This window comes from Gymnogyps californianus, chromosome Z, assembly GCF_018139145.2.
Source record: "Gymnogyps californianus isolate 813 chromosome Z, ASM1813914v2, whole genome shotgun sequence".
NCBI classification, from domain to species: domain Eukaryota; kingdom Metazoa; phylum Chordata; class Aves; order Accipitriformes; family Cathartidae; genus Gymnogyps; species Gymnogyps californianus.
This window is the reverse complement of record NC_059500.1, coordinates 29,734,057-29,877,630: the sequence shown is the minus strand read 5'-3', so window position 1 is coordinate 29,877,630 and position 143,574 is coordinate 29,734,057. Positions and strand designations below refer to the sequence as shown.

General features: G+C 45.4%; 1 protein-coding gene across 5 annotated transcripts; it reads left to right on the top strand.

Annotated features, from left to right (window-relative positions):
• The first annotated feature begins 47,577 nt into the window (after positions 1-47,577).
• TRABD2A (TraB domain containing 2A) lies at positions 47,578-125,782 on the top strand. 5 transcript variants are annotated; one of them, XM_050913164.1, is made up of 7 exons: positions 47,578-47,783; positions 55,676-56,236; positions 99,488-99,634; positions 101,818-101,992; positions 115,881-115,971; positions 121,179-121,439; positions 125,064-125,782. In XM_050913164.1, the coding sequence occupies exons 1-7, from the start codon at positions 47,679-47,681 to the stop codon at positions 125,242-125,244; spliced, it is 1,521 nt and encodes a 506-aa protein (XP_050769121.1). In that variant the 5' UTR covers positions 47,578-47,678; the 3' UTR covers positions 125,245-125,782. The 5 variants fall into 5 exon arrangements, with proteins under 5 accessions (XP_050769121.1, XP_050769122.1, XP_050769123.1 ...); XM_050913165.1 differs by lacking the exon at positions 47,578-47,783 and having other exon boundaries at positions 55,627-56,236; positions 121,182-121,439; XM_050913166.1 differs by lacking the exons at positions 47,578-47,783; positions 125,064-125,782 and adding an exon at positions 122,869-122,921 and having other exon boundaries at positions 55,627-56,236.
• Positions 125,783-143,574: the final 17,792 nt, after the last annotated feature.

Sequence of the window (143,574 nt, the reverse complement as noted above, 5' to 3'; positions counted from 1 at the left end):
TTCATTGCTAATCAAGAGAGACTTCTTATCCCTGGAGTTTGCAGTTTTTCCCTTGAGAGAGTATCAGCAAGTGGGATTTCAGAAGCACAGGCACTTTCTTTACCCTCCTGCCACTGAAATCACTGAGTGTTTTACCCTTGGGATCAGTAGGAGGAGAATTAGGCCCATACTGAGCTCTTTTGAAAGTCCCACTCTTTAATGAAGAGAAAAATGGGATGTTGATGACTGTGTTCTAAAAGCTCTTCAGAGAAGATGGAATTTAAAAAGCACAGAAGAGAACAAACAGAGTGCTGCAACTGCCTGTCTGACCTGCCATTTCATCCCCAGATGATAGTTTTTCCTCTGTGAATGATACTTTTAATTGCTTGTGAGATACTATGCCTCATCTAGTGAACATTAATGTGACAGAGCAGAGACTATAGAAAAGCTGGTAATCCGCAGTAACTGAATCTCACTGTTGTGAAATTGTCTTTGTGTTGTAGCATGATAACAGAAAAAAATAGGCCTATTTAGTGATTAACACAGAGACAGACTAATTGCCCTTTTTTTTTTCAGTGAAGACAGTGGTTAAGTGAGCAGTCATAGCTCACATAACAACAGAAAATAACTTTGAAAGAGCAGATGTTACCTCTTAAAATACACTCAAGTGAAGCACATGTTATATATTAATTGAGAGAACACCTGTCTAGGTGAAACTGTTCAGCTTGTTTTCTGCAGGAATATCATCTAAACCATCATACAAGTTGGAAAATGTAATGATACCCTATACCTCTGTTATGAAATGAAACAAAATGGATGGCATCCACCCTTTGAGAACCCAGTACTCAAGACAGTCAAGGATAATACAGACCCCGCCCCCTGAAGTTTTGCTGATAGTAGCTGCAGAAAGAGTCCAAGATACAAAGTCCCATGTTTACACTAGTTGGTTAATGTTTTGGGATCCTTCATGTTGAGTTGGGGTTTTGCTCTTTTTCCGCTGCCTGCATGGACTTTTGCTTAACAGTGCTGTCACTAAGTTTTGTTCAGACTGCTGTTCTCTTCTTTCCTCATCTTCCTTGTTCTCAGCTCTGCACACTGTCTTCTGATCCAAGAATCTGATTTTTGTAACACGACTCATGCAGTAAGACTGCCTCTGTCACATGTGCAACTGCTTCAGTGAATGTCACTGTGTTTCATTTCCAGCTAAAAAGCGAAGAGAAGAAGGAAGTTCCGTCTCAGTGGAGGAAGCCCAGACCTTCTTGATGTCTCTGCTACTTCATTTGCTCTCAGTGGATAGAGGAGAGTGTTAAGAAAATCTTGTGCCTGACTTCTGATTCTTTTTCAGACAGGTGAACAGCTGCTCTGGAGAAAGGTTCATTAATGCTGGCAATGTTGGAACAATACTCCAAGCTTTAAACACTCACCTCAGCCCATCTCTGGCTGATCCTGGACTCTAGTTCATGGAAGAAGGTGTGAATCATCTTTGCCTTCCAGCTGTGCTTTGAATGCTTCATGGGTCAAGTCTGGCTCATGACTTTTTAGATAGGCTTACAGTAAGTGTGAAAACACATGGTGCAGAGGCAACACTAATGCTTTTTAGCTGGTGGATCTCTCCAAAGAAAGTTTTATAGGAAATATGTGAAAGAAAGGGTGTATATGTGTGCGCACACATGCTTGTACACTACAACAAAGGTTTAAGAGAAAAAAAGTAAAAATCAAGAACAGCACAGGTTATTCATTATCACGATAAAACTCTCAAGGCAAAAATATTTAGCTGTCATATGCTGGAAGAAGAAAAAATGGCCATGAGCATGTATAAAAGACCTTGTAACTTTTTCCTACATGCTCCATCTCATTCTTAGGCTGAGCTGCCATATGCCTGTCTCTGTGAGCTTGGAGACAACCAAATAAATTCCCATTGCACAGATACACAATGCATGAGAGCTGTACAGTGTAGTTAAGATTTAGGTTTTTTTAAGAAAAGAGTATACAAAACCCTATATAATTTATAACAATTTCTTCCTTCTTGTAATTTGTTACTCACCTGGGATCTCCCAGTTTGTGCCCAAGCTCACTGGAACATGCAGATAGCAACTTGGGCTAAGTGTTAAAAGGGCATGGAAGACAAGGCTACACAGTCCTTTACAAGGGCTCCAATGGACCTTTTTCCCTGTTTTCCTGCATAAAAAAACTCTTTTTTTTTTGTCTTGGCAATATCATCTTGACAATGAATTTCCTATACTGTTCTTGGTTTGTACAATGCAGTTCTCTTTAGCTCTGTTGTGCCACACTGCCCCTGGGAGCCAACATTAAAACAAAGAAAGATTTTAACAATGTTTATAAAGGTCTGGTCAGGGTGGTCCCCGCTTGACCCCAAGGTGAGGGACAACCCACCTTGTGTGTAAGCTGTGATATACCAGCCACGGAGAAGCCCACAGGACATCTTCCTGGGCTAAGGAAGACAAACTTGGGTTTTGGTTCAAATACGGGCAGGAATTCAAGTCTGTGACCTTTTGTTTCTATGCACACACAGGGTCAAAAGAATATCGACCCCTGGGAAGGGGTCACAGTGGTACCAGGTTATGGCCAACACAAGATTAGCTTGCGAAGCTAGTGAGAGCTCAGTCTTCCCTTGGCCTTCATCTTTTCCTCCCCACTAGATCTTTTGCTCCCCCCCCCGCCCCTTTTTTTTGGCTTTCTGGTGCTGCGACGACCCAGCCGAAACCGGCATCTGGAGCAGGGAGCATGAAGAGGTGGAACATACTCAACTGAGATGTGATTTTTATTTTCAACACTCGAGGGCACTGTTGGTTTAGTTTTACAGCAGTCACAGTTTCTCCCCACCCCCACCCCCACCCCCACCCCCCAGCTGGCAAGCCCCCTCTCCGGAACCCACCGGCGAGAGCCTGGCCTCCCTTGGGACGTGCAGCTTTTGGCGCTTTTGGGGTCCAGCGCGGGCTCCCAGCCCTCAGCTGGTATGGGACCCTTCCCCGAGATCTGGTGTTCATGTCTGAGAGGGTAGAATAAGAGCTTGCCAAGTGCTGTTGCAAAATCGGGCCCATTGCAGTGCTTTCCAGCTGCTGTGGGCACTTCACATTGGATATCTAAACAGGAACTTCAGAGTAGAGCTTCAGGACTTTTGATTTTGATGCCTCAAGCTTTAATGAATCTTCAAGTGATGCCTTGTGGACTAGGAGAATCTTGCTTTTCTCAAAAGCTGAGTTTTGGCCTCTTCCAAGTAAGGATGTCCCATTGCTGTGCTACTTGAGTCTGCCATTTCAATCTTGCTTTTTGGCCCTTATGGAGGTAGATGTGGCAGTTCTTTGCATCAGGAGGAATGAAACCTTCTGTATGTGCAGTGGGATGTCTTTGAAGACTTTAAATGTTGGTGGGCTTGAAGCAGTTAGGTTTACAAATAACAAAGGCTTTATTATGGAGACCACCTGTGCAGGAGCAGTAGGAGATTTTTGAAAATGCTGAGTTTGTGTTGTCCCAGAATGAACACTTAGGGGCAATTACTGCATGCTTGGACAACTTAAACCAATCTAAACAGTCTTACCACATTTCCCTGGCTGCCATCTGATAAGGTAAACAATGTGTGTAAGAAAATGCCATACTGAAATCTTACACGCCCTTGAAAAGACACTCAGAGCCTACGGACAGCCTGAGCATCTTCAGGAGTACATTGTCTTTTGCCTTAAACATACCTCAGCACCTTAAAAGGTGTTAACTGCTGCAGGCTCCCAATACTAGGTAGGGCTTGCTCCCTGCCCGCATCTCTTCTGGACCGGCCACTCTGCAGTCCTTCAGTCTGGCACGAGATATAACATAGGTACAACTTGTCAGCTTTCTCCAATTAGTACAGCACCATTAGTGGGCTCGGCAGGCTCTGAAGAAAAGCTGTGATACCGAATCTGTTTTCAACTGTCAGAAGGCTAATGGAAATGCTGAATCACCCATTTTTTGCTGAAACATGAACTCCCTCCAGCCAGATGTGTGTAATCTGGCTTTCCCCTTACACCCATCCCCTAGTAATTTTCACTGTGCTTGGAATATGCTTCTATTCATCCACGAGTGCAGGTGGTGACCTTAGCACTAAGTGGCAAAAACCATTCCCTGGAACATGTTTACTGGGCATTGGGGACCACACAATTGTTTCTGCCTTTTTTACTTCTGGTGAGCCTTGGTTTGTGTTTGAAACCATCTGGCTGGCCTTATGCCAGCACATCATGTTACTGAGTTTTATTCTTGGAGATGTAACAAAATATTTCTAGCAGTCAAGGAGGCCAGCAACAGACAAGGTAACTGCTGCATTATCGATGGCTTACTAGCTTTGAGCATAGGAACCACAGGACAAGGCATATGCATTACATCTCTGCTATAGCTAAGCTAGTCTGAACAACATCTCATGTTGGGGTAACAGATGACAGATCAGCCAGACGTTAATATGAACAGCAACATGCCAACAAATTAGCGCTATTAACAGCACTTCACACTCCACTCCTTCCTGAAGCTATTTAAAAAAATAAATGAAGCTGATGATTGATAAATTTAAGGCAGAACTGGAGGTCAAACTAAAAATGATAAGGTCAAGTGGACCTGGTGTGCTTTAAACCTTGAAGGCTGAATTTCCAACCTTCCTAGTGGCTTGGGACTTTTCAACAGTGGGAAGACAGCTAGATACTACTTACCTTGAGTGCAAGTAGAAGCTCTGATACTTTTGCAGGCAAAGACTAAACTTAGTTCTTTGCAAAGAAATCAATTCCTCAGCCTTGGCCATTTCTAAAACCAGATATGGATAACACCAGCTAATAGCCATGAGGTTTAGGAGTGCATCACCTTTGTGGCACCAGTAAAACTGAACCATGAATCCAAAATCAAGTGGTTTTTTCACTGGTATGCAGGAGGAAACAAATGTATTTTGATCTTCAAAAGAAACCAGGGCTCTGCTGTTTTGAATTTCTCAGAAGATTTTGATTCAGACCTTGTGTGTAATACAGCCAACAGACTGACTCCTCATGACTCCAAAGGGCAGGGATGGGGGATCATTTTGATGTCCTACTTATCAAAGGTTCTTTGATTTCCCCTCCCTCCTCCTTTCTGTGATATTAAAGGAGACCTTGATGCTTCTATACTCCTGTTCTTGCAGGGAGGTGGGTCTCTGCTGTCACTTCCATTTTATGGATGGGAACTGAACACAGTTTGGACTTGTTGACACTTGAAGGAACAGGGAGCTGAAGCTGTCTTGCCTGGTGTCTGGCTCAATGAATGAGCCTTCCTCTGAAAGTTCATCACTTCACGCAGCCCACTCCGTGCAATGATATCATTCCTCCTGCTGAGCACAAAGACTTTTTACACAATTTCATCAGACTTTTTACTGATAGTATGATATTGCTTTTCAGACGTTGGAATCGATTTTTCCCAGCACTGAGCTACTCCATGGGCTGAGATGAACAGCATCTCCAGCCGTTCCTAGTCTCAGTGCACTCAGACTGCGTCCTCACTGAAACTCTTCCTTTTTTCCTCACCTTTGAGGACCCTTTGCATGGGCTCTCTATCTTCCAGGGACTTGGGGAGATGTGGCAGATTCAATCCCACTGGAGTTAGGTGCATATGTGTGGAAGGGGAGGGGAAAGGAGTAGCCTGAAGGGGCTTTATGGATCTGGCCATGCTGCAGCATAGAAAAACTTGCCAGTGTCAGCCCTGCTGATGTAAAATCTGGAGGTTAAAGCCTCCTGGGAGACATGACTGAGAAGACAATGCCATGGAGTCAGAAGAGCTTATCAACTCTCACACTTTTTATGTTGTGCATGTCACTTCCCTCAATATATTCTTCTGAGTGTATTGTCCACCAATGGAGTAATTTCCAGGCAACTTGGAGAAATACTTATGCTATTGTACATGGGACAGGTGAAGCACCCTCCAGAAAAGTATGCACAACTGCCAACGTTTGCGAAAGCTGACCCCTCCTGCATCAATTTTGGTGGAAGTATCAATCAAGGAGTGCTTGGCTTGCCTTACCCAGCAAAATGAAGTCTTGGAGGAAACATGTTTAGTAGTAAACTTGTTGAGAAATATGCAGAGGAGAAAGAGCTGTTCAAGCCAAAGGACAACATTACCACCAGTAAAAATTGTGTACACTGTCCTAGCATATATAAAAGGCAAGAGTGGAAAGGCTTCTGGTCTTGGATGAAAGGACATAGTGGCAGGAGGGAGGATAAGACGTTTCTGTATTGTTAAGATGGAACTTGATCCCTCACTGAGCAAGTATGCCATGTGTTAGCCTGCAAAACAAGATGCTGGACCTCTACCCTAGATGCCCTTCTAACCTCCATTCCTGTGTCGACCAAATGACTCAGCACAGGGAATGTCCCTGTTCTGCACGGGGACAGTGTCTGGAGCACTGGAAGCAATGAAAACCTGAGCCTTGGCCAGTATTAATAGCTTGAAGACACTGCTGCAATCCATAAAGTTGTGCATGTTTCCTGCTCCAAATCTTATTTGAGACCTCAGAAAAATATCAGGCAGTGCTCAAGGGGCTTAGCAGCACAATGTGAGATGTGATTTTTTTGTGGAAATTACTTCTTTACAATTAAAACCGGATGGTAGTCTCAGAGCAGTGATGAACTGTCAAAATTGTGGTGTCACTCAGCCTGACTAGTAGAGGCTGGTAAGGACCACAGAAACATACTGGGATGCTTAGCAGACTGCTACTCCAGCTGTGTCATGCATACACGCATACCACTTCTTTCCTCCACCTTTTCCCATGTGACTTAGCAGCAGCTGACTAGCTGAGTGGTAAGCCCATGAGCTAAGGCAGTGTATCAGATACGACACAAATTAGATCTTCACAAGTACACTTATACATCAGATACATCACAAGTATCAGATGCATCACAAGTCATATCTTCTAGGCCAAACACAATACATCAATTTCACATACAAGATTAAGGATGCACAACAGGCCAACACACAGTGATTTGAAGTCCTGTCCCGTGCAATTCTGGAGCTTCCACTCTGCCTGTGGATGTTTTGTCCATTTCTTCGTGCTTTATTAGGTATCATTGCATACAGAGGTGCAAGATATCTCTGAGAAAGGACTCTGGCCTGCTTCCATGGAAATGTCAACGTTCTTCATGTTAGTTGATGTGACTTCTTGTCTTTCCAAATGGTGATGGTTGTATGTCACACAGCCCGTAGTGACAAAACTCTGGAAATGAGAAAGACACCATTGGGGACAAACAAGAAGTCCAGAGCTATCTGGCTTTCTGCTTTTCCCCCAGTCTTGGCAGCAATTGCATTAGAAAACCACCTATAATACACCACAGGACAGTCAGTGGGATAAGCTCTTTCGGTAAGTCACCACAGCACTGCTGCCACGAGTTCATAAAAGTTTTCTTCTGAATATCCATTCTAAGCAATTTGTTCTGAGTTGAGCAGGACTGGCCTGTACTGTTCAACTCGTTCCTCTATAACTTCACAAAACTGTAGAGAGTTCTTGGGCTCCAGAACATCTCCTTGGACATCTGCTTCCACACACTCTGAATTCCTGCCAGTAATATTGACTGGGGTCAATATTACCTGCTTGCTCTTTCACCTTAGATTTCACCTTAGAGTATCTGTGAATGGTCTTGAACAGATCTGGCTGCTCTAGCTGAAAATGCCAGTTCATCAGAACTAAGCAATTCTAATGAAATTCATTGGGGGAGGCAGGGAAGGCATAAGAGATTTAAAAAAAAATTGAAAATTTGATCTGGTGGAATGTTTCAATGGGAAATCTAAATCCTGTAAAATGGCTTTTCATGTACCAAGACTCATTAGAGAGCTGTTCCAGAAACAGCAAATAAGGGATCTAATTTCCCAGAGTTTTACTGGTAAATATAACCATGATTATATTGTTACTTCCGTCCCGCAAGTAAATAAACAGTCTGAACCCAATTCAATATAAAATGGGGAAAACTTAAGCTTTAGTAGAACTCCAGTGTTATCAAGGAACACTTGAAGGGAAAAACTGTGGTCAGAATACCAGCTTTACACCTCAGACTTCAGGAAGAAAAAGAGCTGCAAATATATGTCTTCTGGCTTGAGTAGTCAAAAATGGTCACCTAATTTTATGTTTGGCATAGCAGGCCATAGTATTTACCTGTATTCACTCCTGCCTGAAGTTCGATACCTTTGCTTAAACAAGAGCACACTCTTTCCTGGACCATCCCAATGGTTGTGATATCTGCTCTTTATTGAAAAGCTTACACCACATTTCTGATTCAAATTTATCTCAATTCAGCTTCTAGACTCTGCCCAAGAGGCCTCTGTGCCTACGCCTTTGCCAGCTCAGAGAGCCTATGATCAAATTTCCCATGGATCCACTTTGAGGCTGTTGATCAATCTCTCCCTCCCTTTATGCCCCAGGAGTCTCTTATTTTAATGCTTCTTAACTTCTAATTGTTCTCAGAGTTCTTGCTAGAAGCCTTTGTAGCTGAATAGCATTCTTCTGGAAATGGTGTTCCCTGAATTTCTCCCCACTCTGTTCACTTGTTGTACCCTTTTGCACTTGTTAAGAGAGGTTACGGGTTCTTTTTTGCACAAGACTGGAAAAGCAATATGAATTTTATAATGATTTCACTGGGGCAGACTGCCTCTGGAAATCAAGATCACTTTTCTTCCTTTGGTATACTGTTTATACTATCTATTTATTTTTTTGTGACCTTTGGCAAATCTTATTTTATCTGTGCCTCTGCCAGATGGGAGATAATCTTCCCCTCACAGCAGAGATTATACGCCATGCTTTACAAGTACTTCTTTTGTACTTAAGCCCCGCTATAAATGAAGATAAAGGAATATTCCCTAAGTTGCAACTTCACTACAAATGCATCTGTTGCTGAGGACTGTGAAAACATCTGACTTGTAGTCACCTCCACTGAACAAAAGCCATGCCTGTAGCTGGAGCTTTAATGGCAGTGCTTTCTCTTGGGACAGAAGTTGGAATAAATTCCAGTACCCCACCCCTTCTGTTTGTAGAATAATATTAGCTGGGTCTACACAAAAGTGCCTTAAACTTTTAAGCACGTTACCCAGCTCTGAGCATGCTAAGTTTGTGTCTCTTACGCAGTTTTCTCATCCCGATCCTTTCCATGCAGCAGATAATTTTTCTAGAGCATCCATCAACTTTCAACCTTGTTGATGTGCCTGATGCTATACCGAGTGTGGTAAATTTGAGTCTCAGCAGCAGAAAGGTGGAGAGCTGCCCCAGCTTTTGAAGCCCTATTCTTTCCTGCCTCAAGGCTGTACGTCCATACCTGGTCCTTGTGACCAGTCTCCTTCATAGACAACCCTTGCTTCTGTCCCTAGTTTCATACATAAAATGGTTGTTTTCTTACCATGTACTTGCAGATGAATTCCTAACTTTAGAGTCATCACATATCCTCTCGTACTTCTCCTGTTTGTGCCAGGCCCTCTCAGTGCATGGTGATACTAACAGAAACATGGACACAGAAGTTGTATTGAGTCACTTCCCTGTACCAAATAAAAGTCTGCCATGTTCTTTCTTCCAGCTCTCCTTTTTGGACTCTTTCTCCTTGAAGAGGCCTCCATTTTCAAAGTGGTCACCTCACATTGTTAGGGACACCTTTGAATAGGAGGATGAAGGGAGACTGTGCCTATGTGCTGTGTTAGGAATGGCTGGCATGGAGTAACAGAGATCTGAAAACTTCAGGGAGTGAAGTGGGGAGTGTTGCTTGTCCAAGGACACAAGGGAGAGACACGCTGCATGCCAGGGGTAGAACATTTCTCTGGGCCTGACTTGTTCATCTTTGCATCAATACGTCATTTGTGGCCTTCCAGACACTACAGAAAGCTGGAGTTTCCATGATGAAGCCCAAAGTTTGTAGGAATATGATGGACACAGCGTGGGGCAGCAGCAGTCCCTTGGAAAGAGAAGGACCAGGGAGCCCATGTGACAGGTGAATCATCAGTAAGACCAAACATCTCTGACCTCTTCCTAGGACATGGTATTCCCTCTTCTACCATTTAGCCTCCACTCTGCCATGTGATATAAAACTAGCAGCTCAGGGTAGCAGTTAGTGGTCCGAGGTGCAGCACATTTGCAGTCTGCCAGGAAAGATTGTAGACCATGACAGCAGAGATGCTTGTAGGGGTGCTAGCTCTTGGGGATAAGGGAGATGAGGAGCAAATGGGCCTCTGAGGGGGGCTCCTGGAATAAAGTACACCTGGACAGGGGATGTGTACCCTTGCCCAAAGTTACTGTCCAGTTTCAGGATTCAAAGTTTCTTGTACAGATTCTGAAGCAATCCTGTCAAGCTCTGAGACGTGTTGCCCTTACATTACTGGAAGTATCTGCACAGAATAAGCAGCTCTGAGTCTTACAAGAACCATTGAAAAGCACAGTTTTCTGCATCTTCTCCCTAGAGATTGGACTCAGAGGTCTTCTGGACACCACCATGACAGCCAAACAATGTCAGGACCATAGTTTGGCCATGCAGGGGTCTGATAAGTTCACAGTGTTCTCTTATTTGAAGAGGCCTCAGGCAGGCAGGACAGTCAGCGGCAGTGTCTAGGTGTATGGTGCAGCTCAACACTGGATCCAAAAAACCCAGTCAAGATGCTAACAAACACCCAAGAGTGTGCTCCTCTGCAGAAAGTCTGTGAGTCTTCATTTGTGCATTGAGACATAGTGGTTTCCCCAGCCTGGTAGACTCAGAAGCTCTCCCCCACAGCCTGGCAGCTGCTCTTGGCTCTCCTAACACACACCTGCCAGGGAGCTGGGTCTGCAGTGTGCCTTAAAGGTAGATATTGCTATTGCAAGTGCCTGGTTTGCTTCACATGTATATAGTGAATAACCCTGTGCACCAGGACAGGCTAGGGGCCAACCACCTGGAAAGCAGATGTACGGAAAAAAGCCTGGGGGTCCTGATGGACACCAGGTTGAACATGAGCCATCAATGTGCCCTTGCCACAAGGAAGGCTAACGGTGTCCTGGGCTGCAATGGGAGGAGTGCTGCCAGCAGGTTGAGGGAGGGGATCCTTCCCCTCTCCTCAGCACTAGTGAAGCCACACCTCAAGTGCTGGGTCCAGTTCTGGGCTTCCCAGTACAAGGGAGATATGGGCAGACTGGAGAGAGTCCAGCAAAAGGCCACTAAGATGATTAAGGGACTGGGGCATTTCTCCTGTGAGAAGAGGCTGAGGGAGCTGGGACTGTTCAGCCTGGAGAAGAGAAGGCTCAGAGGGTATCATCTCATCAATGTATATAAAGACCTGAAGGGAGGCTGCAAAGATGACGGAGCCAGGCTCTTTTCAGTGGTGCCCAGTGACAGGACCAGATGCAGTGGGCACAAACTGAAACATGGGACGTTCCTCCTGAACATCAGGAAACCCTTTTTCACTGTGAAGATGACCTAGCACTGGCACAGGTTGCCCAGAGAGATGGTGGAGTCTCCCTCCTTGCAGATATTCAAAAGCCATCTGGACATGGCCCTGGGCAACCATCTTTTGGTGGCCCTGCTTGAGCCCCTGCTCAAGCATCCTGGAGGATGACCTCCAGAGGTCCCTTCCAACCTCAGCCAGACTGTGATTCTGCATGATTTAGTGTCACTGAAATCAGTGTTTGCCTTCTGGAAATATTTACTTTTTGATAACTGGTTTAATTATGTTATGGAAATGTTCTGCCTGAAAGGTTCTGGCTGCTGTAATATGAGCACATCACACCTGTAATGTGTATATATTGGTTTGAAGTACATGCTGAATGTCACACCAAGGAAAGGACAGCACAGAAAGCATTCTTGATATTTGATGCTGTAAATACATTAGTGAAGCAAAGCTACTGTCCTTAAAATAGACGGAAAAAAACCCCAGCCATTGCTAATGTCTCTCTAAAGATATCTTTAGCAAAAAGTTAACAATTTTCAAGCATTAAATATTTACAGGCATATGGGAAAACCAGTACTGCCCTTCATCAAGATGGCTTTGAAAGAAGTTATTTGAGATGGCAAATCTAAAAGCTGGGGTGTGTGATATGACAGGACTTAGGAAAATGAAATAACAGATGAGGCGAAGCACATGCAAAATTATTGAAAGGATTTAATGCGGCATGTAACGGAGCTGTCAGGTAGACTAGATCTCTCACTTGGTTGTTACTGTTGCCTCACTGCACTTTCATATGACAAGGCTCCGCTTTCTCTAAGGCGACTGACTGCTGTGTCCTGACTGCATTGGATTCTGTGACAAATATCCTTCCCCCAATGCAAGAAACAGCTGTCCAATGGCAGGGAAAGTCTGAGTCTCAGTTAACTTGAAAGACCTATCTAATGTGAATGTGACAGTTCAAATGATCCTGGCAACATAAGTAAATCTACAGCAACAAGATGATGGAGAAGACTCCTAGTACAAGTAGGAAGTCAGGCCCTTTCCAAAACAAGGTGTTTTGTGGTTTGATGAGGTGCTGATCTTGTTTAGCTGGCTAGGGCTGTAGGAAAAGCTCAGACCACGCTGCACAGAACATGAGCTCCCAGTCACCAAACACCATCCAAAACACCATGTCTCCTCGTAGCCATCTGTGACTAACCTACAAAGGCTCCAGGACCAGAGGGCATGGAAGAAACAGAGGCTCAGGCCAGACATCAGCTGTTGTAAATGTGATCAGTAGACTGCGGAGCCAATAACCAAAGGAAAGAGCTACATCAGGTAAGCCATTCACAGTGCACAGACTTTGCTGGTCCTGTAGGACCCAAGGACTGTGCTGCTATGCCTTCTGGAACTCCATCCATCAGAATTATTTAAGTACATGGAAGCAATGACTGCTCTTGTAACAATGCTGTTTTTCACTGGTGACAGATCTAGCCACAGAGTGGACTTTCTTGTACTGTAAAGCAGTTGGATACAATGGGGCTAAGCATAGTGTAAATGCCAAGACAGATTACAGCAAAACAGACAGTTTGGAAAGGGCTGGACCATGGCCAGGCAATGCATAGCTGTGCTGGGGAGCAGTGGGGCAAGACCCATAGCTCCTGACTCTTTCCACACCCGTCAGTGCCCCAGGGGTAGGGTGCAGCCAGCTGAGTGCATCCCTCTCCAGTGGAATTGATGTGCTTTGCCTTTGCAGTGGTCTTCCACACCAGTGGGCTGGCCGTGCTCCCCAGGGGCAGCGCTGCATGCAGCTCGGTTGAGCCTTTTCCCCACAAACCAGCACAGAGCCAAGCATTCAGCCTTGCCTCTGGAGAAACCGCCTGACAATCGATGCTGGGAGCCGGGCAGCAGCGGAATTGTTCGTTCCATTAAGTATTCACACTTTCTTCCCCTGTCTTGCTGTTGTTGTTTCTAAACATGACAGACAACAATTAGAAAACAGAAGCATTTACATTCTCTCCACTGGCAAAGTAGCACATTCACAACCAACATCAAAGGTGGGGTTTAGTGATCATTAGCGCAATACCGCACTTCCACATGATCAAAGCAATCAGTGCCGAGACACAATAAAGATGGAGCTCTGATTCAGCTCCTCCATAAAAGGCAACGATAAAGAGATCTGGGGAAAGGGTGAGATCACGGTAAGTATATGAGGGCATGCGGCTGAGATATCCTTTTACATCAAAACCAATTCTCATTTCATATCCAATTATACCTCTGAGCTGTCAAACGTGTTTGACAATCTGACCAACAGCACTGTCATCTCTGGCTTTCAATTGACATTGCGAATTGTGGAATAGAAAAAGATATAAAGCATGTCTCAGTTGAAATTCCTCCTGAAGTTTGTCACTGCAGATGGGTAACTCCTTGAGAGCTGGGATACTTGCTCTGGCCTTATTGATGCTGCCAGCCAGCTTCATTCACATTTGGGTGAAGGACTCTTCAGCTACTGTCTAATCAATGAAAATAGCCTTTTTGCTTACTGTCTGATACAGGGTAGAAAGCTCTGAGTGTAAGGACAATGGACTTTGTGCTGTTGGGTGTTCACAGCCAGGGAAACAAACACCATTGAAGGCAAGCGTAGAGATGTCATTCACCATGCTGCCATAAGGGACTGACCCTTTTGCCTCTTGGACTTGCGCAGCTCAGGCTATAAAAGCACACCTGGAAAATCCCATAGCAAGCCTTCACCTTCTGCCTGAGTGGGAGCATCTTTGAAACACCCAGCTTTGTCTTAAAATCCTCCAGACATACAGAATCTTCTATATGCCAGGGGCACCGTCCCAGTGACTAATTACAGCAGTTACATATTTGTGCCCTGTTCTCTGAATTCAGGTTCAAGCTTACTGATTTGCGGGGTGTGGGCGGAAGGCTGGGAGAGCTTGTGGTTTGGGGCTTGTGGGTGGGAGGGACTTTTTGGAGTGGGTTGGATTAACAAGACCTCAGATTCTGGAAGTCTCGTCCCAAAGTATGTAGCCCATGACTGCAACTGAGTCACTCTCTCTTCTCTTGTGTAACCTAAACTGCAAGAGCTTCTTAAGCCTTTCTCTGGAAGATGGATTTTCCACACTCCGAATGGCTTGTAAAGAAGATGTTCTAAAAAGTATCTCAGGGGGTAAATACAAACAAAAGATCAGACCCAGTAAAAAGAAAGACATTCAGTGATACTTAGCAGGGCAGGACACTTGTTTGGAAGCAGCAAAGCATCAAGAAATTTCGGCATGTTGTGTCGACAGCAAATTAAATATGGGTTTGTCAACTGCTAAGGGAGTAAGAAAAGGAAGAAACTGAGTCATGTGCATTGAAGAAAAGGAGCCATGGCAAGTCACAGAGGATACAGAACAGTTCAGTAACAGAACAGGGATGTTTTGCAGGGAGAGGAAAATATTTTGCTTAAAAGGATGAGATGGGTAATAAAGTTTGAGGCAGAGAAGTGCTCATCTGTGTGGCGGTAAGTGTAGAACTGATGTTGTTTCACTCACTCCCACAAAGCTTCATCAGTACACACAAGCGAGCAATGCAGCTCTTCGTTTGTATCATGAAATGGCTGGATAGCATTCCCACTTTGCTTTATAAATACCCAGTCTCTTCTAGGTAACAGCAGCATAAACTGTTCTAGCTACTGGAACCTCCTTAACTTCACCTACCTCCTATTTCAGAAGTAAAATGGGTTTTCTCTCCCAAAAGCTCCAAAGTCACACAATGAGGGAGTATAGTAGCCTGTGGCTTTTCAGCACTGAGCCAAACACCCATGTAATTCCTGGAGAGAGCAGGGTAAGCAGGTATGGGATCCTTGGGGGCTGGCATGCAGAGCAGAGAGTGCAAACCAGCAAGCAGAGAGTGCTGGGTAGAATTACAATCTGACCCGAAAGGTACCTGGGAACTTTTTGCTGCTCTGGTTTTCCACTGTGAGCCTGCTCCCCTCTGCCAATACTCTAGGTCCTTCCCTTTGGAAACAGAAAAGAGCAAACATACCTGTTTGTGATCTCCAGCCTGATGGGCAGAGCATCTTCCTGAGTGGCCCTGACTTGGACAGAGCAGGAGATGACCATGCTGAACAAGGTACTGCTGGGTCTTTTGACCTCATCTTCAAATAACATAGGTGACAAGTTTGAAAATTGCTCTCCATCCCACCCAGGGCTATTGGCATCTGTGCACACCAGTGCCTGGCCATACTGTGCAATGCTGAGCAACTTGGTTCTGCTTATGCCTATAGCCACTGCCGAGGCCAGTGGGACCTGCATCTGTGGACTCTGGCACCGAAAGCTGGAGGTGGGCACGCAGCTCCAGCATGTGTAGCTTTCTGGGGCCTCAGTTTCAAGGACTTGGGTGTCCTTGTCATCTTCAAACTGGGATTTTAGTTTTCCAAGTTGCTTGCAATTTCTGAAGAACGTAGCCCAGGCTCTCCACTGGAGCAGACTGACATGGCTCCTCTTGCCCAGTGGGAACCTGGCCGAGCACTGTCTTTCTCCATTATTCACTGCTCAGTCCCCTTCCTGCTCTGCCCATCACCAGCTCATCTATTCAGTGTGCACTTGGGGGAGGGAAGTGGAGGGTTCTGATTGATAAGTGTAAATTGAGGCACAGAAATGCAGTTTTAAGTTGTTCTAGCTCTGCATAAAAGACAGTGTCTCCTTCCCACACCTTCCTGTGGAAAAGTGCCTTTCCCTCAGGAATCCTGGCTGCCAGTGTTGGGGAACCGGGCTGCAGGTCAGGTGGTGTGGATCTCCAGAAAATTTTCTGATCACATTATTCACTGGCAATCATCTGCTCCACTCTGCTCTCCTCTGCAGGAAATATGCTGTCCTGGTTTTCGCTGGGATAGAGTTAATTTTCTTCTTAGTAGCTGGTACAGTGCTGTGTTTTGGATTTAGTGTGAGAATAATGTACATAACATGCTCATGTTTTAGTTGTTGCTAAGTAGCGCTTAAGTTAAGGATTTTTCAGTTTCCCATGCTCGGCCGGCAAGCAGGTGTGCAAGAAGCTGGGAGGGAGCATAGCCAGGACAGCCGACGTGAACTAGCCAAAAGGATATTCCATACCATAGAACGTCATGCTCAGTATATAAACTGGGGGGAGTTGGCCAGGAGGGGGGATCGCTGCTTGGGCATCGGTCAGCAGGTGGTGAGCAATTATGTTGTGCATCAGTTGTCTTTTCTTGGGTTTTATTTATCTTTTTTTTTTGTTATATTTCTTTTCATTACTATTATTATTATATTTTTACTATTATTAGTTAGTATTATATTTTATTTTACTTTAGTTATTATACTGTTCTTATCTCAACCCACAAGTTTTACCTTTTTTCCCCGATCCTCCTTCCCATCCCACTGGGAATGGGGAGGGGTGAGGGGCTGCGTGGTGCTTAGTTGCTGGCTGGGGTCAAACCACGACATATGCAGTTAATTTTTTTATATGATCACCTCAGACAGCCCTTCTGCATTTGCAGCATGGTGGGATTGTGCCTAGGACTTGATTTTTGTGCAAAACAGTAGTATGTCTCCACCTTATCAGCCCTGCTGCCTTTTCTGTTCAGATCCTGTGTCCAGGTGAGGGCTATTAAGGGAGGATTCCTGTCTCCTTGCTGCAAGCGGGGAGGAACAGGTGTGGCACTGGCACAGAAAGTGGCTCCTCTTTCTCTTCCTTCACAGCCAGGGTAGTGGAGCCCAAGTGCACTAGATTTTTGTTGGATAACAGTAGAGCAATACAACTGGTGAGAAAGGACCAGCAGTTACCCATTTTCCAGGAGGTGGCTGTTTACCTGCTGCTGTTTAGGACTATACCTAAAGCTACCTTCAAATTCAGACTTTCTGTGTAGTCTGATTTGTGCCCAGAGGAAATACAGAAGGGTTCCCTGTCTGCCGACCATTTTTGTGCATCTAACCACCATATGAGAAGAGATGCAGTAGCTATGGGACAGTTCATGCTTGCAAAGGATATATATACAGAAAAAACATTTGGTATGATCCTACAGATATAGTAAAGTGGCGTCTTCCTCAGGGCTCAGTTTGCAAATGACTCCACGTTCCTTGTGCCATAGTGGACACAAATTGGTCCTGCCACTCACCAGCAAGTGAATTTGAGTGGTGTAGGTAGTTTTATGCAGCAAGGGTGTGCAGAGCTTGACTCCAAGCTTAGGTACATGTAATACCTGAGGTAGAGTAAGTGCTGCTGGCAGTGCTGTGAGACAGCACGAAGCCTTGAGGGAACCCGTTCTAGCCTACACATCTCCCCAAGCAGATTTTCACGTACTCTGAGAGCCCCAGGTTATCTAAATATACTGTGGCTTATTACTGTAGCCAGAGATGTAATGCACCCTACACCATCCCACAGAGGCTGAATCCCTGTCCTAAGAGCACCCTCATGGGCAGAGCTGACACTGTGACTTGGCTCTAAGTGCAGGGCTACATACGCTGCAGGAAAAGGCAGGTCCCATGCCTCCTCCTGCTTTTCCATGTGCCTTTCTTTTCTCCAGCAGCTAGAGGGACTCCAGTGTCCAAGCACCAGACAAGGTGTTTGCCTGGAACAGTAGCATGTGCTGTTCAATGACCCTTTTTCCGTCTTCCCCGTGGAAAAGGCTTGCAGACCTGGGGAACAGAGACAACATGAGAGGAGCCACTGAGTGCAGTAGTAATGGAGGGTTTGCAGAATGACTTTGTAATTAGGGGCTTGGGAGGAAGGGACATGACTGGTCCCACCAGAGAGCTCAACTCTTCTCTCCCTAGAAGTGCCCCACAGGACCATGCCCTGGCTGCTTACAGTAAAGGTGACTGCACACAGGCTCACAGTTGCCACAGAAGTGATTTGTGCCCCATTGCACAGCACTCTTAGCCTGTCCTCTGGCCACCCTGGCTGCAGACTCATGCTTTGGCCCTGGCAGTATGACTGCTTCTCCTTTGGTGGAGAGCTGGAGGGACTTGCCTGGCCTTTGCACACAGAGTTGGGGTATGAGATGTGCTCATGTGTAATCTCCAGGTGGACGGTGGGGAGAAGGCCACAGGGAAGTGCATGTGGGTGGGATGTAAACTGCGCCCACGTGCCAAGCAGCCCCATTGCAAAGAGGAGATGCACACAAGCAGCAGTGGTCCTGCTGGAGAAGAATGCTTTCCCCATAGAAGAGGCAGGCACCAGCTGGGAATTCCTGGGAGGCAGATGCACTGCGATGGGAGGGTGACACCACCAGCCGCAATTGTGCATTATCTTTCAAAGCAGTGGTTTATTTGAAACCTGTTTCCAACTGACCTGACAAATTCATTTCCAAGGCAACAACAGATGGCAGCAGACAGATGGCTCAGTAGTTTCAAAGCCTCTCCAGAGAAAGGAAGTGTCACTATAAGCCTGCACTATCTTGACATTAGGAAAGAATGGGATCTTAACATCTGCATTAGCTGAAAACAGAGTCAGGAAGACATGTTGTAGGCTGGATTTTTGTAGTTATTCTCATGGTCTCCACTAGCATAGCTCCACGATTCTCAGACCTTCTCCTTATCTCAAAATGGTACTTTCAGCCAACATTTAAATGACTTATTTCATAACTGTAGGTGTTTTCTCTGCATCATCTTGGTCAAACCACACTGTTGGCTTGATGCTTCCATTTCTTGTCTGCAAAACATAGACAAAAATCCTCCACTGGTCCCGTGCTTTTAGATGGCAGACTCCTTGACAGAGAATTTTCCCATATTTTCCGTTTTTTTTTTTCTCTTTCATGGTGCTGGACTCTACTTTGGCTGGAACCTTACCCCACGCAAGAAACAATGGTTGGAGGGCTGGATTACTTTGCTACCAACTGATGAGTAAGGGGACCTCAACTTAAACTGCTTTTTTGTTATCTTTGCCTTGCTTTATTGTGGGTTTTTTTTTTATGCTGGTAAGGGTTTGCTTTTCCTTGTTGCAGTTTTACTGCTGCCTCTCCCCTCCCAAACTGAACTGACCTTTTTAATAGTTTTCTTCCATTTTCCCCTTCTCTTGGATATTTTGTTGCTGTAGCTTTTTGAAAGAATTAAGTTTGTCCTCCTCTCTGCATCCTCATTGCATGGTAGAAGGTCCATCAAATGCTAGAACCAATAAATAAAACATTCCTTTGCTTTACTAGAAGTGACCTCTTCTTACTAAAGCCAAGTTGCATTCATTCTCAGCTCTGACCTGTCCTCCAGAGTACATGCAACTTTCTCATCTTCTGAGAAGTTAATCAAACATGATCAAAAGGAATCAAAATGGTGGCTCTGTCTTGTCATCTGGTGCATATGCATTAAGCAGAGTCAGGAAAGGGGAGGTTTGTGGCACAGCATAAATTCTGTTTGGGGTGAAATGGAGAGACGAAGTCATGGGCATAGATAAGCACCTTATTTCTCTCACCTGGGCTAAATCACAGCTCAACCTGGTGAAGCTATATTCTTATGAAGTTTGTGTAACTGAAAGGAGCATCAGACCGGTTTTCCTTGTTCCAGAAAGCCCAGTCCCTCCGTACCATTGTGGCTGTACTTCAGGCATTAGAAGGCAGTTGGATATCCTGAACTTCCCCTTCTCATTTGCTAGTGAGAGCCAGCTTGGCCACTCAGAGCTGCTGGAATTACAGAGAAGGTATGGCTTTGTCTGGCGGTGATGGGGCTAGGCTGAGCTCAGGCCCAGAACTTCATTAGGGTTTCAACAGCAGGAAGGGTAGAGGGTGATAGCGTGTGGGTACTCTGCAGCCAGAGGAAAAGGTATAAAGGTATAGACAAAATGGACGTGAGAAGATCCTCACTGTCATTGAGCAGAAAGTGTCATCGGATGCAGAAGGAGAGAGCAAATAGTGTGAGGTTTATTGTCCTGTGGGAAGATGCAAATGGGGTGAGGAAAGAACTAGTCCTTAGTATGAAGCCCATGAACAGTGATATAACCTGAACAAAGCAAGGGATGAGCTGAGGAGCGAAAAATGGCAATGCCCATTGAAACTAGCATGCAGAAAATTACCATGCTGAACTTCAGCAGTTACCACAGGGCTGTTCACTGATCAGAAAACCCTTGAGCGGTATTGCAGTGCAAGCCCCCTGGACACAAAAGGGTAGACCATCCTGAAAGGGAGCATGACTAGCGTCTGTATGCAAAGATGGTTTTGGTGCAGCTGTGACACAAAGGGGCAGAGGTGTGCGAGGATGGAAACAACAGGCTACTGCAGGCCTCCCATGATGTGGAAGGGAGTTATATCTGCCTTTGGAGATGATACACAGGTCTGGGAAAACTCTGGCTCTGCTTGCTGCTGCAGAAAGTATATACAAACTTAGAAGGCAGGAGATGCTGGGAGCAACGCCATTTTGTTCCCAGCTTTTACCAAAGTGTTCTTACTGTCCTGCTACTTCTCATCTTTTCCCATCAGGGCTCAGCAGTAAGAACTATCGTGCTTTCAGAATGTACTCTAAGATCAAGCAGGATCTGGGGGCTGATGGATGTCATTATGTCCCTCTAGCAGAGAGCTGGGCTCAGGCCTAGCATTGTTCACCTTAGTGATGGTTTTGATCCTGGGCTGGTAGCTGGATGAGGTGGGTGGGCTTCCACTAAGAGTGATGGTGTCTCTTATACAACAGAGTCTGCCTTGCCGGTTGAAGGAGGGACCTATAAAAAGGTCTATGAGTAACTGTAGGATTTGGCACAAGCTACTGTAGATGGAAAAGACATCAGTCCCTGAGTGGAGTTAAATCCAAACCTAGAAGGACAGAGACTGAAAAGCACTGTTTGTGGACTGGGAGAAGGGCAGGGGAAAAAGTTAAGCAGCCTGGCCTTGTGGGAAACCAGCACTGCATAAATTGCAGTCTCAGCTCCAGCAAACATTCAGCTGCCTCCATGCAAGCCGTGAAACTAGAGAATCAACTGCTGGATCCATCAGAGAGATTCAGAGTAAAATGAAGACATCCTGCAAATATTCAATAAAACCAAATGCAGGCTGCCGATGCAAATACAGCTTCCATCATCAGAAACAAAGCAGGGGAGTCCAGTAACCGCTCCAAAGATGTTGGCAAAAATGATGCAGCTGAAGCCAGGTTATTTTTCTGAAGTATGTTATTGACTTGTTGTCCCGTGGAAATGAGATTTTCTGCCAGAAGTCTACCTCCAGCCAGGAGCCTTCCCTCAGCACACAGGGAGCAGGTGCTGGTCTCAGCAGGCACCTGGCTGTGAGGGTAATTGAATAGTGCAGCAGAACAGGTTTGGGACTCACCAGCACTTGGGAGCTTTAAAATGACATTAGACAGTTCTTTAAAAAAATCAGCTGTGATCTAGCCTCTAAGGAAAATGCTATTGCTGGATGAAATTTTTCTGCGTGTTTAACAGGCGAGGAGGTAGAGCAAACACGTCATCTCTGCTGCCCACTGTGGTATTGGCAAGTCTTGACCATGCGCTTGGAGGCCTGGTGATCACCACAGGTAGGAAAGGGAATTAATTCATGTCATATGCCGCTCACATTCTCCTATTAAAGCTTCCTTAGAGAAGGCTTTAAAGTTGCCAGGTGCGAGAGAGAAATTCAGACAAGAGCTGGACTTGATAAGACACTCCTCTGTACTTACAGAGGTTATCAACAGTCCTGCACACCGTCACATGAGATGTGAGCTCTTTCCGCTTGGGAAAGGGCAAGTAACTCTCTTCCTTCCCAGTCAGTGAAGGTGACTTGTTGGTAGTATGTTTTGTGCTTATGTCCAGAACTTGGCATCAGCCTCGTGAGTTCACCTTTTATTTCTGATAAACCAAGATCAGATAACTCATTGGAAGAGGAATTATCATGGTAGATGTTGGGGAATTCTTATGGTGCCCCTCAAGGTGAATTAAACACGTTTGTGCTTAAATATAAAAGAAAAATTTAATGAACAATGCACTGGGCAGAGTCCTACAGCAACGAGCAGTTCTACATAGAGTCTGCAAAGATGCATCACAAGCCAATTCCTGATATACACTTGCACCAGCATGAATCCTGAGAGCGGTTGCATGGGGCATCTCAGCCCAGCTGTGGGTCCATCGCCCAGCCCAGCTCTGCTCCCCAAAGGTGGCCCCTGACTGCTCCCATTCCAGGATGGCTACAAGACAATGCTGAGGCTGTTTCTTATCCCATCACCAAGGGAAACTTCATTCCCTTGCAAGGAGTCCTTCTGTCTCTGGCATTCCTGCTTCCAGCCAGTTTAACCCCTTCTTGTAGTTGGGCCTTTTTGCCCTCTGTGCCACATCATTCTTCGGTCACAAATTACCACTGCTGAGCAGTTACAATTAGATTTTCCCCTTCATAGATCAAACTGGCTGATGAAGGGGGCTTGTTAGACTCTTAAAAAATATTCCTGAGCGGCATTTTAAACAGCGGGATAGAGACTCTGAACTGGGGTTTGTGTCAAGAAAAGAGTCAATGTATGCTTGTTTTGACCAGTACTGTTAAGGAGATGGGCTGCAGCCATTCACAATTTCAGGCCTGCTTTGGAAAAGAGGAGCTGAGGCCAGACTGTTGCAATTGTTTGGAAGGCACTAGACACAGCATGTGCAATCAGCACATGCACAGACCGGCTGTGACATGTCATGTACCCCCAACCTCTGACCCCTGTGGTGTAAAATGGCACTGACATAAGCCTCAGAGAGGCTGTGTGCATTGCCCAGGGTCACACAGGACGTGTCTGAGCTGGAAATGGTGCCCTAGTCCCCTGTGACACAACATCTCAACAATACCAGCCTTCCTGCTACCCTTAGCCTGGCTTTTCTCTGCTTAAACACTAGTGCATGTTCCCATTTCCCCTGTAATTAATTAGCAAGAAACAATTTATTCTCTGAGAGAAGAACCATCTTTCTCAGCCTGCTGTGTGTTTAGACAACTGTCAGTCTCCTAAATAAATTGATACAATGACTATGCTGAATTTTTAAATCCTTACAGAAAATAACCATTACAGTTTTTATGAGTGTGTGTGTGCCTATTAACTCAACAGCTCTCCAAGGAAGACGGGAGCTGTTAGCCCTGAATAAGCACTGGACTTCCAGGTGGTGAGAGACAGGGCTGCTGGTGGCTTGCTGGCATCACGCATTTCTCTGCCACCTTGCAGGCGAGGAAGTTCTGCTATGGAGCATGCTGTCTTGCACTGCCCAGGGCCATAATCTCATCCTCCCATGGTCAGGGGCAAAATGCAGCCCATACTGGCCCCAGGCAAGGAACTAATGTGCAAGGAGTGGGTCTGAAGAGCACAGGACAGAGCCCTGCCCGTGCAGCCATCCCTGTGGTAGACAGAGGACAGCTGCCCTTACATGCCATTATCTTCTTTATGGCTATGCTGTTTTAAAAGCTGGTGCATCTTCATTCTTTTGAAGGTGTGGTATCCCTGTGCTGATCCGGGTTTGCTGTGGTCTCACACCAGTCTCCAGTAAAGGCCAGAGCTGATGGCTTCTAGGACCAGAGCTCTTGCTCTGCAGGCTCAGTTGCCTGTGAGCTGCTGTCACACTAACCACAAAAAATTCAGTGAAACAGGTGGTGCCATCTACTGGGAATCGAGATTTTTACTTCTGTTTGGTTCACAGACAAGACCATGGAATCTAATCTAATGCCATCAGTCAGACTCCCTCCAGGCTTTATCTGGCATCTTTGCAGCAAGATGTTCCTGGGCAGCAGGCAAAAACGATTCCCACTGGCACCATTACAAGTCAGGATCTGAATTCAGTCTGTCTGTGTAGAAATTTCTGTGGGGCTTCGGTGTGGCATCTCCCCACCACAAATTACTGATGCAAGAGCACATGAAAGGGCCAGGAAGAACTGCTTCTGGCTTTTCCACCTGGGGGGAGAAAATATTAATCCTGCTGTGGCAGAGTGGAGATTAAATGCCCTGCATCTGTGACAGACAGATGCAGGGTGTTACGGAGGACTGATAGCAGGGGACAGCATTGAGGTTGCAAAAGAGCTTTTGGAGAGATTCTCTGTTGCATTTTTACCCAAAGTGTTTTCCAAAAAGCTTGATAGAACACCTTTATAAAACAGGGTATAATTTTGTCACTAACCTCTGCCTCAGTGCCTAAAGTGTCCGAGGAGCAGGGAGCTCTGGAGCCTGGGGAGACCTTTTGGAGTCCCCCCATCCAAACACCTGGGATATTGGACGTGGCCATAGTTTTGGTTATGAAACAGATTGGTTCAGACTGCTCAGCTGCCCCTGTGTCCTTCTGAGCAGCAATTTCTCTTTGCTGTTCAATGAGATACGTGTTTTCTGGTCCATAATACACATAGCCAAACAGTGAGTCAGGCTTTGCTGCAGCACACTGCCATTTTGTCAGATCCCTAAGTAGATAGAAACTTTAACAAACCATTTGCTGCTGGCCTAAGTCTGCCCCCATTTAATTCAGTGGGAGTTTCATCTCTGATTTCTGTCGGAGAATTATGATGAATGCCTTAGAAAAATCCCCTCTGAACTGTAATTTTCTTTGTAATGTTTGGAGCCTCCCTCCCTGCCTCCATATATTGCTAGCAGCTTTTTGTCTAACAAGCAAGAAAGCAATTAATTCCTAATATTTTAATGCTGTCTCCAGAAGTTTTTTTTAGATGAGCTATTTGCTGTATTAGAGCTGCAGCCCTCTGTTTTACTTTCTATAAAAAGTCACAAATTAATCAGGTTGGCCTAGACACAGGAATTCATCAGGGCCATATAAATGCTTAAATGCTCTGCCAAATAGACCTGAGACACTTTCAGAACAACAGATTAATATGTAGTTTGGATCCTCACTGGATCTGCAAGGCAGATACAGCATGGAGGTATGAAAGTGCACTCCAAACCGCAGCCTAGCAAAGTTTGTTTAAGTGAAATGCAGTTCTGTTAATGGAGGGACTTGAGAGCAGCCCTTTCCAACATGCTGTGCTGTGAGCTAGGCTGGGCACGCTTCTTGCTGTGTTCAGTGTCCCTTCGCCAGAAGCTGGATTTCCTCATCGATGGGCTCTTGTTTAAAGATGGACCATTCATTCTTCTGCTCTCTGTTTTGCAGGGTTTGTTAGGCTTTTTTTTTTTAATCCAGCTGTCTATCCTTGCTGCTCTTACATGTGCCTGAAATAGGTCTCCAATGTCAAAGAGGCTGTTTTGTGTTTGGGCAGGAAAAAGAAAATGAAAAACCACATTAAATTTCTTTGACTCCAAGAGGTTTTTCTTATTTTCTCTGAGACAAGCGTCACACATTCAACAACCCAGATAAAAACTGAGCAGCCTCCTGGTCTGTAAATCTTTCAGTCTTGTGACTTTTTTACATATAGGTGGAAATCAAAATTTCTTACCTCAAAATCCCAGCCTGAGATACTACTGTTTCTGGAAGAAGCCAAAAGCATCTGTAGGACAACTTCCTTTGGATCTCTTTTGCAACTGTTTGCGTGAATGGCTGCTTAATGAGAAGAAGGCAATATTGTCCCAATTCCTGTGCTGCCAGACTATTCTAAGAGCTTTAGGGATTTTTACACCTAAGACTGGTTTTCCTCAAAAATACTGAGACTTGTAGGCCCCCTCTTAGGACCGCCCGAACGCATACTCCCATGTGCATATACTCCCTTAATGTTCTTCCCGTTCTTAATCCTCGACTTTGAGAGGGTTTAATGCCCCCTTAAAAGGAATAACTAGGAAAAATTCTTGATTTGGAGAAGAAATGTAATGCTCCCAGCTTTAGGAAGCGGAAATATACTCCTTTTCTGAAAATCATGCATAAGAGGGAGAGGGGACAAGAGCAAGAGGAAGTCAAGAAAGTGAGAAGGCTGGGGAGGGCAAGTAGGGATGTGACACTTAAAATGATTTTCTGCTTAACCATGATGTCAGTCTGTGTGTCACAAAGCCTCTTTAGATAGAATTTTAAGTGAAAACATGTCTGAATAATTTGTGTGCTTTCTTTCAAGAAGATAATTGTTAGAAAAAACCTTTTTTTTTCTGCTAGAAGTGGTTTATTTTCGAACTGTGAGGCCTGATCCCATTCTTGTTTACGTAGCTTTCACATTCATGAAAATAGTTTCACTGGCTCTGACAAAGTTGCTCCTGATTCGCACCAGTGTCCAGCATCCCACCCAAAGGAGAGTAAGAAGACTTAGAGGGGAGGAGCAGGAGGGAGCCAGTGCCAAACAAGAATGTCCCCACAGGCTTCAGAGCTGGAGCTTAAAGCAAGGATGTAAAGCATATGTCATATTCCTTGCCCTGTGAGCCCAGTGCCCTGAGAAACTCCAGTTTATACACCTTCACCCTTCATTTGCTAAAAGGAAAGGGAAAAGATTGTCATGGTACATTAACATGAAGGATGTGCATATAAGTGGCTCCAGGGAGATTTATAACCATGGAGCTTTCTTTACAAATAGTCCTTGAAATAGTGCTTTGGGAGGAGAGAAGTCAAACTCCCGTCTAGTACCAGATGGAATAAGCAGCTGAGATTTTTTTTCTCCTCTTTTTGTGATTCAAGGAGACTAGAGCTGGACTTGTCTGAGTTGCCTCACAGAGGCAGTGGTAATACTTACCCGCTGACATTGGTTTGTTCCTGTGTATCCCTAGAGGATTTGCCGTGGGCAGAGGGGGATATTGCCTCGTCCTTCCTCTCTGTGAAGAACAACTTTTACTAAATGTTGCTGGGCAGGAGCAGATCAGCTCTGAAAAACATAGTATGGGGTATTAGGAGCAATGTAGAGACTTGTACTGGTTTCAAGTGCTTTTGGGCCAGTGACCTAACTTCAGCCCAGTACAGACTGAATTTTGCATGCATGCTGAAGCCCTGCAGTGTGGCAGGCAACAGCTCTTTTCGGCAGCAGCGTGGTTATAAGCATGTGCTAACTCATTGTGCCCTAACTCGAATGATTTGGCCATGTCTCCCCGGGCCATGCGGACCATATGCCTTTGCTGGCTAGTGCTGCCTGCTCTGAGAGCACGATATTCATCTCCTTTACCGCTCCTGGCTCTGCCTGAGATGTGACTTTTGATGCTGCTTTCAGGAAGGCTTTTGCTGAAGGTGGCCTTGTTGGAGAGCGAGCTCCACTCTGCCACGGACGGGAGTCACCAGGAGCGGCTCACACATTCACAGGCCAGGCTTTTTGCCACAGGAGCCTCCTCGTCTGAGGACACAAGGGGTATCAAGTGGAGAGCTGAGTGCCTGACCCTCTGTTTCAACAACATGCTTTGTCATGGCAAATGACGGCACAGGTTGCACACGCTCCCTCTTGCTGCTGACTTTGAGTGGCACCTGTGACCTCTCTGGCAGACAAGGCTTCTCTGGAACTGGCTCACTGGTGGCACCACTTTGGGGAAAATGTAATGAAGAGAGAGTGCAACAACAACATAAACGCTATATTTGAGTCGCACAAAAAAGGACATGGAGGACTTGCGTGATCAAAGGAGCAGTAAGCTGACAGTAATATAATACACACCTCGGAAGTGTTCCCCCTTTGGCTGGTGAGTAACTCTACGTACTGGATATGGTACAACAGAGGGCAAAGGAGGCTGGTGACATCTATATGCCATCCTTCCCCAAATACACGTTCCTGGAACCAGAAACACTGGTCAGCAAGCCTACGTGAAAATGTGTCAGACTAGCAACATTTCCGTGCTGTACCTGTAAATCATGCTGTGCCTTCTGGTACCTCTGCACAGTAAGTATTGGCATAATTTAAAGAGAAGTGGGGAGATGCCAGCCTATGGTGAAGCCCCGCACAGTCCTGCTCGTTCCCCAGCTGGCCATGCTCGCACCACTCTGGAGATCCTGGGATGTGATTTCTGGCAGGAGTGGGTGAGCTGGGTGCCTTGGAAATTGAAATTCAGGTTAGCAGCATCATGGGACCAATTTGTAAGTATTGTGTTCAAGTGGCAAATAAGCCTTGTTTCAAATGCAGTGGCTTATGGTCTCCTTTGGCTGTGAAGATGCCTGGTTATGAAACTCCACCTTTATAGGAAGCCTCTCTTCTTCCACTGAGTGCTTGGTCCTGTCTCCCTGTAGCTCTCCCCATGCACCAATGTCTCTGCCACCTCCCCCATCCTCAGGCCAGCTGATGGTCCTTCATGCCCTCCAGTGTTGCTGGGGGCAAGGGGGAGCTAGACATAGCTGTAAAGATGCAGTAACTCCCTCTTGTAACTGCAAAATGACTTCAAGGATCTTTCCTATCCTCCTCCTTCGGTAGTGAGGGCAGCACTGCCTGTCACTGCTCGCCTGTCTGTTGCCAGTGTGCTGATGGCACTGCGAAGGGCCCAGGCCCCTGACATATCCCATGCTTCCTTCCTGCAGCTGCTACTGCCTGTAGCACCTCCATCTTCTTGGAAAGAGTTTCCCTGTGCACAGTCTGTGTCTTAAACAGGGCAAAACAGCTGCTTGCCCTCGTGCCCTTGCCCTCCCCATGTGGGGTTTAGCAGCCTAGGTTGACTGTAGGAGTTCTGAGGAACCCAGTCATGTGAGACTGCAGTATCATGGGGTCAGGCTCCCAATGCTGCCTCAGCAAAGCGCTGGCACCCATGTCTAGCTTTTCAGCACATGAAAACCCTTGTTGGCTCCTCTGCATATTTAAGGATTGCAGCGAACAAGGGCCAAGGCAGGGTAAAGCCAAAGGGGTCTCTCAGATCTGATAGTTAAAGAGTGCCCATTTCCCTTCTGGGATGACAGCTCCATGCTTGCAGACTGATTCATGCCATCAACCTGTCTGCTACCAGGTACAACAAATTGGAAATAGGTCTGTTTTAACTCTTACTGTGGAGGTGACACCCCCTCAGACACTAAACCCTACTACGTGACTTCTGCAGAGGTCTGCGGAAGTGGCACAGGCTGGGAGGACCTAGTGGGGATAATCCTGCAGGGATGCATTGTCTTGAGATTCGTCAAGCTGAGAGCATCACACAGTATGCACATGGGTTTGGTGTTTTCATCTCCTGCTCTGAGATCGTAGGTGTGTGTGGAAACCAGGGGGACTAAGAAATCCTCTCCTATTTTAAGTCGTTTCCTATTTCACTCTGGTCCCACGTGCCTCCGCTCTCTCATGTACTTTTTGTGGTCTTCATCTCTGTGGGTACATTGTCACAGGCCAGACTTGAAAAGAGGCCTCTAAATGGAAATCACTAAGCAGGAATTGCATGTAAAGGACCAAGTGGTGGAGACCTGGTTGCTCATCACCATGCATTGAGTATGTTCCACAAGGAAGGAGTTTGAGTGCTTTGGCTTGTCCTCTGGGACATCTCTGTGATGAACAGGTGAAGTCTGATGGTCAACAAGTGTTCAAATGCTATTGAAAAGTGCAGGAAAAAGAGATGAGATGACTTGCTCCTTGACAAAAAGAGATTATTCAACAGTTCTCTGAAATGGTTTAATTTCCACGTGGTAGCATGAATGCAGGTTGTGCAGGGCTGAAGGTTAGCTTCACTTCAGCTGATGGTGGCCTTTGGCTATGCCTGGTTGTGACAGGAAGGGCAGGTTTGTCTTTGAGACGTATCTGTCTGAAATGAATGCACTGCATGTTTGAAGGAGAAAGAGCAAGATGGATCACTTCTCTGAATGACACACTGGCTATTTCAGTGAGGACCAACGCTGCCTGCTTTTGACCCTTACAAGCCTGGAAGGGCAAGAGTTGAATTTACATCTTTCTGAGTCTGCTGTGTGAATGTTGTGGGCGCAGGGAAGGCCAGCAGCCTACCACTCAGAGAGCACAAATGGTGTAGGAGGCATGCTGTTTGAGGCTCCTGAGACAGTCACCTTCCCCACAGCTAGTGAGTATCACTGTTCCCTGCCACAGCCAAATAGTTTTGATGAGGTTTTCCTGCATTCAGAAGTTTTTTAGTGCAGGATTTGGTTGCTCCTATGGAGGTAAACAAGACTTTGCATACTTAGTCTACAAATTGTCTTCCCAAGCCCAGAGTCGCATAGTCCTCAGTGACAACACAGTTTTCATAAAGCAGGCACTGATAACAGCCGTGATCACAAAGAAGAATGTGAAAACTGGATTCGTCAAGTACTGAAAAACATACAAAACAAATTCCACCTCTATTTATTTTTCTATCTGATATTTTCAGGCCTGTGCCATAATTTTTCAGGAACCAGAACTGATGATGCAGATATCGTCAATGCTAAGCTAAAGAGTTTAGTGTTTTTAGTACTGCTGCCAGACTGGTAGTGTGTGTCACCTCAGCTGCAGCCCTGACTGTAGCTGCCCCTTGGACATGCTCTCTAATGGGCTGGTTGAATCTCCCTGCTGAATGAAGAAGCCAGTTTAGCAGCTGTGACTTTGATTTCAAACACAGCCCTCAGTGCTGGTGATAGTCAAAGGTGCCTTTTGAACAGCTAAAACAAAGTTCCCCATGCTTCAGAAATGGCTTCAGGGATTTTCCTTTCAACGGAGTAACACCTACAATGCAGCCAACTACAAAACCGCACCATCCTAGCTGAGACTCCCACTTTGCTTTCCGTAGGAAACTGCTGCTGTGGCTGACCAAGAGTAAAAGGTATAAATTTATTTGCAGTGGATGGAACAATTTCTTTCTTTTTGCAACATCTGCGAATGATCAGCATCAGAATTCTGTCTGATTGCTGGATAGCTAGCAAATCCAAGTTGAAACATCTGTGTGTCAGATATGCATTGCTGCTGATCCATCTGCAAAACACATCAAATGTCAGTTGATTGACTTGCACTTGATTGGGCTGGGTAACCAACCAGTAGGAAAAGAGAAACTACATAGCACAGTGAGAGTTGTTCCCCTTCACCCCTCCTTCTTTTTATCTTCACATTTTTGTTCCTCTGTTCATGTTTTTGCAGTTGTTTTTCTTATATGGTGCAGTTATGGTGTTGAATATGAATAGGAGAGTGAAAGCCTACATTTCAAAAAGGCGGGAACACAGCTGTCCCTGGCAAAAATAACTGCGTCTGTGATTACAATCACCAAAAGCATAAACAAAACATGTCACGAAATCTTCCAGAAACTGCTTTGGGATCTCAGCAGGAATACTGGGGAGGCTTTTGGGTGTGTTTCTGTAACAGAGATTTGAACACTTTTGGGTGTCTTCTCCTTTGGCTTTTAAATCATGTTGAATCAAACACAGCTGTGATACTAGAGTCTGTTGTTTGAAGCTGAAGTCATATTTTCTGTCTTGCTAATCCCTGATTGCATTTACGCTGGTCACCCTCACTCCTTGTTGCTTCCTACTGCCCACTTCCCTGGGTCATGTGCACACGCAGTTGTTGTAGTCTTCATCAGAAATACTCTTGCTCTTCTGGCTGCTTCTTTAGTGACCTCTGGAAGTGCAGACATGCATCATGATGATGAAGACAACTTTCCTTGTTAGTTTTTTAATCATGTGATATGCAAGGTGACGCAGCCTGGCTTACGACTTTGTATATCTGTTGTAGCAACCACTGTATCACTCAGTACTGCAAAGTCAGCCTGGACCTGGGGCTTATCTCTGCCCTTCCAGCAATTAGTGAAGGATTCAGCCATTCTCACTTCAGTAGCAGGTCTCCTAACAGTGCCTGTTATATTAAAATAAAAATCTGTCTCACTCACTTACCTCTACATTGCTTCTGCATCACTGTGGGAAGTGATAGCAGCATGTTGCTGTGAGGTCTTCAGGCAGATGTGATCACCCAGACATCTGGCACGATACAGACATGATACAGGCAGCAGGTAGTAAGTTAGAAGGTGACAGCTTTATACAGACAGACATCTTTCTGACTCTTAACTGCTGTTGATGCGCCACATCTGGAAAGCCAGCAAACAAATCTTCTGCTGAGATGATGTCATGCTCTAGTTCCTTATGCTACTTTAAGAGTGAAGGGAATGGAGTCTTTCTGCATAGGCAGTATTGGTAAAACCCCAACATTTCTGAGACGGAGAGAGATGAATGCTTGCTTTAACAGCCTTGTGGGACTCTGTGGCTATTATAGCTGACAGAGGGGATCTGCCACACAGTTTAAAATCAGAGCCATCACCCCTTTAATGATCTTCCCTGTGCAACTCAAGGATAGCTTGTTAGCACAGTAGTTCAAGCTTCCCAGTATGACTGTGATGTCTGGGTAACTATTTTGCAGACTGCCTTTTAATCCTGGTAGGAGCAGAGCACTCAGTCAGCAGCTGGCTGGCCTAGCAGATGAATCCCTTCTTCTGTAGGCATCCCCTGCATGACATCGCAGATGTCTACATGGGAAAGGAAATCTTCTCATCAAAGGCTGTGGCTCAGATAAGTGTGCATGAGCTGTTTTATTTGTATCTTGTCAGCTGGAGGAAGAAATCTCCTTTGGAGGAAAAGTGCTTTGCACCAAAATGCCCAACAGAAAAACATAAATGGGGAGAAAAGCTTGGATCTCGTCAATGTATACAAATACCTGAAGGGAAGGTGCAAATAAGTTGGAGGTAGTCTCTTTTCAGTGGTGCCAAGTGACAAGACCAGAGGCAGTGGGCACAAACTGAAACACAGGAGGTTCCCTCTGAACATCAGGAAACATTTTTTCACTGTGAGGGTGACCGAGCACTGGCACAGGTTGCCCAGCGAGGTGATGGAGTCTCCCTCCTTGGAGATATTCAAAAGCCATCTGGACACGGTCCTGGGCAACTGGCTCTAAGTGGCTCTGCTAGACCAAGGGGGTTGGACCAGATGACCTCCGGAGGTCCTTCCAACCTCAGCCAGTCTGTGACTCTGTGACAGTGAGTGAGGGGATCTCTTCAGATCAGTCTGATGTGAGCATGCTCTTCACCCCGGTACTGGGAGCAGAGTCCAACAGTTCAGTGGCACGTGGCAGTGAAATGCCTTAGCCATGATACTGTGTTAGTAGCAGTGCTTACTCTTGTGCAGCTCCTCTCTGTTAGAGACATGGAAGCACATTAACAACTACCCACATTTAACAACCATGGAAAAATGAGGCACTGAAAAGTTGATATGGGGTCATCTAGATCTAAGACAGCTTCACAGGCCAATGCACTAGGCAATACCACTTAGTGCATGAGATGGTTTTGCAATGTTGTCCTTGGGAACAAAGAAGCAATGCATTCCAGCATTTTCTCCCAGGAAAACTCTTGAGAATCGTCCTTTTCCTTCTGCCCTTTATGCCCGGGGACAGTTTGACTGGTACCTGACAAAGGTGAGATTGCTGAAAGCGTGCCCAGCTCAGATCTAATAAATCACATAAAAGTACAAGAGGAACAGAACTAGAAATGTCCCCGAAAAATCAGCAGTAGTAACAACCTGTTACAATCTATTAAACTTGAAACACAATCAAAGATTTGGTCAGTTTTGTTTCAGAACTAAGTAATTCTGCAGTATAAACAACATGAAAAGCCAGCAAGAATGTTTCCCTTCCACTATGTGGGGGAAATATGCTCCATATGCTTGCAGTCTGTTGGTAACAAACAGCAGTGTGATGGACCGGATGGATTTTGAAATGATGCCTCTAACTGATCTAAAGAATAAGTAATGATAAAATGTCCAGCAACTGGCTAGGTGGAAATAACAAATGGAAGATTGTAATCCAGGCCTCAGAGATAGCTCTCACTGTGCTTCATCTGGGGGGAATTTTTGGAGGCCAGACCCAAAACCAGCCCCTAATATTGAATAATTAATTCTCTTGATGTACTGACAGACATAGGGGCAATTTTCCAGTGCCTGTCTGGTCTAAATCCTACTCACTGTTTTGAGCATGCAGCACTGGAAATGAAGAAGAGCAACAATACTGCTGACACAGTTTGCTGCCTGTGGAAGTCAACCTTGGCTCTGTGAGGGCTTTTGGGATCTTTCCCAGCAACAATAATCTACCCCTGAGGAAGAACACAGGCACTGAGAAGAACAGTGCAAAGCATCTAAAGACTTGGAGTTTCTGAAGCTGATCCAAAAGTGAATTTGGTCTCAGAGCACCTTTTACGTGAGATACCAATGCCATTTTGGAGGGGTCTTCTCCCTTTTGCTGCCATGGCAGATCTAGTTTTGGATTCTGGTGCCAGGGTCAACCTAGCCTGTGCTTAACCAGTTGTGTAGCAAGACCCTACCTGAGATCCTATGTTCTCACCGTTGGTGTTTACAGACTACTTTTAGGATAACCATGCCCCAGAGTTAGCAGAGGCCTTATGGCTAGGAGACATGTAAATATGCACATGGAGCAGTGTGGTGACTTTGGCTGAAGAAAAGCCCTCTTACCACTGAGCTGACCACTGCAGCATGGATGTCCCATGTTTCTGTGGCTACTGACCTGCGCTGCACTCACCTGTGTATTCACGTTTGTGGAGGGGCAGCCTTAGTTTTTAGCGAGGTGGGAAACTTTTTGGTACTATAGTTATAACCTAGTAATTTTGCTGTTAAAAAATGTCAGTTCCCCTGGGGGAATGCTGGGAAGACACTGCAATACTTAGTGACATAAGGCAGAGAGTTTATCTTGCCTAGCTGTTACCAACTGAAAGTCAATCTTCTCGTGTGAGCTACTGTGAGCCTCCGGGCTTCTTTGTACATGGCACAGACAGAGATAGCACCGGAAGACTATTCCTCTCAGCCAAAGATTTATTCCTGAAGCCAGAGGAATTTCTTCTCAGTCCTTGTCCTTGCTAAATGAAGTGGGCATTACTAGCTCCAGTGAAAACTATCTGAGCTCCAGCACGCCTGCCACCTCCTCTTCCTAGCTAGGTTTGCTTGAAGATCTGCTTAGATTAGGGCAGAGAGTTCTCTCACGTAGGCGGGAAGGAAGTTTCAGGCTGTATCTGGGGGTAAAAAAATAATGGTCTAACTTTGCTGTAAGTATATGTTCTCTGAATTGGGACCAGGGATGATAAAAGGCTCTCTGCTCAGTAGTGAAATCCAGCTTCAGAGAAAGTGAACATGCAATCTGCAAGCAGCTCTGCACAACGTCTCACCTGAATGAAAAAGCATCCAGAAATCCACAATCCTTTTTTTTGAAGCAGTCATCACAGAAAGGGAGGTGGTAGGCAGAGAGGAGCCTTCTGTCCTCAAGGACTTTGAAAGCAGTAGTTTTCTTCAGTTCCTTTGGGAAAAAACTCAGGAAAACTGGAGACATGCAGGGATCCATCTGCCGTTCCCTACTCTAGTGCACAATGTGCCATGAACAGCTGAGAAAATGTAATTGCCATTAGATTTCCAATAGCATTGGCCCATCTTCTTGCAGGGCGGAAGAGTGCTGTGCCTTTAGAGGCAGGAACTAATTCACCTGGCAAACTAGGCATAACACAGCCAGAATACTGAATGTAGCAGTGGGAATTTCTGTATGAAGGAACAGAAGGGTGTTCAAGTTAGACTAAATGGATTTACTTTCCTGGATTTACTCTTGTTTTATTTAAGCCAAGCAAAAACAGCTGTCTAAGACTGAGTTGCCCTCATGTCTTTGTGTAATCAGTTTAAGAGGACATCTTAATGTAAGCTGAAGCTACTCTGTGAGAAAGACCTCAATACAGATTTGGATCAGGCAGTAATTCAGCAATGTTGATTTCAAGTGCGATATTTGCAGGGAGAGGTGATCTCTTCTGTCACATCTGGTGACGCAGCCAGGGTAAAAGGCAAATGTTTAGGTGCATAGGCTTTCGAGCTAGTTAGCTGAGTAAACATGGCTTGTTTACTGGAACATAAGAGGAAACTAGTACAGTTTCTTACTATCGGCTGTAACCGGAACATTCTCTCTCTTGCCTATATTTTGGTGGGTTTACTATAGAAACAGTGAGTTATCATATAAACAGAGACAGGTCTTGGATCCAATCTTAAAGCTCCAAGGAAACACTCCTATCCTTTCTTTCAGGCTCCCCAGTTTTGAGGGCAGCTTGTCTCTGTTAAGTCTGTAAGGCACCTACCATAAGAAAGTCTTAGTCCTAAACTCTTGGTTCCGCTTTTGCCAACACTGAGTAATAACATTTGCGACAGCGGTGGCTGCCTGTCCTGGTTTCAGCTGGGACAGAGTTAATTTTCTTCTTAGTAGCTGGTACAGTGCTGTGTTTTGGATTTAGTGTGAGAATGATGTTGATAACACTCTGATGTTTTAGTTGTTGCTAAGTAGCGCTTATCTTCAGCCAAGGACTTTTCAGTTTCCCGTGCTCTGCCAGCAAGCCGGTGTGCAAGGAGCTGGGAGGGAGCAGAGCCGGGGCAGCTGACCTGAACTAGCCAAAGGGGTATTCCATACCATGGAACGTCATGCCCAGTATATAAACGGGGCAGTTGGCCGGGCGGCGCGGATCGTGGCTCGGGAACTAACTGGGCATCGGTCAGCGGGTGGTGAGCAATTGCATTGTGCATCACTGGTGGGTTTTTTTTTGTTTGTTTGTTTGGTTGTTTTTTTCCCTTCCTCCCCTCCTTTTTTGTTATATTCCTTTTCATTACTATTATTATTATTATATTTCATTATTACTATTGTTAGTATTATATTTTACTTTAGTTATTAAACTGTTCTTATCTCAACCCACGAGTTTTACTTTTTTTTTCCCCTCTTTCCTCCTCCTCACCCCACTGGGAGGGGGAAGGGGGAAGCGGCTGCGTGGTGCTTAGTTGCTGGCTGGGGTTAAACCACGACACTGCCATAGATGTTTCAGCATGCTCGATTACAATGCTTTACCTTGGGGCACTTTTCATCCTCGTTCAGCATGGCTCCGTGACCCTGGCCACCAATGTAGAGCATGGATCAGAGAGACAGATCCAGAAGTAGCATAGCTGCTTCAGCACAGTGCCACGTGGACACACCACACAACCTGGTCCCTGTATATGCTGCAGTATTGAGTTTTGCAGCCCTACCAGCCTTTGAACTAACTTTGTTATCTCAGCACAACACTACTTGTAATAGCATATTCACCCCACTGCGTATCAAGGCCCCTAAAACCCTGTAGCTTTCTAGCAAACGTGAATACCAGTGTGTCGAGCTGCATCCCTCAACTTTTCTGAAAACACAAACTGTAAATATATGATCCGATTTTTTTCACAGGATGTGCTCTGTTGGTTAAAGCAAGGTGACCAATCCCAAAAGCTGGTTAGACTGTTGTGACACAGCAGGCAGTTTGCAAATATTCATTGCCTCAGTTTTCACTATCTATCTGCAACAAGACCTGCCTTCAGAAGCCAGAACAGGTGCGTAAGGACAGACAGGTGGGCTAAGTTATTGTGAAAATGCTTCTGGAGACCAGATCCTGCTCTGGGGTATGCAGGAACTGCCTTACTATCCCTTTGACAAGGAGCAAACCCACACTAAGTCTCCATCCCTATGTTGCAAATTTTCTTGAAGGGGATCAGAAAGAGCAGGCCCATGGAAATCTGCTGGAGTCCAGCAAGAAACTGACCTCTGGGTAGGTGCTGGGGAGTGAGAAGTGTGCATTGGACTTGACCTCCAGGCAGGAAATGACAAGGTATAATTGTGTCCCCAAGAGCAATGGGGAGAATCCCAGGAAGCAGGGTGTAAATTATCCTGTTTCCTCCACTGGGGTTTGGCCAAGGATTAACACCCCTGTTTGCTTAGGAGAGGTCCTGCGGTGCTTTTAATATGTCCAAGGGCCCATACACTGCTGCTGTCTCACGCAAATGTGCCGAGAGCACTTCTAAGCAAGTGTCATGAATCAACACTGGCCCAGGCTCTGCAGGAAAAACAAATAGCCAGCCCTCCAGCGTTTACTGAGGGTCTCTCTGTAATTTATGGGGGCCCAGGGCCACACTTCGTGAGGAAGTGTGATCTCCTCCCCGGGTTTAGGGTTACAGCCTGCAGGCCATTTTTAGAACCGGCTGGGAGCTTGTCCTGTGCCAGCACAGGAAGAACATGTCCTGGCAAAACTGAGCCTCGTCGTGGTCTCCACTACAGGCATATTAGCTGCTCCTGATGAGCAAGTGGAGGGAGTTTCCTTTCAGGATGATTTTTAGCACAGCCCTGGAATTGTTACCACTGAGTTAGCCCTTGTGTTTCTAACATCATCACCTTGCAGATCAATTTGTCTTGGGGGATGCGAGGGGACGCAGTCACCTTTTGCTATTCTGACACACCTAGGATTCACCATCAAAACCAGAGTGGTGGCATCTTCCCTGCTCCCCTCCCAAGGCACTGGCCTCACCCACTGTGCCCTACCTGCCACCCCCCATCAGAGGTCTATCCTTTAAGTGATGAAGTTTTCTAAAAGTGATTATCTTAGATGGAAATGTTGACTTGATGTAAGCATATGGTAAGGAAAACCCCTTCCATACATAACAGATGCTCCAGTATCCACTGCAGTTTAGTCAGTCTGCAGCTAAACACTACCAGTGAGTAGTCACTTCAGGGGGCCCCATGCGGCCAGTCTGGGACTAGAAGTGACTTTGCTGTGTGTGCAAGGAACTGAGCCCAAATTCACAAGCCCTGCCAGGCCTGAGTTGGCATTCTGGCAGCATTGCCAGGCAGGATGAAGGAGCAAGAGGTTGGGAGAAAGAAGTCCTTATTAGCAGAGTGTCTTGGGGGTGTGCTAAGTGCAAACAGGCAGAAAACTTCTCCTTTGCCAGACAGGTCCAGGAAAGAAATCATGTGGGTAATGTGAAAGATAACAAGGCAATGCAAAGACTGGAGGCACAGCAGATGCAGCAAGGCTGCTGAACCGGTGTGCGCAGCAGCCAGGTGGTAAGAGAGGTGGTGAACAAAGGCATGTTCTGGCACCACAGATTTTGTGACATGCAGAAAAACTCTTGCACCCTAGTCCCAAAATGCAGGATGGATATGTTGGGCTCTTTCCCTTTTCCTCATCAGGAACTGAAATTCTGCTAGGGTGCATTTGCCTGGATTCTCATTCAGACAAAAGTCATATACAGGCTGGAGGAGGGAACCATCCAGGCTGGTTCCCTACTCCAGCCTGTATATGGCTTTTAGAGACCCAACTTTGCAGGACAGGTAATGAAAATGTTGTTCAGTTTTAATGAGTTATTCACAGTCAAACGTTTGGAGAAATGTTGCAACATCTTCCTGCCCTCACTTCCCCATCTATCTGATCTTCTGACTTGAGAATGACCAGGATATATACCTACAAGACTTGGTATTCAGCTGAAAATATTTTATTAAATTTTTAAACAGTTAGGAAATGCTATTGTCTTTGATGCCATTTCTCCCCCAAATCTTGCTATCTTTAGAACACAGTCTATGTATTGTTGATATTAAAACATTTTCTGTCCATTTCAGTTGCATGAATGTCACTCCAACTCGTTGCTGTACCCGTCCAGAGACAGCCTGACACATCTAGATACTGATCATTCTTGCTTTGTTGTCATATTGCTGGACAATGGAAAGAGCCACAATCAAGAAGAGAGCAGAGGAAAGAAACATTCTCTAACTGGATTTAAAATGCTATCTGTAACTTTTCTTAATGCTCTATACTGAACTGTCTGGTATTCATAAATCAGTCATATAGGACCAGGAAGTTAGAGTCCAGAAAAACCTAGCACCTCCCTTATTCCTTCTAGTAGAACTGGGCAAGATTGCTTCCTGTGCTGAACCAGCTGGTTTTATTTCAGCATATAGCCCTCCTGCCTTCTGTGCAGAGCTGTGAGAGCTGGCTCACCATGGCACTGAATGCTGGGTACCAGTCTGCATGCTTTGTGTGGAGTCTATACATTGCCCTGCTACTGGCCTGTGATGTTGGCAGCTATTGAGCAGGAGGACCCACGGACAGATGGTTCATAATATCTAACAGATATTGGGGCACCTAGTGAGGCCTGAACCCCGCTAAAGTGGCCTGAATCTCATGAAGATGGGTAAGGGGGAAGAGACGAGCCTAGGAAGACTATGGTCCTATCCTTTAGGATGCACCCACAGAAATCATGATGCCATCTTCTGGTCAGAGTGTCTTTATGGATCAGAACAGGAGTAGGGGCAAAGAGCAATACATTCCAAATCCCTTTATCTGCAGAAAAAGAAGACTGGAGTCAATGTCAAGTGCTCTTTAAAATCCCCCTCAGCATCTTGTGCAGATCTTGCCTGTGCAGATCTATGCAATTGGGCTGCAATCCTGTGCAGTCTGAGTCAGGAAAGTAGCTCTGACCGTTTGTGTGCAGTTTCAAGAAAGCAGATGAGATAAACCTGTGTGTGGGCTTCTGTCACTGATAAAAGCCAACCCCGTGGCCTGGGGAGAATAAGGGAGTAGCAGCTAGCTTGACTACTTCTCAGCTGTGGAGATGAAAAGGCCTGGGAGATTCTTGGAAGTCCTGCTTTGGACCTTGCATTTTCCAGCTACGGGATAAGTGTCCCTGCCTGTCTCAAGGGAGGCTAGATGAGGTCCACAGGTCCTTCTGCTTCTGCTTCATGTGTTAGAATTAGGCTTTTCCATCCAGAATCTCACCATGAAGTGTGAAAGCTCATCCTAGCAAATGCCTCTGAGGTTTAAAAAATGAGGCTTTGGTTAACAATAGTTGCAGATAGTCACGGCAGTTAGGTAGGAGTCCTGTCCACCACTGAGAGGCAAAGGAACATGTTGGAGTAGCTTCAGTGCATGGGCCTGGGGTCCAGGGAAGAATGGGCTGGCTTGCTAATGGTTTGGTACCAGGTCCTGGCTTGCAAATGGCGTGGTAGAGGTGGCTTGGTACCAGGTCCTTCACCTTCATGTGATGGGGAGATATCCTTGGGGAAGAACTGTCTCCCCAGGAGCTTCCCTCCTAAATGGTTTTACATGTATTCAGTATTAACTACATAGACCAATGGAGGGTTCAGCTTCCTTTGACTGTTCTGGTTTGGGTTTATTTTCTGCACAACAGGGTGTTTGCCTAGATCTCAGTCTCAAAGTGGAGATCTGGTTCAGCTGTGGTACTGTCCATCTGCTTCAAGTTAAGCAAGAACCCTCCTGGTCTGGAGCTTGAACATGCTCCTGCTGCTTTCACGTCCCTGGCAACTCACCTACTTGAAAGACACCACAATGATGAAAAAAATTGTTTTATGTCATCATAGTGCGCGCAGAGGAGGTAATTGGGCCTCTGTTTTGTAGCACATCTTTAACACAGGATTTAGGGAGTAATTCTGTGATCACTGAAGTCCTGGACAGAGCTCTCAGTGGAGAGAGTGCAAATCATATCAAGACTGGCTAAGAAAGTTACACAGCATTTCCAGCAGAAATGGTCACCCTACCCAATAAGGGTTGGACATTCTTACAGCTCCTCGAGATTACCTGTTCTGCAAAGCTAGGTGCAATAGCCATGACTAAAGGGCAGTTATTAGCCCTCCCTCCCCACCCCAAAATGCTGTTTCAGCAAATAAATTCAGCATTAAAAATTGTCAAGCTAGAGTTGTGCCATTTCTTGGAACAAGTAGAAAGCACATTTATTGGCACTTTTTTTTTTTTTAAATCCTGATGAATGACTGAAGTAATTTTCCTCAATATTTAGTGGGGAGAAAGAAAATTCCCAGTTGACTGAAAGCAAAGCAAGTGCAGACTAAAAGAAAATTACCAATGAAAATAGAGCTAGAATAGAAACTTAATTTCAGCTCTGCTGTGCTGATGGGCTGACAAGAAAGAAGAATCTCTACAGTTGAGTAAAGGATAATCACTGACAGGCTTATATCCAGCTATGTGGTCTCTTGAGAGAGCTCAAGTAAATCCAAAATTGTATGAAACATTTTCAGTATGCTATTTCTTTAATTTTCCTGGGATATTTTGCAGTGCATGAAGCAAACTGTCTATGTAAATCTTCAGAGGATCTGAGCTTTAAACGCCTTGAGGCAGGGACAATCATTTGCTGTGCACGTCTGTATAGCAAATAACCCAGCAGGCTCACCAGTGGCTTACTGCCATGCAAGGACACATTCAAGTGCTTCTCAGAAGTCGGGTCTGAATGGGTTGGCACATGCATGGCAATTCTGTGGTGCCACAAATGCCTGACCTGAGCTCCACCACCCTGAGGAAAAATCCCACCCCACTGAAGTCAGTATCAAAACTATGCAGTTTCCCTTGTGCTGGAGCTTCACTTCCATGATGCACTCTGGGGGTCTGTTTCTGCCTTAGTAACTTCAGGGAGCTGTTCACCACATATTTATCTGTTTTTACAAAAAAAGGCACCTTACACACTGCTAAGACAACATTTGCTAACAAGTTAGAGTGTTGCCTACACTGTGTCTTCAACCCTGACAATTTTGCTAATATTTTCTTAGATCCAGTTAGAAAACCAGGACAAAATAAGTGTTTTCTCTTGGAAAATTCCTCCCCTCTTTGTGGAAGTTTTTAATTACAGCTGCTAAAAATTCAGGATAGCTTTTCTTCCCTAAAGACATCCTAAAAAAAATCATGCTAATTTAATGGATAAGTTGAATTCAATGAATTTCTACCCATTTTAGATTTTCTTCAGTTGTTCCACAGCAAAGTTGTCCTTATATTTCCTGGAAGACATCAGAAATCTATCTATATAAACTGAAGACTTTACACATTATGGATCCCTCCTGGGTGGCTCAGACTTTCCAGCTGCTTCCCAGATGGACGCCTATGTGCACAGGACCAGGATCCACCTGTGTTTCCAGAACTGATAGCTCCTGCATCTTTCTCCCAATGCAGTGAAGGGATTGAGAAGGAAGTGTGAAGAGAAGAGGGACTGTTGCATCCCTCCTTTCCAATGCCTAAGCAGCTGTTTTTCAGCGACCAGGACTGAGGGCCATGTATAGGTTAGCGATGGGGCTACAGTTCCCAGAGAGACGGACTAGCCTTCGGGGACCTACATTTCTCTTCCAGCCCTGCAGAGCACGTTTGGCCAATGTGCTTACTGTCCAGCATGCGATTTCAGGACGCAGCCATGCTCAACGCAGAGGTGCACCAAAGCATCAGGTGAGAGGGTGAGCCATGGGCTGATCGGGATGGAACGTCCCTTTTGGTGGAGAAAATCAGTTAATTTCAGTCAGACTACTAGAGCTTCTCCATGGAGCTGTGGTCTGTTTCTGCTTCTCCAGTTGCAGTATGATGACAATGGAACTCAGCCACCCTTTTAAAACACCTCAAGATATACAGTACTTTCTACCTGCATGAGATATAGGGTCCCTATTTGCTGAATTTAATAAAATACTGCATTAATCATATTTATTTTGACAACCTTTTTTTCCTCCTAACATTATGAATGAATAGCTGAATAATTCACACTATTTTTACTATTTTGTTAGCACTTTATTCTCGCCTTTTAAACAGTTTGGGTTTTGACTGCACTCTTATGAAGAATACTTTCAGATTGAAGAAAGGGGTTTTTAAACTGTCCTTTAACTCTTTCAAGCCTGGCTTCAAATGATCCTCTCCTTTATTTCTAAAGTGCTGGGGCCTAGCAGAATTCATAGCTCCCTGTTCTGGTCATGTAGTTTCTCTTCACCTCCTTTCAATGCGTAAGAGATTTATTTTTGTTTAGCTTTCTCTCTCCATTCAAATTGAGATTACTATTATTAAGATGCATTTAGAGAACAGAATTCCACTCTTTACTCTTTGTTTTTGGCTTCTGGCTGACTATGCTTGATAATTACATGTAACCACTTCACTTTGTAATATATTCGCCATATTTCCCTTCCAGCTGACCTAACACTTTCATACAGTAACATACTACAAAGTTCACTAACCTTTTTTATCTAGAGGCATAATTGGGGCTCTGTGTTCCTGAATCTCTGAAGTCCACATCAATCCTTCTAAGCAAACTTCCTTTCAAATGCAGATAGAGTACTTTTTTTCTCAACTTGATGAAGAAAGCTCCTTTGCCTCCTTTATTTTCTGCTTTATGATATCTGTTACATAATTTTAAATGGTGAGAAATCCTCATGCTTACTTTTCATGGTGTTTAAAATCTATGTTGCATTCAAAACCAGACGAATCATGTTCAATAGTGGGTGAATCACAGCTGACCTGCCTGTTAACGGAGTGTGAATATAATTCTGTCCTGAAGTCTGTGCAAATCTCTTTTATGGCAGCTTCTTTCACCCAAGGCTCACTGTGTTTGGCTGTACGAGGTGGCTTTCTCTCCCCTTGTGGGTTAATGTTAGGTAGCAAAGGCACATGCACAAGCTGGAGGTCTGTCAGGAGTGCGGGCACTGTAACGCGCACTGTGCCGCATGTGCACACGGACACATGCCATCTAAATTAGCATGTGCAGGAGTTTTGGACTGTGATCCTCTGCAGATCTGTCAGCAGTAACACCCACTTGAGGAGACTTATGCCTCTGACAGCCTCTCAGCCATTTCCCTATAACTGCTCCTATGGCTTGGGAAACTGACTCAAGTTAAACATCAGCTGACAAAAAAAAAAAAAAGTAGCTACTTCTTACACACAGCCCAGGTCACTGCTTGGACTCACCTGTAGGCACATCTAAAAGTGTGGGATGTGAGTGTGAGCAACTGCCTGTACATGACAGCTGCTTAAACTAGCTGTTTAAACTTTGCTGTTGCAAGAGACACGGCTGTGGAGCCTGCCCTTTCAGTTATCCTGTACTAACTACCAACCAGACAACTCAGGTCACAGACTCTCTGTGGTCTAAGGCCTGGATTCAGAAAAGCGTTTAAGTGCATGCTTCAGTTTACCCTTTCTGTGCAATGTACATAAGCACATGCTTATCCTTAAGCACATGCTGAAGTCCTACTGAAATAATTTTGCAAGGGACTAAGATAAACAAATCCCAGTCACTCTACAGACAGGACTTTATTAAATGTTGGGTTTATCTCTTATGTTTCTATTAATAGATCTAGGATGTGGCTTTCTACTGAAATGTTGCAGTGAAAGTATAAATTACTTTGAAAGTCTCTATAAAACATTCCCTTTGTCCTTCCTCATTCCCTATTTTCCATTAGTAATTCACTACAAAGAATGCATTTCCCACCAATTCAAAACTAAAGCCAAGCAGCATCTTAAGCTGCATTGCCTGTATGCCTGCATGCTGCATGTTTCAGAAAGTGTTGTTATGTATTTTGCTACTTTAGAACCAAAAGCAACTAAAAATAGTCACACAGAAGGTACCTGATCAGTCTGGCAGCACATCTCTGTGCCATGAAAGATTTATTCTTCTTCTCTACAGCTTGATCTAGGTAGTGTATGAATGCTATCTGGCTTCCATGCCTAGAAATACGTACGACCAAATGTGGGTCTGGCTTACTGCATTCCAGGGCAGAAAAATGTTGTTCCTATGTTCTACACCTGGCTCCTAAGCGTGGTGTTTGTTTGGAAAAGCTGCTTAGCTGTCTCTGACTGGTGGGCAAACTCACTATTTGAGCCCCCAGTGTTGAATCAGGGATTTTTTTTGAGAGGTTGATGAAGAAAGATGTTCCATCCTCACTTCTTGCTCTGATAGGTATAGGAATATCTGGAGCGCTAGCAAATTGCAGGTAGTATTTTCCCCTGCTGTAAAAAAGGAATAATAATTAAAATAGTTAGGGATTATAACTATATATTGCATAAATGTCATATTCTTTGTCAGATAATGCTTTTTTTTTCTAAATGGTTGGCATCACCTAACAAAAGAAGATGCATTTCCTATATTACCAGTATCATTCTCCTCATCAAAATCCACAGTATTCAGAAATACAGTAATGCACATAACAGAAGGCAAGAGAATGAACTACCTTTTTCTGGAGGCAGTTACTTTGCACCACAAAACTAGGCTCTCCTAGCAAAAGTAAAGAATGGCACCTTCACTTTCTTTGAGTTGGCAGGAAGTTTGCCATTGACTCTGAACCGGAATTTAACCTTAGGGACAGAGATTTGGATCTCCGGGATTGAAAAAGACGAGTTTAAAAGTACAAATAGGGTAAGGCTAAAGAAATAATGACTGAGTCTGCAAAGAGCCTGAAACAGTTGGTCTGCAGCTTGCCTGTTGCTTTGTGCATGGTATTTTCACACACACAGCTTCAGAAGGAGTGGTCAACATTATAAAGAAATTACAGTAGTCTTTAAGACCATCTTTGTGCATCCAGTGTATGCAGCCCAGGGGTAGGTCAGGTCCACTAGCTATTAAAAAAAAAAGGCAGAAGCATCCCCATTCATCCCGTCAGGACAGTAAGCATGTCGGTCACTACTGAAGTAGAAATGGTAAAAATACTGTTACTGAACACTGAGAAAAGATAGAGAAATGCATTGTGAAGAAAGGTCTGCATTAAGAGCAACACCTTATTCTGCTACTTAAACAAGCAGACACCGGTTCATAGAGTGGCATAACTTTTTCCCCTTCATTTGGTCTCTGTTGTCTTTTTATTTTCGGCTTCAACAGATTTTGGCTTCTCCTGTGTTTAGAAGTCCTCGATTAAAACAACTGGGGATGGTGCAGGAGGGAATGTATCATACAATAGCACCATACACCATGGTGGGCAATAGAGAGTTAGTATTCTAACTTTAAAGGTTTTCTTAGCTTAAGCCCTAAAAGTGCTAACAGTTTTGCTATATGTGAATTACACATGCCGTATTAAAATAATCAGGAAGATCCTATTATGAATATTTTGAGAGCTATGAAAGTTCATTCTTTTAATTCACACCAGACTAAAAACTGGCAAATTTCTGGCTTTGCTCAATATTTTTAAGACTGTCATTAATAGCAATATGTACTTTTGTGAGGTTTTAAATACCAGTCTGCTCAGCAAATATAGCTGAATTTTACCACTAAAGATGGTGATATGTTCTTCGGTGCATTTTTGATCTTAAACAGATCACAGTGCTTGTGCAAAGCACACTGGACACACAATTTTGGCATGGGCGTCCTGAAACAAGAAAACAAGAACGAGTCAAAATAGTTCCTCAATCTGAAGCTGACGGACAATAAAGAGACTTGGGAAGAATCACAATATTCCATTTTATATTCACTTCAGGAGACGTGCAGGCTGGGCAGAGACCTGCAGGCAGGGCAGGGGGCAGGCAGGAGCAGAGAAGCAGAGGCAGGCAGGGCAGGGCCAGGCTGGGCCGGGCAGGGGCCGGGCGGGGCCGGGGGCGCTGCGCTCGCTGCGGGCCCCGGGCGCGGCGGGGGCTGCCGGGGCGGGGGGCGCAGCCGCCCCAGCCCTCCGGGGCCAGGCCGGGGTCTCGCCGCTATGCGCGGCGCCCCTTGGCCCCGCCGCCGTCTGCCTCAGCCAGGCAGCGGCGGGGCCCGGTGGGACCCCCCCGCTGCCACCCCATCGCCCGCCCCCGGTGCGGCGGGGCCCGCGCCCTCCCCTTCCTCCCCCCGCGCCCCCCCCCGCCCGACACGGCACCCTTTAAGAGGAGGGGGCAGCGGCTGGAGGGCTTGGCCAGGGGACGGGGCCGCTTCTGCGAGGGCTTCAGGACTGGGTCGACCGACTTAAAAAAAAAAAAGGGGGGGGGGAGAAAAAAAAAAAGGGGCAAAAGAGAGGGAATTAAAAGAAAACAGGGAGGTGCGGAAGCAGGAGAAGAGGGAAAAAAAAGTAGGAAAAAAGGAAGAGGGAAGCCGTCCCCAAATTGTGCCAAGTCTGGGGGCGAGCAGGGATGGTGCACCCCGGCTGGCTTTGCCTGCTGCAGGGCTCCCTCCTCCTGCTGGCCAGAGCGCGGCAGAGCCGCGGCCCCGCCGGCGCCTGCCCGCTCCGCGGAAAGGTAAGCGCCGACGCGGGGGGGCTCTGCCGCCCGCTGCGCCGCAACGCACCGGCCGCCGGGGCCAGCAGCGTGGAGGCTGCCGCGGCCCCGCGGGAGTTGCGCGGGGCGGTGGGCACGGCGCGGCGGTCTCTTTCCCTCGGGGGGGGCGGTAGCGAGAGGGTGGGGTGCGCGGGGCCGCCTCGGCCGCAGCTCAGCCTGCTCTGCGCCGGGCGCGGGGTGCGGAGCTCGGGCAGCGGCCGCCCGGGCGGGAGTGGCTGGCGGGAGCGGGGCGGGGAGGGTGGTTTCTCGGGGCTGTGCGCCAGGTGGGACGACCACCGCTCGGTGGTGACGGAGGAGGAAGACCCCAGGATGCGCCCCAGCAGGACCTTTTGCCTGCGCTCGCAACAGGACAGGCTCGGCTGGCGTGACTTGCTGCCAGCATCCCTCGCTGGGGGTGGCCTCTTGCCTTTATCGCTGAACACCGAGCGCGGTAGAGCAGGTTTGGACCAGCAAATGGCCGTGCCTCGAAAGTGGAAACACGATTATAAGGTGTACTAGGTTTTGCTCGTCCTCTGATCTCATCAGCCTGACTGTAGTAAGCAGGAGCAGCATGGGCTGACCTGGCTCTGGTGGGTGGTAAGCACAGCTGAGGGTCCCTGCTGCAAGTTAGGGGTGATGGTCTGGTCAGTGTGAAGCCTGCAAGCAGGGTGTCGTTTCCATTAAAAATCAGACACTGAGAAAAAGCAGTTCTTGCTGAAGTTCCTGAGATAAAAATACCAAAAATGATGTAGGAAAAGCCTTCCTGAGATTACTTTGTGTTAATGCATCTGTTAGTGTTAACAGATCATCTGTGCTGTCTGTTGGCATCTGCTTGGAGCTGGAAGCAGCCTGACCGGAGGTGCTATGCACCCGAGACACTCCTGGGACATGTGTCTCACCATTTGTGTTCATCTCCTGCCCCAGGCACGGTTACCTCCTGCAGCACAGCTGTTAAAGGAAATGGAAGCCCTTAGAAGTAAGTGCAGACCTGCTGCACTGGGGAGGTGCCAAAGCCACAGTGGGCTCACTGCAGGGTAGGTGTCAGAAAGCTTTGCGACTATGAAGGTCTGCTCTGTGACCTTTCTTCTCTCTCTCACCTGCACATGCATCTACGTGTAGTTCCTGGTCTAGGGGCCTTGCTGTCTCCAGCTGAGCATGCCAGCCCTGCTGCAGCAGTAGGAGGCTGAGATGTCTCCTCCCAGGATTTAGGACACTGCTAATTCAACCATATGCCAAGCTACACGTGCCTCACTGGAGGTTGTCTGCCTGAGCTTGGGTTAGACAGAGCTTAACCGTACCTTGGGGGATGGTGCCTTACCAATTTGCTTGTGCCTGGAGCAAGTTTGTCAACTGGATTTATAGGTGGCCAGCCGTGACACTACCATAAAGCCAGATCAAGCCTCTGCAGTGAGTGCCCCCTTCCCCTTGAGGGCATGAAGTGCAAAAGCTGTGGGCTGGTGTGAATCTACTTCAAGGAGCTAGTGAGAGCAACAAGAAGGAAGGGGACAGCCCCTGAGAGCCTGGGCAGCAGAAGTCATACATGTTGAAATGGGTAATTCACTGATTTGGTGGGACAGGCAGAGAGTTTTCCTCGGGAGCCATTGACTGGACTTCTGCCAGTTACCAGCAAAACTGGAAGTGAAATGTGTTAATGGTATCTCATTATCTGCTGATTACTCTGTCATTAAAATGTGAGACCACCTGTAGTTCTGGTATTGGCAGGCTGTTTCCTAGGGTCGTTAGGACAGTGATGGTAACCACACAGTTTAGGAATGGCAGCATCTGCCTTGTTTGCAAAGCTGTTGAGTGTATCCTTGTGAATATTTACACCAAGCCCTTGGGAAAAAATATTCCTCCTTGTCCCTGCCTCATAAGGGAAGGCTTTTTTGTTTGTTTTTATTTGAATTCTTTATGGGATCTCTTTTCTTACCTTTCTAGATTACAGATACACCTTTCTTCTTTTTGTCAGGTTGCCTAAAGCTTCTGTCATGAAAGAAATATGTGCATCAGTGCCTGAAAGAGAGAAGGTGCTATTTTAAGGAATGAACATACAATACTTCAGAGGGCTTTCTCATCATCACTCCAAATTATAGTTAAAGCTGCAACCAATAATGTGCCCCGTCATTCTTTTTTTAATAGGAAAAAAGAAAGGCTTTGAAAACAGTTCATGTAAAATAAAGTATGCTGGAATCCTTTGGGTTATATTCCAGTTACTAAGTAATGTGGTGTGGTGGGGCTTTCTTTTTGCTTAACATTGGAGTGTATTGGTAAATTCAAAGCCAGAATCCAGGGGTTAACAGCAGAATGCTTGTGGTTGTAGCTGGTATTTTTTTGATGCGTTGTTCCTGATAGGGGGGCAATTAATTTAAATGGCTACCTTTCCCCATATATGCACTTCAGCAGAGCAAGTAATCTATCTGCTCTTAACCCTTGGCTTTTTAGTTAAAAATTTGATTTCTATTTTTCATTTCTGGCAAATGGAGACTGAATGTGTGTTCTTCTGATAGTTGTAGCCAGTGCAGTGTTTATCCCCAGGCGAGTTCTGCTTACAGTCTTAAGCTGAGTTTGAGAGTGTCAGTAATGCAGGTGGGCAAAAACTCAAGAGAATGACTATTAAAAACGTGCCTAGCATTTCTGTGTACATTACCGTAGATGCTTGGGGCACTTTAAGTGGTGAGTAAAGGCACAATCTTTGCCTCAATTAGGTATAAATGAACATGACAAGATACGACACCAGGATAGATAAGAGGGAGGGAGAAAGCCATATAGGGAGGGTTATAGGGCTGCCTGCCTGGGTGAAATATTGCATGCCACATGCTCTGGCTTCTGTAGCAAGCAAAAAAATTTAAGAGAATATTGTGGATTAAGAAACAGTGCAATCCTGGGCTGAGGTTTGGAAGATGTGGCTGTGGGACCCAGTGGTCAGTATGAGTGTTAGGGGTTCCGAAAGACGCTGAAGCCACAGAGGGCACCTGCCTGCATGGCGAGTTACACGCTTTGTGCTGGAAGATGTATAGTCTACATAGATGAGACAGAAGATGGAAGGAAGCAGAAGTGATGTAGAATGAAGCAGACCAGGTGTAGGTTTCCCCTGTCTGGAGTTCACATTCAGTTTCTCAGTCCTGGGACAGCAGTTTTCCTTCCCCTCTGAGCCTCTGTTCCCCATATCACCACAACCTTCCCTCTTGAATTTTTTTGGTTTTTAAACTTCCATGCTCTTCCTCTAGACATTCAGAGTGCTGCCACTAGATGCATTCCTTGTTCCTCCTGTTTTTTGCTGCATTATTTTCTGGATGTTTACCATAATTTTACTCTTGACAGTCAGTACATCATTTAGCCCAATTTGAGCTAGTTTCTCAGAAGAAAGATGACACTTTCTCTGGTCCTCTTTGGCACCACTCTTCCAGCAGAATCATTACTGCCTCACCTGAAATGATGCATGATGTCTGACAAATGCGGTAGTATTTGTGTATTTGAAGACTACAGGTTGCATCCTATGGTGGACCTATAAATACTGCTGGAAAAGCAAGCTGCTGGGGGTAGTTAAAATGAACAGAATCTGAGGCTTTGGGTTTTTTTAAATCTTAAAAGAAGAAAACTATTGAAAAGATAATGAAAATACCTCTCAGTCAGAGCCTGTATTCTGCTGAAGCAGATAGAAGGAAGGCAGGAGGTCATGGGAGTTTCCAGTCCCACCTGTGGATAACCAGCTATGTGATTAGAGGGCAGATGTTGGGATACGGGACTAGCATGCTCTGGTTTCAGCTACTGATCTGCAATACATCACTTTACTCTCCCTTTCTTCAAGGTTTTTTTGTTCTTGCCTAGACCCTCCCTCAGCTCCCGAGGAAAAATTCTTGATGTGCACCATGCTTTTCCAGGATTTCTGCAATGCCTGACACTGTTGTCCCCTCATTTTGGGGAAGCGTTGTCTGGCCTTATGTGCCCCCATCGCATCTCACGGCAGGCAGTGGAGTTTGCCCCCTGTGCAGTCCTGCTTGGGAAGGGAGGCTTTCCCAGTCTCAGGGTAGGGAGTGGATCCCATAGGTCCCAGTGTGTTGTCTCTGTGACAGTGTCAGCTTGAGCAGCTCCTTTTCCTTCTCCCTCATTCCCCTGCTGGCTGGGGAAAAGCCTTTCTCTATCTCTTTTTTTTGTTTCAAGCAATTTTTTGGCTGGGCGGATACCGTGAATCAGATCACCTGGGGAGGTGAAATACGGGAGAAGGCACTGTGCCATAGTGCTGAACATTCAGAAATACCTTGATCTGGGACTACATAGTGGGAGGTTAAACTTGAGGCACAGAGGAGGTGTGGTATGGCTAGTGTGATGCTGCCTCAGATCTTGGTGTGGCAGCAAACTGGGAGACCTGTGTTCTCATGCGGGACTGCCGCTTTCTTCCTTAGGCTGCCCCTCCATTTTTTTCCCCTTGTTCCTAGTTTTTCCCATCACGAGTAATGCATTGAGTGCCACCTGTAAATAGGAGAGTGGAGACAGAAATAGGCATCTTGATCTATATGTGAACCTGACTTTTTGTTACTATGCTGCTGAAAGTGAAATTCCTGGAGCTGTACAACCCAGCTCTCAAGCCTCCAGGACACCACTTTGACTGTAATTTATGCTGGTTTTAAAGCACCCCTTTCTGATGTAACAGCTGTGTAGAAGGATCCTACTGCAAAGGAAAATTGAGTTGTAGCACCTTTACCTACTGCATGCTCTCAGGGAAGTGAGGTGAGAGAGAGGCGCTGCCAGTGACGGCATATACTGCGATGCTGAACAAGCCTCGGCACTGCTCCTGTGCTATCTCACAGCCACCTAAAGCATTGTTTAACGGCTTCCCTTTTACGATCCTGGGGAGAGATTATACCCTTGCTTTTCCCTCTTTGAAGCTGCGGTGAAACATGCGAGAGCTCCAGGAGGTGCACAGGGACACGAGAGTACCAGAAGGTACAGCAGAGGAAGCACAGACCTGCTCAGGCACACCAAGGACTTTGCTCCGTCCCCTCTCACGCAAAGCAGTAGTGGGCTGTTTGCAGGGATCTGGCACAGAGGCAGAGTAGTGCTGGGACTCCAGTCTCCACCTCCTGAAGGAAAAAGAGATGCCAAAGGAGTGTGAGGCACTAGCATGTCCCGAGCAGCTGTAATGCTGCCTTTTGGAGGGAAAGTGAGCTTTGTGAGCTCCTGTTGTAGCATCACCTGGTGATGATACCCAGCTTGCTGGTGTCTGGATACTGGCTCTGCAGGGTCTGAGGAGGTTTCCCATCAATGGCGGGGAACCGAGGCCTGTTCTCTGGCCCCTCATGCTGGCTCCAAGCAATTCTGAGAAGGGAGGTCTGAATGCTGCTTGGGGTGGGTTACCAAGTTCATGACTGCTCCTGTTGGCGTGGAAGTGCCAGCAAGAGTGCCCAGCCGCTCCACTTTGTAAGGTCTCAGTCTCTAGGACTGTGTGAGAGGTTTTGCTAGGTCTCAGCCTGCTTTCTTCTGCCTCTGCTGCAGGCTCTGTAAAGGAAGACTTTATTTACTCTGTGCCTGATGGCCTGTGTGATTTCCTCAGTGGTACCACTAATAACTGGCAGTATTACTCTGCTTTCAGTATCCGATTGTGAAAGCTGGGGGGATTTGCAGAGCAAAAAAAGTGAGAGTGCAATGCCAAACACCTTTCTAGCTGGGCTGTGTACAGTAGTCAGGAGCAGTGCTGATGATCCTCTTTAAAGCCTGGTACCATCTATCTGGGCTTGAGCATTCTGGAGCTGAATGAGTTTATTCAGGAGCTGAATTGAAGTTTTGAGCTGGCTGGTGACCACTTGTTCCTTATGGTTCCTTGCAGTCGTGGCTGTTCTTGTGCACTGCCACGAACATGATCAGACTTGTGCAAAGTGAAGGAGGGTTGACCTTCCGACCTTGTGCCTGTCCCAGGTACCTCCTCTGTCTTTTCGGTTGCTTGTAGATAGAAAGCAGCACTTCTCATCCTTCCTCCTTGCTGGCTGACAACTACTTCCAGTTCATTTCTCACCACAGTGTGTCCTTCCATTTTTCCCTCCTGACTAATGACAGGAGGGAACCCTGTTTCGTTTTCCATCTTGTTTTACTTTGTGTATTCATTTTCCTATGTTCTTCCTGGGTCTATGTCACATTTGTACTCACCTGTTGCCCTGTATCTTCCTCACCTCTCGGTGCTGCGTCATGTTTGTTTTCCCTTCTTCCCATGGTCTTCAGGAGAGTTTTTATGGTCTGTAATTCAGGAGTGCATTCCAGGACTGTCCTATAGGATCTGGAGTTGTAGCATGTTGTTACCAAGGTCTGAGGTATCCTTCAGACTCTTGATGTGCTGCAGAAGTGTTTGAAGAGCTCTTTGGAGTATACCTGGTTTGTTGGTCTGTGCTGGTAAACTCGACTGCTGGCAGCACTTTGCTGAAGTGGTGCCTGATCTGTGGCCAGGGTTTGATGTAGAGAGCTGCTGGAGAAGGTTGTCCGGGAGGAGCCATTGCAGAGCAGTCTTTAAGATTAACCTTTCTGACCCTGGGTCTTTAGTATCAGAAATTTATAGGCAATGTGCTTCCAATAAATTCCTCCAAGCAGCCTGTTCTGCATTTGGCAGTCAGGCAGGCTTCTTAGATCAGCACACATGCACGCTTAACCTCAGAGCTGAGGCTAGAGTTATCTGCTGGCTAAATGCTGACAAGATGTTTGAGTGCATCTGGAAGCTTGTCCTCTTACTTAAACATGCAAAGGCTACCTCTTCCTGTCTGCACAGACAGATAGAAACTGTGTCCATTGCTCCAGTAAGGACCACTGCACCAGTGCGGTGCATGCTGTAGGTGATGGAGGTAATGCCTCCTGCTGGTGTAAAGTGACTTGGCAGGATCCAAGCAGGATCCATTTTGCTCCATCTGCTCTCCTGTTCTGCGGGATTGCTTAGGGCTTGAATACAGTCCTGTACTCTGGTATTCCCGGGGATGCTGTGAGGCACATTTTGCAGCGGAACAAACTTAAAGTCTGATTCTTGACTTCCTGATGGCTGTGGTTTTTGAGAGATTTTAAAAGCTAATCTAAAGAAAGAGGCTTTTTCCTCCTCTATGTTTAAAAGAGTATGCCCTGGAACCACAGGCTGAGTTTGGCCTGCAGAATTTCTTCCCTTATTTTCCAAGGTATTGCATGCGCTTCTCTGCTCCTTAAGAAAGAGGAGAACTGGGCTGTGAGGGGTCTTGACTGTGTGTCTGTCTGCCATGTGCTACATCCCTGTAAAACTATTTCTTCCTGCTCCAGCAAGTCTGCCTGCCAGCTGTGTTTTGTGTTACTCATTTGTTTGGTGTCTCGCTCAGAGTGGAAGGTTCTCCCGAGATGCTGTGGCACCCTCTGACTAAATGTCACAGCTGTTTCTTTGACGAAAGGTGCCTTGCTGTGCTGAAGTGAGAGGCGTCAAGGTGAAGATGATTGAAACCCTGCTGTCCTGCTCTGCTTCAGCAAAGTGATGCCAGCTTTTGACTCGATAAAAGGTGGAAGCTGGATAAGCATCTTGCCTGGAGCATGGCCTGCTTGGGCTGTGCTCTGCTGCTAGTTTTGGCAGATACGCAGGTGATAAGCCAGGGTGGCATTACTGTTGAGAAGACCCAGTGTTGCTTTTCAGGAGGAGAAAGCCAAGGCCAATCTTCTTGTGTTTTTAATTAATGAAAATTGAATTTTGACCTCAAGACCTGAGAAAAAGGATGGTCAAAGAGGACTCTGTGTGAGCAAAGCCACTTTAGGAAAAGTCCATGCTGGCAAGCTGCTGAGCCAGATGACCTGCTGGCTTGGCACCATGTTTTCCTTAAGCCCTGTACTGCAGTGGCCCGGCATAAATGTCTGAACTTACTCAGCTGTGTCTCCCTCTCCCCCAGCAAAGCGAGCTGAACTCTTTCCTGTGGACCATCAAGAGAGATCCCCCGTCTTACTTCTTTGGCACCATCCATGTCCCGTACACGCGTGTCTGGGATTTCATCCCAGAGAACTCCAAGAAGGCCTTCCAGCAGAGCCACATCGTGTACTTCGAGCTGGACCTCACCGACCCCTACACCATCTCAGCTCTCACCAGCTGCCAGCTCCTGCCACAGGGGGAGAACCTGCAGGACGTGCTGCCCCGTGACATCTACCGCCGGCTCAAGCGGCACCTGGAGTACGTCAAGCTCATGATGCCGTCCTGGATGACCCCAGACCAGCGGGGCAAAGGGCTGTATGCAGACTACCTCTTCAATGCCATTGCTGGCAACTGGGAGCGGAAGAGGCCGGTGTGGGTGATGCTGATGGTGAACTCTCTGACGGAAGTAGACATCAAGTCGCGAGGTGTGCCTGTCCTGGATCTGTACCTGGCCCAGGAAGCAGAGCGGCTGAGGAAGCAAACGGGTGCTGTGGAGAAAGTAGAGGAGCAGTGCCACCCACTTAATGGGCTGAACTTCTCCCAGGTGAGATGGAGTGGTGTGCAGGGTGCCAGGCTGGCTGCTCAGGTGGATATTGCAGCACCAAGAGCATGGGCTGGGGTGTGGGGTAAGTGCTCTCTACCCAGAGACTTGTGTTTGCTTCCTGCAGCCTGTGCCTTTACCTATGCCCTCAGGAGAGTTTGCTAGCTGTAGAAGTTCAGGCCATGTCCTAAATTCATTTAGACCTGGCCTGGGGAGACCCCTGTCCTCTTCCCTGGGCAGACTTGGGCAGGCTCCACCCTAAGAGATACTGGACCTTTGGATGTCTGCTCTCTGACCCTGGCTGGGCTGCCCTGCAGGAGCCCAGGGCAGGCTGGGCCTCGGTGTCTAAACTTGCTTTTGTAATAGCTAGTTAAGAAGAAAGGTGTGATCACTTAGGGGAAGCAGGGGTGCTGTGAGTAAAGCTGAGAAGTTGGCGCTGCTTGGGAAAGTATTCCAGTGGACCTCTCAGTACCCTCAGAAATAGGGGCCCATCCTCTGCCTTGGGAAAAGTGTTTTTTGTATTGTTTTTTTTTCTCCTTCCTTTGAGACATGGTGAGGGTCAGCATAGTACAGCTTCCTGCAGGGAGCTCCATGGGCTAGTGCAGGCCCTTGTGCAAGTGCCTTTGTCTTTGCAAACCAGCTGGACTTCAGCGCCGTTGTTCATGCAGTGTCATACCAGGCAAGTAGAGCGACCTCTGTGTTGTCCATGTGTTGGATGGTCGTGGGCTCTCTGATGAACTAAATACACCAGGGAGCAGTGTCTGTCACTGTCTCTGCCTGGCCAGTGGGATCACAAGCAGGCGTAAGGGCCTGGGGTACCTTTGCTGCAGGAAGGTGCTAGTTTGGGGTGAGGAAGTGGCATTTGCTTAGGAACAGGTGAGACGTGCTGTTGCAGCATGCCCTGGTAGCCCAAGGTGGGAGGACCTTTGGTCATGGCGCTGGGGAATTTTGGCTGATGCCTGACCCTTTCCCCTGCATCCTGGAGCCTGTCCCATCACTGATGCAGAGTTTCCCCTGCTGGAAAGGAAGGAGCAGAAGGGGAGGTGCAGACCAGCAAGGGCAGGGACAGCAGTTTGGGGTAGATGTCAGAAGTGCTGCTACCCCAGCCACTCTTGGCAGAGACCACAGTGCAGGGAATAGCCCAGGGTGGATCACTTTTGCAGTCCTTAACTGTAGCCAGGGCGTCTACACTCCTCTCTTCCCTGGTTTGAAGCTGGGCAGCCTCATTCGCATCTCCAGTCTTTTGCTTACTGTGCTTTGAATCTTTGTGTTGTCGTTGTTTGCTTGCGGCCACCCTAGAAATGGGCTGGGAAGTCCTGTCTCCTCTACCTCTTACGTAGTTGAGGCTTTATTAACATCATTGCCTGTGTTTTTCTTTTGCTGACGCTGCCCCTCTGGTTTAGCATGATAGAAGCAGAGCAGGGGGGCATGTGCTTTCTCCACTGCCTTGTAAGAAAGTGGTAGGGAGGCTAAGAAATATAGGTCCTGTTAAGCTCATGCAACTGTTGACACTTGCTTTAGGCCCTCACACAGCTTTCTTCAAAGAGCGGCTGTTGCTGTGCTGTTTTGCAGGTGGAATAAATACCATGTGAGCTGGGAAGCTGCATGGGGTGGGGACACACAGCTGCAACATCCAGAGTTGCCCCGCCTGGTGACATTTATTGTGAGAGCCCAGCTGAGGGGGTCAGGGTAACCAGAACTGCAGGAGAAACTTGGCTGTAGTCGGGAAAATCATAGCCCGTGATTACCCCACGGTGGGTGGAGCTGTGCATGTGAATCATGTGAGCTGTGGCTCCTCCCAAGCCTGCTCACTTCCAGGGGGAAGGAGCACGCAATCCCTTGTGGGAGCAGGTCTGGAGCAGCTACTGCACTGCGAATTCACACCCTCACTTCCGCTCGCTACTAGATTTCCAATACAGGTAGTTTGAGGAAAAGGAGAACCAGAGGCAGATGATTTTTATGTTTCTAAGCCAATTTCATGGTTGTTTCAGAACCTGACTTGTGAACTCTCATGGTTGGCAATTCTGTAAATCTTTGATTTCAGAGCTTTCTTCTCAGTTTGTTCAGGCAGTTAAGTTAATTATGTGTTTAATATAAACCAAACAAAGACTTTGAAATAGTCTCTTTGAAAATTATTTCCTTTGGTATTGTGCTGCTGTCTGGGAACACTCAGTATCAGACCACTTCTGTGTCTGCCTTTCAAGTGAGCAAACACGCAGGGAGGACTTACAAACTTCTGCTGGGGAAAATGGGGACACAAAACCATAAGGAATGGTCTAATCCTGTGCAAGAAATGCTTTTTTGTTGCAGCAGAGTCACAGAGAGATTATTATCTTGGCAGAGAAGCAAGTTTAGTGTTCTCAGATTATGTTTCTGCATAGGGTTTGCTATTTCTTTCACTTATGATGTGGTTGTACTACCGGGTGAGGAGGACTCCCAGGCCACTTACAAGCAGTACATTGTTATTAGCTAGGTCCCTCTTTTGATCCATACTATCGGACAAGGCCTGTTTGGTGTTGGTATGTTATTGCAGGTGAAGGTCTGGAACAGTTTATCATTGATTGTCTCCATGGGATTGCACAATGCTCAGTAACTGTGAAGTGCAGACAAACCCAAGCTAGAGACTTCTCTCCTCTCCTTGTGAGGAGAAAGAGGAAAAAAGTAAAATAAACAAAAAACCCCACACATACAACAGCTAACACTGCCTGTCACGGGGCTCTTTTTCTTTGGCTGTATTTGTTCCAGTTTCCTCTTTTGTTTTATGACTCTTATTTTACCTGCCAAATCTCTCTGTTCTTGCTCAACTCAGGCTCATAGCCAAGCCATAAAAGTATCATTTCTATATGGTACACAATGATGTGTACGCAATCTGTGAAATACTTTACTGCCTTCTCAATCCACCTCTCTTGTTCCAAGATCTATGCAACTTTAGGGAGTATGGAAAGATTAGTCTGTCTCCATGCCAGGGCCATGGTGTTTATTTTCCTGTTTCATGCTGTTTCTATCCTAGTTTGTCTTAAAGACTTTTTTCTCCCACCCCACCTTCTTTCATGGGTACTGCCTCTTGTTGCAATACCCTATAAGGATGCAGGTCTCATTCCTAGCAGCATCTGGGCTTCTTGAAGATAAAAGGCTTTGTAGCTATACACAATCTGTCACTGCTGACTTCCAGCACTGGAGTCAGTCCCTCAGACCTCCCAACTGTTCCTTTCAGGTTATGCATGTGCTTACATGTTTGCTGGATTGGAGGCAATAGTGCTCCAGCCTAAAGCCTGTGCAGCTTTGCTGTTGGCTCCAGCTGTAGTGTCATGAACATCAGTTTCGTATTGGCTCAGAAAATGAGCTGGCCTTGGCCCGTACCGTGCCATGCACTTGTAAACAGGCTGTGCTTTGGCACACTCGGGTGGTGTCCAGCCTGTGTTTCTCACAGATTGGTTTGAGCTTGAGCACAAGAAGTTTGGACTTGTGTCTGCCCTCTGTGTGGGACCGAGGCTTAAGCGTGGAAACACTGTCCAGCAATCACCACTTCCTAGCCAAGACCCTGGCCAGTTTGGCTTCTTCAAGCTTGGGACACTTGATGGAAGACTCTACCTGTTAGCTGCTCTTGATCTGAGAATTGTTTTCCCCACATGGCTTTCCCCCACGCCTTGCTACAGCACTCTATTCCTACCTGAGCATCTGAATACACGGCTACATCTTCAAAAGTAGTCCTCAAAGCTGCTTGGGTGGCAGTAGAAAGCCGGGAGCCACTAAGGACTGACTGTTGAGAAATCCTGGCTCCAGCTCTGGGACTGAGTGCTTGAAAGTCTTGTCTTTTGCATCTTTCATCCACTTCCTCATACAGTTAGTTGCAGATAGGAAATGAAGCAAAGGCTTCTAGGATTGGTCATTTTGTGTTAATTAGCACATTAATTGTTCATGTTTCTACTCAAAGAGCAACCTCTGCAAGCAGCAAAGTGCTAAGAGATTCCTGCTTTTCTCTAAATGGTTCCCAGCTCTTCCAAGTTCTGGACCACTAACACATGACTCGGTGAGAGCTGTAGACTTCTGCTTAGCAAATACAACCCTTGTGATGTAACAGCAACATCATTTTTCTTGCTTAATCTATGTACCCGGTTGGGTGAAAGGGCCACCCTTGATAGCCTCTGGTATAAAACTGTTATTCAGGAGCAGCCCACATCTGTGGGGAAGTTAGGAAGCCCAGACACCACTACCTTGTTACATGTGGAGGAGGGAGTTGCTTGATTTGGTTTTTTCCCCTTCTAAGGAAGTTAGAGAAACAGCAATGACGGCTTGAAATTAGGCCCAAAAGATAGGATATGAAATTGGAGAGAATTGTGCTAGTCTCCTCATTTCAAACAAAGGGCTTTTTTGCTACATTGAGTTGATCAGTTGTCTTTAGTGTCTGGCATGATGAGGTCAGATCTGGCAGTGTTTCCATTCACGAGACCCCAGTTCAGGTTCACCGTTGACAACAGCAGTAACGGAGAACCTCAGAGAAAGAAAGAGCAAGGAGAGGCATGCGGTGGGAGCTTTGCAAGGAGTAGTTCAAATCCAAACTTGGAGCAAAGCAGAGCAGTTGCTTGATGAAAGAGCTGCAGGGGAGCAGAGCACTCACTGCTGAACAAGTTGGACGGGATACTACTTGCGGTAACCTGATTGCATCTTCTGCCCCGAGGGTGTAACTTCAAGATGTATGTGTCAGGAAGAGGCCTCCCTCCTCAGGTAATGGGAACATCAGGGTTTTCTGCACCTGAACTGGAGCTGAAACAACCGAATTGATCCTATTTGCATCTTTGGCTGCTGGAGTCTGTGCACTAGATTTGTTTTTGTTTTCAGTGTGTAGACACACCTGCAGCCTCCCTGTCTAGACATCAGGGATGGGGAACGGGCTGGCTGGTGGGAACCAAAATAGCTAAGGCTTCACATTTCTATTGTTGTAATTAGAGTTTAATTAAGATCTTATTAACTACCTGAGGAGTTCAGGGTTCTTCCCTAGGTGAGAGTAAAAGGGGAATTCAGTTGCTGATCTGCTGTCTCTGCATTCAGAAGGGTGGAGACTTTGTTTCAAACATCCTGGACTCTGCGGTAGGGTTTTGAAATCCCAAACTGCGGATTTTGCTGTGGCACCAGTTTGCACCGGTCACATGTGCCATTATAAGCTCCTTGCATTTGCACTCTCTGCACCTATCAACTAGCTGGATTTTCCCATTAAAAATGCCCTTTGCTCAGCGTATTACACAGCAGAAGCAGAATACGTCAGGTGGTAAATGTGGCTTTGTGTCTCCTTGCAGCTCCCACGGACAGCCCCTTGCCTGTGGCTGGCTCCCAGTGTTACAATGTGAGCATGCCAATACACTTTCCTCTTTTCCCAGTTATCAAGGGCTGGGCAATGAGTTGTGTACACTGCTCTGGGAGTGCTCATGGCTGGGTTATCCTGCTCTCCTCTGACAAGGCAGCACTAGGCTGGTGGGCTGGTTGGCAGACACGCTCCATGACACTTGAGATCCTCTAGCTTTGAGTGAGAGTACTGTTGCTGCAGAGGAGCATAGCCCTGTCAGCAGGCTGAGAGGCATCCTGGGCATCGGAGGCTGCTCAAGGGAGCACACAGAAGCTCTGGGCTGGATGCTTTTTGGAGCAACTCAGCCAACAGTGAGGAGTGTGGAGCAGGGAGGGGATGGGGGCTTGGCTCGTTCAGCTGGTCAGGCAGTTGGGTGCCTCTGTGCTAGGCTTTGGTCTGCATGTTCTCAGGTCTTGGTGCAGACTTACAGTGATGGGTCACGGTGACCTGATGCTGTGGCTCCATCTGACGCCTGATCCTGAGGGCTCACTGCTTATTGCCCATTACTAAACCCAAAGTGTGGGACAGTAGCTGCTAGCTTTTCCCTTGGACAGCAAGGTTGCAACTGGTCTGGACAACCTAAAGGCACATGCCTGCAGAGTTGTAGAAGACAACTTCTTTTCTGATCTAAGAACTGGACTGCACTGCTGTCACCCTCCTGTCCACCAGCTGTAGGACGGTTCCTTTTTGGCCCAGACTGGATTGCCAGGTCCATTGGGATCCCACTTGGCTCCTGCATCTCAGTGACAGGGTTTCTGTCCCATGGCAGTGGTTCTGAAGACTAATTTTTAGTTCTCTTCAACAAACTCAGACACAGGTAGTCCAAGAGTACAGCCCAGCTTCAGCTTTCAACTGTTTGATTTTGTGAGGGTTTGTATTCCACCAAAGAGCCTCTGCGGGTACTGCAACTGTAATCAGTTTGTCCTTTAATGTTCTTTTTGTTAAATGAAGCAAAGGGAACCCGTTGAGCCTTTCCCAGCGGGGCACGTTTTCTGCATGTTAAGTATTCCCTCAGCTCTTCCCAGGCCTAGTAGCATCTGTCTTGTGTCACGGCAGTCACACGTGTGCTTGGCGCAGTGGTATTGTCACCATCCTCATCTTTCCTTGTTTATGCATCTGAGTTTGTCTGTGGTTCTTTCAGGCACAGTGATTTTCTGAGAGCTCATGCTCAGGGGATTCAAAGTCCTTTTTACTCTCACTGCTTCCCAGGAAAGAGAGAGTGTTACCCTTGTTGTTGTGGTCCAGTCCCTGTCTGCTCTGTGGCCAAGACAAACTGCAAGCCAGCAGACAATGTTTGTTTTAACAAGAGATCCAGATTACCCAGCACCTCTGCTCTCTTACCCTAATTATTTTGCTCCCCTGACCTTTGTTTTATCTGCAAAATCCATTAATGATAGAGTTGGAGTTTGTTGGGGTTTTTTTGCCCTCTAGGTTGTTGACATGTATGTTTAATGCTGTACAGCAAAGAACTTACCCTGCAGAGGTCTTCAGTAGGTTACACAGTTGTTTCTCATCTGTGTTTACATTTTCAAGTCTACTAACTACTGTTTCTGTTTCCTGTATCTTCAGTAGGGTTGTGTTGGTGTTGTGTTGTGATGTGTTGGTTTTGTATTTCTCTAAATTCCTACTGCCATACACTCTATTCAGAAGTGTGTTCACTGATGCTATTGCCTTTACCAAGTAAACTTGAAAGCTCACAAAAAGCTATTAGGATTTTTGGAAAGGGTATGGTTTCCATTATCCTTGTTGACTTGCAATTTTCTATAATCCTGTAATTATTTCCTATAATTTTCATGAAGGCTTTTATTAGCTAGTTAGAAGGGTTGATTGCAAGTAGGATGAGGAGGCTGAAACACAGTTTTAAGATGTCTTTTGCTTTATCTGGCCTAATGCAGAAAGGGAGCAGCAGGAACAATTCTTTATTGTTTTTGATAACAGAGGAAAGATTGGGTCCCTCAATAAAATTATTATCAGGCAGCAGGCTTAGCAGGTAGATGCATGTCCACACAAGATATGATTCTTTTCCAGCATGCCTGGATGAAGGATGCTCAGACACCAAGACGTGTGAACAGTTTTAAAGGGATTAGACAGCTGGATGAAGGATAGTCACACCAGGGAGTCTTATACATGTCCCAAGTGCCATCTCTGGCTCAAGACATCCCTCAGCCCCTGACAGCTTGAATTGAGGGCAGGTGCCAGGGGAAGAGCTGCTCTGTAGGTGCTCTGCCATCGTTGGAGATAGGGTGCTGGGCTTATGTCCCACTGGGCAGGTGCAGGAAGGCCGTTCCCAAAACGTAACTGAGGCTGCATTTCCCAGAGGGGTGGCTGAAGTGAGCAGCTGAAACAAAGGGCATGACTTCTCTCTGGAGATGCTGAGCTGTGCCAGTGAGGACAGAGCGTGTCCATCCACCTGGGCTGCCTAGATGTCCTGTGCAGGACTCGCCTGGTGCCAGGTTCTGCTGAGACAGCCGGTAGATGGCTGCCTGCTCTCCTTCCTCCTGGTCATCCCGCTCACTTTGAGAAGAGAGATGCCAGAGCAGGCTGGGCTTCTGGGGTAGTGTTGCTGTCACCCCTGTGTGTGCTGTGCGCTCGGAAAGCAGCAACTCTTCCTGCCGGGTTGCCAGGTGAGATGGTGCTCCTGTGGGTGCAACAGCCCTTTTCCTTCCAAAGCCTGACCCTGGCATGCATGATGGTCCTGCACACAGTGTCTGCAGTCCGGGTTACGCTCCAGGTCATGGTGCATCTGTCCATTCTCCTGGGGCATGCAGTCTGTGCGGGCGGATGCTCGGAGACTCAGCCTGAGACAAGTGGCAGTAAAAGTGGGTGCTCAGACACAACAGCTTTCAAGCTCCATTGGCTCGGTGGGAACAGGAGGTGGGCTTGGAAGTTGATAAGGAACAGGTCAGCTGACCTAAGCTTGGCAGTGTCCCTGCTGGAGCACTCAGATGTCCACATTTCCTTTTCATGAGGCTTATCTTTTTTGAGCACGCAGAGGTCAAATGTGAACAGACAAGCACGTGAGGAGTGGTTGGCTGTGCAGTCTGAGACCAGGGAGAGGTTTATGAAGGGATCCATCCATGCAACTTAAGAACAGTCCTGTCAATTAAAACCAAATGTGTAACAGTGTTTAGTCTGCAATTTACTGTGGTCACAATGCTGTCATATAACTGTGTAAGGGAAGATTTAGGTAGCCAGCCTTGTGCATTTCTCAGTCTCTTTACTCTGCTCTAACAAGATTAGCAGGATTGCTAGCTTTGGCCAGAACTCCAATTAATCTTTGGCAAAAAAAAGATACACTGTTTCAGACTTTACTTACATGAAGCATCTGGTAAATGCGTTACAGGAACATTCTAGCAAATAATTTTTTTTTATGGGAGCTTTTATGTTAACCTATTTTGCTTTCTGAGCATGCTTTTCTTTTTGCACAGAGGCTGCATCATAAGTAGACTCAGTGCTAGAGTCTGATTTTCATCTTACTCAAACCCTTAATTTCTGTGTGCATTAACTTATAATTTGTCAGCATGTCCCACTCCCCTCATGTCCCCCAAACAGTACCATGTGAGAAAAATATTTATACATCTTCATGGACCATCAGGCTGTCAAAGCTCAAATCAGCTGGGTTTGCAACTGTGTATCAAATCCATCTGATTTTGCTGCAAATAAATTGGTGCTACCAGGTGCTACGTGATTCAGACAGCGAGCATCATCCCATGGATGTTCCTCTCTCCCAAAGGCAAAAGCTGAGGTGCTGACTGCCTTTGCTGGGTATGTCTGGTGGTGAGGTATCCTCAGACTGGCCAGTTGCAATAGCTGTAGTGAGAGACCCCACTGAGATGCGTGGCTCATGGGGAGAGCATTGTGCCTTGTCGCTGTGTTGAGAGCGCCCCAAGTATGGTTAGCCCCCTCCACCTTTCAGAAGTGGCACTTGTTGGCTTACTGGGATGTCACACAGGATGAGCCATCCTACTCCCATCAAGGAGATGGGTTTCATGGTGTGCTCCACTTGGCTGAGCAAGGAGCCCACTCCGAGCATGGCTCAAGCCTATTTTCACTCACGCTTGAGACAAGGCAGCATGGGACTGCATCACTACAGCTCCCTGGCTTTGCTTTTCTGGCACCTTGTGGCATTTTGAAGAGCTTCCTGCAAGCTCAGAGGAAGTGTTTGGACTTCTTGTGGGAACCAATTATATAAAGAACACCAGAAGCTCTGAACTAGCAGGAGAGGTGCAGCCCTGCAGTGATATGCTGCTGGATGAGTCCCAGTGCAGGGTGTTGCTGAGGACCCTGCTACTGATGCTACAGCCCTGGATTCCTCTGATTCAGTGTAGGCCAAATTTTCAGTTGTTTCAAGTAAAAGCTTTACCTTTGGTGGGGGTTCTGGATTAACTGCTTGAAGATTTTAACTGCTGAGAGAATTTGAACTTTCATCTGGACATTGTCCTCAGCGTCTTACTGCCTCTCCACCTGCAAACCTTTCATCAGACCATTGAGTCCTGGCTCCCTGGTACACCTGAAGAAACCTGAAAAGCAAGTTTTGTTATTGCTTTGGGCTTCTCTTCTACTTGTTTTGCAGGGGGGAGGTGGCTGAATCACTCAGATGCTCAAAATCCATTGGTCTCTTCCCACAGTTTTAGCCCTCTGCCATGCACCCAGAAGCACAGGTAAGTTATACCAGAATCCAATGGTAAGGAAGGCTAAAGCAGCTTAGCTTTCCACAGTTGCACAGGATCAGCACAAAACTAACTCTCCCAGGTCTTCCACGAGACATCTCAGGGCTGTGCAGCTTTGGGAAGGCTTGACATTGTGGTTGCTAGCCCGCTTGCCCAGGGCTGTCCCAGCAGGGAAGACATGCCCTTAGCCAGCGCTAGACAGACAAATGTTTGCTGCTTTGTCTCAGAACTAAAATGTTCTGAGTTCAGTTTTGAAGCTCTTACTGGCTTCAAGTGAAGCTTCTGGCCAAAGCAACCCATTCTGCTGGGAACGTGCAGCAGTTTGACCATGTGTGTGTATTGATTAACCTCAGTTTTGTGATATCCCATGCCTGTAATCATACAAGAACTCCCCCTGACTTTCAGGTATGCCTGGGGAAATTCCTGCCTATGGAGTTTCAGGGTATCCCCCAAAGTGCAAACATACTAAATTCCTTAGTACCTCTTTGAGAGAGGAACTGAAGTCCTGTCACTGTTGGTATGTCTGGTAGAATGGCCTCTGGGGATTTTTAGGGCTGAGATTTCTGTACTCAAGCAGTTGCAGACATCCTGAGGTGAGGTATATCTATACTCTCCTTGAGACCATGGTGGCTACCTGGTAGACAGGTAGTGTACCTTTCAGTCTTGCAGTGGTGGGAGGTGACTAAGCAGACCCATTCCTCCCAGTCTGGCTGCTTGCTCCCAGCCTCTCACCACTCTGTGCTCTGTGACAACTTGAATGTTTCAACAAATTGCACTGGGCGCTGCATTTCCAGTTTCCCAAGTGCCTGCACAAAGGCTTGACCCTGCAAAATGCAGGCATGTAAGGAGTGGTTTGGGCTGCTGATGGAGGCATTACTGCTGAAGCAATTCATACAGTACGGCCTAAGTCTGGACTTCTGTATAGTCTCTGCTGCTCAGCTAGTGTACAGTAACTTGTTAGGCCAGGGTAATTTAATCACAAGTTTCATCCCTGTGTGAATTTATAAGGCTTGTTTATTAAGATAAATGGGCTATTGTTACAGCTGGAGTCCGGTGGGATGAGTTGCATGTTTGGAATGTTTAAAAATAAAGTAGCTACAGCTATGCTTTCTAGGAAGGATGAAATGGAGAAAGAAGAGAGGGTAACACCATATATCTTTTTATTTGCTGTGAAGCTGTTGGTAAGTCAAAAGAAGACATGGAAAGCTCAAGGTTGTAGCTGATCAACAACAACACAGGGGATGGAAGTACTTGTTACCAGTATTGCACAATGCCTGGGTGACCAGCTCTGCCAGAGGAGAAGAAAGAGAAAAATTATACTTCCATTTAGGTATTTCAGGTATATTTTTTGCAGCAGTGGAAGAAACCTCTTCACCTAAAACACTTGGATGAATAACACTCTGTCTAGAAGGTATCACAGCTGGCTTGGAGTAATGCAATTTTAGACCTCATCCAGGTTAATAAAAACAAATTAGTCACTGAATTGAAAAGGGTGTTTGGTTAGGTACAAGTAATCATGACTGAACTTAATTTGCTATGTGAAAAGGGAATATATAATCCCAACCAGTAATATGTATGATTGGTGCTTTAAGGGGGCCCAGTTTCCCCAAAATGAAAATAATTATAGGCCAAATAAAGTGGGAGGAAGAACTTAAGCATAAAAATGTGAATGATAATTGGGAGTTGTTCAAGAATCCTGTATTAGGTCCCTGAGAAACCACAATTCTGCATTTGCAAAGATGAATTCTTTAGTTAAAAAAACTGTTTTGGTTAACAGAGGAGACGAAAGCAGCAATAAAAAAACCAAAATACGATGAATGGAAAAATAGAGGAAGCGACATGGACAAGTAATCTGCAAGGAAATGCAGACAGTTGATGAGAGAACTGAAGGGTACCAATGAAGAGCCTTTGGGCAGTGGGTTTGGAACAGTAAGAAGGGATTCTTTAAATGTATCAGGGATTCATGAAATCCTAGCAGTGGTACAGGCTCCATACTGAACAGGGTTGTAAAATTGTTACTTACAAAAAAGAAAGGCAGAAACAACGAGTAACTATTTCTTGGTGTTTGGAAAGGAGAAGACTCTCTATTCATAGCTTGGTCATAAGGGAATATTTTCTGCTCCAGTAAGAAATTACTTCCAGTAATTAGGAAAAATGTTAAATGTCAGTGTTTTTAAATGTACAAAAAATTAACAATGGTTAACTTACAGTCCAGAATATTTAGAGACTAAGCCAAGGAGCTCTTTGAATCGTTAATATAGGCACTCGAAAAACTTCAGGGGAGTGGAAAAAACCTACTGTATCAGCATTATTCTGGGACAATGAGTGTGTAGCTTGTCAGGCTACCCAAACTTCAGTTTGCTCAAAGCATAAAAAGGCTGATAGGCTCTGCACCTGGTAAAGAGGTGAGAGAAGGCAGGATGATGCTGCCCAATTTCCCTTGAATGGGAAACTGGCCTTGTCAGACAACCATAATCCCACTTCTTGATAAGAGCATGATTTTTGGTGATAAAAGTAGTCATGTTGACATAATTATACATAGATTTGAAGGCTTCTGACTTTGTTCCTGGTGATACTCTGATATAGGAGTAGACAGCAGACAGAATCAAAGTGGCTTATTGTAAACAGCCCAGGGGAAGTGATCATTCTCATAAAATGGCTGCAGATGGAGAGTCATCCTCCACCAGGGAGGAGGGAAGCTAGAAGATGCTCGTAAAGAAGTACTGAAGGTATCTGTTCCTGGCCCTGTGTTACCCAGTGGCTTTGTCAGTGATGTAAATACCAAATAATTGTTTGCACAAACATGGAGATCCTGCAGATGGAGTGGAGGTAAACAACAGGTCACTTGTGGGAGCAGAGCTGAGTCACCTGGAAAGCTGGGCTTCTCTAGTGCTGTTAAATGCAAGGCCATACATCTAGGAGCAAAGCATGGAGGTCAAGCTAGCAAGGCTGGAGGCCGTATCTGGAGTACGTTGATGGTGCAAAGGGCATGGAAGATAACTAGCTAACATGACTGCCAAGCCCAGTACTGCAGCTGAGAGGGAGATTGCAGTCCTCAGGTGAGTGGTAGGAGCAAGGGAGAAATGTGCTGGGGAGCCCAGTGCAGGAATGCTGCTTAGTCCTGGTGTCAGCACTTCAGAGAGCATTGAAGAATTGGAGTAAGGTCAGAAAAGAGTTATGCAATTGATTTGGGACCTGAAGACCAGGCCTGTACAACAGGAGAGTAAAGAAACTTTATCTGCCAAGTTGTTTGTAGGGAAACTGACAAGTCATTTCATGAGCATGCTGGGGTATCTGTCTGAGGAAGAGGGGCAATGCAGCAAAAGCCCTGACTCCAGTGGCCTAGCTGCTGAGGATACACACTATCAGAATCAATATAATTGGTTTCTAGTGAAGGCAATTAGCCAGTTGAGCAAATTTCCTTAGGACCTGGTGGAATTGCCATAATTCAGACTTTAAATTGCCACCAAATATCTCTCTGAAGCAGAAAAGATTGCTAGGTAGTATTCAAGGGCTGCTGATTCATGCATGGAATCAATGTACATTTTGTTCTGTCTTATACCAATTTGGGGCACTTAGACATCTGCAATTGAGGCTAGACAAGCAGTTTCAAGCAGCTTCCAGAGTCTTTTTTTTTTTTGTAGATCTTTTGTGTAGATCAGGTTGAAGCTTTGTAAGTTTGTTGTCAGTGCCAATGTGACTTTCTTTATACTAATCTGAAACCAGGCTGGGTTTTTTTTGACAGTGAGGCATAGGACAAGAAATTGTTCTAAAACGGAGGTACTGTGAGTTTAGCACGGGGGCAGGCAGGAGTTGGGGGGGCAGCTGCAGGTGAAAGCTGTGTGCTTTCTGCTGCACATCCTGTGCAAATGGGCTGAGCTCATAGGAGCAGTGAAACGCCACCACCAAGCAGAGGGGTCTGTTGTGGGGTCTGTTGTGTGCTTCAGTTACTGGAGGCCTTTGCTAGCCAGTTCCAAATGCCCTCAGCTATCAGCCAAATGTGTGTGTACATGTGAGAGGTACCAAAAGACTTGTAGGGCTGCATTCAGTGCTGCAATACCTGCTGCAATACCTGCAGAGGAAGATCCCTAAGGAGCAGGCGGCAGCTCTTCTGGGCTCTGTTTACCTGCTTAACAAGGTACGAAGCGGGACCATAAAGCCATAATGCTGCCTGGAAGCCACATTCCTGCTCAGGCTAGTTGTCAGGGGTGAGTCGTTAGAGTTCAATGCCTCCTTCATTTGACTAAGCTCCCGCCTTAACCTCCGTGGTTTACATCTCTTTCAGGAGACTGTAAAGGGCAGGGCAGAGGATGTCCCCAGGGCGTGGCTGCTGCGGGGACGCATGGCAGGCCGGCACTAAGCGCCCTGCCTTGCGAGTGTACAGTATGGCACTGCCCCCCTCATGTTTACAAAAGCCCTTGCCGTACCCTGTGCTGTCAAGCGGAGGGCTGGGATTTTGGTAGGTGACGACAGCCCTTGCCATTGCCTCCATTGGCTTGCCGTTGATTTGTGATGCTGAGCACAGGGAGCACCAGGCAGATGAAGAGCTATTTAAAAAGCACTTGTGTTGCCAGGTCCCTTTAGTCCGAGGCTATTCTGGAACGCAAGACACTTTCCTGGGTGCTCCTGTGAAGACGGCTTGAGTTGGTCCACAGAGCAGTGTTTTGCGGTAATTACTGGGACAGCAACAGTGGCAGGGAGCCTGTGATGCATACAGGTGGGAAACTGAGGCATCAGTGATGCTGGTAAGGAGCAGAGGCTGGTCCTCTTGTTCATACTGTCTGGGAAAGCTACAGCATATCTGCACAGGAGCATTGAAATGAATCCTCTGGGAATAATCCAGTTTCCTTTGCCTAAAATTTGGTTGTTATTTTAGGCTAGTCCAGTTTGACATTAAGAGCTAAAATTTCCAGGCTGGATTCTTTAGTCTGCATTGAATCCTGGCCAGCTGGCCAAAGCAAGATTTGGAGCTCATTACCACTATTGCAAAACTGTTTCTAAAATGTCATTGTGGTGCCACTGTTATAGATAGCATTGTGAATAGGTGGGGATGTCTCTTCTGTCCTCCCCATGTTCAGTGAGGACTGGGAACCTGGCCAAATGCATTGCCTTGCTCAGGCAATTTTCAAGCTGGTAGCGTTTCAAGGCCATTACGGTGTTTTGAAGACCTGTTGAATGTATCTGTTCCCTGTTGTGGTGGATTAGGGAAGCCAGGTCACCTGTATAGCAGCCCATTGTCTGTGGCTTCTGGAGCATAATGTTTTCATAACTTCCAGGAGTCATGGGCTCGCCAGGGAAAGTCCTTGAGAGAAGGCACTGGTTTCTTTTTCCAGTGCCATCACGTGTGATTGTGCACATGCAGTTGCTAAGCAGACATCTAAAATTTAGAGGAATTGCATCCTTTGGCAGCTCAGGAACCTAAGTGAATCAGATGCTGTGTGACTGTGAGACAGGTGAAACAGAGGTGTTTCCAGACACCGTTGTATTTGAGATGCGTGCTGGTCCATAATTGATGCTTCTATATATCCTGCCAGCGATGTCTCTCTGGAAGGAGCCTCCCTGCAGGCACTGCTGAGCTCAGTGCTGGTGGCTGTGGTTTGGAAGGGGTTGTGCAGGACTGTATGCTGGCATAAAGCAGGTTCCCAGGCAATGCAGTGGAGTGATGGTGGTGACTCAATGGTATCTGCCTAGCCTACACAGTTGTGATCTCACATGCTGCGTGCTTTTCTGTTCTTGCTCTTAAGATAGTTGCTGGAGATCTCTTCAGAGGCTGTTTGTCCATGTCTGTAGAAAATGATGATGTGGCTGTAGAGCTGCTTCATGGTGCTAGATCTCCCTAAATAAGGGGGTTTGCCATGCGATGTAGAGCCAGAGTGGTGGATCCAGAATGTGTTGCCCAAGCCAGAATAGGCTTGGCTTAGGAAAGACTGTGAAAAAGGAATCCTGCAGCTCTCGGGCGGTGCTTGGAGGGTCCTGTGTAGCCAGGCAGAGGTGAGCTGCTTCAGATCTATTCTAAATTTTGCAGGGAAGCTGCCCTAGCCTGTGGTGCCATTTTCCTTTTCCTCTTCCATGACTAACCTTGGTGAAGCTCAGAGCTTGGCAAAGAGGTCCCTCTGCATGCAGACCAAGTTGGCCAAGGGTGAAGCAGGTAGACCGTGGAAATTGGAAAGGTACTGATAGTCTTGTCTTAATGGATTTTGTGAAGTCAGCTGCTGTTTCTTGATGCAGAGTTTGTGTAAGTCAGGAAAGGATCTCCTGCAGACATCAGTGGATTTCTGCTTCAGTCCCTTTAGAAGAAATGGGAAAAGTCCTAGGAATAAATTCTGATGTTAGATCTCTTTATACAAACATGGGACCCATTGGCCTCATGGAGAGTACCTCTCACTGGAAAACACAGCTGGTGTACACTGAGTTTACAGCCACTCCTCTGTGGAGGTGGTGGGGCTAACCTTCACTTTTTATCCCTCCCTGCACACTGCTTTCCTGAGGTGTGTCCCAGCCAGGGAAAGCACCAGTTTATCAAGCATGTTATACGCGTTTCTGTAGTATAACATTACACAGTACTAGTTCTGTAGTCACATGCCTTAGTCACGCTGGTTTACATCCTGAAAACTGCCTACTCATGCAAATGCTCAGTGGTTGCAAATCAGCATTGATTCATTGATTTTATCGGAAATTCACACTCAACTCTCTCTTTTTAGTCTTTATATGGGTACCCATGCGCACAGTGCCTGAGTTGTGAATGGGGACTGAATGAATGCATTACATGAGCTAGAACCAGCGCAAATGATCTCAGCTCATTAGAAAACTGTTGCAAGTGACCCTCTGTCTTCCTGCTGTTTCAGGTCAATCAGCTTTTCCCTGCTGTCCCTAAAACTTCACTCCTCCTCCAGTTTATGTCGTCAAGAGCCTTAGACGTAGCATTAAGAAAAATGCTCTACGCTCAGTTCTGCTTTCCCTTGGCTTGCATTTTCTTCTCCTTCCTCTCTCCCCATCTTAACATAAATGCCGTGTAGGGCAGACTTTGCTGCTCATGCAGAAGCTAAATGAAATGTTACTTTGCACTCACATGGTTGGTTGCACACCGCCAGCCCCCAAGGTGTGTGTGCAGCAGGAGAGGGGGAGAGGCAAAGGGATGGGGATTTGAGTTACTCCCAGTCTCTGCCTTGGGCTGTCATTCTGCACTTTGTCCCACATTGAGGGCTTGGTTTTCTAGAAACTCTCAGTCAGGTCTGGCTTGCCTGGCACCCTGGTACTGTGGCACTATGTACAATCCTGCTGCTGTTACTTTCCCCGCTGCCTCTGAACTCCACAGGCATTGGGAAATTCAGTCCTGTTACCCTTCAGGGTGAGCAGATTCCCCCCCCCCCCCCCCCTTTTTCCCCTCCAAATACCGGGCTCATGCACTTTTTTGGAGTAAGCACAAAGGGGCGGAGCTAGACCTGAGTTTTAACTGCATTCCTGCCTGGCTCCTTTTTCCAGTTTAATATCAACACTTGGCCAGAATTTTGGTTTTTTTTCCTTTTATTTCTTTTTTTACTGGAATACACAGACACATTTATTCCCAAGACAGTTAGACAGGTCTAATGTGAACTGGTGGAGTGCCTGAATACAGACTCTAAGCAAGCAAGCACTTTGGCCTCCACCAGGGTTCACGTTTAGAAACAAAGGCAACTGTTAAGCAAACTTCCCTGGACCAGTGGGTGACAGGCATCAGCTGTGCAAGAGCATTGCTGCTTGCACCAAGACGCTTCAGCTCCATGCTGGAGTGTCGCTGGGAGTCAGTGTCTGTTGGAGGTTTCCTCCTCCAGCATTGGGTGCAAGCGTGTGTGATGTCCCTGCAGACGGGTGCAGAGCTGGGGGCAGCAGGTCTCCCTGCTGTGCTCTTGTCCTCAGTGTGCATGCACCGGGTGGTGTGGTCCTACCTGCCAGGAGATGACCTAGAAGGAAGCCCAGATTCCTGCCGGTCCCACTGCCCGTCTCCCATGACCTTGTTATACACTACATGGAAAATGCCCTCCAGGCAGGACTGCGTTCCTAGCCGGATTCATACATCCGCATGCCCTGCAGGTTGCACAGCCAGAGCTGCAGGGAGGCATTCAGAGGATGCAGGGAGGGGTGGGATAAGGCTTAGCTTTCCACTCACTGACGGCCCCTTGTGAGTTAAAAAGGAATGCTCTTTCCTCCAGCTGGGAAACAGAGGACAGAGCATGAGCAGGTGAAACGGATTCACCAAGGCATGTGCTGTACATAGACAATGCCAACCCCACAGAGGGTTAAAGAGCTTCCCAGGGTCTGCAGTGGTGGGAGCTGCACAAACGCCTATCAACTTCTCCCTGGTAGAGGGATCAAAAACATAACTTGCTGCCAGGCTGGGAACAAGGCAGCTGCTCTGGCGCTGCTGCATTTCCTCCCCAGGTGAAGTTCTTGGTTTCTGTGCTCACCTACCTTTGTCAAGGACTTCCACAATGAACCAGAGGTTGTCCTTTTTGTCCCAGGGGACAACACAGCCTGTCTGTAAGCTTTTGATAAAGAGCACCTTCCCTCCTTCCTTCCTTCCTTCCTTCTTGTGTCACCCATGCCAGGCAGAGGTGCAGCACTGCTGAAGTTGGAGGAACATCTGCTTTGAAGCTGGGATCTCACACCTCATTGAGCAAGATCCTCTTCAGCCCCAGCATCTCTGCTTGCAAATGCCTGCCTCTACACTGCCAGAGCATGAGTGTGTGCTTCAGCACACAGTGTGTGCTGGTGTGTTTGAACTCCAGTTTGTTTTCTGTTCCCACTGCTTCTTAATCCAGCCTGGCTCCCCTAGAAACTAGTCAATTTATCATCTAGGGTCTAGCCACAGGTCATGTGATGGAAACCTGGAGACCCACCAATGTATGAGTTTTCACCTTAGGTATTTTAAGTATTATGCGGGGCTTTCAAACATCCTGTAGATAACTTACTCTGTTTCTAATTGTATTTGCCCTGGCCAAGATGTTTTCCTCCATCCATTTCAGTCCCTAGAGGAGAGTAATTGCAGATTAGTTAGCTGATAACAAGAACTTTGTCTTGGCCACAGAAGGTTCCAGCAGAGGACTTTATTGATGGGCTTTCACAGCTGAGAGTTAATGCTGTTGGGAAAGCATCTCTCTGAAAGCTGTGCTGCATTTAATGAGGGCAGAAACTGTACTTGCCTCAGACTGATTTGAGTAGAAGCAGTTGTCCCTTATATCTGCTATGATTTCCAATAAGAGTGGCAGGGGAAAATTAAGGAACTGTCTTGTTACTAAGACTCACAGGAATGAAAATTGGGTAAAGTGTCTCGGTCTCAGACAGTGATGCCTGAAGCCAATCCATTTCTCAGCCTTAGTTCCTACCAGGAAGATGATCTTATTTTCAGTCACATGCCATCTTATTTATTGAGAAGCAGCAGAACTGTGGTAGGAAACAGCTCTGTCCCAGCATGAGTCAAACAGCAAAGGGATTGCTGGGTTAGGCTTCAAAACTGCACAGCATGAGCAGCCATGGGAAGATGGGTTGTGAAATGGTTGGTGCAGGAGCAGAGAAGGCCGAAGTCAAATTTCTCAAGGAGAGAGACTACTAAGCCTCAGAGGTATTGCAGAGTCATCGAGTAAGTGAGAGAGTGCAGGGAAAATAGCACAAGAGACCAGCTTCTAGTTTTGGCATCACTGCTTTCCCCTCTACCTCTCCAGGCTATGCCAGTGGCAGTCACTTAGCATGTCCTGTAGAGGTCTGGTTGCTCTTAAGTGTTTACACTTCGTGCATATCTGCTTATACTGTTTTTACCTGATTTTCAAGCAATGTATAACCTTGCAGAGTTTGGCTCCAACGCTTTTCAAGGTGACTGGTCTTGGCTTACACCAGGCTCTGCCGCTGACATGTTGTAGAGGTGAGTCACTTGTGCTGTGCATCATCTGGCAAATGGAGTGGCAACTAGGAAAGCAATGCTTAACTGCAGAATTAAAGACACAGGGTACCGCTTATGAGATAGGTGCTTGATGTTCGCCCTCACTCTTCATATATCCCTTAAGGTTTCAGATGTCCAGGTCTTTTGAGGGCCCCCATGGAGAGCCTCACAAGTTGTCCTAGTGAGACAGTGAGGACACCGCATGGCTTTGCTAGCCAATGGCTCCCTGTGCTAATTTATAGCTAGGCAGGGCTTTGTAGATTCAGTGCCTCAAGAGAGGAGTGTGTTGGGAAGAAGCAGTCCGGTTGTGGTGTTGAGAGACGCGAATGGGGCATACAGCAGAAACAGACACAGGGGTAGCCCATTATGGTTTGTATTTGAGTGCACGCTTATAATCCTGTACAGCAAGCTGGCTGGAGAAATGCGCCAAAGATTGCCTAGCATTGCATCAATAATTATTAGCAGTGTGGTCTATGACAGCAGAGAGTCCTCTTACTGTGTAGTTGGTGAAAGTCTTTCTCACCTTCTCATTCTCTTGTTTTGTGCTGAAACAACTCGACCAGCTGTCCCTGATTTGCAGCCTGCTACTGTGTGGACTCTGCTGAATTTAGCATGCCGTTCTGTGCTCTAATCTGATGTGGCAAGGGACGCTCCTGTTCCGCTTTGCAGATCAGTTCCCCTCTCCTGGGCTAGGAGTGTTTACAACTGCAAATTGTGCAACACGACAAATTTTATTCACTTATGTTCTTTCCAGTGAGCAGTGAAACATGAAATTCCTGGACAGAGAGTGAACATAGCAGTTCCTACTGTCCCAGCTCAGCCTGACTCTTTAATGACAGCTTTGCATTCACTGCTTAACTCTAAAAAAATTAGGAGTAGTCATTCCAGCTAGATTTCACCCACAGGGTACTTAGGGAATGAGCATAAGAAACACAACATGCATAAATTTACTTCCCCCTGCATGATCTCCCAGTTTCTGGTTATCAGAGGCATAGAGACTTCCTGAGCTAGAGGTGCATTATTGCTGAGGGATGGTGAATGCGTTACAGCTATTCTGCTGAACTTGGCTAGCACAGAGAAGATGCTGACCAGGCAGGCACAGAGATGAAGGAATTGTGTTGTTTCACTGCCTTGTAATAAGAATTAGAGGAAGCTAGCCTACATTAGCAAGGCAGGAAGAGATAACCTTTCCGAAGCCACATAGCAAAAGCACTCTAGGTTTGGAGTTACAAAACACGTACTGGATTTTTTAGCTGGAGGAGAATACTGAGAGGAGGTCATATGCAGAAGACAGTGTATGGGCGCAGCAGAAAACTGTGGGCTGCAGCATACCACTGGGTTGCAGGGTAGTCTAGCAGTTATGGCCTTGATGTCCTTGCTGGCTTCTCATTCCCAAATCTAGGGATTGGATTGCTCAGAAAACCTTGCAACCATTCAGCCCTGTTGCTGCTCTTGTAAAGAGCCACACTTCAGTGGTGTACAAACGAGAGAAGGGTCCAGTGGTGAAAAACAGCATGGTGGAAAATGCGTGCAGGAAAATGCAGTCAGGAGCAAGGAAGGAAGAAAGGATGAGAGGAAGAGCCAGATATACTCTTATCAGTGGCGTACTGTTAAAATAGATCATCATATCTTCTACAGGAGAATGAGGTGTGTAACAGGCTGAGGACTTCATCTGTTGTCTCCATTAATCTTTCAAACTGGGAGTGGAAAACTTCACTATGAGAAACCAGCCCAGGTTTGGGACTGCATGTACAAGAGAAGAGTTTCCATTCAACCGTCTTCCTTGTAATGTGATTTTTGTCGCTGCTGATCTGGATCTGCTGGTAAACAGTGTTACCTGTTCAAACAGGTCAAAGCATGTGAATCAGGTCAGCTGAATTAAATAAGTGTTGGCCTCTTCTTAAATGTCTTCCAGGTTTAGTATCCTCTAAGGTCGCTGTTTTCTAGCTTTTACTTTGCTGCAGGCAAGCAGTGTAGCATTTCACTAGGCAGCTGGGACAATGAGATTGCACAAGAGCAGCAAGTAAGCTTTGAACTCCCAGCAGCAGGAGAGCTAGTAGCACAGCTGGTGCATCCAGCCAAGGCCTGGCTAGGATCTTGTCCTGGTTTAGATGTGAGGGAAAGTTGAACAAGATGCAGTCCCGTAAAGGAGTAAATCGGAGTGTAACAAATGCTATTGGATAATTAGCTCACTGTGATAGGTTCAGAGGAGCAGCATGCTGACATACCCAGCTTAACTGTTCACATATAATCTAGGCTGGCCTGGTCCCCGCACTGCAGTGTAGCATGTTTTGCAAGTGCCCTACCTATGCAAAATGCATCTTCCCTTGAAAAGAGAAGAGCATAGAGCACCTGTGTTGTAGAACTGGAGCATGTGAAGTGGGAGAGGAGGGATCAGATGCTCCAAACACATACTCTAGGTGTCAGGATACCCCGTTGCGTGGTCTCTTCTCCCTTACCTCTCTCTGTGTTTGTCTCTTCAGAGTGATTAGTACTGACACATACCAGAGAGCTGCCACCAGATAAAAATGAAAGGAACCTGAGCCTAGAGGATGTGTACAAAGATGCCAAGCAGAGCTTGCAAGACAAGGTCGAGAGTAGAGGCAGACTTTGCTAATCAGGAGGAGAAGATGGAGAACCTTACTTGCAACGGGTAGCTGGAGGCAAGTTTCTGCAAACAGGTCCTGTGGGCTAGAGGGAAAGCAGATGCTGTCATGCTCCTGTGGACTTCCATATATCTTGTTCAGGATGACAACATGGTGTAGTGCCCTCCACATCTCACCCATGCCTGTTTTCTGGGCCAGCTCTGTGGCAGCACTGTAATTCCTCATGGGAAGTTCTGTAGAGGGCTTTGACTAGATGTGCTCTAAGGATTTGAGGTGGACTGTTTTCTACCAAAAGTTTTGTCAAAAGGTCAGGGAGTCCTCAGTTTGAAAAAAAACCTGTGAAATGTAGTCTGGATGATGGTTTGAAAGAGACAGTTTCTAGGACTGTTATTTGGGATTTTTTGGCAAAAGCATTCTTTTCCTTTGAAGGATGCCATGGCATGGTATGTGACAGAAAAAGAGCCTGGTGTCTCCAGGCTGAAACCTTATAATAGGAAGACCTGGCTTTAATTCCCAGCCCTGCCACTGCTTTCCTGCCTCTTCTGTGTCTTCTGTTCCTTGTATACAATCACGATTAACAATGCTGTGCAGAGCTGTTATGAAGATGTTGCAATGAATACACTGTTCCAGTACTTGGAAATAGCAGTAGCAAAAGAGTTCACAGGAATAGAGGGGGTGGTAGCACGCTGCTTCTGCTGTTGGCTTTCCAAAACAGGTGTAGCCTGTCCGCATGCTTTAGTCACACTCTAGGTTCAGTTTTTTGAGGACTCCTGAGAAGCTGATCCTTTCCTAGCTTGAGAATCCAGTTTCCTGCGTAGTAACAAGCCGTTTCATAGCCTTTTAGAGAGGTGGAAATAGGGTTGTTACTGCAAAGCAAACTGAGGAGACATGTGAGGTAGTCTGACTGCTTTGAATGAAGGTGGATTTAGCCCCCCAATAAGTCTAGATTTTTCACATGCAGTGAAGCTATATTAATAAAATACATTTCAGATGTTTACTTTCCGGAGCTAAGAATGTCTTTTTGGAATGGAGAAAAGTAGAAACATGCATCAGGATTACAACAGATGTGCTTTTGTGGATGGGTGCAAAATCTATTCTGTAAGCAACAACCAAATAATTGCCTAGGAGAAGAGGAAATACCAGAATAGGGTTGTTTTGCGTACTCTCTCCACTATTCTATTAATATGTCTGTTAACCTCAGGTGATGCTGCTCATGTTTGTGATGTTTTCTATTTTAAAAAATGTTTTCCCGTTAAATGATTTAGTGAAGGTGGATTTTGTTAATTTATGTTGTTTTAATTTTAGAACAGATTTTATTAGGATGGACAGTGGCCCAGCATTGCAGGGACCCAGCTATAGCATGTATTTATTGTGTTTTGCCTCTTAATAGATCTCTGTTCCTCTAGCAGGAATTAGATTGTCATGTTTGAGAAGATTATCTTCTAAAACATAATTAGTTTAGAGCATAGTGCTGCACCAGCGTGACTCTCTACATACTTCTGGAGGGGGAGGGCAGGTGATGTCTCAGGATTTTTCTATTTTCAGGGCTCTGATCAGTGTAAATTGAATTTTTTTGGAGACTGGAACAGTATTTCACACTTCTGTCACCAATGGGCATGTTGAAAAATAGCAGGAGGGTAAGTCCCTTCAAATTAGGGGGGGTTCTGGCAGATGCTCTTATATGGCCTGAACCTAATGTTCCCGAGTGCTTTGTCTCCTGTGGTTAAGTGAGTGACACTGGGTCACAGTAACTTTTAGTTCAAGCATATGGGTCGTGTTGGTGGGTTTGTGCTTAGTGCAAGGAGTGATGCCCAGTGACTGCTGGTGCTGTAGCAGGTGCAAAGCTGAAAAGAGGAGCATTTGACAAGGTGTACTGAACACCAGCTGGCAAATCAGTGCAAAAGTCACCTGAGAAGTAACTTGAAAGTACTTCTGAAATTCGTATACATTTTGCTGTAGGCTTCTTGCAGTGTGAAGGCAGAACACACCTTTTGCTCCTGGATGTGATGTTTGCCAGATAAGTAAATATGTGTTGGCTGAAGCACTCTCCAAAATCTGCTAAGTGGATTAGAAGAACAAGTCCTGTTAGTCTCAATGGAATTTGGACTACTACATCCTCTGTCTGCATCTGAAGGTCTTTGCTCATTAGGGCTGTCTGGGATAGACCAAAATCTGTATAGTAATGGATTTTGGAGGAGCTATTTAAAGCGCCCTTGTTCTTTTCAGTGACACAGTTTTTAAGGGGATGTTAGGTCTGAATCTCCTCACAGTTACTTTGCCTGTGGTGTGACAGCCAGTGTCACTGCAGAAGGAGCTGTGAACAAGTGATTTTTCCAGCTGTTAGGAAAGTGCAATCTATCTGCTCAGATTTCTGGGGGTGACAAGACTCTGCTTCTTGTTGGTTTGACTTTGCTCTCAGCTGTGTTGCTATGTAAGAAGGATGCAAAGGAAAAGCATCGGCATGCTTTTTGGCCTAGAGCAGAGGTGGAGGTTGTGGCTTGCTTTCCAAGTACTTTGCTGAGTATCTTTTCCATGGATTATCCTTACAGCAGAGACAGGAAGATAGACAAAGACAGGTCCAAACAAACATCTTCCAGTGATCCTGAGTGGTGGGGTTTTTTGGCTTTTCGAAAACATGGGCTTGGTGTAACTCAGATCAAGGGAAATTTGAACCTTTTGCACATACAGTTCACACTTTTTGTTATGATGTAGCATTGTCCTTACAGGAAATAAAACAGGAGCGAGCCTGAATTGGAGAAGTCCTTGGGTTCTGCAGCTTAAATGGTCCTTCAGCACAGTCCTGGTAGCTGATGCTTATTCATTCTCCCCACTGGATTGTTCATAGCCCCAGGCCAAATAATCATATTCTCTCAGCTATGGCTTTTAATGTTACAAGTAAAAGTGCGTGGGAAAAGGTTTCTTTTTCCATTAGAATTTTCCAGGCTATGGAAAGATGTCTCTGTTTTGAATTGCAGTGTATGCCTGTAATCTCAATTTTACGAGAGTTGGAGACCTAGAAGAACTTTGACTTAGCTGAAAATCCTTTTGGTAGCTCCAAAATGACTTATTTTTAAATTGTTATCCCATTGTATTTGTTTGTAAAAGTTAAATTTCTTTTTAGAGGTACTGACTCCCGATGATTTGAATTGGGCTCAAAGAGGCACAGCATTTTTGAAATGCAGTCTCTTTATATACAGAAACCTAATCATAGGTTGAGTTTGGAGAACCAGTTTTGAAAAACCTCACTATGACTTCCAGAAAGCTGGCTGGATATGGGCTGACTTCCTGGGCTTGTTCTGCAATTCTAATAGCTTTGATTTCCTTCTGCCTAGCATTTCAGAGTACCTGTTTGCTTGCTATCTTAGCGGTCATTAAAAGATCCAGCTGTTGTATGCAAATTTCTTTTGGGCTTTCAAGTCATTGGTTATGTAAGCAGTAGGGAAAGACTAGAAGTGTCTACCTGTGAATTGCTCTGAAAGTCGGTACTGAGGAAGGCAATATGAAGTTTATCGTCTACACTGAAAGAAGACTTCTGGATATATTTGGAACTTGCAAGCAATTTTGTGGAGGATTTGAGGTCTCTGTAAATGCTGTGGCACAGTATCCTTTTCTGTCTGCTTTTCTCTCCCATGATTGTGTGAACTTTACTGATCCAGGGGAAAGTAAGAGTGGCTGGTGCCATTCCAGTCAAGGGAAACATGCACACATGGGAAGACTAGGCATGCTGCAACACCTTGGCAGCAAATCCTGTCTGCTACCAAGATTTAAACTTGGCTTTTGCTTCTGCTCTGCAGCCACTCCTGCCAGTCCTCTCCAACAGAAGCCTTTCCTCCTGTAGCCTGCTGATTGCTGCTGACAGTGTCAAGCTTCTGGCCACCGAGCTTCTTGCGTGTAGGAGGTGGCTTTGTGGTATCATGGCAAAATGTGGGCAAACTGCTGGGTACCGTTATTCCTTCTGCTGTTCAACCTGCTGCCCAGGTTCCACGCCACGTGGCAACACTGGCATCCAGGTGCTTGCGTGGTGCAGACATTCTCATCCTACTTTTTAGCTGTCTCCAAGTGAAAACCTCAGGCAGCCTGTGCTAGGGATACAGCTTCAGGTGCTGCTGATGCTGCTGCAGTTGTGGCTTTTTGTGTGTGTGCATGTAAGTGTAAGCTTGCTAGCGTGGGTGAAGTCTTGCAGCTGCTGTTCTGCCTCAGCAGCATTAGGACGGGCCATCAGTGCTGGGTGCATTGCCTACCATGTCTGAGTCTCAGAGGGAAGGTGAATGCGCTATGTCCATCTCTGTTGGAGCCATCCTGTGCTGCTCCGTAACACTGCTCTGCAATGGCATTCAGACTTCCCTCGGTGGTACACGTTTGTGTTTAAGCGGAGCGTGTGTGTGCACGTGAGCATGCTAAGGTGAAGCAGCAGTATGATAGGAGGTCAGATGTGTGAAGAGGATCTGAGAGACACGGAGTCAAGGGGCAGGGTTTGGCAGAGAGATGATTTGTCAGGAAGGACTGGAGTACTGGGAAATCATAACTTCTTGTGAGACTTGGTTTTTTGTTTGTTTTTTTTTTTTTTCCTCTGCCATAAAGACTTGTGGATGGAACCCATGCATGACAGAGACCAGTGCAGTCCCTTGGCTGCAGTCACACCTTCAGTAACCTTTTCTGGTTGCCAGAAATATGTTGTGAATCTGTCTGAGCTATAGGAACAAGTTGAGTGTCCTGTGAGCTCTGTGGATATGCATGAATGGTTTCTGTTCAGTAACTAAATTAGCAGCTAATTTAACAACAACACTTGGTATGTTAAGTAGGTTTATAAATAAACTGATTTATATAACTAATTTAATAAAATTGAAATTGAAGGACCAATTAACTGGCTGCAGTTGGCAGGTATTAAAATTCCTGACTGAGCTGGTTTGCAGAGCGGTTCTGTGGATACTCAGCTCACATGATGTGGATGACTTTATTGTCATCAGGTGTCATGATCCAGAGAAAATGCTAACCACCACTATGTAGACAATCTCCAAGATGAAACTATTCTGTCATGTAACAAACAGAAACATTTCAGATCTTGTGGGTTTACCGAGTTTAAGAAATTTACCAGGGAAAGTATGCTTTTGCATAGCCTGTCTTCTCAGAAATTAATCTGTGGGAAGATTATTTTACTATTTTGGACACTGACTTTCTCTGCATACATTTATTTCCCCCATACTAGGTGGCTCTTAATTATTGTGTGTACAATATTCTGGTCTTTAGGCAATTTCAGTTTCGTATTACAGCAGCATCTGGAACTTTTTAAATAGGGAGACACAAATATAAAAAAAAAAGACTAGAGATTGGAGCAACCTGTCAGTCAGTATGACTGTTGGCTTCATTTCAGTGCTCAGTTTTCCAGTGCTGGAAAGATCCAATATTCTGGTGTCACTTGAAATAAGAAAGTTCTGGGCCAAGTAGCTAGGCCTAGAAGATGGGGAGCATTGCAGAGATAACTGGGAAAATAGGGCAACAAACAATTTAAAAAGAGAAAATCCTCAAGTATTATGTCAGTTCAAAATGGAGACGGAATTGAACAAATCAATTGACACTGCTACAGTAGGAAATGCCAGTTTGAGGTACCTTGCTTGTTTTTTTCTGTGCTTTCTAATACGGTTTATAAAAACAGAGCTTGCTTCCTTTTTTCCTTGGATTGGCTGGACAGAGGTAGTACTTAGTATTTTACTTACTTTACTGTCTGAAATGAGCATCCTTTTTTAAGCATCCTTTCCTTAAGAATATAGCCTGAGGAGGATGGTAAGCAGATGATGGTTTAGGTGTCAAAGGCTGAAAAACTATCACATGTGCGTTGCAACACAGAAATGTACAGTAGAAAACATTAGCAGGCCACATCAAGGCATCCTCTGTGCACTGGGTCCTAAAGACAGGAGACAGCCGGGAGCCTTAACCTCATGGTTATCAAGGAAACCATTTGAGTGGCTCACAGGGAGTTACAAGGTGTGGTGGGAGCTTGGTGGCAGGAGGACCAGGTGTGCTCTGCATCCAGGCTCTGCTGAGCACACTCAGCCTTTCCTAACAGCAGTGTGTCTCTCTCCAGTTATTGTCTTCTTACCTGAAGAAGCAGTTACTTGTGGCATGTGAGCATTTGGTTATGACAGCTAGAAAGACTTGGTGAAGCTGTGGAAACCTAATTCATCTTCTTGTCCCAAGGCAAAAGAAGTACACCAAAATGATGCCTGGGAAATGAGGCTAATGGTGTCTTAAATCCAATGGTGGAGGCTGTAGGGTGACCCTGGAGAATCCATCCCTGCTTCATTCCTTCCCATCTTAGCTTCCCCCTGTACCTTAAACACTTGCCGTTGCAGGCTGAACTAATGTCTTCTTGTTGTCCCCAAGCTGTGGACCACAACTTGATGGCCTTTTCCTTTTGTTAACTGCCTTTTGTAGGCAGGGTGAACTGTGGTGACGCCTGTCTCCTTCCTCAGGCTTCTCTTTTCTGAATTGATTAAGCCAGTTTCTTCATCCTTTCCTGTAGCTTATACGTCGAAACCTCTGAACAGTCTTCCTTTTCTCCTCTGGACTCTGAATTTGTTTCTGTCTCAGCAGTGTCCAAAACTGGATGCAAGAGTCTGGCAGAGGCCTTGACAGAGCTGGATAGGACAGGTTAATCACTTCCCAATGTTTGCATATTACACTCTTGGAAGCTGCCTTTTGCAAAAGCATCATGTTGTTGACTCATAAATTTTCTGGTGCCCTGCCACCCACAGATCCTGTGTCCTAGTATGGCGACCTTCCCAATAATTCCTCATGTTTATTTGTGTATCGATTTTGATTTTTTTCTTCCCATATTTTCATTTGAGCCATCTGAGATTATCCTTTCATTTTACCATAATTGTTGTGAAATATTGCTCTGTTTCCAAAGAACTTCTGAGGACCTTTTTGACCTTGGAATTAACAACAACAACAAAAACCAAAAAATGTATTTGTCATAATAAATCTCCATATACTGAGATAGAGAGCCAGGAGTTCACAATCAATTTTATTATTTTGAGCTTCTTCGCCTGTTACAGAAAGGCACATTCAGTTTGCAGTGAGAGCCCCTGTCCTGGGAAGACCTCATGAATTACCTTGCTTAAACTTATTCCCTGTTTGTAAGTATGAAGAGTCCTTTGATTTCAGTGCCCTTTTGGTTTGGAAGCTCAAGAGATGTGACAGACTTGAGACCTAAATTTGTCAGAAATGTTGGAAATGAATTGTAATTACTCATTCATTCTATTAATGTAGTAAATCCCAGAAGCTTTTGCTGGATAGGAAATACTTATTTAATAGTGTTAGAATGTATCAAGAATAAAATGAAATGTGGAAGGATTATGATGTTTTAGTGCACTCAGCTGTACTAGTTTGTGCAGTGATCCTGGACAGAGTGCTTGGATCACGGTATCTGACTTTTTGCAGTGCTGCACAGGTCACAAGCCGTGCATGACTATGGACTCCCCAAGCTGTGGTACAGCTGTGGCTAGTAGCACGGGGCAGTATGTGTACACTAGCTAAAGTCCGTGTTTGGTGTGTGTTGCTATATGGAAAGAGAAGCAGCAAATGTTTTGGGAGCTGTATCCTAAACAGCTGTAGGAGTGTGTCTGAGATCATGATATTTCACACCTGCAGAGGAGGAGGAGGACCTTTGCAGTTAGAAGTTTTAGTGCCAGCAGCCAGCCCATGGTCCAAGTTTCTGGTAGTTCCTGGTGAGCTGTTTCAGCAGACTTGGTGCATCTGTTTGGTCACTATTTAAGAAAAGGGTACCTGATGGTAGCATTTGGGCTGTTTGGGTTTTTTGCCCCTCTAGGCTGTGTGCTTTCTGCAAAAGCTTCTTTTGTGTGTTAGCTGTAGTGCTTGCCAACACCTTTGAAAGACACCCCGTTCTCCATTACCAGGTTTTTAAAGAGAACAGGACTGAGGATGGTTGCCTTCTTGATAAAAGCAGAGGTATTTTCTTGTGTCAGCAGTTACGAATTTAAAAGACTGTAAAAAAAACTTTACAGAAGCAGACGTGGGACTTCCCTTCTACTTGCCCCCTCCTGCCCCTCTCGAGTAGCCTGCAGATGTCTAGCTGCCACTGAAAACCATGGAAAAATTTCAGAGGACTTTCTGGGTTTAACCAAAACAGTTATTGCTGCAGCTGATGCTTTGTTGCTTATGTTCCCTTCCAAATGAAGGAATTGACTGTACAGATTTGTGCTCATCTAAATCCAGCACTTTTTACTTGACTTGTTAAGCAAAGAATTTGCTTCTAGGGTAAAGCCATGCAGTCTAATGAGTGTGATAAGAAAATGGAGTGGGCAGAAGCAAGAAGTATTTTAAAATGGATTTTCCGGTGGCCAGATTTTTTGATAACTCTCCACCAGCAGGTCCGCACTGGTGCAAAGTCCCTTGTGATGCAGAAATATTCATTGCACCATTTTGCAGCAGGGGAGCAAAAGCTGTGGAGGTAGGAAAGGAAAATAAAAAGAGAGAAGCTCTTGAAAGAACAGCTTTGGAGTATCTGAGGATGGCAGAAAGGCTGAAGCAAGCAAATATTTTAATTAAAAACCAGTGCTGTTACGGACCCTCAGGAAAAGAATAGAACTGATGTTGATTTAGCTAGCAAGTTATTGATGAGGGGAGGGTGAGAGGATACCTGGTAGAACTAACCGTTTCAAAACCAGCAGGGCCAGATGACACATAGCCAAGGCTTCTAAAGGAACCAGCACAGGATACCATGAACTGCTAGCCAGCCTTTTTGAACATTCGTGGAGAACAAGTGAGATCCGAGAAAACTGGACTAGGCGAATGTAGTAACAGCCTTTAACAAGATAAAAGCATGTGCTTGGAAATTGTTAAGCAGAAGGTTTGAATTAAAACCATTTTGAAATGTAACAAAAGGTCAAACGGCAGCATTTATATCAAACAGTGTTTTTCAGCTATTTTAAATTGAAATTGAATTAGCCCTTTCTGGTGGTGGAGAATTGCAGGCCATCTTGTGCAGTGCTGTTGCAACGATTCCATCAGCAGAGAAAAATTATGCTAGGCTTGAAGTGTTAATTATTTTTATTTCATGATTGCTTGGGTCTGTTTTTTGATGATGGCTTTTAAAATGTGCAGTCATTTCATGGACCGTCGTCTGATGTCCTTGGATGCCTGGTCTGTGACCACAATTTAAATAAACACTGAGCTGCACCAAATACATCCTTGACACAATGTACTGAGGGTTTGCCCAGTAGCTTTTGAGTATCATGAGGTCATTCAAGATAAAAGATTGTGCTGACGAAACTTTGATGGCCTCCGGAGCAGAATTATGTGATCGCTGAGTAAACTGAAAACATGGGGCTGGATTAACTGGACCATAAGTAAAATTCTCTGTATGTTCCTTCCTGGATGCAAAATAAAGGTGCTAATAATATTTCTTAAGGGCCTCTGCAGAGGGGTGTTATGGTCCCAGGAGAGGCTGGATATCTCTAGCAGACAGACTCAGAAGGGAATTATGATTTGGATTGACATTTATTTGAATATCTTTCTTGCAAAAAGAGAACTTGGGAGAAGTCCCATGTCCCAGAGCTGGGATGGCTTGTCAGTTTCCATAGCCAAGGACAGGGAATGAGGGAGCTATTTGCCAGGGTGTACAGCCTTCAAATTTTGTTTTACTTGGTTTGAAATGTTTAGGAGTGTATATGCAATTGGACATACTAGCTGTGAGCCCGGTGTATGACTCAGGTTTGTACTTCTTAACCAGTGGTGCTGCTATTCTTATATTTGTAAACTTACACTTTGCTGGTGTGCACATTAGACAAGCAGGACGCTTGCCAGGTAGCAGTGCTGTCTGCTTCATCTGAAAGGTCTTCTGGAAGGGATTGTACAAGGGGGTTGCAGTAGAGGCTGCAAAGGATTGGAGGTTCTGGGTTTGGTACTAAGCTTTGATGCTGACCAGAGGACATACCAAGAGAGTGAGTTGTCTCCCTTGGATCTCACTCTCACCATTTAAGGTTGGGTGTGGAAGCACTTCCTTCCTCAATGCTTCTTGTCACCTGGCAGAGCATCAATACTGTCATGTTAGAAGAATCTGATACATCACTGTTGCAACTTGAATTTGATATTGAAACATTGACACCTGTTGCCATTGAGTCTGGGAGGTACAGACAGCCTGATTCTAAAAGACAAATGTGATGGTGGTTAGCATACAAGGTCAAGCATTGAGCATCTGGACATCAGGAATGGACCCTACCCTTCTCCTCCCCACCTTCGGAGCTGCAAAAAACTGGGAGCGTTGAATTGAGTGAGTTCTGGCTGAGCTTGTCAGGTGTCCAGCCCACCAAGGGCACATTCACCGACTCTGAAGCTTATTTGGATAGTCACGCAATCAAGTTGGTGTGTGAATGCCAGCAGGTCACACACAAACAAGCAGAAGGGGAAGACTAAGTCTGGAAGAAGGGGCTTGGAATGGTAAAGGAAGGGAGTTTATATAGAGCTGAAGTTTGTGCAGTAGGAAGAGGGGCTTCAGCCAATGTATCAGAACTAGCTCAATGTCCTCATATAGTGTGAAATCCTGTTTCTGAGTGCAAGAAGAGAGTAGAAACAATGAAGTGAGACACTAGCAAGAGTGTTACACTTAGTTTGCAGCACTGCTTAGCTGGAACACTGTAGCTGGTTAGGACTGAATTTTTTGGACAGTAGTGTGCATGCACATGACAAAAGGCTTTAATGTCCTCTATCCTTGGAATTCACGTGTGTACCCACAGTAGTTTATAGATCTCCACTGGGCTTACGGAGATCACAGTAGGGTTGATATGCAAAACTTCCAGGGGCTTCTAAAACCTCTTGGGAAACTTAATTTCCTTTTTGCATTAATTCCAAATTGCTCAGCAGGTTCTCAAGGTTTGACCCCATTTCAGGGTTTTTTTTGATTTATACAACAGTTTGAAATGCTATTCTGAGGGATGGTGATTTCATTCCTTGTTTTATCTGTCACAAACAGATGTTCTTCTGTGTAAGGTTCCCTAACAAAATGTTTGTTTGATGTGAATTTACTTTTCAACGCCAAGTGTGTTTAACAACATAGTAGGTATGACCTGTTCTAAACAGGAAATCTCTGTTGCCCTAGTAGGTTTGTGTTTAGCTGTATTTAATCATGAATGCTGCAGAGCCTGGAAAACTGGCATCATTGAGAGCAACTCATGTCTGGTATTGGTTGATGAGTATTCTTAGGGCGATGTCTAGGAAGATTCCTACACCAGCAAGACTCTTGTGGGCTTTTCTTCCAAGCTGAAATATTGCTGTGTCTGGAAAAATTAAGGAAGAGGTCATATTGACATTTCTCTGTCTTCACTGCGTTCCCTGTCCTGCTCATGTGTAAGGAGGCAAAAAAAAACCCCAAAGATGAGCTCAAGTAAAAAAGCAAGCTAATGCCCCTGGGAAAAGAGTAGCTACTAGAAAGGAAGGGGAGGTTTAGAGCTAGGGTTGCTTTGAAGAGCAAGTGAGCACCAATTTGGAAACAGAATCCTGATAAGGTGTGGTGGAAAAACACACCAACATAAGGATGCATTGTGTATTGTGGCATAGTGATGTGTGTAGTGTTTGAGAAGGGCTGGGTTGAGCTGCCATTGACCTGCAACACAAGCTAGTCCAGTGGGGTCCGTCACTGTTAATGACTGTGGTAAAAGACTGTTGCTTCCCTATTTGGGGATCACACATTGCAGGGTAGCAAATACCAGATGTCCTGTTCCAAGGAGGCAATTTTGTCTCAACGATTGTTTCTAGTTAGAAAGGTTAAAGACAGAGACTGATCTGAAATACCAACAGGGCAGCATTTTTCCCAAGATGATAAAAGGAGGAATTTGTAGGAGTTCATGAATATAAGAAATTGTTTCTTCTGTCTGTCGGGTTTTGACAGAAGTTTCTCAATGCCAACTTTATTTTCCTTGTATATGAGTTTGGGAGTAGCATTTTAATCCTTCCATGTATGAGTATTCAAAAAAACCCTGTAGGAGCTTTATAGGGGTGATATGTAGTATATTTGAAGGGATGGATAGCTTTGTTTTGTTACTGTTCTGTGTCACAATCCAGAGCGAGGTAAACTCTGAACTAATCCAGTGTCACAACACTGCATAGACACATGGCTCGTGGACCTGCATCTCAGATTTTACCTGAAGAGACATGAGCGTAAGGAGTTCCAGTACATGTTGCCTGACATAAAGATGCACATTAGTAATGATGTGTAAATGTGTAATGATGCAGGAGGGAGGCATCCTTCAGCAGATATTTGGGCTGGATAGTAGTAATGTAGCTTAACCCAAGACTTTGTATATGGTGTGTTCTTATTCAAACTTAAGTTTTCAGACTAGACTTTTTGGAGTGCAAGCCTCATGCCTGTGCTGTACAGGCCTTCTTGAGGGTTTGTTGTCCAAAAAATGGAGCTAAATCACTTGGGAGTCCCTGGGAAAGATCACGGTAGTCTAAAAGTACAGCTTGTCAGAATTTACCCAGCTTGGGGAGGATGAACAGTTCAGCCACTTGAATTTTGTTGCCCTGATTACCTGCTTTTTGTTTTGTTTCTGTCACAGTTTTAGCAGACATTCACCAAGCAGCTGCTGTTGTACAATATTGTTTGTTTGTTATTTCCAAAACTGGATTTGGAGAATGATGATTCACATCCCGTTATGCCTTTAAAATCTTTTGCACAATTCTGAGTGCACCAGAGCTTTTTGCTTTGGTGCTGAAAGTTACAGACCTTAAGCCGATATATTCTTACATTTTTCCATACATGGAATTGCTGCTTGAGTTGCTACTAGTTGCATTGCAGCTTTTCCACATAACTTCTGAAAAAGCATTGCCTTCCCTAGCCCAGGAAAACTACCCAGGGTGTTCACTTCCAAGGCCGAAGTATAACATGCCTATGAGATAAATCTTGCCATGCTTTGTTCTTGTTTTACCACCACATTTCATCCCACCCCAGAGCCTTCCTGCTTATCTTAGGCCATTTTAATCTTACCAGTCAGACCTTTGTAATCCTGGTGACTTTGTGAAAATGATGAGCTCTTGGCAGATACCTCCACAGGGGTCCTTGAGCAGATGTTTGTCCAGGACACTTACCCTGACAGTGAGTGTGTGTGACCATGTGCTGGAACTGCTGTGGGGAGGGTGACCTGCCCTGCCATTAACAAAATTACTTGACTTTCTAGGGCTCAAAAGCGCTGAAGAAGATCGGGTTAGCTCATTGTTGGGACTGCTGTCTACCCTGTTCACTGAGATGATTAAGAAATCTCTGTTCAATTGGTCTGAAGGGTATAAGTTCAGAGATACTACATGGCTTTCTTGCTTGACTAAATCTTCAGGTAATTGTTCTGTGACGCTTTTTGTTCCGATCCATTCCAAGTGGCAGTGTTAGTAGATGCCTATTACAAAGCTACTGCGATCCAATTTCAACTAACATCCTTCTGACTTCATACTTTGATCGACAGCAGTAACTTTTTGGTGATACATCATCTTTTTTTAAAATGTAGTCAGCAGGGGAAGGAAAATAATAAAGGCCTGTTGTACAGCGGATAGTTTTTGGGGTTAGCAGGGGAAATAAGAATCCTTTCTTCTGGCTTTGGATGCACTGAAACTGGCACAGAAGTCCACAGGTTAAAATCTTCCATACTTTGAGAGCAATAGCTTACCTGATCTGTGAGATTTCTTGCAAATCAGTTGAACTTAGTCACTTAAAATTCCTGAGGGGTCCTTGCTGGCATGCAGCAATCCCTTTCATGAACAAAACTGAAAGATGCAAAACATGCATCACCAGTTCATTTCTAGCACAGAGCGAAGATTTTCTGCACAAGGATAAACTTCATGAAAGCTTGAGGCATTCCTGCAGCACAGGGAGGAACCCCAGGGAGGACTTAGATGGAGAGCTCTCAGGGATGAGATGCAACAACAGGTTCGTAGCCACACTATTAGCCCTATAGAAAGACAGGAACAAGTCCCAGCAAGGTCATGGAGGTGTCCAGCTGTGAACTGCAAGCTGACCTGTGAAATGGGAACAATTTATTCCACTACTGGTCTTATTCCATATTCAGCACATAGTGGGGTTTTTATTTCTCCTGCTGTCAGTGGAAACATAAAAGCCTGTAAATCAGTGTAAATTACTCAGACAAAAGGCAACGTATTAATGCAGTCTGTTACAACTAAATGAGTTACACTTCTTCCAGCAGTGCTGTAAGCAGTGTTCCTCTGATTCAGCGTTATCTACCATCCTCCAGCATCAAGAGGAGGATGATAAATTCATTCCCTGTTTCAAAAGTGCCTGATAAATTATGGGAAGTCCTTTGTTTTTTATAGCTCCTAGTTGGAGAAGGGTTGGCTTGTGTATTCCCATATAAATCTCAGATAATAACCAAAAACTTTAGAGTGTCTTTTTGTTCGGTTCTGGAAAGACACACTGCAAGAATCTGGCACCAGATGTGCCAGGGTGAGTTTGTTGTCAGCAGACCAAAGATCAAATTCTTCACTGCCATTACCTCTGTCAGCATCTGTGCATCTGATTTGAGGCAAACAGAGTGTCATCTAAGTGCCTTGGTTGATTGTGGTAGAGAAGAGGTGCTTCCTCTGCTTGCCATGCTGGCTTTTGAGAGCAAAAGCCATAAATAAAACCAAGCCCATGGGAAACTTGTAGCTCATAGGTAACCTAGAATAGCTTCCATTTCCTTTTGTTTCAATGACTTGTTGTAATGTTCGTCTCTTGTCCTCTGGGTGAGTCCCTCGGATAACCTGTCTCTTCTAGTCACCTGAATCCAGTCTTTCTCACGAAAGTGGTCCAAGTTTGGGAAGTTGCTTCCTTTTTCTCTCTTCTTTACAAAAGCTTGTTGCAGGGGCCAGGGAGCATCTCATCTGGTGCAACAGCCCTGAAAGTGACTTAGGCTCCTCTGAAGGCTGCAGATGGTGGGTTAAATCTCCTGTTGGTATCCTCAGCCCCTGCTAAAATCAGACTTGTGCTGCCTGTGTGTGCAGGCTGGTGTTTGCAGGGCTCCTCATGGCAGGTGGGTTCAGGTTTCCAGGCTCTGAGAATGCCAGTCCCAACCTTCTGCCTCGAAGGCAGCTGAGGCTGAGGCAGGTACCAGACATCTAAGGAGCTGGGTCACATTGGAGTGAGGAATCCCACTTTCTTCTCAGCACTTGGCCTGCTGGACCATTACCATGACAAAGGAGGATTATTGACTTTCATAGTCATGATGCCTTTGATTTGAGGCTCACTTTGATTTGGGGCAGTAGTGTTTGCTGGCCCAGAGAAGCAATGATCTCCTCCAGGTGAAGAGCAAGGAGAGAAACACACTTTTGAGAAGGAGGAGGAAGAGGGAAAGAATTGGCTGAAGAGGCTGAATGGAAGCCTTAATGGATGCAGTTAGTCGCTGGGAAGGGCCCAAAGCAGCCCATGATTCCTTAAGACAATTAAAAGCAAATTGTCCGGCTGAGTGATCCCAGAGCAAGGAAGATGCTCCCCCAGACTATAATTCAAGGGGCTGAATGGCCCTCAAAAACTGAGAGCAGAGAGAAAAAAACCAGAAGATGAGGCAAATGATGGAACAGATGTGAGCGCTTTTGTTGGGAAGACTTGGAGGCTAGCGGGATGGCGATAGGCTAATTTGAGGCACATAATGCCAGGTTCCTTTCATATGCAGAATAGCACTTTGATCCAATGTGGATGAAAGTGCTGAAAAGTGGAGAGGATGGCAGGGGGTCTTTTGTCTTTGACAAAAAAGGCATCTGCTGGGCTCTAACCCCCTTTTCCCCACCCCCTTAGCCTAGCAGGCCACTCCAACAATGCTAGCAAAGGGGACAAGTGTCTCCTGACAGCTGAAGAAATCTCCAGGAAGAGAATGAGGCTTGCAGCAATATGTATACCAGAGAGCTTAATCGATTTTTTCCACAGTACAAAAAGGGAGAGGGTTGGGGGAAGACAGAGAGATCACAGTGGAAATGGGAGGTGGGAGGAAAAAAATCCCTTTCTAATAAACTTGTAACTTTTGTTCTCCGAATACATCTTTTCAGGAGATGCTTTGATGCTAGTATGAATACACTTAATGGAGCAGAGTAGGGTAGAGTTGCTGGGGGGGAGGTGTGAAGTAAGGAAGAATAGTTTTGCAAGGAGGATGAATGTGGAGTGATTTCTGTGGATTCCAACACAGGAAAGATTTTGGAATTAGTAAAAAAGTGCAAGGCAAGAGGTATCTGGAAGACAGATGCATATGTTCTGTACCACCTGTTGGAGGAGCTCAGTGTAGCACAAATTCTTGGTTTTGATTTCTAAGCAAAATTGAAAATTTCTCTTCAACCTTTCCTTGTTTTCTGTTGTTTTCTTTACTCCTTGGACTTATTAGAAATGAAGAGACTGCAGGATTGAATGGGCAGCTAGGAAGGTAAGCAGTATTTGTGCCAAGCAAATACAGCAGTTGCAGATCAACTGCTGATCTGGTCCCTGCTTCTCATGCTCTGTCGACTTTCTTCAGCTTTTCACATCTGGTAAACAAGACTGCGATCCGATCTGCTGAGTTTGATGGCTGTGGTCTTCCTTAAGTATCACTTTGCACCTAGTCTAATGTTTTCTTAGAGAAATAATGACAGATAAGAGTTATCAACCTCTGAGGAAGACCCATCTCAGCAAATTAAAACCTTTAAGAACAGTAGGTTCAGGAATCTGCCTTCTCTTTAGATCCTGACAGTGTTTATCCATTCCTATTTACTGAAGATAACCTTCTCACCAGGGCACAGCTTTAAGCAACACCTGGTACTGCAAACAGCTCCTCCCTCTTTACCCCCACACGCCTTCTCTTTCGGCCGGGGAATTACAATTCCCCCAAGAAGGTACGAGTGATATAGAAATGGAGAGAAGCTATCACATTCCTTTGAGAGGCTCTACACACACACTGATGCCAAATTGTAATCCTGTGTAATTGTTCAGTAGGTGTGCCATGATCCCACTCCAGCAGATGCCACTGTTCTGTTCAGACCAGCTGATGTGGAGAGTATTTTTGACAACAGCATCAACAGCATCTCCTGCCCTCCAGCTGTGCAAAGCCTGATGACATGAGTTACCATAACTCATTAGGGATGGCTAATTGTCAATGACATTGATGCTCTTTTGATTTCTGTACATTTGTCGTATCTTGACGTTTCTTGCTCCCAGTGCTTGGCCTGTGGTTGAGAATGGTGCAGAGGGACTTGAGCTGCTGCTGCTGTCATCAAAGGAGCTGAGACCACCTCTGTCCCTCACAATGCCAAGGTGAAAGTACCCTCTCTGGGTGGGCTTCAGGTGGTTCTTGTGTGACTTCTCTCCCAGGTGCTATGCACAGTGATAGGATGCAGGTCTAGATCCAAATGGGGAAAGGTGTTGCTCATGGGGAAGTCTGACCTGGCAGGGAAGAGCCCTCTGTTGTCCTCCATGCCAGAGAAAAACACCTCATGCAGTGCCATGCAAACCTGCTGACTGGGCTGTGGGGTCCATGGCAGCCTGCTGGATGCTCCGTCCTCAGGCAGTCGTGGTCGGGATGGGGTGTAGGAGTCTTAGGCAGTAAGCTTAGACACTTTGTTTGTTCTTTAAGGTGAAACATGAACCACGTCATTGTGAAAGGTCTTTTGTGCTTCTATAGCTGGGCAGGCAAGCCCTTCAGCTGCTGCCATCCTGAGATTTCTTCATGTGTCCAGTATCAACTCTCCCACCTCTACACCAGAAAGATGTACTCTCAGCAAAGACAAGAGAGCTGCCAAAGCTGCTTGACCAGGACAGCTTTGTGTCATGCTAGCAGTAAGGTTAGAGATATGAAGGGAGAGGGGGTGAGTTGCCTGTATTCCTGTGTAAACGTATGCGGTAATCCTCCATAACTGCAGGTAGTGATTGCAGTTTTAAACCTTGTTCTTGAGACAGGTTTATTTAGCTGTTTGCAGTTTACTGTGTGCTAGTTTCTTATGGCCAGTCGGTGGGCACGAGGGAGGAAGATGCCTGTGTGGCTCGGCCTGGCTGGTACGGTCCAGGCCAGGTCTCTTTGGAGGAGAGACTGAATCTGTTTCACCTGAAGCACACTGCAAGGGAGGAGGGAAGAGATGTGTGTGGAGCAGAGGGTAGCACGCAGAGCAAACAACAGCAGGAGTGCAGGCTGTGGGAGTACAGCAGAAGAGGAAGATTTGCTTTGTTCTCACGTCTCGCCCAGCAGGCTGGTGTTTTCTCCACAGAAGCCGGTTACCCTCTGCTGGTTTGTGTTCGGATGAAAATCAAATGGTAAAGATTGCAAAGCCTCTTTGATGTGCTTGCTCTACACTGAGGCAGAGCTACCTGACCAGCTGAGGAGACAGTCACAGGTCTTATTCCTGCTCTGTGGACAGGGACTGTCTGGTCATTGTTTCAGAGGCTCTAGAGTCTAGAAAGGGCCATATTGCTTTAATGGTAAATTGTCCCAGCGGTTGCTGCTATGGTAGTCAAGTAACTTACAAAATAAGCCATTCTCATGGAAGTGCTTTTGGCTGGACTGATTGTACATATGAGATTTTCCTGGCATGACCTAGCAGTCCTGGCTGTCGAAATCCCGCATTTTCAGCATGGATTTGGCTTGTCTCTCAGTGAATCTTGTCTGGTCATTAATATCCATTAGGGCTTCTCTGTGTGGGAAGTGAAGCCAAACAAATGGAAAATGATGGCTTCAAGTGCAATAAACCCCAGCCTGCATGCAAACTTTTGTTCAGACATAAAGTGGTTTCAATTTGTTTTTGTTTAATTTACTTCCAAATTAAACGGAGGTCCTTTGCAAGATGGGTGCTACTTAGTTGGATGTAACTTTCCTGAGTGTCTACCTGCAGGTATTCTTTTAATCAGGTGCAGTTTGTACCAACAAAGTGAATTCTAGCTCTTTTTAAAAACATGAGATGGGAGTGAATGTTGCTATTCATGAACACCCTTCCAGAACTAATGCTAAGTAATGGTGCTTTCATATTCAGTTAAATACACAGTGGTTTGGATGCAGACGGGCAGCTCCAGCTGTAGGGGGGACAGCGTAATTTCAGGTTTGGTGAGATCTGCACTTTCTGTAGGAGATGGATTGTTGTGCTGGGCGAGGGCAAATTGCACCTGTTTGTTCCCACATCTGCCCTGTCCTGTAATCCCAAGATTTGGTTCATAAAATATCGGTACATTAAGAGTATGCTTACTCGTGTGAGTTTCATGGTGTTGGTGAATACCTCCAGTTCCAGAGTGCTTTTGATGGTGTTTGAGGCAAATATGCAGGAGGAGTTAATTACACAGAGCCCTCATCAGGCTGCAGAGTCGCCAGAGCCTAGAAAATAACCTTCCCAAGAGTAACTTTTGAAATGTGTTTCAAGACTTCAGCAATATCTCTCAACTTACATCCTTTAGAAATAAAAACAATAAGCCAGTAGGTAGTAGGAAGGCTTGTTACAGTTGTCTGGTCTTGGTGTGCAAACCAGCAGTAGCTTGAGTAGGCACTGAGTTCAGGAGAGATGGCAGTGTTTTACTTGGCACATGCTGACGGAGAGCTGCTGTCTGCGCGGGCGAGTAGCCAGCTCTGCGCCCCACCGGTGTGCCCACTGGCATCCCACGCTCAGCCTGGGGAGTTTCTGCCCCAAGGTCTTCCTTGGCTCCCTGCCTTTCCAGGGCTCGGTGGCTGCCTGCTGCAGCAGCTGGAGCAGTGAGGGAGAGGTACAGAGGTGCTGCATTGTCTATTTGGCTCCAGAGGCCCCTGTCAAGTGTTGCTCCAAACTGCTCTCTTGTGCCTTTTAAGTGGCCGTCATCCTCATGGGGTGTGGGTTGCCCCAGGCGGGAGGCAGCTGTAGCGGCAGCTCTCTCTGTGTCAGGCCCTGAAGCCACTGCCCTGGGAGAGCCATGCTGTGCTGGAGGTGGGGAAGCAGCAACACCTGGAGGAGACCTCTGCTGATCTTCTCCCTTTCCGGTCAAGGGAGAGGCTCCCTGGGGGTAGGAGCTGTGGCAGCCACACTGGTTCAGCTTGAGGCGAAGGGAATGGGAGTGTTTGCGTTCCCAGGTGAATGCCGAGGAGGAGGAGGGAGCGTGGGCAGCCGCAGCCCCCATGCCTGCGGAGGCAGTCAGCTAGGGGAGAGTGCTGAGCCGCTGCAGGGCCGCTGCCCTCAGACTTTGCCTGCAGGGAGGGAGAGTGGCGTGTCCCCTGGCAGCCGTCATCCTTCCCTGGCCTGCTCCAGAGAGCCATTCCTGCCTGAAATAAACAGCGTGTGTGGGAGAAGGAGACACAAAGCAGAAAACGACAGCATTAATGTTCCTTGTGGATGAGGAAGAAATGGCAAACAAGGAGAAGCCATGTTTAATTTAGGTAGGTGGCTGAGGAGCTGTGGGGGTAAGAGCCTGTCAGGCCCTATGGCTCTATGGTGGTCAGGCAAACTGTCGTCTAGGGGAGCAAGATTGCCCCTATTTCAGTCTGCCCCTTTGTATCTTCTGTATTAATCACGTCATGGGCAAAACCTCCTGGAGTTACGTGTGGTGAGTCAGTTCCCTGTGAGCAGGCCCATGGGACCTGAGGTGTGACTGTCTGCAGACCCGGAGGAGGCACGGGTTGGTGACACATGGACTGGTGCGCTCGGAGAGGGAGCAGCTTCAGAGAGCCCTTGGCAGGCAGCTGTATGTCTGTGACCTTCTCAAGGGGCGAGATGAGAACTCACCAGGAACTCTGTCTTTTCCTCCCTCTCCCCCTCCCTCAGGTGGTCTTTGCTTTGAATCAGACTCTCTTGCAGCAGGAGAGCCTCCGAGCAGGCAGTTTCCAGATCCCCTATACGACAGAAGACCTTATCAAGCATTACAACTGTGGGGACCTCAGCTCCATCATCTTCAACCATGACACTTCTCAAGTGAGTCTTGCCACTGCAGCCCTTGTACTACGCACATGTCCCCGTAGTGCTAACCCCTGTCTCACTCACGCTCACCTCTCCTCAGGCAGGCCCTTTACAGGCGAGGGCCAAGGGCACGTTGCTGGCTCCTTGGGGCGTCTGCTTTCCTGCGCCTCCTGTCTCAGGAGTCTGCACCATCTCACCCCTGTCTTGCTGCACGCAAGCAGCGAAGGCGCACCTGGCTTTCCCTTTTGGACAAGTGCCGTGTTTGCTTTAGCGTCAAAGGTCTATGAGTTAATCCTTTATTTTCTTAAGGATCCTGTGGAATTACGCTAGCTTAGGTATGAGCGAACTTAGCGCCAACAGAGAGCAGCAGCAGGCTCTTTTGTGCAAATAGCGACAGAGAAATGCACTTGTGACTTGGACGCTTGTGTAAGGCTGGGCAAGTTGCAAGCTTTTTAATGTCCCCTATCACTATGATTGTGTACTATGGGCAAGGCCGAAAGAAGAGAAATGGAGTGAAACAAAGAAAAGGTAGATTTAGACTGACTGTTAAGGAAAAGAAAACCTTCTGAGGCCTCACAGACTTGGTTTATGGAGATGGTTTCCTAAGCAGCACAGTGGAATGCAATGCTCTGATCTTTAAACCACGGGAAAATGCCCAGCAGGGACCAATTTGGCCTGTTTGGGCTCTTAGATTAGCTAACCTCAAACTGAGACATCAGGCCTCTCTATTCTTGTCCGTGAGGTACTGCCTGGCAATTCGTGTATATCAATGAAAACATAGGCTCTGGCCTCACAGTGCTGAACAAGTGGGTGTTGGTACCTGGGCTTTCCTGTGGAATAACCATTTTCCTATGGCCTTTTGAGATATACAGTGCAGTGCTGCAGAGCTGGAAATACTGTCATGGTAACCCTTGCTTCTCTGGCACTGAGCTTTGCGCGTGTGTTGTTACCTTCCTGTCCTGCACATCCTTCAGCCTGCAGGTGCAGGCAACCTGGTCATTAACACTACTTAGCTCTTACACAGTGCATGTCATTCATAGATTTCAAAGGGCTTCTCAAAGGAGGCCAGCACTGTAAGAGCATAAAGATGCTGCATCACTGTTCTGCTGAGGTGTTACAGACTGTAGACAGCTGGTGTTGTCTTGAAGTCCTTGGAGAGAACAGCACTTGCTGAGACATGCGTGTCTCCGGGGGAGCACCTGCCCTTTGCTTGCATGGGGGGCTCCACCACAGGGCACTCTCCCTCACAGCGGAGCTGCGTAGTAATAGTCTGCAATGCTATCAGCTTATGTTTTTAAGCAGAACTTCTCTGTAAATTGTATTTGACCCCCTGCTTGCCCAGTAGATGACCCACTGTGGGCTAAGAACCCTTTGGAAATAGTAATAGTCTCTGAGTGGCTCCAGAGCCTCTTCAGCTCTGCAGTCTTGCAAGGGAAAGCACCTGGCTTAGTGGCTCTGCTCCCCAGAAACCACTGCTTGCAGGCCCTTTCCTTAGCAGTCCCTGTAGCTGCAATGCCCAAAGCTACTTGTCAAGAAGCCAGGATGGCTGCAACTCCAGACCCACGTTTCTCTCCGCTAGCAAGAGGTCAGGGTAGTGTGCAGCCACAGCTGTCCTGGGGGCCCCAGGGGAGGAAGCCAGTATTTTAAAAGATACCTTGAGGACAGGGGAACTGGAGGTGGTAATACTTTCTTTCCTGACAAAATCTGGCCCTCTTTCTTTGGAAAGTTTGGGGATGTTTTTGTTAACTAGTTCAAATTGCACATTTATTCTTTGACAGCCTGAGGGCTCTGATACCAGTCAAACTCTCTGAGTGTAATTATCATTATAGTTATGTCATACCTATGGCAATTTAAGGAAGAGGTATGCAGCTAAAGATAGCCAGGGGCAAATATTTACTTTCTTCAGCTGAGCAATCAGGATTTGGGATCTACAGTGTGGCAAACTGAGAGTATTTGTTGACTTTGCATCAAAAAAAATTCAGCTGGCTGGCTTAAGAAATGATATGTTGAGAGAAATGAAGCACTTAGAAGTTTGCTGAGTCATTTTTTAGCTTTCTTTGGGTTTTGTCCTACTGGATGTGCCTTGATGGACAAGGCGATTGCCACATTCAGTGATGGAGCAAAATGCCTGTGCATGATGGCTGCTTGTGAAATAAATGCCCCTTTCATGAAGACATTTTTTTTTTTTCCTACCTTAGGTCCCAAATTTCATTAATGCTACACTTCCAGCCCATGAACGCATTACTGCCCAAGAGATAGACAGCTACTTCCGTCAGGAGCTCATCTACAAGCGAAATGAGCGAATGGGCAGGAGGGTGAAGGACCTGCTGGAAGAGTACCCAGACAAGAGTTTCTTCTTTGCATTTGGAGCTGGTATGTGATTGAGGTGCCCTTCAACCTGAACGCATTCTTCCCACATCCATTAGAAGCTTTTTAAAAATGCTTGCCCCTGTTTAAAGAAGGGTCAGTACTTTTACCATGGTGGACACAGAACACAGCTTTGCCCTGATAGTTGTACCCTAGTAGGAAAGCTTTTTCAGTGTAGGAGACTGTTTTTCTTCAGTATGCAAAGACCTCACAGTGTATACATTGATTGCAATATTTATTAGTTACAGACTTATTTGTTATATGCATAGCCAAAGATACTGAACCAACTACAGTGCAGACACAAAAGGAACAGTTCTTAGACATACATGTTTATGGTTTGGCCAACCAAAGCAGAAGGGTAGGAGAAACAGGGAGCTGAGATGAAAGGTAGCAAGTCAGAGGTTGCACCAGTGCTTGAATAAACCTTTTAAGAACACATTGAAATGAATAACATGCCAAATTGTGTGAATGTAAGGGCTCAATAAATGCAAGGGGAGAGGCAAGGCACACTTTCACCTTTCTCTTCCTGCTGCAGCTCCTTACCTGTTTCACTGCACTTCCACAACTACAAGGAAATTGCGTCTGCCGCTATTTTGGAGCAGAGCATTGGGCCAAGTTGCAGAAAACCTACTCCATTTTCTGCCTCTTAGCAACCAGCAGGAATCTATAGGCACATCCACCAGCACATCCAACTCAGTGAGGCTAACACCCACACTTCAGACTAGGGCTGGGTGGACAGTGTAAACAGAATTGGTTTGCCATGACTCCTGTCCTTGTTCTAGCTCCAGTGAAGGGAAGAAGTGAGGATTGGTGTTTGAAAAGGCAGGTGCTAATTCCCAGAGAAGTATTGCATCCCCTCCACCATGAACCATATGGGCCTTGGGAAGGGGGGAGAACTGAAGCTGGTGTCAGGATCCATGTGATGTTTTCCAGTGTCAGTGGCTACTGCTTTAGTGAGGATTGAAGATCTAGACAAGGCAAGGAAAATGTTTACTTAAACACTCTTAAAGCATTGGTATTTGAAGTCTGTGAGAATCTTCTCACTTGCAGCAGGGAGTCATGGTTACAAGCTTATCATAAGAAGGGTCTTGTGTGGACCCTTGTGAGGACAGGGAGGTAACGAAAGGTGGCTGATAATGTCTGTTCAGGCATGCGCGAAGAGTGTCACATGCTATCTTCCTGCAGTATCCCTGCTCTGTGCAGCTCTCTGTCGTGAAGGACAGTGAAGCAGGCATAGGTTATGTGGATTTTGCTCATGTCTGTCTGTAAGACCAGGGCTTTGCTGTAGTCCACTGCTGATGTTCTGATCACACTTGTCCCTGCTGGACTGATGTTCCTGAGCAACACATGTCAGCCCTGAGTGCCAGTTGCATCGGTTGCAGGTAGCTAGTCTTCTCTCAAGAGGCTAGTCACAGATGTTGAGGCTTCAGTAACTGGGTCACAACTGAGCAATGAGCAGCCCATGAAAATGGACGGATGTGGATTCAAGTGTCACTCTGAGTCTGCCCTGTCCCAGGAGCAAGATCCTGTGAGAGAAGAGAGCCTCTTCCCCTCCTTGCACACACCCACTGCATCCCAGCAGCTGCATTGGACAAGTCACATGTCTTTAAGATGCTTTTGTGTCATTTGTCTCCCCTCCCATCAATTTCCTTCTCTTCCCACTCTTCTGCCCCAGACTGTCTTCATTTTCATCAGTGTGCACAGCTCTGCCTCAGAGCCCAGAAGCACTACAAGAGCAGGACAGATCACTGTCCTTCCCCATCTCTCTTGTTCTCAACCTTCATGACAGTCCTAAAACCCTTCCCAGGCTTTCTGGATTCTTGCTTTCCTCCTTCCTCTTATTTTCCTTTTCCCAGTTGCTCCCTTCTTTGTCCCCTGATTGCCTCTTCCAGTAGAGCAGAGTTAGGATTCACCCAACACTGCTGTACTGCAGCACTGCCTGGAGCCTTGGGCCTGTATGAATATCTGTGACTTATGTGCACATGGCTTGTTCTCCAAGCACCAGGCATGCATTTCTTGTGCTTTTCCATCATACTTTTGAAACCAGACAGGTTCCCTGTCTTCTTTGGGGACTCTAGATTGACTTCGAAATTGTCTCTAATTACACTTTGGCTTTGATACCAGTCTGGCCTCTGTTCTCATCTGCTCTTCCAAATAGCTCTGCTCAAAGGACAGTGCAAGCCTCCCACTTTTAGCAGCAAAATTCCTTATTATCTCCTTGTTTGACTGTGTGGGGGTTTCTTTTTTTTTATTTGTTTCATATTAATTGTCTAAATGAGAAGTAACATCACAGGATGTAATGCAGAAAACAGATCCATTCCTACATAGTTCTGAGTTTTTCTGAATGCACATTACAAATATGAGTGCAGACTTTTATTGTTTTCCAGCAAGCTAATTTAGCCTTTTGCTTATCCAGATTGATGTATGTGATGATAGATAATTATGTGGAAGATTTATTTTTATGCCAGCAAGCAGTGAAGATGAACAAATGTCTTGTGTTCAGTTTGGAGCATTGCTTGAGTATTGTACTGTTGTTAATTACTGGAAAAGGGTTTCAGGAAAGTGCTCACAAAAGGCAGGCTAGAATGAGCTGTAGAAGAAGAGAAAAAGAAAAGCTATAGGAATGAGACTAAATCATCACTGCATTGTGGTTTCCCCTCTTCTGGCCACCAGTGAAAAAAGTATCTCCCAACAGTGGCTGATAAACTGCAGGATGAGGTTGTGTTAAAATGGTAGTAGGATATTGAAGCATCTCCAGGTTAGAAGGGGGAGAAGACTTTTAGTTGTTTCTTTCCAGATTTTTTCACCCTGGTTTTTTTATTTTTAAAAGGGCTAGCCTTTCTGTAAGGAAACTTCAGTTTTTTCCATTAACCAAACACCGTTGAAAAAACACTTTTATCATCAATGATATCCAAACAAGGTCATGGTTTGTGGGTGACTGTGATATTACAAATACCCCCTCTTGTTATTTAAACTACTCTTTGTATTTTTATTTTAAATGGGGGAAAATCAGAAAAGATTGATGATTTATTTTATATTCCAAGTGGATTGATATGGTTTAGAGATGTTTAATACATTGTCCAAAAAAAGTTCCTGTCTCTTTCCAGGTCTTAATACAGCTGCATGGCTATAGATGTTGATTTCTTACATGGAATTACATGTGGTAATTTGGACTGTAATAGATCCGATCATTAGATCCAGCTTATTTTATGCTTTTACTACATTTTAACAGATCAGACAAACTCCCCTTATATTCTGTTGAAAATGTTTCACAGTCAGAGCTCATTTCTGGAACTATTTTTATTTGGAAGTGATTTAAGCTTGCACAAAAGTGGAGAGCTAAAAAATAACAGATTTTGCTGAAACTATCCAAAAAGCTTTGCTTCTGGCTAAAGTGCAAACATGGAAGGTTTCAAGCCAAAATAAGTCTGTTTGAGGGAATTAGAGGAAAGTATGGGAAGAGAGAGATAGTAATGTCAGTGGCATTCCACTAGGTTCAGTAAGGATTTTATCTTAATTGTGGACAGGCCTTTTTGTATGGCGGCACTAGAGTTAGAAGCCAGACCTACTTCCTGTGCCAGTGGACGAACTTGTGAAGCAAAGCCAGCTATAATCTTTCACAAGCAGTCTTCCTTCTATATGCATTTTTAATTTCTCTGAACTGTAAGTGGAGCGTTCAGGATCTGAATGCTAAGCCAAAGTAAGTGATGGCGCATGTGATTCCATAGACAGCCAGCTAGGTAACACTATAGGTTTCTGGTTTGTCTAAGAGGTGCACGTTGACGTGGAGAGGGCTGCATTGTCCTACTGTGCTGTGGAGAGTTTCACCACTTGTATGGGTTTTACAAGGGTGCTGTCTGCTGGCTAAACCTTGACAGAATCATGGGATAGTTGAGGCTGACAGGCACCTCTGGAGATCATCTGATCCACCCCCCTGCTCAGAGCAGGATCATATAGAGCTGTTTTCCTAGGACTGAGCCTGGTCAGGTTTTGAGTATCTGCAAGAATGGAGTCTCCAGAACCTCTCTGGGCAACCTGTTCTAGTGTTTAACCACTCTCACAGTAAAGAAGCTTTTTCTTATGTTTAAGTGGGATTTCCTGTATGTCAATTTGTGTTCATTGCCTTTTGTCCTTTCATGGGGCACCACTGAGAAAAGTTCTGCTCCATCTATTTTACAACCTCCTATCAGGTATTTATACATTGATTATACCCCCCTGAGCCTTCTCTTCTCCAGGCTGAACAGTCCCAGCTCTCTCAGCCTCTCCTGGTATGACAGATGCTCTAATTGCTCATCATCTTGTGGCCTTTTGCTGGACTCTCTCCAGTATGTCCACATCTCTTTTGAACTGGGGAGCCCAGAGCTAGACACTGGACCCAGATGTATGTCACCAGGGCTGAGGAGCAGGGAGGGATCACCTCCCAGCTGGCAACGCTCCTCCTAATGCAGCCCAGGAGGCCATTTGCCTTCTTTGCCACAAGGGCACGTTGCTGGCTCAAGGTCAACTTGATGACCACCAGGATGCCACATCCTTTTCTGCCAAGCTGCTCTTCAGCCAGTTGGTGCCCAGCCTATCCTGGCGCCTGGAGATATTCCTGCCCAGGTTTGCTGAACTTCATGAGCCAAGATTCCCTCATCATAAATGCATACTGACCACTCCCAATCATCTGCTTATCCCTAACACATTTGGAAATGGTTTGCAGGATAATTTGCTCCATCACCTTCCCCAGGAATAGAGGTTGTGGCTGACCAGTTTGTAGTTCCCCAGAGCCGCCTTCTTGCCCTTCTTGAACATAGGAGTGATACTTGCTTTCTTCCAGTCCTCAGGGACCTTCCCCAATTGCCACGACATTTTAAAGATGATCAAGAGTGGCCTTGCAGTGACATTGGCAAGCTCCCACAGTTCCTTTGGGTGCATCCTGTCAGAACTTGTACATGTCTGATCTGTTTGAATGTTGCTTAACCTGATCCTTCTCCATCCAGGGTGAACCTTCTTTGCCCTGGACTTTCCCTCTAGTCGTAGGAACTCGAGATTCCTGAAGGCTCGTTTTAGCAGTAAAGAAAGTGACAATGGCACTGAGTACCTTGGCCTTGCCCATATTCTTTGTGATCAGGTCTCCTGTCCCCTTCAGCACTGGGATGACATTTATCTAGTTTACATTTTACTGCTGAGGTATCAGTAGAAGCATTCCGTGTTTCCCTTGATGTTTCTCACCAGATTCAACTCTAGATGGGCTTTGCTTCTTCTGCATCTGCTCCAGGATGAGCATGGCTTGTTTGCTTTAGCTTACTTACAGTTTCTGTTGAAGGGGCTAAAGAACAAGAGAAGAAAAAAGAAAAGGGGGGGGGGGGGGTATGCAGGAGGAAGCATACTTTGTGGCATGAGATCCTGACTTTATTATGACAGGCAAGGCTCAGGTGAAGCCAGAGTTTCTAGGAGCCGAGTTTAAATTCCCTCCAGTCTCTCCTGCCTCTTTGAACAGCTGAGAAACTCCAAAAGTGCCAGCTCATGAGTAAGAAGTACAGAGGGATCTAAGATGCCTTATATCCCTGTGGATGAAATGACTGACTTCACTGAGAGATGCTGACTGATGTGACAACTTCAGAAGTTGGTCCTCTTAATCTTGTAAACACTGGCAAATTCCTTTTTCTCTCAGAGTTCTTTTTTTCTTTGCTGCTCCTGAAAAAAGCATCATTCTGAGGCTTTAAAGTATAGTGGATGTTGGCAAGCTACCATTAACACTAAGAAAAGAAAGATGATGGTGAAAACTTCTTCAGCTACCATTTCTTCTAATTACTAAAGGAAATAATGAATGTGTTTATTTAGCATTACTCAGACTGAATGGATTCAAACCTCCAGGACTGGCTGGTTTTTTTCCCAGTCTTTACGCCCCTGCCCCCCGCAAGACCTCCCAGAAAGAATTGTAATGAGCAGATGGATGAACCAAAATCCGAATTAGCAATCCAGCTAAGAGTTCCAGATCTTAGTTGTCTTCCTCTCAGCAGCTGAGTCAACTGATACTCGCTAAACTAAAATTAACTCTTGGATAGTTGACGTGTGATCCAGGAACACACAGAAGAAGGATTTGGACATCACTGTAGAAACGTAATTGACCCTGTCTGAGCTGAAGATGGGTGTGTAACCTATTGTCTTAGCCACCTGGACAAGTAAAAGAGAGAACATGCTACCACGTATGGTTACTCCAGAGTCTGCAATAGTCCACCAAATGGCTTCCTCCAACTCCTCTAGGTTTTGAGGCAGTTCTTGAGATGTGGGGGACTGGTCAGTTATGTGTCAGCCTTAGGTGCCAAGTGCATTGAATCCACAGGCATGTCTGATGCCTTTTCCCTTGCCCTTATGTCATAAAAAGCAAAAAAAAAAAAAAAAACCAGATTTCCAGGGGAAGCTAGAATTGTGCTGAGTCTCTGTCCTGAATGGTGTGTTAGGTGATGTTGTTTTCATATTTGCTGTTCCTTCTTGAAATTTGCTGTTCCATCTGGCATTTTTGGATGGGAAATTATGCAAGAGGAACAAGATTTATTGTCTCTGGAAAAGAAAAGATTGGAGAAAGGACCTGTCACCAGTGTTTGTAAAAATAATCAACAGTGCTAAGCCCAGGATGTCTTTGTCCATCTTGTGTAGGTGTTTATACCTGTAAACCAAAACCAAACAAAAACCTGCCATGGGAATATGAAAGTTGCCCAGGTAAATGGGATATCAGTTTTCCCTTGAAATTCAGGGGGAATTCAGAACCCAGCATGGAAACTTTGAACCTGCCATCAGCACATTTGGGACTGGAGATGTGGGTGTGCACAGAGAATGTAAATTTATCTATGCCTGATGTAAAGGATTTGAAATGTGTAATGAGGAAGTTCATGAAAAATCCACAAGAAGCTGAATCTTAGCAGATCCTGGAAGAGGACAAAAATGGGGGTGGGGGGGCGGGGTGCAGGAAGATAACATAATGATAAAACAGATTAAATGAGTCTTGTGGGCCCACCTTCCTTCTCCCTGGGCGCAAAGGGCTTGCTGATTGCCTGCTTGCTGCTTCTGTCTCTGGAATGCAGCATCATTTTAGCCTCTTTGGGTGGGAGGAAAGGCTGAGTCCCTGAAGGTGTGCCTGTACCTCTGTAATCTGAGAAAGCCAGCTACAACCCAGCAGCTTTGAGACTGTTTTCCTTAGTAGCCTCTTTGAGTCTGCAGAATGCTAATGACAGGGTTTTATTAGAACAACAACCCCCGAAGGGGATAATGTGTGGAGGCTGGACCCACATCCAAAGCCCCAGGGTTCACATGAAGGGCACTCCTCCTGGTATCTCTGACACATGAAATGAGGAAAGCTTTGCATTTCTGCATTAGAGGCAGAAACCTCTGTTCCAATGAATTAGCGCAACTGTCAAAATCAGCCAGGTCAAACAACTGTGTGCTGTTTCTGCTCAGGTACTGACAGTCTGGTGACCATCAGCTTCTTATCAGTGCTGGGGTTTACACATTGCTACCTTTACTGGGCAGCTACAGTAGGAAAACTTTCATCTTGTAATGTGTGTTTTAAGCTAGTGGGATTTCAAGTCCTTAATACTTTTTTTCTGGAAAGGAAGCAGCGGTGTGGAATGGGAGCAGGTCGAGCGGCAGAGGTGGCTGTGAATACTGCAGCTCAGACATAGCACTGGTATTTCCTTCCCTTACTGGTCAGATAACACTGGCTGCTAGCATAGTCACCTACGGGAGGGTCTCCTTGCCTAATGAGCCTAGGGCTTCAACAGTGGAAAACTCTCAGTAAATGCCAGTGCAGATGGAGCCCTAGTGGCTAAGGCTGCCTGAACAGAAGCTATTTCTTTTAACTCAGTTTTTACAAAATAAGTGATATGGGGTTGTAAACTTTTTCCTTATGTTTACTTTGCTATAAATTTGGCCTTATAATCAGTGGAAAACCTTTTTCTATCTTCAATTTTTGTAGTTATCAGGAGGTTTGACTTTGCCCAAAGGTAAAAATGGGAATCCCCGGCACCAAAAATACTCAGGTCATACATTTAAGGACCTGGTTTTTGACAGAACCTGGTAGATAAGAGTGTCTTCTTGTCTTTCGCAAGAAAAATGCCTTCATTTTGGCTTATGCAAATTGCTACTTCATATGGTTCTTTTCCGTGGTATTAGACAATTTTTCCCATGTTGTGCAAGGCCTTTATCATCAACTATTATTAGAAGGATTTCATGTTTACATGATTCTGTTACAAACAAATGTGGAAAATGAATCCTAGTAATTCCATATAGGTGAGTTAATTAGCAAAGCACATCACTTTTAAAGAAATGGAAGGTTATTTTTTGTTTCCTCGTGAGTGAATGCAGGTTTGAGGCACTTTCTTTAAGTCTCTCCATGTCTAGTGAAAATATTTTCTTGGGTATAGAGAATGCCACTGCTCCACAGTCCTGCCCACCAGATTTTCCCCTTTGGTTTGAGTGTGGTGAAATATGATCCACTAAGATTTTATACTAAAAAAGAGATTTGAAGGAAATCATGTTTTTTTGAAGACAAACACTTGTCCTGGCCTCAGTGGAGTAAAACCTCAAGTTCAATGTTTATGGAGTAATATTTCATTAATATTTCATCTTACAGGTAATCACAGGAAGGATTATGTTTGGAAGTCTTAAAAGTCTTAACAAGATTGGAGGAGTAGGATGTCTGTTTTGCAGTTTGGCTTCCATCCAATGAAATGATTTAAGACAGTACTCTGCATTCTGTAGATCATTGGCTGGATCTGCCACACTCTGAACTTTCAGCTCTTCACTGCAGATACCTGTGGGACTGACTTGGGCCATGCATGTCCGTACTCTCCAGGCCATCAGGAATTCTCCTTTCCTTGTGTTTGCATCCTTTGAGGGAGCACTGGCAATTTTGAACCCTTCTCCATGGGTTTATTGGCTCACAGACTGCTATTGGAGGATACTTTGATTATTGAAAGGGTAGGAGAAGAACCCTGCCATGAGAGGCACATAGAGAGGGATGAGCTATCCTCACAGTTAAGTGATAATTTTTGCTGAAGTTTCTCTTTTCTTGTCATGGGTAGCGTAGTCAGCAGCCTCATGTCATGCTGTTTTTACAGGCCAGTAACTCTAATCCAGTCACCTACAGGTGTCCTGTTCAGCCTTCTGGGGCATGTTATATGAATTTATCTATATAATTCTTGGAAGCAGTCTAAGAAGAATGATAGCAGACGATCATTCCCATGGGCATTTCCAGGAAGTTTCTAAATAATTGTGAGATCTATACCTCTAAAACATTCTTGAAAATATTTCTTTCAGTGACCCATAGAGTCTCTGGCACCAAAAGCCCATCTGAGCACTCCCAGCCCAGTCAGAGATAAATATCCTGCTTGATGATGTCCCCAGTGGCTAGAATCATTTGTGCCATTTTGTGGTTGCACTGTTACGATCATGTGCTGTAGCTGTTCCCACCACTTTTTGGAGGTCAGCAGTCCAGATCAGGTTTCCTAACAAACAGTTTTATTTCTTTACACGTACATCCAGTGATTCATTGTCTTGGGATATTTGTAGATGGTGAGGTCCTGGCATGTTTCTGGGGCAGATGGGAAGTGCTGTCTTTCTACTAAGGAAAACACAGCAGACATAAAGAATTATGTGGGCTTGGGGGTTTCCTTTTATGTGACTCTACAGAAGGTCAAGGAAACTTGTGTATCAGCTTGGAATCATGGATTTTGTTGAAATTCAGAGAGGAACATAGTTTTCTTCAGTCTTACAATCTTGCTTTATATGAAAAATAAAAATTTAGGAACAGAAACAGAACCTCTGTTGTGCAGTATTTCCTTGTTCATTTTGCTAGACACAGAAGATTTTCAGCCTCGCGATGGCTCAAATTTGCGTTCAGGAGCCTCTGCTGAAACTCACAGTCCTAGCATAGTTACCTAGACGAAAACACCTCTGCGTGCACTGGCAGTAAAAACTACAAGCAGGGGACATGGATTTCATGGCAATAGTAGTAGCCTGTGTTCTGGTACTGCTGCTGAGGAAGGTCAAGAGTGCTCAATGCATGTCCGAATGCGTGGACTAGTCTGCAAGTGCACGTTAGTCAAACAGCATTGTTGTTTTAGCATATTGCCTGTTGCGGTCCCTGCATGCCATCTCCTTTCAGTGCAGATTAAAGGCTGGGGTCTTATTTACTCTCCAGTAGAGTGCATGGCTGAGCTGGTGCACACAACAGCTTCTTAGTTTCTCTTTGAGCTTGAACACAGAAGAACAGAGATTCATGGTTCCTCACCCCCTGCCAGAGTAAATTGACCTCTCAGAGGCATCTCTTCACCTAGTGCTGTGAGGATAATGCAGGGCTGTGTACAGAAAGAAAAGAGCAGGCTTTCTGATGGGACAGGGCCCAGGGCTTTTCTTTTGGGGGGCATTCAACTGTGTTAGGCTAAAATAGAAAACAGGTGAAAGAGGCCTACTCCCTGTCATGTGACTTAGGGCTAAGTCTCCCTTGCAGCATAGCTGCTTGATCTTAAACCTTGGAGAGTGAATCTTTCTCATGTTTCTTACAGTTGCTTTTGGTGATCAGGTCTCTCACACACCACAGAGCTCTTTCTGTAACAGTTCCCAGGAAAGAGGTAAAAATGCTGACTCTGGAGAGGCTCCTGGTGGGGTCCTGTACCTCAAACCCTCACCCTTCTGTCTTTTTTTTCATATTGCACCTAGCTCAAGTTGAGCCTGTAGGTCCTCTGGACCCCAGACCAGCTCTGTCTCATGGAGCACGCGTGGCCCACCTTTTGGATAGCAAACACTGACATCTTCTAATCCTTTTATGTACCTAGCCTGAGCGGCTCCTGATGGATCACGTCTTGTGAACAATCTAATATCACATGCCTGTTTGTATTTGTGTGCATCTGTTTTACATATATTCATTTGGTCTGTTCTTTTTTGCACGATACTAGCACGCCATTTTTCTTTCACATGCAGACTCATTGCATCGGCAACAATGAGCAAAGGCTCCCTGTGAAGGCCTGTACATGGGACTGTGATATAAAAGATATTCTTACCACTCCATCAGATTAAAAAGAAGATTAAGGCCCAGCTTCAGGAGATCACTTAGGCAGGTTGACTGATTGAAATGGGATTCATCCATGTGCTACAGTAATTTCCTGCATACCAGTCTAAATCACTGCTCTGAGCAAGGGTAACTGAAGATCAACAGGGGATAGTGTGTTTGATGGTGTGATGTGAGCAGCTATTCAGTAGCTCACTCTTGAAATGCATGAGACTGTAAGCTCTTAAACTGGCACAAGGAAAATTATTTAAGACTATAGATTGCCCTATAGATTGCTTATCTTTATGTCTTGTCCCTTTCCTCCTGAAGGACTTGGACCTTGGCACTGCTTTTCACTGCTGAGGATGGGACTCAGCTCATCCAACATTGCCTACATGAGATGGGTACCTAGACTGAACTTGCTGTATACACTGCCCCTATCCTCATCAATAGAGAAGCACTTCTCTAGAAGTCTAAGTTGTCCTACCTCACTCTCACAAGGGGTGGATCACCCTTTGGAAGCACCCCTTTCTCTGCTGTCTGGAGGCAGGGGAGGAGGAGTGAATCCCCTCTCCCCTTCCCTTTGCACGTACCTCTGTGTTAAAGATGAGAGATAGCAACTAGGTCTGGCACTTCATATACCTAATGTTGGCCTTCCAGTGGCTAATTTTACTCAATTAAAATGTTTAATTATAGTCATTCCTGTTCCCTGCTACATCTGGTCTTTTGCTGACATGAGGAAATTTTCAGTTAACTGCACCTGGGGCTGAACCATTGGTGAGCAACAGGTACCAACAGTATTAGATTAGGTCCACATAATGGCACGTTAGCTTTACTCTTTCTGAAGGCAAAAATTAGGCCGAGGAGCTGGGGGAAAATCCAATTACTAGGTGAGAAAATATGGTACCCAATGAGTGTGCGTTGCAGTGTTTGGTTAAAAAGTTTCATGTGAGCTAGATCTGTTTGTGTTCTTAGGCTCTCAGGGAAACTTCATATTGATAAATGTCTGTGCTCAAATGATACCATCCAACTGTCATGCCTTAAGCTGGTAGTTTATGAGCACTTTGCTGTTGTGGCATGAGAAACTACAATTTTGTGCTCCAATTCATTGAATCCATTTTCGAGTGAAAAATCATAAATCCCTTGGGTTTAGTCCCCTGTTAATCTCATCACCATTGGACTTCCCTTTCTATCTCCTTGCTTTTCCTGGCTACTAGAATCATTCTGGTGGTTTTATTGCCATGTATTTATGAAGAATATTAGCAGAAAACACTTTTTCTGAAGTTATTTATCAGTTTTAGCATTGGTTACATCTACAGAGGCAAGGGAGCACTCTAATAAGTCATTTACGCAAGCCTAGTTTTAATTCATGTAGGCTGTTAAATGAACAAATGTTTTCAAGAAAGCTAGATCTATGAGGGACTGTGCAAGGCCTCCGTTGTCCATCTGCTTCTCAGCAGCCTTGTCTGATGAGGTGTTAGAGTGATGGTGGAAGTCAGTCAGTGTGCAGAGCATACAGTGCTTCAGGAATAACTCCTGCACCCTTTGAGTAGTCATTTATTCACTATGATGCCAAATTATGGGCTGACCAGCAACCACATCTGTCTGAAAACAGAGTGGAAACATAAATCACAGAATTAGGGCAGAGCTAGCTAAGTCCTTCTGAAACTTTTGTCAACACAAGTGAAGTGGAGTTTCTGTCCCTGGTGGCTTATACGGAAGGAATGAAAGGGGTTGATCTAAGTCATTGGCTTTCAGAGCTATTTTCTGTTCTCTGCAGTTGGATGATTCTTAATCATTTAAAAATTGTTAATGACGTTGACCGACATATCAGATAGTGCCTTTGTGATGCCAGAGGATGTTAAAATGATGTACACACTGCAGCCAGATTGTGACCTGGTTTGCACCACCACCAGTTGCAGACTCGCTGCTCCTGAACAGCTGTCTCCCAGCTTCATCTCTTATTGCCCCAAGAAAGCCACAGTGGCCTATGTCGTGGTTTAACCCCAGTCAGCAACTCAGCACCACACAGCTGTTCCCCCTCCCCCTCCCAGTGGGGTGAGGAGGAGGAAAGCAAAGGGGAAAAAAAAAGTAAAACTCGTGGGTTGAGATAAGAACAGTTTAATAACTAAAGTAAAATATAATACTAACAATAGTAATAATGAAATATAATAATAATAGTAATGAAAAGGAATGCAACAAAAAAAAAGGAAGGGGGGGGAGGAAAAAAAAACCCAGTGATGCACAATGCAATTGCTCACCACCCGCTGACCGATGCCCAGTTAGTTCCCGAGCCGCAATCTGTGCCTCCCGGCCAACTCCCCCCTGTTTATATATTGGGCATGACATTCCATGGTATGGAATACCCCTTTGGCTAGTTCAGGTCAGCTGCCCCGGCTGTGCTCCCTCCCAGCTTCTTGCACACCTGCTTGCTGGCAGAGCATGGGAGACTGAAAAGTCCTTGGCTTAAGATAAGCGCTACTTAGCAACAACTAAAACATCAGTGTGTTATCAACATTATTCTCACACTAAATCCAAAACAGAGCACTGTACCAGCTACTAAAAAGAAAGTTAACTCTGTCCCAGCCAAAACCAGGACAGTCTGATAATGCAACAGCCTGCAGGACCGGTAATTTCAATCACGTCTGCATCTTAGAAAGGCAGAATGTGGTAATCTAAGTGACCTTGGGGAAGTTCAACAATCATTTGTTAGAGATCCTGCGTTTCTGGTGTATGCTGGTGGGGAGTGATAAAGCACTGCCTGCCCTGAGTGTGGCACGCCTCCTGTGATGAGGAAGGACTTTGTTCTTCTCTCTCTTTCCCTGTCCTTGTTCAGTTCTGATGTCATTTTTCTCTTAACTGCAGGTCACTTCATGGGCAACAACACAGTGATTGATGTCTTGAGGAGAGAAGGGTATGAGGTAGAACACACTCCAGCTGGACAAGCCATCAACAAGTAAAGCATGCTTTTATCTTGCTGAGCAGCCATTGGGAGGGTGGGTTTGTAAACAATCATGAAGAGGTAGTGGCAGCTGGAACTATACCTAACAGTGAGCTGGGTGCTCTCTCTCCTCCCCAGCAGTTTGCTTTTCTCTTCCATGAGCCAGTTTGGAAACAGGATTTTATTTGGTTTGGGTTTGGTTTTTTGGTGTTGTGTTTGGGGGATTTTTTGGTTGGTTGTTTTTTGTTTTGCTTTGGTTTGTTTTTTTTTTTTTTAATAAAATAAAAAATATTTCCCCCCTGTAAGTTTTTAACTCTTAAACTAACAGCCATAGAGTATGCGTGCTTGGTTCATCAGATCTGGATGCTGTCTCGTACCACATAGGTTTCCAGGCTCCTCCTTCCTCCCTTTTAGGTGTTTGACTGCCCTGCCTTTTAACACTGTCCTTCTCTTACACTGCTATTTTTGATTCTTTCTGATTACTCTCTCTCAGCCTGGAATCTGACTGCCCAGAGTCCACCCAGCCTCTTTGCAAGCTGTCCCCATGACTGATTGCTCTCATGTCCCCTGCTCTCCTTGGCATTTTTAAGCCAAGGTACTTGCTGTTCTGGTTCATCTTGCAGCAGTCCTTTGGGATATACCCTTACTGCCTCTTTTTATCTCTCACTGGGTGTCTTTATCCATCTCCATGGTTTCACTACAGAATGCCAAATAATCTCCTCCTCCACACTCTGTCGAGAATTACATGTGCTCTTGACTCACCTCTTCCTGGACTTCTTGCCACCAGCTTAGGTTCTGCAATCCTTGTCTCCCCCTTCTCCAGACTCTTGCCAAACATGAGCTCTTGTGTCTCTCAGATACCCCACTCTTCCTTATAGTCACTGCTAAAAGACTCCAGTGGAAAAAGGTTTGATCCCAATTATGGTACTGTTTCCTTTTTATCCTCTGTGCCAGGCATGCTGTCCCTCACTGCTTACATTTCTGTTCCTCCTCCCCTACATTTCTGATACAGAGCTCTCAGGCAGGATGATCACCTTTTGTGCAGGGGGCACAGTGCAGAGTCTTGGTCTGTGCCAGGGGCTCCACAGATGTGGTGCAAATTAATAACAGATGTTTTTCTCATACTCTGGTTGCTTCACCTTTCTCTTTGCACCACTTTTACTGCCTTTTTCAGATCATGAGATTGAAACTCTGGCAGGTCATGTTTTTACTATGATTCTTGACATGGACTTGTGTCATTAACTCTATGTGCACTGAAACAAACTGAGCCAAGACTCATCCCCATGAGTACATGAATGCAACCCCTAACCCTGGTGCCACCAATGGACAGGTAGTCTGACATGGAGAAGCCCCCTGTGCTTAAGCACAAGACTTAATGATCCTGTAAGACTTAAGTCATGCTAGACAATCCAGTGTATCAGTGTTTACAGGGATAATCAAAAACCTGCCTGCATGGATATTTTTGTGTTGGTTCCCCCCCCCCCCCAGAATATTCTTAGCTTATGTATTCCTAAAAACAACCATGGCAGCTTCTTAAAGCTTAAAGAAAGAGAGCTTAATATGTACTTGAGAATAAACAAAATCCGATACTGCTCTGTAAAGGTGTAGCTGTAAGCAAATCAAGGGCAGACAACTGTGGAAAGGAGGGCTAGATCTTCACCCATCAGGAAGGCAGGTATCAATGATACTTAGGGGAGCTGGGCACCCAGTTCTCTGACCACATCATGGGAGTTCATTGTCCAGCCAGTGACTCTTGTGCCTTTGAAAACACTCAGTTTGGCATTGGTTGCATCTCAAACCTTTCATTAGGACTACTGGACAGAACATCTTTCGTGGAGTCTTGATTTTAAAGCTGAGTGAAGAAGCTAAAGAAGATGGCACTTTAGTGTTTTCTTTGAGAAAAGGTGTTAACATTTCTGGATGACTTGAAAACAGATTTAAAAATATGAAACAAGTTTCAAGAAAAACCTGAGTTCTGAAGGAGAAGAGCATTTGAGGTGAGGGAATGACCTGTGGCAAGAGTAGGTCAGCATCCTGGGGGTTGGATGGAGGGTTTCACTTGATTGCTATCCTGGGCTTGTTCTAGGAGCAAATACCACAGCAGTCTGTGTCAATAAACCCAGTCCAGCCCACGTAAATGTGGAACCATATCCAGCTACTGTCCTAGATAGCAGTGCTGCACACAGTCCAGTCAGTACCTGTGGACTATTTCACAGGACAAAATTGAGAAAGGAAAAAACTGGCAAGTGGTTGAACTGAGACAGAGCATTCAAATGGCTGTTCTACTGTTGGATACAGTAGGGGATATTAGCTGAGCAGTCCTAAAACAAGAGGATGAGCAAGTCTGCAGTTGTCTCCCTTCCCTGCAACATGACATTGTGCAGTAGCAGCACAGTCTGCTGCTTCCTGTGCTCTGGCTAAAGAGAAAGTCCTTTCTGAGGTATCTTGTAGATACCTGTGTGTAGGAGCACAGAAAGATGTGGGATCATTATGCATGTTTTCCTGTAATGGGTGAACTGCTGGGTGCAGTCACACAATTTCACTTGCAGACAGGGCTGCCTGAGGTGTCCTGCCTATCTGCAGGGGGAAAGGGATGAATGCCCGTAGTGGAGTGTGAAGGCAGGAGGGCTCCTTCTTCGTCGTGTCACCAAAGCAAGGAAGGTAAAATAGGTGCTCCAACCACACAGCAGTGCAAAGGACAGTTTATAAATAGTGCCACAAGTTCAATCAAGCTCCTACTGACTTATTTTGGGCTTTAACTGTTGTTCCTGATTTTAGAATGCATATATATATAGTAAAATATTCATCACATAATCACAGCTATAATTAAGGTGCTTCCTGACTCCTCCCTTAGCTGCTGTGCTGGGAGAGGGAACTGGCCTTGGGGAAGAAGGACGTGCTTTTGCATCTGTGTGCCTTTTCCTCTGGTTGCTCAGTTGGTCCCTGGAAGAATTACCTGCAGGAACTGTTGCAAAAGAGATTATGTATATGAGTGTCTATTGTTAATAGTGTTCTAAGGCTGCAGGTATCAGAATAAATGGCTGGCCATGCAGGATGGAGGTCATCCTGGCTGTGCCTGTAGCAGTGCTGAGCCTCCAGCAGGGACATGGGTTTGGTAGGGGAGGCTGCAGGCAGCAAGGCACTCTAATCTACAGGGGAGGGCTGGTGCCCACTCTGTGACTTTCACAATTAAGGAACAGACACAGTGAAGAGAAACTGGGGAAAAGAGAACCATAAGCAGAGGACCTTCAGAGAGATCAAATCAGGTCACTGGAGACAACTGGGAGGGGTCACTCCCCCAGACTGGCGGCGTGAATTTCCCTTGTAGGAAATAAGATCAAATTCTCTTCGTTTTCCATCTACTCTCTCCCTCATGTTCCAGTCCACAACTTCATTTCTCCTTCTCCAGGATGGACCCTCTTTATTCTCCATCAAAGAGATGTGCCCACAGTGATGGGCTAGCTTGCAAACTGCAGCCGCGCTGAAACACGTCTCCTTCTGGACCTCCTCCTTTCGATGCCATTGCAAGGCAGAAAGGAAACACACTATAGTTCTGGGAAGGTTTCACTGATTGAAGCCAGGTTTCTGCGGAGTGGTCTGTGATCTTCTGTTACCTTTCTGAATTTCAGCCCAAGCCAGTCTCCAATTTTGTGTTACAGAAGACTGCTGCATCTCTTCTCTTTATGAAGTAGCCATAAAGATCAGTCACATATTTGTGTTGTGCTCTGTGTATACACAGAGTGGATTGAGTTTGTGAGTTTGTCCAAGATGCTCAGGAACAAGTGAAGAGGGGGAATCACTTTGTTCCAAACAACGAGGAGAAGTGTGGGTCAGTAAAGCCCTGAGTGCATAGGAGACTGCAGACTGCCTGCCTTGGAGTATAGATGACAAGATGTTGCTTGCTCTAAGTATAAGGAAACAGAGCTTGAGTAATCAGGGTGGAGCTGATTTTTTGTTTCTTCAATATATCACCTTTGCACGAAGCTGGATAAGCATAGCCCTTAGAGCTTTTTCTGGGGGCTCAACTGAGTGGTCTTTTGGGCTTCTGAGATTTGTCTTGTGAGAGAGGTTGTGCATGCACATAGTCTCACTGCAGTATCTCACTTGCTGGAACTGCTTTGAAATTCCAGATAATGCTGCCAGCCTAATACAGGATCTGTGCAGCCAGAAACCTGAAGACCTGACTCTTACTCCCTCATTACTTGCTATAAATGTGTGCAAAGCTCACTTCTGCATTGTGGGAGAGCTGCGATTGCTCAGCCTCCTCCCCTCCCTGTTGACCTCCATACTTGTCTGATACAACCCTTTAAAACCACCATTTTGTGCTTTTTGGTGTGCTTATCTGAGTGGCAGGACAGCGTTATCTGCTTTTGCAGATCAGCATGGAGACAGTAAATGTTTACACTAGAAGTCAATGCCACAGTAGTGAGTTGAGCTCTGGTCTCTTATGTGTCAGACATGTCCCCTGACCTGATGTTTTATAAAGGCTATGCTTTCACTGCTCTGTACCATCTGGCTTCATGAAAGAGAAAATGAGGTGACGGTGAATTTGGCACTGCCACAGCTAGTCTGCTTCCAGTTGCTGCAGACTAGATGGCCCAAAGGATTGCTTAATGGTATATTGAGCCATTCCCTTCAAAGATGATAATTTGCAAGATGCATTCTGCAGCCATGACCACAGTCTGTGGACTAGCTTGTTACTTACCTTCTCCACCAGTGAGAGTTGTTGATCTAGGACTGGCTCCTTTAGCTAGTGTGCCTTAGTCATCCTGTCTGTGCCCCTTCCCCCTGCCCCCCAGGTCAGTTGGCTCTGGGCAGGAATTGCTGAAAGGAATAATCTGGTCTGTGTTCTGCTACTGTGTTCTAGTGCATCAGACTAGAGGAGTGTGGTTTGATCTCCTCTGACGTTTGAGGGTGATTCCTTTTTTGTCTCTTTCTAGATACGCAAGGTTGTTCCCAAGAGTTATTCCACCCTGAGCCAGACTGCATTCTTTCCTCAGTTCCAGATTACCTCTTTTCCAAAGCTTTTTTCATTAAAGAGAACTATTTTGATCAGAATATTGACTTAAGGAAGAGGGGGCAGGAATACAAGGCAGAGAAATAAGCATCCAGCCAATATGTCAGGGAGAACCACGTGTTTTATATATGCCTTGATGGTATCTGTACCAAGATTCTGCCTCAAAGCCCTTTCAAATATTATCTGTGTTCCCTCCTTCTTCCAGCAGAAACACCCCCAAAACCTTGTTAGCCTTTTCATCGTCATCACCGGCACACAGCCCCTATGTCGCGTCCCAGGAGCTCCCACTGCCATTGCACCCCCGGAAGAAGGAGGAGGAGGAAGAGCTCCTGCCTCACCTGCTGCTCCCTGACAGCATTGACGTGCTGGAGAAGGTAGACAGGAAGTACAAAAAGAAGAAGAAGAAGCAGCAGAAGAAGCGAAGGCTGCGACAGTTTAATGACCTCTGGGTTCGCCTTGAAGAAAGGTAGCTAATGGCTGGGGAGGGAGGAGTGTTTTGTCACGCAAACTGAACTTAGACTGATTAATCCAGCACACCAAACTTCTGCAGGGGCTAGGCACATGCTGAGGGCAGTATCTGACCTTCTCCCTCACTGTGATTGTTGCTGAAACATTTACTCAAGGCTGCTTGTGCTTTTAGTGACAAAATAGCTTCTTCTGCATGGTTAGGTTTGTGGAAAATTAGGCATAATACAAGTGGAAGCCTTGTCTAGACCATTTTGCATTTGGGCTTCAGGGACTGTGAGCATATGGTAGTCCTCTTTATCACAGAAGGCTGGGTCCAGTGGTAGATGGTACAGATCAAAGCCTTGGACCTTTGTCCACGAGCTGCTGCGTGTGTGGAAACTGTTATATCTGGCATATGTGCTCCTTGCATTTGGACAATGTTTATGCAGTATTTCCAGTCTCTGTATTCTTCCAGTCTTAAAAAGCATGTGAGCCCTATGCAGATCTGGAAAGGGGGATGACAACCTAATGGATGATGGAGTTAATATAAAAAATGGAGTATGTTGTGGGGCAAAGGTTCACAGATACCCCCTAGTTTTCATCCAGAAGAGCTTACTGACCTACAAGAACTACAGCAGCCTGCAAAAAAAGCCAGCTTCTCCCTCACTAGCTATACTTAGGCCTGTGGCTGAATGTGTACCTTAATGTTTCCCTCCTGTCAGATAACACACAAACCTGAGTCTGCTCTCTCTTGTACTTTGTGTCTCTGTTTTTATCTCTGCCATACTTAGGTTGAAAGCATTTTATTTTTGTGGTACTGTAAATAACTAGACAGGTCAGGAAGATGGAGAAAAGCCTGCAGTTCTTGAAAGGAAGCCTCTACATTCTTTTTTTTTTTCCTCATACGAATATTTCTTCCTGTTCCCCAAGGTACCAAGTATATCAAGGTTCTCCTTTGCCTCTTCTGTCACGTCCCTGGGTCCCAGCTTTGAGTAATACGTTGCTCAGGCTGGCTGCAAGTGGGTGCAGCAGCGGTTGTTCTGTTCCAAGCATTCAGCCTTCGCCAGACTTTTTAGACCAGACTCTTTTTCCTCTTTTATAGAGTAGTTTTGTGCCCTCTCTCTGCTCCTCCTTCCAACCTAAGTGTGAGTAGTTTGGAGAGAAAGGGAGACAAATGCACATGGAGGTTTGTGTGCCCACTGACAGACCTACACACAGCCCAAGATTCACCAGTACAACAAATCCTTATATTGGTCACATTTGATTTGGTCTTTTAGTGTATCATTTACTTTATATTAACTTAGTTGATACCAGCTGTTTGTGAATGGGTTTTTGGAGCTCCTGTTGGCAGTCTGTTTAGTTGAAACACTAAGGAATAATTTGGAGTCTTTATGATCTCAAGCTCCCACCCTGCCTGCACACTGACATGTTCAGTTTTTCACATGCAGTTGTTCCTGTGAAGTTCAGGGAAGTCAGTGGGTGCCCTGATGTGAGATACGCATGCACTTGCAGCATCAGTGCCTTCAGAAGAAGAGGGAAGATGGGAGGATGTGCTACTGTGACTAAATTGGAGGTACATTAGGGCTACATACTGGATTGCAAGTACTGCAAGGCAATAGTGAGGTAAAAGCAAAGCTAATGATGACAGCTTAGGAAACTACTGCATAAATAGGGGAGCAGCAAATGCCTCCTTTTCTTTTCTTCTTTTGTAATGTTGCCTTTGTTCCCTGACTAATTAAGTCATCCTTTGTGCTAGGAACTTACCCAGGTGCTAGGTGACAAATTCTTTTTAGGGGTGAGTCCTTAGCAGCAGAGGGCTTGAACGTCTGGAGATGGAGCTGTTGCATGACAGTAACGGGAAAGACAAGTGATGCTTACTGCTGCCTGGGAGATTGCTGCGCCCTTGCTGCAGAGGGAAAGCCGCCAGTGTCAGAGAGGCAGCTGTTATTCACGCACAGCCCCCACCCATGCTCTGGGTTTAGTCTTTGTACAGCAGGGGGAATCACCACCGTCTCTGCCCCGACATCCGCGTGTGCAAGCAGTCCTTGCCGCTGCGGGCTGCCTGGGCAGGCGTGGGCTGAGCTGACAGCCCCACCTCGTGGCACAGCCGTGATGTGTCCCCACGGAAATCCAGCCCCTCTGGGCTCAAGCTCACACGTGTGCAGGGCACGTCTCACGGGGAGTCTCAGCCTTTGCTATAAGCATTCCCCGGTATGCTCATAGGTAAAGCTGTCAGGTTTCTTATGCGTGGGCCATTCACAGCTTTCCTCCTATGAGCCTGGAAATGTGAAAGGTGCAGCTCAAGTGATTTAATACAGTCTTGTAGTGGGCTTGGCAGAATTGCTTTGGTTTGTGCTCCTGTATGCATCAGCTGTCAGCTGTATTTCTTTGATGTGCTGCCAGCTAGCTTCTCTCCAGTTACTGTTCAAACCTTCTGTGGGGGCCCTTGGGTATGGAAGGGTGTTTTCAAAAAGGATACTAATTGCCTTCAGTTTCCCAAAGTGTTTTTGCTTAATGCAGCTGGCCAAAATAAGACAAGAATGGTGCACAGCAGCTGGGGAGTGGGTGCAGGAGAAATGACTCTGCTTCTTTATTTGGCAGGTAGACTTGCTTTTAATTTTGTCTGAATTTGTCTTCTGGTTCCACACAGCACCATGAGGCCCTGGGGTGTATGTCAGCTTTACAGCTGTGGGGTCAAGCATGGCTTTCAATCCATTGCCGAAGAGAACAACACCTGTGTAGTATCTGACCCTTCTGACTCTTGACCTGCCGTGGTGTGGGAGCTCCCTCAATTCAGGACTGTTAGTGTTAGCAGCCTGCAGCATACAAATTTCTCTCCTCCATCACATGCTGCCATAATGGGAGTTCAGCACCATGTAGGCTCTGACTCAGTTCTTCTTCATCACCACCTCGGAGTCCTCACTACCACTGGAAGATACTCTGGGATGTGGTGATCTTTTCCAGTGACTCTAGGATGCATTTCTGGAAGTGGTTCTTCCTCTCCTTAAAGCACGTCATGTAAACCCTTTCTGATTCCTAACGTGTGGAAGGGAATGTGTAGTATAGGAACAAGTTTGGTCCACGCTAAGATGCACGTACAGAAGCGTGGCTGGGGAAGATGGATTCAGCTGAAAGCAGGTGCCTCACTCCTACTGTGCTCAGCAAGTGTCGCTGCAGTGACACTCCTCTGCAACAAAGCTTGTTTTACTCTTCTTACACATTTTGTCCTTAGCTGAGAGGCGCTAGGAATATGGTGGTCTTTCTTACCCACCTGACTGACTGCATGGGAGCAATGGACAGGCTGGCTGGGTACACCTGAGTACAGGGCAGATGTTTTGGTGCTGTCTCCTGCCTCCTCAATCTCTTCCCTGTTCCCCCTCAAGACTGCTTCTCAGTTCAGCTGGGCAGCGCCCTCGTCCATGTGGGCTGGCGTGGGAGCTGCTGACACCTGTGAGGAAGGGACAAGGCAGCACTCTGCCATTAGGAGACACAGTCCTTTGGTGAGCATGGAACCAGTACGAGAGACCATACCCAGAAGCCCAGAAGACTGACAGTGGGGCATAGAGGCTGACCACCTCCTGTACTGTGGGCATCAGGCAGTTCTGGGCTGGGTCTGGACTGACGTTCTTCTCTTGTCTTGCAGTGCTACCGACCCTCCTCCCCGGATCCGCATCATTAACGGCTACATCACAGTCGAACCCCAGCCCCGGGGCCACGGACGGTCTAGTCACGCTCATGCAGACACTGGCAGTGCTCACCAGCTTTCCCGTTCTCTCTTCCTCCCACTACTGACTTTGACTTTGCATATGATAAGGCTGCATTGAAACACAGGGAAGCCAAGCTACAGGGCTCTCGCCTTAAAAAGCAAAAAAGAAACTTATGTGAAAAAACAAAAATAGAAGACTCTGAGAGGGACACCTGTTCTTTGGGGTGTTCTTAAACTGCCTCCTTTTCCTGAATCTGGATCATTAACACTATTAACTGGTTTGACCTGCCCAATACAGGAGAAGACATTTTAATGAAAGTGTTATTTATCCTTCTCTTGCAGAAGAATGATTTCATGTTATCCCATAATGCTTTGGGGAAATTATAATGTTGCTATAACATAGCTGTTGTTTAGCTGTATGAGCCCAACTAAATTACATTTTTTTCACCTTCAGTGCCTTGTAAGAAGATTTACACACCAACAACTTGTTCATTAGAATAGAATATTTTGGTCATATGAGCACAGCTGGGAAAGAGAGGTTGGTATTTTATGTCTCTACTGGTGATGCTTTTAATTCTTGCTTGTTAGGGCTCCAGGTTACATATAAAGGTTCATGACAACACCTTCTACAATTGAATAAAACAGTAAAGACTTGTGAACAGAATGTTTCTGCCGTCTGTTTGATGCTGTTTTAAGATGGGTACACCTGAACCTCCAATGGCCAGACAAGTCTCATAAATACAAACTAATGTACATTTAAGAAGAAAAAATTGCCTGGGAAGCTTTACAATTGTACTGTTGGACGCTTCCAAAATAAGAAGTTCTCAAGAGGTGATTTGAGAAGCCCAGATGCAGATTTTCCCTCTCTTTCTAAACCACAAATATATTGTTATTTTATAGCTCGATTCACTTTTGGGGAGAAAGAGTTTTCTTTTCCTTTTCTGCACAGTTAGACTTCATTCTAGGAAATCCTTGCAAGTTTTCTACTGATTTCAATGGAAATTCTCAGACTTTTCAAATTGTTTTAAGTCCTTCGCTGTCTACTTAAAATGGACATGCTGTTGACCGTTGGATGTAGGAAGCTTGGAAGGGGTGATGAATGGTTTTCTGTGTTTGTACAGGACATCCTCTTGTGATTACACTGACTCATTTTGTGAGCAACATATCCGTCCCTCCTCTTAGGAGGGTTTCATTGCCTGGGAACATCTCATAAGATTCATCCATGGGAGGGCTTGGAGCCAGTGTGCTGAGCCTGGTACCTTGGAAACAAGCAGTCACCTGCCCCAGTGAGACAACAAACCCTCAGGTTTCACTTCCTATGCATGTACATGTGCTTCGCTACTTTTTTCATTGCCTATAAAAAGTACCTCTTGTTCTCATCCTTCTATGGCACATTGGAGGAGGAGGAGCAAATGGTTTCAGCTTTCCTAACGGGCTTTTCATCCCTTGGTCTCAAATTTCAGTCCTCCTTCAGATGGACTGAACCTGAACAAAGCCTCAGTTTGTTGAGGAAAACAGAGAAAGGAGAAGCTAAATATTGCAGTTTGTAGCAGCACTGTGGGGAACGAAATATACCTGGGCTGGGGTAGAAGACAGCACCATCTCATTGTATATTCCTTCTTATAGGGAATACTACAAGACCTCAGGGTCTCGAATGTGTTCTGGCTTCCTTGGCTTTACACAGCAGTCAGGCTGGTGATGTGCTGTCCCCTGTCTCTCTCTCTGGTTGATCTTTCACTGGTGTAAACTGTCATAGACCTGGTGGGTCTGGAGCTATTTTCCTTGGCCTGAATATGACCTGAGGGGAGCAGATCAGATGGGGGATAGCTTAGTTACAAAGATGCACTGCAGGCCCGACAAACTGAGCACATACTTGTGCCCCGCAGTACATCTGAGGGGGGCCACCAAAAATATTACGTCAGAGTGTGTTCTGCCACTTCTAAGCCTATCCATTGGTATTGCTTCTCCTTCCCCCGTCCTCTGGCCTTCAGAAGTGCATGGTGAGATGTGGCACAGGTCCAAAGGGCTCGGGAAGCACTAGGAGAAGGGGCTGAGGCAGAGCTTCCATTTCTTTTCTCCATTCCAAGACAAAGGCTGCTGTGTAAAATAGCCCCAGGCTGACTTTTCCCTTTGTTCCCTCTCCATGATTGTTCCTTTTAACGGTTTAATGGTTGGACTTGATGATCTTAAAGGTCTTTTGCAAACTAACCGATTCTGTGATTCCTGAGCTTCGCCTCTGTGAGGGGAGCTGAGTCGAGTAGAACAGCCACCAACGTTTTTCTTAGGTTGGCATGAGGGAACAGTAATTATAAAACACTTAGGAATAACAGAGACCTGAAGTAGGACTATGGATAATTCAGTTCTGGTGGTGTAACTCATTTTGTAGCCTGTTTCCAAGTGCCTGACTGCGTCAGGGAAATAGCTATGTCCTTAAACTGTGATGGATTGTGTGCCTACAGAGGCTGCATCCTGGCAGTCTTTCTGCAAAGTAATCAAATTCTTTCAGGGTATTTTTGAGGGTCTCATGGGCTTGGTCTCATACCTGTGAACTAAACTAGTGGTTCCTACCCTTCACTTTTTCTTCCAGACCAGTCATTGCTGACTGGCCATGGGACACCAAAGTCTTGAAACTGTTACTGGTATGGAGAGCAGAGCCTTACTCCAGCTGCACACGCTACTCAGCTGTTTACAGTGACCTCTGGGGAGTGCTAGGTTTGGGTCCAGTTGTTTCTCCCTAGTTCCAGAACAAGAAAAGTTTGCCAGAATTGGAACAGCCTGAGGAGCCATCCTAATGGCCAGGGTCTGCTCAGGTACTACCCTTCTCTGGGCCACAGAGCATCAGGAAAGCAAGCATTCCCATCATGTGCCTGGAAGACTTCACTGTCCCTCTATCTGTCCCTCCCAAGCAGCTGAGGTATCTTTTGTTGCCTTGCAATTGAGACTGAGTCAGGCTTGTGATGAGTAGCAGACTTGATTCAGAAATCACTGTGAAGGTGCAGGTACTTCTTTCTTCAGTGCAGGGGCTGAAATCTCCTGTTGTCTCCTGAGCTAGGTGCCTCCATGTCTTCTATGTGCTGTAACAAAGCGTTCTTTGTTATATTTGAACATCCTTGTCTCCCCTTTCCTTTCTCTTTCCTTTGTACTTCCTAATTAGCCTGCACACTTTGCTGTTCTCCTCCTTGCTTAAATTGTTTTCATAAATCATCTCTCCAATGTTCTCTCTGAACAGATCTGTTTTGAGATGATGGGACTCTTGCCATGGGTTTGTTGTGGTCAATATTTCTCTTTCTCTGTTGGGAGGCTGATATTTGCGAAGTTATTAGCAGACATTAAAAACCTACCCACTTCAAAATGTACTGGTTTGATAATATAATGCCACACACCCCCTGGATTAAATTGTAATGTTGGAGAATATAGGTTATAACCATCGCTGATGTTCAGCAGTGTATTGTGAATTCTTGTGAATATTTGTTGCTTGACTAAGCTTGGCTAATGGACTACTGTGTTATGATATATATGCTTTTTAATTATTATAAAACTTCACATTTATGTATATAGCTAGGAAGAAAAGGCAGACAAACATCCTCCTTGGGAAAAGGGCTTGCTCATAAATTCCTGTTTCCTGCGATTGTCAGCAATTGCACTTTATTTCTACTTGCTGATGAAATGGACCAGGCATTAGACACCATTTATTTTGAACTTCGTTGACCTTCCAACAGCTACCTCCTGCAATTTCACAGCTTCTCCTTTCTGCTGCTGGTTGCTTTTAACACATTGAAGCATTATTTTCTGATATGATACTTGGTTAGCAACTGGGATTTCTTGCAAAGCATTGCAGGAGGCATGACTTCCCTCAATGTGCTTTCATACACAGTAATGTGCCTCTTATCTGTCACAGCTTTTCTGTGAACTGTGAATGCCCCTTAGCGAGCTGGGGATCCAGTGCTGGTTTACTTTCAAACCCTTTCAGATTAGGATGTGAAAAATAAAAACACTGAAAGAAAAAAAAAAAAATTCTTCAGATAGGGTCTAAATATGTGCACATCCCTCCCAAACAATTATAACAATGTGAGAAGGGATGCATAAGCTGTGTGGATTACTTCACTCTAACCTCTGGCACACCTTAAGGACCTTGCACGGTTTTGTTATTTTAAAGGTGAAATAATGTAAAAGAACACAGAATAATGCAAAAAACCTTGCTCAGTGATTCACATTTCTTTCTTTTCACTTTGAAACTTTGGAAAGAGAGTAGTATTTCTGTTTTTAACCGTTCACATAGCAAAGTTATACTTCTAAAACAGATTAGAGGGAAAAAGTGCAGGAGTTACGGAAGGCAGGTAGATAAATAGAAATGAAGAAATCTAAGCATTTTGTTTCTTTTTTTCTCTGTGCTCCTTTTGTACCCTCTGCAACAAGGCTTCAGGGGAAAATACGGTGCTCTTCCACTGGGGAAAAAAGAGCCAGGCACTGAAAGAGCAGAGCCCTCTCTTCAAACACCAGGGTAGTCTTGTAGCTGGTCTGTTCTCTTCCCAGTAGAGCTGAAGCTGCAATTACTCCATACATAAGATAACAAGCTGGTATAGTTCAGTGGGTTGTTATGGCCCCTTTTGATCAGCTATTTAAAACACTGTGACACAGTGAGTGTGTAGAAATCAGGCTGAAATCTCTCACTTACATAACCAAGGAACGTGCTTTAGAGGATTTATTTCTCCAGTGGCTTGCTCTCTAGAAAACGTGGACAAAACATGTCACTTATCCTTTATCACAAAAAATAAAATCTAAGCCATGCAAATTAATAAAAGGAAAGGTGATCTTGTTACATCTGTGGTGAAACTGATTACCATTTTCTACCCTTCTTCTCTGCTTCATCCAGACTGCTATCCTGTAACCACCAATGAATGCATATGAGGTTTATTCAGGTCAGGTCTCATGCTGAAATTGTTACCTTTCAAGATCACACTCCTGTTATGGCGCAGGTTTGTCCTTATTGAGAAGCGAGTATGTATCAGTAAAGGCTGGAAAAAGTCTCTATCACAATATATTAACACTCCTGCCTGCAAGCAGGCCACAGCTAGACTGAGTGGGTTAAATGGAATAAAATTAGAAGCACACAGTGTTGCTGGGTGTTTCCTGTGCTCCAGGATAGTAACAGCCATCCAGCATTTATACTCTGAAGACTGCTCTGAAGACACCTATGGTCTAGGCAGAGAATTGAGTCTCCTGCCTTTGGTCCCCTCAATCTTTCTGAGGTGTGTGTCTTTCCATATGGATATTTCCAGTAGTGTTCAGCTATACCTTATCCAAGAGCTAGATTTTCCAGTGCTCAGGCAACCAGGTATTTCCTGTTGGTGTCCAGGGAACTGGGCATCAAACAGTTCAGAAAACCTCCACCCTGCAAACGCTCTGTTTGACCGTGGCTAAATTACCTCTGATTATACAACTTGTATCTCAAGTCACTTAATCCTTCAGGTCACAAAACCCATGCAGAGTTTATTCCCTCCTACACTGCAAAAAGCAAAAGCTTTGGATTTTAAAATGTCATTTGTATGTGTCTTGATATCATTTGTCTGTAGATGCATAAATAATTTAATAGCCAGGATGACAAATACTTTGCTGTCACAGCTCGCTCTCTGATGCTTGTGACAAATGACTACAGGTCTTTTGTGCATTATCTCTTTTATATTGTTTATTTTAACACCCTCCTTTCAAGTCACTCTAAGTTTATACAGCTGAAGACAAGAAACAGTATTTTGCCTTTGTTTCCTAACAAATGTTACTATTTGTGCGTTGTCTCCGTTCTCCCTACTCCTCCTCTCCGCACCCCCCACCCTGGCTCTGAATTACTTTGTGCAATATTTTAGGCAGTACCAGCAGCAGGTCAAGAGACGTGCTTTCTACATGTAGACACCCAGTGTGCGAACTGCCCCTGGGGTCCCCACAAAAAAAGGAGCAGAACTAATGCCTTTTTGCTGTCAGGTAGCTCTGGGGTTAAAATATTGGGTAAGACCTGTTTTCAGCTCGCTCTCTGCTGGAGAGGATTTGAAGCCACAGCTCCTCCACAGCCACAGTCTAGCACCCACTGAGAAGTTAACTGGGAGGAGATATAGTTCCTCTCTGTTCAGGGTACATGGAATATACAAATGTTCGTAAGCAATGGGTGAGCATGACTTAAAAGCGTAAGAGCTGATCACCAGCATCTGCCAGGGAGAGCTGTGATCAGGTGCTGGAAGGCCACCTTCCTGCAGCCATTTCTGTACTATGTATTTGATAGTCATTGGATTCAACATGTGAACATTCCTGGGACACGTTTGAGGTTATCAAGTGGTGGTAGAGTATGTCAAAAGATGCACACAACACTGATGATCAGCCTTCTGAATGATTCAAACCTTGCATACTCGCAGTACTTATCATTCAGGGTTAGTGCACATGACACAATGTACACTGGGGACATCAACCCTGTCCAAGATGGTTTTGCCTACTGTATGTCTTCTCAGTACAGCACAGTGGGCCAGGCTGAGGCTGGTCTGATTAGCTGCTGGTGGAGCCAGAGTCCTTGAGGACTGAGAACTGGTGCTTCCTTTGTGGAGTTGCACCAGGTGGTATAGACGTACTCAGAGAGACAAAGCAGCTCTGACCCTGTGATTAATAGGGAAATAGAGCTCTTAATAAAGCTGCACTGAACACTTCAGATAAAGAAACCCATAGAGTGTTCATCTCCTTCTTCCCCCTTCTAGAAACCAAAGCTTTGAATTTTTTAAAGCCCTTCTTATTAATTTAGTGAGTATTCACTATAATCTTATAAACTTTTGTGTAGAGTTCAGTGGAAGAAGGTGGTCCCTTCTAAAGAAATGGTAGAAATCAGGTATTTTGATTATGTTCAAATCAGCAATAGAAGAAAATAAGCCCCTTGTCTTTTCAAGTTGCATTGCAATAGATGTACTGCTGCACGCAGTCACACCTTATGTTACTGTGATTGTCCATCTGGTACGTGGCTTTTGTAAACATCCCAGGAAATGCATTTCGTATGTCTGATTTGAACATAGTGGAATATTATAAATAAGTATGAACTCACTGGCCCACCCCAGAGTTTGCTAGCATGCAAGGCAATTTTCTGAGACCTTATGTTGGGTGCCAGGCCTCAGTTCCATGTGGAAGGCACATGAAGTTTTGTGCTGGACTTTTGTAACATACTGGGTAATTATTTGCCAATATAGCTTCAAGGATATAAACTCACACCTAAGTGGATCAAACGGACAAAGGTTATTAACAGATTTGGAGCAGAAATGCTACAAGCAACAAGAATCTTGAATATCAGGCTCCTACCTTGTCATGAAAGGTAAAAAGATGTGTAACATAAGTACAGCAGTTACACATCTGTACTTAGCAGGCCACATAAAACAGCCATCTGTCTTGGGGCTTTAAAGTTGCCAAGCACTTTGCTACTGTGTGAACACCGCACCCATTCAGAAGAATTTAGGCATTTCCATTACTAAGTAGACAACCCATATCCAGGCTCCTGAGAGACATGCATGTACACAGGCTGTTTCCCCCGCATTAAACTTATGCTGAAATGTTAGCTTCTTAAATGCCATGCAGCACTACTTCTTTTCCGCAGTGTTCTGTACTTCCTCTGTAGCCTACGTTGCTCACCAGTAAATTTGTGCTGCCTATGGCATTAGAATGTATTCATGAAAATAGTGCTTTGCAAAGCAACTTGTTCTCTAGAAGATGACTTGGGATCAGGGTCACCCTGGTGAAGTTTCTTCATATTCACAATGATACAAGAAAATATGAAGTCTTTGCCACCAGAAATCACCAAACGTGGCCTAGGGTCCTTTCATATTTTGCTGAACGGTCATGGGCTAGCAGGAGAGCCTCTTCAAGCTTGCTCAAGCTTTTTCAAGCTTGATCCTTGAATTGCCTGGATGTGTGGGAGTTTAAACAGAATAAAGGTACTCCACTCAGCTGAATTCACAACATTGTTTATTTATTGATTATTGTGGGTGCAGTTGTCCATTATCTGCTTGGGAAGTAAAGCCGTAATGCTGGAGTTGTTTTATGTGGCAAGACTCAGATTTGAGGAAAATCAGTAGTGTTGAGAATTCTGAAAATGTCACTTGTGGTTAGCCCAAGAACTCAATAGCTAGAAAGGAAATTAGGCAAAGAAAGGAGTTTACAGAAGAGCTGACAACCTCTGTCTCAACAGTTCAGCACCTAGACAACAAGAATGGAAACTGATAATCCAGGAAACATTTAGGTGTACTACCATGAACAAACACACAATAATTTGCCCAGGAAGCCATGTGTCAATGATGAACTACAGTACAGAGATTGGTTTACAGCCTAAAAAATGACAAAAATACCCTTTACAATATTTCAGTGATGGCTGGTAATAACAAGCTGAATATTCTTCAAACCCCCAATTCTTTACTGAATTTATCTGTTTAGTCTCAGTGACTTCCCCTGATAATGTGTTCAAGATCTGACTTGGAATTTCCTACACCTGAATTTCATTAAAACTCAAATTTGTTTTGAAATTTCTTCACACTTGCAATTTGGGGACTGCAATTCTTGATGCATTAGTTCCATTTTTTTAATTCAGCATAAGCGTGCTGTAGAACCAGAGGTGTGTAAAGCCAGTGGGTTCTTTATGTGGAAAAACATAATGCATTAGAGGTCTCTGTAGCACCTCTGTCTTACTGCACATATCCTGCCAGACTTCTCTGGGGAATACGTTACTTCATGACCCCTCATATCCGAAAGAATTAGGGTTCAATCCAGACTGACAGGTGGACTAGCAAATTAAGGATGAAGGAAGTTTCAGTGAATTTTATATCCTCTGATTTGATGAGGCCAGCCTTGAAATTGGGAGATCAAGAGGTGAGTTAGAATTCAGGCTTGAAATGCACGGACACATGTTAATCAGCATTATAAGCAGCCACCACCTCTAACAGCTCCAGATCCTGGTGATTCCTCCTGCCTGGCAGCTGGAGCGTGCTCCAGGGACCCAGAGGTCTCTGTCCCAGACTGATGGATGTGGGTGCTGCTTTCCCATTTGCAGGTTCAACCAGTAGCAAAGCTCAGCATATATCCCAGAGACAGACAGGCACACAGACACACACAGAGAGAGAGAACACCGACACAGCTGGTCACACCCACTGGCACAGACAAGACACTGCCTTCCACAGCACCGGCATACAGGACTTACATAAAACGTAAGCACAGACAGCCAAGTCCCCTCCTCCTCTTCAGCTGGTAAAGATGGAAGTTCACTACTGAAAGTGCGTGCACTCCCCGCCCCCTCAATTCATAAGCACATACACAGCTGTGGCTTGTACTGGCATGGGCACCCCTCTGTCCATCCACCACCCCCCCCAGATCCTGAACCCTTTTATGTGCTTCATGGGTCTCCTACTCACTGTCTCATCCAGCTAACAGATCCAGAATTCACACACTCATCTCATAGGTACCCCATACTCACAGGTCCCTTCAGTTACCAGCACAGACCCTCTGCCTACTCGATACCTCTGCCGAGACCCAGAGCCTCCTACTCACTGGCTGGTACAGCTTGAGGTTTGCCAGTGAAGTACACCCACCCCTGCACACAGCAGGTTTGCAGAAGATACAGACCCTCTTCTGCCCCACAGCAACTAGTGCTAGGCACATGTGCCTGTGACTTCAGGTCCCACTCCAGCCGCTGGAGCTGAGCCCCTCATCTGCTTTGTTCTCCCCAGTTCCTCACAGTTACTGGTTTTCAGGACACACACTGTTCCTGTCCCAGTGGCTGGTGGCCAAGACCCCTGTCCCGTCCCACTCAGTGGGCGAGGGTGAGGTTAACCTTTTGATTCTCTGTGCGGTAATCCGGAGCAACAATTACTCAAGAGGTTCAATCAGGTCACAAATTTACTTGAAACTTGCTTAAAACTTGGCAGAAACTAGTGGATAGTGGCTTGGCAAAACTTCTAACGTATAACCATTACAAACTCAGAATGATATTACCCTTATGTGCCCAGAATAAGACCAGAAAACAGAGAGAGAAAGAGAGATACAAGAAAAGGGGAGAGGAAAGGAAAGATATCACCACCTTTGGATCCAGCAATGGTCCTTACTCTCAGTTATGGTCCTCCAGTGGTGGGGGGTGCAACGTGGCTCTTTGCAATTGTCTCTTTTATAGTCTAATCTCTGCCCACAGTCACGCCTCCTGAAGACTTACATGGGTTCCTTCTAGACAGTTCTTGACATATATGGTGGTATTCCAGATGGTTCTTCACCTACTGAGCATGTGCGGCTTATTGGGGTGGTGGTCTTAGGGACTTTCCAAGGAGCTACAAGCCCCCTCGTCAAATAAACTCTGTGTGACTCCTGGCCACATACGGTGTGTCACCATGCCGGGTCTGTCAGAACACGGGACTGCGCACCCTCCGGCACACCCCCTGCGTCCCTTGCTGCTGTGGTCCCTACTTGCTATGCAGATGGTACCTTAGTTTGCTACAATGTTTGAGACATTGACATATGTTAACTCTTTCAGTCCCTCACAACCCCCACCCAGTGTAGTTAAGAAAAGATTTAATAAAAAGACCAGCTTCAGTGATCAGGCACAGGGTGTGGTCAGACAGGCATACTGACCAACAATGTTCTACATGCAATCAGCCCCTTTTATACCACATTCTGTATATTCCCCCCCTTTGCTCCTCCCCAATCCCCTTCCACTAAACATTCCTTTGTAAATTTTGCATAGTCCCTCAGACCCCCCTCAAATATCTCAAATCCTCACATTCCTCTTTTTTCTCCTTTCTTATCAGTTACAAAGTCCAGGTGGCCATCTCCAAAGCTGTGCCTGGGAGTTTCTTTCAATCGTCCATCAATTAGTAACTAGAGACTTTTAATCCTTGGCATCATCTCTTTTATCTGTTGTCTACCAGGTCTGTGTCTTTATATGTTCTTGCTTATCATTTCGCTTTTTATTTATTATCCCCTTTGCACTGAAAAGGTCCTTGATTAGATAACCTCAATGAGGCAGATGCTCTTACCTTCCACATACCCTTACAAAACCTACTGCACAGGACATTCCCTAAGCAGAATGACAGAAAGACATGATTTTTTTTGTTGGCAACTTGTGTTTGTGTCACAGCAAGAGCACAATCCAGGGCACAAAATGTATCAAACAACTCACACGTTAAAGCTTCCTTTGCTGAAACCAAGTCCATGGTGCTAAAACCAAGAAACAAAACTGTATCCTTGTCTTTGGAAATCCAGCATGGAAGGACAAACTGTGGGTGATGCTGTAAAGATGGCTAGCATGACACTTGAAGCTATTAGCTCACCTGACCTCCTGATGCAGCTGTAGCCACCAGCACCTTGCACTGAGCCAAATGGGCTGCATCAAGGTGGTGTGAAACAGGAGCTGATGACAGCATCTCAGGATCTCTATTTGTAGCTTACTTGTAGTGTGTGAACCATCTGTGGCTTCCTGGGAGTGTGGCTGCTAGCTGGCTCCCAGAGCAGATACAGGGATAAGTCTCTCCAGGGACAGGGAGTGAGTTCTGATCCTGTCAAAAAAGCTGAGGGATTTTCCCCAGCACCTCATACAGCTATGGTTTGCCACGCAAGCAATTGCTGTTTTAGTCTGAAGGCACCACAGGAGCAGCATAGGGGATGTGCCTGCTGGAGGCAGGTATCTGTATATCTTGGACTTTGGGACCTGTTAGTCTCAGGCCGTAGCAACATGTTTTGATGTCTGGGGGAATAATACCAGCTGAGCACATCCTGCCTTCTCCCTCCCCACCAATTTTTCTCTTGGAAACAAATAGCAAGGTAAAGATCATGTTCTTCTAATTGTGTACAGAGCTGTGATGTAAAACTAGTGAATATGATGTTTGGCCTGACCAGATTGTTGAGGTTCCGCAGACAAACACTGTCAATATAATGTGCTGCTGAGAGAACAGATTCTAGTCTAGTATTGAGGCCTGGATAAAAGTTTTGGAGTCCCAAATATCTCCCCAAGTCTTAGTACTTGGTCCCCAGACAGGGCAAGGGAAAGATTCTCATCAGCTTAGACAACTGATTGTTCTGGAGCACCAGGGAAGGCTGGACCCACACAGTAAAAGAAATAAACATCCTTTTCAGCCACAGCTTGATTGTGATCTGGCTAGTGCTAACCCTCTTCAGAAAGTTTGTAGACATTTGCTGGTCCTAGGGCCTTGCTGGCACACTGTGGAAGAAAGATGGTCGTTAGAGAAGCGGGGTCACAGATGACAAGGGAGGAAAGGGGGAGAAAACAGGCTGACTGGTACCTCACCAAACGGGGTAAAGGCTCGTGCGGTAGCAGGAGGGTCTGAGTTGTGCTGACCTCTGCATGCCAGCATCAGGTGACTTTGGAATGATCTCCTCTGCAACACAGCCTCCTCCCATTCTCCATCATCCTAAAGAGCATGTCTGGAGCATGCACGTCATCCCTTATAATCTCTTCATTCCCTGCTTGAAGCTCTGAACACACTCTATGCAGGCCCTGCTTTCTTATGTTCCTGCTACTTAATCAAGCTATCCATCCATTCCTATTCACTAATAGCCTTGTTCTGCAGGGCAGTAATTCTCCTCCTCTCTGGCAGGATCGGTGTATTTCTGGCTTCTTGGACTGTGGTCATCACCATAGATGGATACTGCAGAAAGAAACTCCGCATGCCTCCACATAGACTTCCTAGGATTTGCAGGTTAAATGACAGTGGGACCTTTGCTATTCGTTTTAGCTAGTCCGACACAGCATTATTCATGTGGATAAGAAACTTGTTCATCTAAAACACATCACTTCTGAATTGATACTGTTCCTCTAACCTGCTTTTCCAAGGCTCCTGACTGTTACTAAGTGTAAACAGGATACCAACAGAACTGACCACTAACAGCATTCAGGCATTGAGAAAAAGCAAGCAAATACATGATGTGTGCCTTTTGTGGTAATGCCTGTGTGATCTCTGGGATACGTCATCTTGACCTGAGGTAAGACGACCTGGTTTTCATAGAAACTCTTTTATAGTCACAGATGATGAGTGATTCAGATTTTTAGCCATTCACAGAGATGCCGGAATATGCAGTATCCCTCAGCTAACACTAGATGCTGCCCGCGTGCTTCAGAAGCTGATATTCATCATGCAAAAAGGAGCAAAGCTTGCTTGAGGGCTTTAGAACAGCTAACCTGGGTACAAGCTGTGGACATCTTATTCCAGAATTATTTCAGTCAGCACTACAAATATATTTCGGCCTCACTTTATCTGGCAGCTATTTCTTATTTTTCTCACCACTGTTCAGGCCTGGCTGGTCCCATCTGAATGGTGATTGGGAAGGAAGTTCTTAACTGTCTTCTTAAAATATCCACTCTGGTTTTTGTTGCCTCTGTAGGAAGCAGTGCTACCCAGGGTGGAAATATGTGCACTTCAGGTGAATATACCAAAGTTGTTACTAAGCCTCTAAAATATCCTCATGGTTTTCTATACCATACAAAGCATCTTTGTGCTATGTCTGTTGTTCCGTTTGTCATGTTCTGTCTGGGACAAGAAAATTTATATGGTTAAAGCACTGAAATGGGAAGTTGGAGTACTTTGTTCAGATCCTTGCTCAGGCACAGGTCTTTTAACTGTTTTGGATTAGTAGTTTTGCTCTATTTATGCCTTGCTGTCCCTTTTCTTAAGAAGGGACTTAGGGTGCTTCCTTTCTACAGGGGGGTGTTACGTTCTTAAATATATATCTAAGTGCTTGGATGGGAGTGATAAAATCATGTGGGGGAAAAGCATGCTTAGAGATTAAACCGTTAGAGCCATCATCTGTATTAAAGATTGGAAGTCTATCTCAGAATATTCAGCTCTCCAGAGTATCATGTATTTGGGGGAATTAATGGCCAGTGTACAGTCTTGGCAGCCAATTCCCCTGAATCCTGGCCAGTCCACTGCTCTTCTTGTGAGGGATACCTTGAAGTGAAGTCTTATCCATCTGCAAATCCTTCAAAGTGCTTTTATCATCACTCTTTCAAAGAAAATCAAACCACACGTGCTCTGAATTCCATCCTGACCATAAGGAGGCATCAGGTTGGCTGTGTACTCATCACCCTACTTTAGGAGACCCCAGGCTATTCCTGCCTCTCCCCCTGTGAGAGAAAGCCACTTCCACTCCCAGCCCTACTGCCTTTCTTGAAGATAAATCACTTTCTTCCTGACGTGCTGACAAAAAGGGTCAACTGTGTTTCTCTGATTTTACTACTCTTCTTCTTGGGTTTTATATCACTCTTGGTTTTTGTATCAGTTATTCACCCAGTGGAATCAAATGCTGCATCTTGATTCTGTATGTCATGCAGCATTTCAAACACAGCCTGTCTGGGTGATGAATCTATGCACACTGTCAGAAATGCTCAAGGCCTGAACAGCTGGCAATTAACAGGCAAAACCGATCTACGCAGTGCATGTCCTCCTGTCCAATGCTGTATTCTTGATCGGTGTGCCTTCTCCAGGTCCTTTGAATTTCAGAGCTCTGGGGCCCAGAGGGGTTCTGCCTTCCAGATGTGGGGTTAAACATTTTCCTCCATCTCAAAGCAAAAGGCAAGGCTGCAGTACTTGGCCACACAAATGCCGTCTTCAGCACACTTCTGATAGGCCCACATTAGCTACAGTGAAGCCTCTCAAGACGAAAGAAAAGAGGTAAACTTTTTTCAGTTTTCAGAAACCTGAAAATATGCCTGTTTTTGAAAAATAGCCTCCACAAGTAATTTTATGGAGTTGTTTTTTATTGGATTAATGCATCAACTTAATTCTCGTGGTAAACACTGGTATTCTGTCACAGGCAAGTGGTCTCCACAAGCAGGTCCTAGATCTCTGCTTAGTCCTAGATCCTCAAAGCTATACACCGCCTCATCTGCCAAGGGAAGGCAGGCCTGCCTGTAACCAAGGGAGCGAGGAGCAGGGCAACCCTGTCCAGAACCTCTCTGCTCTCCAGAGTCTCTTTCCTCCACCAGCATGGGCAGATTCTTCTCTGCTCCCTCTGGTAGTACCCAACACTTACTCCTTCACCAGCCCTCACACGCAGCCCCTCACTTCAGATGTCCACGGCGGATGGCTCAGCCTAGCTCCGCCGTGCTCGTAGTTTCCAGGTGGTGCTGCCATCCCAGGCTGCCGTCAGGTGCCACCCGGCTCAGCCTTCCCCCCCCACCAGAGGCAAGTGAGACACCCACACCTCAGTTACAGACACGGTCAAGGTGATGAGGGTGATTACCCTGGTGCTTTCACCTCCTGTGCCTTGCATATGCAGGCAGCTGGGCTCTCCACCCCCAGCCTCAACTCCCCCTGCCCCAGTTGTTGGATACTTCAATTTTCTCTAACTTTCAAGCACTACCTGCTGGCTATTTTGATTCATCTTGCCCACAGAAAGAGGTCCTTAACAAGGTATAATCAATGACCTATTAATCAAGACTCTCTGACTTTGCATACCTCTCCAAGGTCATTCTGTTTCCTCTGGACTGGGCTGTGAGGGGCTTCTCTGTAGTCAGAAGAGACAGAATTGGAAAATCTACAGTCATAGACTTCATCTGCTTGGAGAGAGAAGAAAGAAGATTTGACATTTAACTGCTGCAAAATTCAACAGCAGAAGTGTTTGAGCTATTGTTGTGGGTTAGCCTTGGCAGGCAGCTGAGCCACACAGCCACTTGCTCAGTTTCCCACAGTGGGACGGGGGAGAGAGTCAGAAGGGTAAAAGCGAGAAAACTCGTGGGTTGAAATAAAGACAGTTTAATAGGGAAAGCAAAAGCTGTGCGTGCAAGCAAAGCAAAACAAGGAATTCATTCACTACTTCCAATCAGCAGGCAGGTGTTAAGCCAGGAACAGGAAAGCAGGGCTCCATCACATGTGATGGTTACTTGGGAAGACAAACACCATAACTCCAAATACCCCCCCTTTCTCCCTCTTTCCCCCAGCCTTTATTGCTGAGCATGACATCATATGGTATGGGATATCGCTTTGGTCAGTTGGGGTCAGCTGTCCCTGCTGTGTCCCCTCCCAACCTCTTGTGCACTCCCAGCCTGCTCGCTGGTGGAGCAGCATGAGAAACAGAGAAGGCCTTGACATTGTGCAAGTACTGTTCAGCAATATATAAAACATACCTCTGTTACCAATACTGTTTTCAGCACAAATCCAAAACATAACACCATACAAGCTACCATGAAGAAAATTAACTCTATGCAGCCAAAACCAATACAACTATGGAGGAAGATAATATCTAGGCATTTAAAGTTTAAAGATTAGATTTGAAGTTGCCAAACCTTTGTTATTTTTTCTTTAACAGATAATGTATGTTTGATTTGTAGGTAATGATGTCTAAGATGCTCTCCCTGTCATCCTTCTCCCCTTAGTCATCCATGAGTGAGAACAGCAGGAACAACAAATATTCAAATGAGGAGCTACTTAGTACTGTCAGTAATGCCAGCAAGCCAAGGGAAAGGCTGGTTTGTATGGCTCCCAAACACACACCAACGAATCCAAGTGCTTTGAGATTTGTGCATAACACGGAACTACAAGACAGAACAATGAAGAGACAGCAAGCTGTAGGTGTGGAACCCTTGGATGTTAAAGGCTTTAATATGGTTTAAAAGATCTGCAGTGGGACCTGCTGCATTTATAGTCTAAAAGTTCAGGGCAAATGTTGTCAGAATGGTTCTTTTAAAACTGATGGTGACTCACTGGAGGAATATTACTTGCTGAGGTCTGAGTGAAGATGACCTGGTGCGGCCTACTGCGAGCTTTTCTCTAGTCGCTAACAAAGGTTAGTAGAACTAATGATTTTTTGTATGTATAATATTCAGCAACATGCTGATGTCTTCCCTAGTATTTCTTAACAGAATGCCTTCAATGAATTTGTAAGACAAATGTGTGTTAGCTAAGGAATTTTTTATTTTAAAGGAATTTTCAGCTGGACCCAACATGCTCAGATGAAAAATGTGTTTGTATTACAATTTAAGTGGTTTCTGGTCTTATCTGCCATAAAAGAATATTCTTTGCAGTAAGAGCTTATTCTCTGTACATGCATATGCTCAATAATAATGTATTGCACATACTACACTTCAGCTGCAGTGTATTACTACATATTTAATGACTGAAATGTTGACACCCAATCTCAAGATTCATAATAGTTTATATGAATCGGAAACTCTACATTTCTGTTTCATATAGGCAAAAATATCATTGTTGTATCTGATAAAGGGACAGTGGACCAATAACCTTACATCACAGCACAAATATTTGCTGCTTGTACTAAGAAATATTTGCAAATATTTCTAATATAAATATTATTTAATATTAAACTAATATTTAGTTTTTAATATTAAGATTTATTAATTATTTTAGGTTATTTATTTATACTACACACTAATTATTTATTAATATTTACCTATTAATATTAATATTAATATTTAGTTTTATTATTTAAAAAAATCTGCTTTGCATAGTGCCTTATACAGTGTTTGTAAGTTCAGAACTGGAAATCTTGGTTCCTGAATCAGTACTCTCTGGAGGTTTAGGAGATCAGATTTGCACAATAATTGAGCATGTCTTTTTTATTCTGAAAGTTATTATGAGTAATTAAATGTGTCTCAAGTCTGCAATATTATAGACCTCTGCCAGGGTCTGTTTCTGATACTGACAGCTTAAGCTGTTTTGTCTGTGTTGATGGGTTGAGAAGTGGCTAGAGCAGCCTACTCAGGAATTTGGAGCACCTGGCTGTGTATAGGGTAACGAAGGGAAAACATTGTCAAAGGGCTGTGTAAGAAGTAGAAAGGACAGTGAACACACTGTTCTGCTCTTGGTAGCCCTATGTGGTGCAGAAACCTGTAAGACTTCTGCAACTAGTCTCAAAAGCTGCTCTTATGGTAAGGACATTGAATACACCAAAGCATAGGGCAGACCTGGGTTTTTATACTTTTCCAGCTGCCAACAGTTCTTGGCTTCGGCACTTTTTTCCTGGACCAGATGTCGTTTCTGTGTACTTGGTAACCTCTTATAGATTTCTCTTCCATAAACTTGTTCAACCTTCGCTTGAACCCATGTAAACTTAGCATCTGTAATATGTGTTGGCAAACATTTCTACAGATCTACTTCTTCCTATGTGAAGAACCATATCCTATCATTCATTTTTAACCAGGCTCTTGCTAGCTTCATACATCCTTGGAAACAGCTGAACTGTTTTCAGATGAAAATTTCCACAAGTAGTTTCACCTTGGGCACAGAGACAATGTAGGGTATGCTCTGACAGCAGTGTACTGTATTAGCTTTGGAAACACTACTGCTCTTGCTAGTACAGTCTAATGGGGCGGCATTAGAAATTCAACTGTAGTAGGTCAGAGGTTAGCAAAGGTTAAGTGTCAAAGTGTTTGCCCTAACTCTTATTTTTCATTCTAAACTTGGATTCGTGCTGCTGCTAG

Coding starts and splice junctions, on each gene's coding strand:
- TRABD2A (XM_050913164.1), top strand. CDS start 47,679: ATGGTGCACCCCGGCTGGCTTTGCCTGCTGCAGGGCTCCCTCCTCCTG. Junction 101,993..115,880: donor CTTCTTTGCATTTGGAGCTG/GTATGTGATTGA, acceptor TCTTAACTGCAG/GTCACTTCATGGGCAACAAC. Junction 121,440..125,063: donor TGGGTTCGCCTTGAAGAAAG/GTAGCTAATGGC, acceptor CTTGTCTTGCAG/TGCTACCGACCCTCCTCCCC.